Genomic DNA, 144,179 nt, shown 5'->3' with positions numbered 1-144,179 from the left:
ATCGATCACTCGCACACGAAGTTTCATGAGTGTGATCTTTTTCAAATCCTAATATGATTTCTATCTCGTCAACCTCTAGAGGAGCCACCTAACTTGGCCCCACCCAAACCAAGATCCATTCTTCCCACTTTTCAAGATTGTATTTCTCTTCACTATTTTGCAGTTTCCCTCATGAATTTTCAATTATAGTGTAGAGTTCTTCACGGAGGACACCACCACATCATCTAGAGTCTATGCTTTAATTTTTTTCTTTGATCCCATGGAGGCCAATAGTCCTTTGTTTGAGGAAGTGCTTCCTGAATAGTCATGGGGGGGAGAGGTAATTCTTGTGGTCGCTCTTCTATTGGGAGATTGTGTACATAACCTCTTGGTCTTCTGAAAGATGACAATTATACTTCGAGTCCGCCAACTCTTGTTCCACACTATAGAAATTTTTGGATATTGACTTCCAAATATCCCTAGGTGCAAAAGTATCATTCTCATAATAGAAAAAAGGTGCTCCTTGCATGAACACATTGATTTCCTCCAAGCGTGGCCCAATAGGTTTCGCAGGAACTCCAAAACTAGTTAGACCCTTCGGACATAAATTAGAGACGTCACATCAGACACTCCAGACATTGTTTGTTTGTATTGCATACTATCTATCTATTTATCACCCTTAAACACTTTCCTTTGCCATTCTCCAATTGCTCTCTTCTAGGCAGCTGATGAGCTTGTTTCCATGTCATTCAAGATAATGCCTGCTTGCTTTCTTTTAGGAAATTTGCATGCAAGAGACTCTTCAACTTGTATGTTCTGCTTCCGTACAGATATAAATTTTAATTCACGCTCAGATAATAATTAAATAAAATAAGCATTTGTAATGAAAAGATTTAGTCATTCGATGTTACATATTATTTGATGGAAAGATCCTAGACAATTCTTGGAGAAAGGAAACATCATTGATAATCATTTTTTGCAAATAACACTGAATCAAATAAATTAAAAATCTTTCATGTAATTTTTAAAAGTAGAACTCGCTCAATGCTTTCATGCACCGACGACAAAGCCGTTTGACCCACATCATCTCTCGTCATCGGAATTCTGACGACCACTAATGAAATGCCTGACAAGGATGCTGTGCATCCGACGACACTCCTCTGTCAGAATTTTATACTTTGGTGTCAGAATTCCGACGACAGCCCGAGATGGTGACGGTATTCGCTCGTGGAATGAGCATGCATGGTGGCCATCGGAAAGGTTGGAGGTAATGTCGAAATTGCAACGACCACAAGGATAGTCGGAACTTCCGACACAAAGTTTTCGACGACCTTTTTTGTCGGTAGTGCGACAAAATGTGGTCGGAATTCCGACGATTGGCCGTCGAAATCTTGACCCAAATGTACTAGTGTTGGAAGTGATTAGAAGAATCTAGAAGGGGTTTAGGCATGCAAGTGGATTTTATAGGAGAATGCAAGTGGGAGGAATTTTGGGATTTTCAATTAAAATAAAATTATTTATTTCAATTAAATGGTCCAATTTGCATTTGGAAAGACATTTAAATAAATATTCATATTAATTTATTTAAATGTGAATGTGAATTATGGAATTTTATTTAAATAAATCTTAATTTATTTAAATGAGAAAAAGGGGGATAAAACATTAAATGCTTGAAGACTTTGAGGGAAACCATTAAAGGCTTAAGAAGATTCTAGAAAGAAGCCATTAAAGGTTTGAAGACTTTAAGGGAAACCTTTAAGTTTGAAGACTTTAAGGGAAATCATTAAAGGCTTGTGAAGACTCTTAGAAGGAAGCCATTAAAGGATTGAAGACTAAGGGAAGCCATTAAAGGTTTCAAGTGGGCGAAGATAAACATGATTTTAAATAAATAATTAATTTATTTAAAATAGTGGTGCAACTTGCATTTGTAGGAAAATGCAAGTGGGTGGAGGATAAAGGTGATTTAAGTAAATGCTAATTTATTTAAATGTGAGAGATGAGATTTTGGGAAATGTGAGAGAACATTTAATTAAATCAATATGATTTATTTAATTAATTAATGGTCTGAATTTGGTTAAGTGAATTAAATCAAATAAATTGAATAATTTATTTAATTAATAGGAGAAGAGGGTTGAGATGAATTAATTAAATATCAATTTAATTAATAGTTGAAAAAGGATGAAAGATTAATTAAATGTGAATTTAATTAATAGTTGGATGAATGGTAATTAAACATATATAAAATTCATTTAATTAGGTGGACAGAAATATGTGTCTACATTTTACCCCTCTTTGAAGTGATGTGTGTGCACATGTTGATTCAAAGAAAAATCGTCTGATATGTTGCCAAATTTTTTGATATGGTCTTGTTTGCCAAATTTTTTGATATGATGCCCTAGATATTGATTTGGATATTGATATTGATTGTTGGATTTAATATGATAATGATGTGATGATGATGCCCCCTCGGGAGATGAATCGAGGAGTTATGAATTTTTGGGATTTTGACAATCGATTCATTTCCCGATTAAATACTTGATGTTGCTGATTAACTTGATATGATCTCCCAAGAAAATGTCAATTTCTTGAGTGCGTTGATGCGTTCGCTCAGTTAGATGATTGATAAAATTGATTGGATTGAGTGGATTGAGTTCAAGTCTGGTTTCAGGAAGGATACATTCTGTGTAAGTCAAAGATAGATGATTGTGTCTGGTTTCAGGAAAGATACATCCTATCTAAGATAAATATAGTTCAAAACATCTGGTTTTAGGAAGGATACATCCTGTATAAGACAAAGATAGTTCAAAATGTCCGGTTTTAGGAAGGATACATCCTGTATAAGATAAATATAGATGATCGTGTCTAGTTTCAGGAAGGATACATCTTGTATAAGAAAAAGATAAATGATCATGTCTAGTTTTATGAAGGATACATCTTGTACAAGACAAAGATAAATGATCATGATCACGTCACTGATAGGATATGTTTGTTTGACCACCGACTTGAATATTGATTTAACTCCAGGTTTTGAATTTTGTATGGCTTTGACCCTGATAGGATAGTTTTGATTAACCTTCCAATTGATAAGAGTTATTGATTTAACTCCAAGTTTGATGATTGTATGGCTTTACCCCTAATAGGATAGATGTGATAAGAGTTTATGATCGAAACTTGTGAATGATAGCATGAATTATGTCACTGATAGGATAGGCTAAGATGATCCCTCATGATTGATAAGAGTTTATGATCAAAGCCCTCGAATGATAGCATGACTTATGTCACTGATAGGATAGGCTAAGATGATCCCTCCTAATTGATAAGAGTTTATGATCAAAACTCTCAAATGATAGTGTGACTTTCGTCATTGATAGGTGCTCAAAGAGATTGATTAAGATCTCATGTGAGTGGATAGGATAACTGATTAAATGATTGATCGATTGATAGATAATTAAATTTTTGTTGATATCATGTTGTAGGTAGATTTAGATGTGTTGATGTTGGTGTATCCAAGGGAGCAACGAGGTGATTTGATGCGCTTATGTATGATGATGTGTAACTAATATGCAATGATGATGATGTACATGTGCAAATGATATGTATAGTGAAATACATATGTGTTGTTGATATGATGATTCTCTTTAACATGCTTTTGAATTCTTTAAATGATCTGATAATGCAACTTAATGCACTTAAAATGATATGATACTGCAACTAAATGCACTTTAAAATGATATGATAATGCAACTAAATGCACTTTAAAATGATACGATAATGCAACTAAATGCACTTTAAAATGATATGATAATGATATGAAGTGTACCCTCTAAGATAGTCATCCTTTCGATCAAATTTGCAGTGCTTCCTTTTTATCATCATTGAGCCTTTGATATGTTGAAAGTTAATACAAGAAACATGATATATTTGAACCATGATGACCTAAGTATAACTTACATGATTTTTGATATTGCAAGATGACACAAGCATCAAGGTATAATTGAACCAAGACGACCTGAGTGTTGCTTGTGTATAATAGACAAGAGTTAACCTTAGTCCAATACAAATCCAAAATGTCTTCAATGATATGTTACCTGATCACGTCATAAGATAAATTTGTATAGTAGAAGGCTTCACTCTCGAATAGTAGACAAAGAAAACACCACATTCCTCCCTTGCTTCTCTAGTCTTTGAGACATCCTTGAGTCGCTTAGGAGATATGATAAGAAAAAAGATCAACAACCATAAGTAAACACCGATTCTATTTGAAATATTTTTAGTCAAAATAAAAGATTTGGCAAATAGACCTTTTGTCTAGTTCAAATCAGTTCAATTCCTTGATGTCTAGCCTCTTGCTTTGTTGTGGTTAGTATTGATTGTTTTGATCTTTGTTGTCTTGCTACATGTTTGGTTTGGTGTCTAAAACCCTCAAGGTAAAATGCCCCTAGTGAGGTCAGGATTTTGCCCCTTGCTATTGATACAACTTCAATATGGATATTTACATTGATTACCAAGCCATTGTGGGATATGATTGAGATAACCGATTGAGATAATCAAGGACAATGACTATGCTAAGGATGTCTAGGATAACGTTGCGTGTATAAGTGTTTTGTGGTGGCTATGAGCTTAGATCAGATGAAGCCAAAGATATGATACAAGTACTGATAGATAGATGAGTTGCTTTATCACAAATGGCGCTTGTTGCCGGGTTTTCACCACTTGTTCTTATTGCACTTTTTGATTTGTTTTTGATTTTTTAAAAAAGATGAAACATGTACTGCCATCAATTGATAAAGATCAGGTTAACTAGGATAAAATCCAGCAGTCATATTGATCTATGTCATTGTTTTGATTTGTTTGATGATTGATAAGAATGACTGGTTTCAAAGAGTGAGTATCTCGTATAAGACCGATCTGTTTGGTTTCGAGTGTACCTATCCCTATATAAGACATGTTGATGTTGATAGATGTATTGATTAACAAGATTCGATGATTGATAGGAATTCCTGGTTTCAAAGAGTGAGTACCCCATATAAGACCGATCTGTTTGGTTTCAAGTGTACGTATCCCTGTATAAGACATGTTGATGTTGATAGATTTTGAGTGATGAATTGATTAACAAGACAAGTGATTAGTTTAATTGCAGACTTTGAGAGTTTTCATGTTGTTGATTTGATGGATGGGCCATGCGTTCATGCTTTGATTTTTAATTTTTAATTTATTTTGTTTAGACATTTCTGATTTTTCAAGCTTTTTGGATTAGAAGAAATATGTATTTGGTTTCCCCAATGTCTAGCAAGGCAAGGAATGGATGAATGAATTGTTGAGGTGAAGATGAATGGGTGAAAATGGAGGTAGCTTATAATGGAACATGAAGGGACATGTTAAGAGCTTTTCAAAAACGTGTTTTTGTCCTTAGTTTTGATCAAGATCAAGGATGGAAAAGGGGACATGGATGGAGATAGGACGTGGATAGGAGAAACAAGATCATAAATAGTGATAGATGATGGAAGAAATGAATATTTAGGATAGATGATATGGATTAGCGTGAAGCAAGATCATAGATAATGATGACTTTAGATAGGGTAGTGGGTATTGGAGGAAGGATAATGGGATATATGGTAGGAATAATAGAGTGGATAAAGTTTTCCCCCAAGCAAAGAGGTCTCCATTTGCAAAAAGGCAATATGTAAGATTGTCATAACATCTATCACCACCCGAATAAGTGTTTTTGAACTTTTCAAAGTTAGAGACCCAACCCACACTTAGAACCTCCAGAAAATTTCAACCGAACATATCTAGTGACTAGGAAGCATACTCAAAAGGGAAGAAGAATCCCAAACTGGATCAAGGTATTTAGTCTTTGATTACCCATGTGTGTGCAAGTGGGTTTATTTTGGCTCATATGATCATTGCGATCTTCAGAATCTAACGTGGCTAGCTACATGAGTTACCTCGACTTCAAAAGCATCCTGGATAGAGCCTCGCTGCCAGTGAGTGTCCATAGCCCCGACGAGGTTATCACTGTAATCTCACAAATATTTCTCCATTTTCAACTGGGCTTCCATAGCATCGATGGAGTTATTTGCATGTTCCCATAGCCAAGCATTTTGATATTGTATTTCATTGCATTTGTTTTCATGATATTTCTTTTCTTGATCATGCTTTTGATCTTTTGATATTGTCTTTTTGCTCTTTATTTTTCTTGTATTGGCTTGTAAGTGATGAAACTTACGTGGGTCCGATAATTACAGTGGCACTAAAGCAAGATTTTAGATTTTTCACTAGCCATGTCTTCGGCTAAGAGATCACAATGATTTAGAGAAATTGATTAAGTGTATGAGATATAGTAATCAAAAGATGTCGGTACCATGATACGATAAGTGGTTCTTTTCTGGATTGAGTGTGTATCCCAACCAAAATAAAATGTTAAAGAGGAACAACCTCAAATTATGAAGAATTTCATGAATATATATCTAGGAAAAGGACTGAACATGATATTCAAGCATGGGCAAGCATGTGACAAATTGAAACAAATTCCTATCTCACAGATGAAGGATTTATGCAAAGGATTGAATGAAAGGGATGGAAGGATAGAAAAGAGGTGTTGGATAATAGATATAATGTTTGAAGATTTGTGCAAGGATAGATGGAAATGCATTCAAGATGAGTGTTGGTACACAACTCGAGAAGTGATGGAGGAAAATTAAATTTTGGGACATGTTCACCTCCCTTGCAACTTTCCATTTTGAATACTCATACTTGCAGGTTACCTTATTGTACCTTTATTTCTGTCGGGTCCTTTGTTCTCCTTCGTACTTGAACCATTGAACTCTTTCTAAAAATTTCATTAGGTTCAAGGTTCAAAGCGTGTTTTTGAGAAAGAAGGAAAAAAAGAAGTCATTAGCGGTCTTTGTCTTCGCGAAAGCAAGCACATTATTGTTATATGTTTTGAACTTTGAACCCGTGAACCAAATTGGTTCAAGGTTCAAAATGTCTTTTGTAAGTTGCAGCGATGTATTGTTGTATAACGAGCGAATGTCTATATGTTTTAAATTAGTTTCCGAACTTGAACTTTGAACCAATTTTCAAGCGGTTCAAAGGGTTCAAATGGTTCAAGGATTCTTCTTAATAATATTTGTTGTTGCTTGTTCCCGGTAATGTTGTGTGTGAATTGTTCATTGTTGTACTTCTTTAATGAATTTGAACCGTTGAACTCTTTGTGAAATGGTTCAAGGTTCAAAAGTTCACTTCAAAACTAATTTTAAGGCTCTTGATGATAATGAAAGTGGCACAACAAGAAGGAATATTCCTAGCATTCAATAGGTTAAAATTCTATGGAAAGTAATCATAAGTGCATCAACTACTTGTGCGGAAGTGATGGATAATTAAGAAGGTGTCAAATTTTAGTCATTTCATAGTTACTTTGCACATGTGAGTGAATTATTATGAAGCGTGTGTGGCTTTATAGATATTTTCTTGTCTATTCAAAAGGAATGTATGAATTTATTTCCATAGTTTGTAACGGTTGCAGCTGCTATACTTGAGCAAATTGGAGGCACCGAAGGTAAAACTAGCTCCGATTTCCTGAGAAAGTTTCTAGTTTTCATGGTGGTAATGGGTAAGTTCAGACAACTCCTCCTAAACTGCGTTTCTTTTAGTTCTAAAGATTTATTAGCATAGGAAAAAAATCTCCAAATTGCTGAAGTAAAATTCTACCTTGTTTTAAGAATTTCTTGGTTATAAGTATAGATAGGCAAGTATGAGATCAATATTGCCAAAGCTTGGTCGGACTTCGTGCCTAGTGAGCATATTACTAGAGCTAGAAGATATTTCCTTGGTTCATGTTGATTTAGGAGATTTCTTAGAGAGAGCCAAGAACCCTCAAACTAGTTCAATGATGGAGAAAATAGTGAAAAGAGGTCTTGTTGAAGCTGTTGTGTTCCCGCTTGTCGCACCATGTCCGAATTTGGTGATTGCTTGCATGAATATGTATGATATGGAGAACAAATGCATCAAAACTAGTAATGGTGAGCTGATAGTTAGTATCAACAGAGAAACAATAATGGTGACAATGGGAATTCCGCACAAGGACGAATACAAGGATTGGACCATTGGGAACTCGTATGCCTATTTCTCATAAAAGAAAGGTAAGTACAAGAGTGTGATTGCTAGGAATTGGCTCCTGAAATTTCAAAAAGGAGGGTCATGACTGCCAAATCCCCTGACTAGAGAGAATTTCATCACATAAGTGTGGAATATTGTGATACTTCTAAATAGGGTGAAGGAAAACTCACATTCTTTCTACTGGGAAGATTGGATGTACTTTTTTTATCCAGGTGTTGTTATCTGGTGATAGGCATATTGATTGGTCTCAGGTAATTGCAGAAAGACTTCATGAAGGGTAGAGTAATTTTGTGGGAATGTCAGGTTTTTATATGTCTCCTTATCTTTTCTACATATTAGCTTGTACAAGGGATTGGCCTGGTCTGCTTAATGAACCTTGGGTAGATGGGATGAGGGTGTATAATTATTATCCCCTGTTACAACAACAAAGACATGTTGAGCAAATTGATAGATGGAAGGGTGTTTTCGCGGGAAAACTTACTTTTGAGTTCCAGGGGGATGTGAACAGGAGAATGTTTGTTGAAGAAATGGAGTTCATAAGCATATAAGGTAGCTTCTTTATTCAATTTCCTAGGTTCACTTACCTACGGGTAGTGGTTTTGAGGGTCAACCATTCAAGCTGCCTAGGTATGCCTTCGACAACTATGTACTTATAGAGGTGAGCAGGCAGCTAGCTTACATTGATAAGAGATTGGGAACAAAGGGCGAGTCTGGAGTTGTATTCCCTGTTGAACCTGGATATTATAGCTACAAATCTATATCTGACGCTCTGAACCTGGAATTGAAATTCAAAAGGATGAACTTGCAGCCATATGTGGTAAGACGTAAGTTTGATAGTAGAGGTTATGCCATTGAAAATCTAAGTGTGAACAACCATTTTTATCATGAATCGCAACTAGAGGATTATTGGGAGAATTGCAGTGACGAATTTGAGGTAAGGAAAAGGCTATGGTCAAGGTTCACTTTGCAACAAATAATTACCATGAAGATTCCAATCAATATATCTGGAGTACAAGAAGATACAGGGGAAGATATCTTAGACCCAGAGTTTGACACAAAGGTTCAAGAAAAGCCAATTCTAGAGATTGATTGGGATAGAAAGGAGGATGACAATGTTCAAGCCAGAACTTTTAATGTTATAAGATGAACAGAGAAATGGTTGAGAAATCAAAAGTTTAAGGAGGGATCTCACATGTCCTCACATGAACTAAGAGTTGATTCACACATTGTGACTCAATCTCCCATTTCTTCTACTAATGAAATTGTTAATGTTGTAGGTGTTTCAAGGCCTATTGTTGAGAAAATCCAGCCTAGGAGATCAAAGGGGTCATCATTAGGTTCCACAACTGCTCGAGTAACTTGGTCCAGAAGTAAGAAGAAGAGTAGGGAGCCCATTTTAAAATAAGTTGTTGTAGACCTAGACCCTAGCGAAGAGTTAGAAGTAACAATGGATCAACATGATTTGGATGAACATGCGATACAGGAAATGGACATGGGTGAAGAGGCAGAAAGTAAACAAGACCCCATGAGCACCCTACTCATTGCACTTCACCCGATATACAAACAACTCCTCGAACCAAAGAGCCCGCGAACACACCACGATGGTTGGAAGCTTCTGTTGGAAAGAAACAAAGTGTAGTGCCGACTACAATCCCTATGGAAGACATGGTCAACAAATGTTTAGGAAAGGCATCAAAGCCGAAAAAACTCAAGACATAGACAATGCTTGAAGTGGATGAAGCAATAGGTCACTGGACGACCGAGATAGCCAAACCAATTCCAGGGAGAGATGCAGACAAAGCTACTGAGGAGTATTTTACAGTTGAAAAGATAGACTTGGGAGTTGCTTCGCATGTCGTAGATGTTAAGCATTTGGAATCATCCACAAAAAGGATAATTTCAAGAACATGAAAGGATGAAAAAGACAAAAGGGAATTGAAGCAAGCCATTACTCAGATGGCTGAGTATATCAATGTCATCCATAATCCAAACCCCCAGCCTTTGTCACAAATACCGGTATCATTTGATCCCAAATCTCTGGCCAATCAAAAGATGTTGGACCAAGTTCAAAGGAATAAAATAGTTACAGAGATGTTCAATAAATGGTTGGATCTTATAATGCAACAGGGATCAGACTACATCGTCAATCTGGTGAAGGTTTATAAAGATCATGCTGAGACTGTGAGCAAGGAATTAGAGCTGGAAATGGTGGCTTGGGAGAAAGAAATGATAAAATGGGTGGTAGTCCTTGCGCAAATGAATGATATACAAAAATATGGAGTGATGAAGTTCTTGGCTGAAAAACTAGTAGAAAATCTGGATGATAATATATTGTATGTATCAAAGAAGAATGTGGAGTGGTGTAACTCGATCATTAAACAAGGTCATGAAGAGTCCACCAAATTTCTCAGAGGATTGATAGACTTGATTGATACAATGCAGAAGGATCTCAAGTGCATTGACATCCAACTCATGAAAGACGGTGCTAAGACAATTGAGGCAACCACATATATGACCAAGATCTTTTAGGAAATAATAAAATTCATTCAGATGATGAAATCTTTGACCAAAGACATCTTCTCAAAGATGGCTAGGATCGAATCAATGCTCACAGTTTGTTCTGATCATTGGAGGTACACAAGGCAAGAGTGGCACAAGTGAACATGGATAAGGAGGTGTGGAGCAAAGGATTCAACACATTGGTCTTCCTTATTTTTAGGTCATCTTGAGCTTCTTGGCAGAACACCTGGAATGGCGTGGTTTTGCGGCAAAGCAGGATAGATCAGTAACCTCCTCTGCCATAGTGGAAGCATAGTTAATCCAAAAATGAGCTGTTAGCCTCATAGTGGCTGTTGTTTTAGTTTTTCTTTCTTGTTTAAACAAATGGTTTCTTTAACCTTTGGTTAACATAAAGTTTAAATTTGTCATGTAAAAACTATGAGCCTGGAGGCTACTTAAGTTGAAAAGCTTGTTTTTGTTATGGTCCAAAAAACTACGATTTTTCAAGCAAAAGATAATATTCATTTTGGTTTTCCTATTAATTGTTTTAGACTGGAATGGTTGATTATCAATAAAGTGTTATGATATGAAGTCTTTGAATCTGTGTGTTTGAAGATTAGTAATCTTTCTTGAGAAATTTTCTATGGGCATGATATCATTTTATGATCAGTTATCTCTATGTTTTTTTGGATTCATGGTTGCCATTACTTGTTAGTAGATTCATTGTGGATTGAGTTGTGCTAATCCCCCTTGTCCTGTGAGGCATGAGAGAGAATCGATTAGACATCAATATTGCTGTGCATTTGCTATGCTCTGAATTTATTAGGTGAACATGTGTGTGAATCAGAGTCTATGAATTCAATTGAATCTTCAAAATATTTTCTTTGTTTTAGTTTGAAAGCATTCTTTTGTGTTGATGAATGAATGCTAAAGCCTTTCTACGCTTTCTGGTAAAAAGTGTCAACATTTCATTTGTGTATTGAATTCATTGCGAATCATATGAGGAGTTGCCCTCTAATGCAGAGGTTGAATTTTAATTAATTCATCCAACTATTGGTAATTTGTTTACTTTCATAATCGGGCTTACAAGAGTTACATCTCTGTTCAGAGAGAATAAATAAATTTCTTGAAAGGGACAAATCTGTTTACCAATAGGACATAAGGACCCAAAATAGACAAATGAAATGATAGAAGAATAGTTTTGGAAAGATGTTGAGATAGATGGTTGAAAGAAGTTCAAAGATGGTGCCTTTGTTGATCTTTCTTATGGATCATTTGAGGTGATGGATTGGTGGATGGAGGGAGGTAAGGACCCAAGATGGATGGAAGGGATGGAGAGTTTGACTTTGGAATGAAAGGACCTAAAATGGATTTGGAGGATGAAGAGTTTGACTTTGGAATGAAAGGACCTAAAATAGATTTGGAGGATGTAGAGTTTGACTTTGGAATGAAAGGACCTAAAAATGAGTTTGGATGATGAAAGGATTACCTAATATTTATCTTGACTTGGAGTAGGACATTTGAGTTTGTGCTTTTCTCTTGATTTTGAATTATATTAGTGAAGGAGATGGAAGGGATATCATGCTCTTTCTTAGGAGGTGGATGTTGAAAGGGACTTTGCTCTTGAGATAAAAGGGGATCATCGTGGATGGAATACCAAAATATTAGGGGATCATCATAAGATTCTTGATAGGTGGGATCTTGATAAAAAATGGGATTAGATTGGAGAGCCATGATATCTTGATCTTGATTTAGGCTAGGACTCATTTCCTTTGAATAAGCTTCTTCTTTTTCAAGCGACAAGGGATGGCCACATGAGTGATCAAAGTTTCAGTTTGGATAGGTTGATGTTGTTGACTTGATAGACACTTCATTTCAGATACTCAAGCTTACTAAGTCAAATTGAGGGTTTGTTTGATAGGCCCCTATGACAAAGCATGCCAAACGATATGGATAAAGTCTCCCAATATGGAAACTTGATTTGACCTAGCTTAAATACCTAGCTAGGTATTGTTTTCGTGGAGATAGTTGGATGATAAACTCTTGATCACTTGGTTTGATACTCTATAATCTTGTTGGATGAAATCTTATCTTTTAAGATAGTTGAAGATTTGATAAACCTTCTAAGGATGCTTAGTTGGATTTGGAAATTTTCTTCTCTTCAAGGTTATTCTTTGCTCTTTGTTTTTGAAATTGATTGTTGTATTGGTTGATTTGTAACTTGCAAGATTTTTCAATATTCATGACAAGAATACATAGCACACACAAAAACAATGGCCATCCCTATGCTAAACATTAAGTGTATGTTCTTTTCAGGATGTGTTCAAATCTCCGATGTTATCACTAGTTTGATTTACAATAAAAGACACATCAGATAGACACTTTATTCAAGGGTCATCAACAATATCATAGCCCACTAGTCTCGATACTTCGTCGGCTCAAACAATATTGTCACCCCCTAGAGGGCGCCCATCTTTTTGCCTTTTTCCAAAAATTAACCCAAAGTGAATTGCTTCACAATTAGGTAGTTATCTTGGGGGTGGATTCTTTCCCACCCTTGCACTATGATATTGCCAATGTTTGGCAACTGATTCGGCTCCAAGTTTCTATTTCTATGGTTTGTAATAAGGATTCCATTTGAAGATATCATTTGAAGTTGTGCAAGCATTGAGGCCTATATCCCAACAAAGTATGTAACAAGATGTAGTCACACAATCGTGATTGAGACCTCAAGGTCCTACAAAGTGCTCGATATGAGATAAATCAAAAGAGATAACTCAAATATGCTCTATCCCTCAAGATTTTCATCTCAAAAAGGTGATTTGATTATAGTGAGTTAGATTACTTGGCTTTAGCTGTACTGACTTGGGTCGTACCCTTCTCACTAGCCCCCTCAAGGCTTTAGGAAGGCAGGCCTTCTAAAGGATGTAAAATGATTGAAGTAAAAGAAAGCATAAAAGAGTGGGTTTGGATTTTTGATCACCCAATTAAGGGGAGAGCATATGCCCACCACTTTCTATACATGGAATCCAAGTGTTCATTTTATCCTTCCAAAGCCATGGTTTTCTATCCTCTATTTAACAAGCATGTTGCTCTTTTTAATCCCACATAGAAATTTGTTTTTGAACTTGCAATAAATCCTGGTCAACAAAAGCAAATCACGTGGTCAACAAAAGTAAATCGCTTGCTAAAACAAAGGGGTGGCTTGTTCTTTTTAACTTGCAATAATAAGGATTGATTGTTATTTTTACTTTTGCAAGAAAAAGAAGTGAGTTCTTTTTATCCTTTGTAAAATGAAAACTTGAATAAAATATCTAATCTAACTCCTTTGGACCTACAATAAACATTAGTACCTACAAAACCCCTTTGAAAAGTTAGTCAAGATTGTGGGCTTACAATCCTAAAATTTCCAAGTTGTGTTACAAAAATTAGAGCTCCTCCTGTTACAAAAGTGCTACTCTGGAACATGTATGCGCTATTATGATGATTTCATGTGCCAAGAGAAAGTAAGACAATTTATATTATAAAGGTCCACATATGCACTGGAATATTTGGGCGTGAACTTGTGGAAAATTTGTTAGAAATTTGTGGGTTGCCCCATGGTGGGTGCAAAAAATGTATACCTGAAAAAGTATGGAATCTGCAAAACAAGACACAAACAACTCAAGCACACCAATGAAACATTATGTTAGAGATAAATGAAACATAAAACATAAGTAAATGAAACAAAAGCTCTAAGCACATCTCATTGTTCTCTATCTCCAAGGATCCTTCAAATCAATGTGGCTCTTAGCTTGGAAGAGCACTTGATCTCTAGGATGACTACCTAAAGAATGAGGGATATATTATAAAATATCTAAATGCAAGTGCAACTAAGATCTTAGCATGATATGGATATGAAAAGCTATGATATGGTGCAAGATGATGAGATTAAAATGAAGATTATGCTAGTATGATATGCTATCCTAACATGATAATGCTATGATAATATTAAGTTATGATAAAGAAACTAACATGCTATGACAATGCTATTATACTATGCTAACATGATATGCTATGCTAAAATGATAATTCTAATACTAGAATGCTCCTAAATGCTTAAGCTGAAAAGAGAGGCAAATGAGCCTCCTTGATAACCTGTTCACAAGAAAATAGCATAACCTGGATGCAAAAACCTGGGATGATGATAATGAAGGAAATGAGATCTATTTATAGAAGAAATGGGAAGTTGGATGGTTAAGATTGAGTAATGTTAACAAGGGTTAGGACTGAATGATCTTCAATTCATGTGAGATTTTCAACCCAATCCCATGTTGACAAGTGTCACCATGAGGAGGCTTGAGAGGAGAGATAAGGAGCATTAAATTCTTGAGGGGACATGATGGTTACCCTAGGGGGTTGGGTTAGGGTTAGGTTAATGGATATTCCTTTTATCCAAGGGATAAATGAATGTGCAAGGGTTAAATGGTTACCTTAGTCAAAGAAATAAATTCTTTGAAGAGACCCATGAGTTAAAAGGATGGTTAAGTTATAGGAAAGTCTCTAACCAGGTCAAAGATGAGCTAACCATAAATGGTTATGTAAGAACCTTTAATGGTTTGAAAGACTTTAGAGGTTAACCATTTGAAGACATAAAGCCTTTAATGGTTATTGAAGGCTTTGGAGGTTTTTGAGAAGTGACTTCCTTTTATTTAGGAATGTGACAATGATTAGGATAGGATTAGGCTAAATTGGAAGTCATTCGAAGAATCTAGAAGGGGTTTAGGCATGCAAGTGGATTTTGTAGGAGAATGCAAGTGAGAGAAATTTTGGGATTTTCAATTAAAATAAAATCATTTATTTCAATTAAATGGTGCAATTTGCATTTGGATATATATTTAAATAAATATTAATTTATTTAAATGTGAATGCAAATTTTGAATTTTATTTAAATAAATCTTAATTTATTTAAATGAGAATAAAAGGAGATAAAACATTAAATGCTTGAAGACTTTGAGGGAAACCGTTAAAGGCTTAAGAAGACATTGGAAATAAGCCATTAAAGGTTTGAAGACTTTAAGGGAAGCCATTAAGTTTGAATACTTTAAGGGAAACCATTAAAGACTTGAGAAGACTCTTAGAAGGAAGCCATTAAAGGATTGAAGACTTTAAGGGAATCCATTAAAGGTTTCAAGTGGGTGAGGATAAATAGGATTTTAAATAAATAAATAATTAATTTAAAATAATGGTGCAATTTGCATTTGTAGGAAAATGCAAGTGGGTGGAGAATAAAGGTGATTTAAATTGTGAGAGATGAGATTTTGGGGGATTTAAATAAATATTAATTTTTTTTTTGATCGGTAATTTTGTATTATATTTATTTAGAAAAAAGATATACAATCATCCAGGCCATGCGGAGATATAAACATCGGCCCCAAAAATTCACAGTCTTGACCTACTATGGAAAACATTTGAAGCTAAAAATAAAGAAATAAACCTAGTTCTGTGCATCTCTGCACTAAATTATTATGGACATGCCTAAATAGTATTTTCAAAAACAGAAGTGGGAGTAAAAGTAAACAACACCATGGCCCCATGGCCGCTCACTCGCTATTGCTCTGGTTCACCTTCTCCTCGTCCATGATATCTGCCAGTGCTTTTCCCTTTCCAGCTTCACTCTTCATCTTCGGGATGCATTCCAAACATCCAAAATCGGGGTCACCTTCCAGACTCGCTAGTAGTTGGACTGCCCACCCTTCCTCAAATCTATCTCACAGATCTCTCCCAACCTCCATACGTGCCACCACCTTGAGAGCCTTCAATACTTCATCTATTCTGATTAGCTTAACACAGAGCTTCATGGCTTCCTAGCCAATGTGAGTTCGCTCATGACATTGTTCCTTAATGCGGTTTTTCAGCCCTTGAATAAACAGAAATAGCTCCTCCTCGATGTCTCACTCCCTAATGTGAATGCCTGTGTGAGGGACAAACCACTCCAAAATGGAGTTGAGGTTGATTAAGTATTCCCCGTCTATCAATTTTGTCAGAGTGAGCTTTATTTTCTCTACCTCTGGCTTGAACTCACATGCCCATTCCATGATCAGGGAATACACCTCTATATTCATCTGATAGCGAAAAATGGATGTGCGACACCTCCTCTCCTAGCATCAGGCACACGACACTCCATAGTTTCTCCTCTTTGTACCTCAAGAGACCCTATATTCTTTTATCTAACATAGTCCCTAGAAATGGGACCAATTTCTTCTCGATTGGCAAAGTGAAATTTGCTTCCATTGGACCTGCACAAATTATTAACGCCAAACTCTACAATGCGAATGACATGAAACCAAAAATAGACTCAATACCTCGCTCACAAACCAAGGGAGTTAAGTTCCTCTGCTGTCATTTGAAATGGGTAATAAAAGCATGATCAATGTCATAAAAGGAAAGAGATTTCGTAGCAGATTTGCTACACTCCGCCATCATCTCTAATAGGTACTCTGCACTTGGCCACTACCTCATTAATTGTGGCATTCTTCAAAAGGACGTACTATCATTTCAGGCTTCCTTGCGTGCATGTTGATTGCTTCATGCTTCTAGGATTGCATTTAAGTCCACTTCCATAGTCTGTCATCTCCCTTCCACCACTTGGCCATTTGGCTTGTCATGTCACATCCAATGTTGGAAAGTAGGTCTTCCACTGCATTGGCACCTCGCTTGACATGGGAAACCCAAAATTCCTCAAAGAGGTTGAGTTTCTCTTGGATAATCACCATCCAATGAGATAATTTCCATGATGGAGTATTAGCCTTAGCAATTGCATTGATGACCACCTGGGAGTCTCCTTCTAGATGCAGCCTTTGGATTTTCATGTTTAAGGCCAACTCAGTTGCCATAAGTGCCGCCTATACCTCTGCTTCATTGTTTGTTCCATCTTGCAATCAACGTGCTCCTTTGAAGAGGATGGTCCCTTTGTCATTTCTCACAACTACCCCCACTCCCGAGGTTCCCGGGTTTCCCCTAGATGCCCCATCGAAATTTATTTTTATCCATTCCTTGCTCGATGGCTCCCATGTAATCTCCTCTTTTTCTAAAGTGGGATTAGCCCTTAGGGACCCATTAACAGATTAATAAATATTAATTTATTTAAAGTGAGAGAAGATTTAATTAAATCAATATGATTTATTTATTTAATTAATGGTCTGAATTTGGTTAAGTGAATTAAATCAAATAAATTAAATAATTTATTTAATTAATAGGAGAAGAGGGTTGGGATGAATTAATTAAATATTAATTTAATTAATAGTTGAAAATGGATGAAAGATTAATTAAATGTGAATTTAATTAATAGTTGGATGAATGGTAATTAAACAAATATAAAATTCATTTAATTAGGTGGACAAAAATAGGTGTCTACATCCCCATTCACTACATTGTCAACATTGCACGATAGGATGTCCTCTAGAGTCATACTGTATTTGGTTTCACCCTCATTGATTTCCATTTGCTGCTAGGTGATATATTTTGTGGTTTCGTTGGGCTAAACTCTCCCTGTGTGAAGAGTACTTGCGTACTTCTAGTCTTCAAAATATATGGACACTCCTTTATTGAATGACCCATCACCCGACAAATCTCACAAAACATCTCCTAAGGAAAATTAAATTTTTTGTGTGCCCCTCAATTTTGCACTTACTACACCATAGTTCATTACTTTCTTTATTTGTTCTTTTCTCGGCCTTAAATTCTTTCATCATTCTCAACATATCCCATCAAAGGGCTTGTATAGTTTTGGATTATGCATAACTCCTACCTTTCATGCTCACATCATCAGTCTTCCTCTTCCCTCAGGAGGATGTTTTGTTTTCACTCATGATGTCCATCGCCCGATTGTAAGCATCAACATATAAGGATAGATGCATTACTTTCATCTTCTTGCACAATGAAGTGATCAATCCCTTAGTGAACCACCTCTTCTTCAACCCATAGGCCGGTTGGTGTTCCATCTTGTTTAACAACTCTTTGAGCCTACAGGTGTAAGCGCATACACTCTCATTTTTCCCTTTCTTGGTATTATAGATTTCAGCCATGATCTTGTTGTCATCCTTCAAGAGTTTGAACTCCTCTTCAAATGCCTTCTTCAGTTCACTCCACTCGACCTTGTCCTTAGCATCTAGGTCTATGTACCAGTCAATTGCGATTCCCCAAAGGGTGGTAGGAAATTCCTTCAACCAATAATCATGGTCATCTTGACCACTTGCCTCCCATATTGTTATACATGTCTTACAATGTCGTACAAGATCCTCCAATCCATCCCCTATAAATTTAGGTAGTTTCTGCTTGTCCTAGGTGTTCATCATTATTTTCACTCAAAAGGTACCAGAAGAGTCTTCGACTCATGCTTCCTTATTCTCGATTCCTTGGCGAGGGACAAGTTCTCACAAATTTGTTTCTCACCCGTTTACTCCCTTGTGTGCCGGACCTGGGGACTATTTTGACCACTACATTCCAGTGCTTTCTTTGCACTCTTGGCCACACATGAGTCTTCTACATGTCCACCTCCAACATCCCCAACACTCGAAGTACTTCCAGGTGTGCCAGACCTAGGCAGACTGTTTCGATTACCATATTTAGGTGCTTTCATTGCACTCTTAGCCACACACACATCCACCTCTAGGGTCCCAACTATTAGGGTTTCTAGCAGATCTGAAGCACACATGAACTAACAATTATATGCAGATTTAAATACAAAAGCTAAAGGAATAAAATAGGACACATATAACACAGAGATTTAACGTGGTTCACCCAGAATGGGTTATGTCCACCATACACAGTCGTCCAATCTTTCTTATTATCCAGCAAAATAGTACATCAACCTTACAATGCCTTAAGCATCCTAGCTGCTTATAACATGCATTTTTTGGGCAAAAAAAAAGTTGACTTTTTTAGGGTTTTATTACAATGTCGGTTTTCATCAACAAAAAAATACCCAAAAAAAAATTTCTTGGGGGCTCTTGCCCCCGAACCCCCACTTTCCTAGGGGGCTGCCGCCCCCGAACCCCTACTCGGGGCCCAACCCCAAACCCCAACAAGGATACATGTTGAGTGTACAATACTTTGCTAATCAATCGCCACATTTCAGCAATCTCCCACTTGGAGACTGATACTACACGACACCACTGTACATGCAACATCCGCTGGATAAAACACTAGGACTCGACTGGTATAAATTCCACAATTATCAATCAAGAAGACCAATAGAAACTGATGAAGAAATCAGCTTCTCTTGTGGAACTTCCTTCGTGAACATATCGAGAGGATTCTCACTTGTGTGAATCTTCTCAAGCCATAACTGACCCTCCTCCAAAACAGTCTGGATGAAGTGGTACCTGAGCTGAATGTGCTTTGTCCTTGAATGAAAAGAAAAGTTCTTCGTAAGATGAATGGAACTCTGGCTATCAGTATACAATGGGCGATCCTCCTGTGTCTGACCCAATTCCTCCAAAAAACATTGTAACCAAATCATCTCCTTGCTGGCTTCTGTAGCAGCAACATACTCAGCTTCAGTGGTTGAAAGTGCAACAACCTTTTGCAGCCTAGAAATCCAACTGACTGTAGTTCCCCCTATAGTAAAAACATACCTTGTAGTACTCCTCCGTGAATCAATATCACTTGCCAGATCAGAGTCAACAAATCCACTCAAAGCAACATTAGATCCTTTGAAACATAATGCCTTCGTAGTGGTTCCTTTCAAATACTGAAGGATCCATTTCACAACATTCCAATGTTCCATACCTAGATTACTCATAAACCTGCTCACAACTCCCACTGCATGTGCAATATCTGGCCTTGTGCATACCATTGCATACATCAGACTGCCAACAATTGATGAATATGGGATGTTAGACATTTTATTAACCTCTTCCTGTGCCTTTGGGCACATCTCCTTAGTCAATTTGAAATGACTAGCCAAAGGTGTACTAACTGCTTTTGCATCCTGCATGTTAAATCTTTTCAACACCTTCTTTATATACTCACTTTGGGACAAATTCAAGGTTCTATTTTTCCTGTCCCGTGTAATCGTCATACCAAGAATTTGCTTAGCTGCACCCAAATCCTTCATAGCAAATGACCTGGCTAATTTCTGTTTAAGATCATTTATATGTTGCATGTTAGACCTAGCAACAAGCATGTCATCAACATAAAGCAACGGGATAATATAACTACTATTATCCAATCTCTTAAAATATACACAATGATCAGAATGACATCTATGATAACCGTGTTCAACCACAAAACTATCAAATTTTAAATACCATTGTCGGGGTGCTTGCTTTAGGCCATACAAACTTTTCTTCAACCTGCACACCAAGTTCTCCTTACCTTTGACCTCATATCCCCGTGGTTGCAACATGTAAATTTCCTCTTCCAAATCTCCATGGAGAAAAGATGTTTTGACATCTAATTGTTCAAGATGTAAATCATCTGCAACCACAAGACTAAGTACAGTTCTAATTGAAGTCATTTTTACAACTAGAGAAAATATTTCATCATAATCTATACCCTTTTTCTGTGCAAAACCTTTTACCACAAGTCTGGCCTTATATCTTTTCTGACCTCCTTCCTCCTCCTTCATCCTATAAACCCATTTGTTAGGCAAAGCTCTTTTTTCTATAGGTAAAGGGGCTAAGTCCCAAGTCTTATTTTTCATCAAGGAGTCCATCTCTGGTTTCATGCCTAGCTCCCACTGTTGTTTGGCATGCACCTACATTGCTTCTTCATATTCTTCGGGTTCACCAGAATCAGTTAATAAAATAGAATACAAAGAAGGAGAAAATCTTTTAGGGGGTCCACTTGACCTTGTAGAACGTCTAACACTTGCAGGAGTTTGTGGGACAATCTGTTGTTGCTGAGCATCAGGTACTTGTGGCATTTCATTTTCAGGAATCTCATCCAACACCACATATTCTTGTTTGTCCTGTTCATGCTTCTTTTCCTGCATCTGTTCTTTATACATAACCTTCTCATTGAATATAACATCTCTACTTCTAATTATTTTCTTATTTTCAAAATCCCATAATCAATAGCCATATTCATCTATCCCATATCCAATGAAGGTACATTTATGAGATTTAACATCAAGCTTGGTTCTGTTTTCTTTATCAACATGGACAAAAGCTTCACAACCAAAGGTTTTCAGAAAAGAATAATCTACCTTTTTACCAATCCATGCCTCCTCTGGAATAACACCATCCAAAGGGGTTGAAGGTCCTCTATTTATCAAATAGACAACAGTATGTACAACATCTGCCCAAAAATGTAAGGGCAATCCAACATGCAATCTCATGCTCCTCGCGCATTCCATGATAGTCCTATTCATTCTCTCTGACACACCATTTTTCTGTGGAGTTCCTGGAACTGTCTTCTTCTTTCGAATCCCATTTAAGGAGCAGTAATCTTCAAATGCTTTGCTGCAATACTCGCCTCCATTATCCGATCTGAGACACTTCAAATTTTTTCCTGTCTCATTCTCAACCAAAGCTTTCCATTTCTTAAAAAGTTTCAAAAACATCTGATTTTTGTTTTAGGAAATATACCCATGTTTTTCTAGTTGAGTCATCATTAAAAATAACATAATAACAAGAGCCACCAAGAGATGATACTTGAGTCGGTCCCCATACATCTGAATGCACAAGCTCTAACTTCTCACTCTTCTTCTCTTTCCCAACCTTGAGAAATCTGACTCTTTTTTGTTTACCATAAACATAGTTTTCATAGAACTCTAAATCAATCTTCTTTAGTCCTCGCAATAGATTTTTGGAGTGAAGGATTTTCATCCCTTTCTCACTCATGTGCCCAAGCCTATGGTGCCACATTATCGAATCTGTTCTTGCAACATCTATTGTTGTTGTCCCTACAGTAACTTTATCTGTAGTAGCTAAGGTAGAGTAAGTGTTACCAGTACACATATATAATGTGCCCAACTTCACACCTTTAGCTGCTACTAATGATCCTTTAGTGACCTTCCAGATATTGTCTGAGAAGGTAACTATGCAACCTTCACTACCTAGTTGCCCTGTAGAAATTACATTTCTTCTTAAGTTACGAACATGTCTTACCTCCTGCAGAAACCAATCATTTCAATTCTGCAACTTGATCTTTATCTTTCCTTTTCCAACAATTTGACAGGGCTCATCATCACCCAAATATACCTATCCAAAATCACCTTGAACATAATCTAGAAAATATTTTCTATGGGGTGTAGCATGAAATGAAGCCCCAGAATCTATTACCCAGGAATCATTAACGTTATCCAAACATAAGATTAAAGCATCTTGTAAAGTATTACTTGCAATATTAGCTTCCTTACTGTCATTTTCATTTTTGTCTCCTTCTTTGTTTTTTCGAGACCAATAGTCTTTCTTTAGATGACCAGGCTTTCCGTAGTACAAGCAATCTTTCTTTCCTCTAGATTGAGAGTGTCCTTTCTTTGACTTCCCTCGTGACTTCTCATTCCAAGGGCCTTTTCCTCTTTCCTTTGATCTTCCTCTGTTCTCCACATTCAAAACACTACTTGATGATGTTGAAGTCTCACCTATCCTTTTCCTTCACATTTCCTCGCTTAGGATAACACCAACAATATCATCAAATACCAAAGTATTTTTACCAGAGACAGAGTTACTTACAGCCATAACCAAGCTATTCCAACTTTCTGGCAAAGAACATAAAATCAAGAGAGCCCTAACCTCTTTTGCAAAGGTAATTTTTACCGAAGACAATTGAATGGTAATTGTATTGAATTCATTTAAGTGCTTCACTACAAATCTTGCCTCACTCATTTTCAAATTAAACAAACGCTTCATAAGAAATACCTTATTCGAAGCCGAGGGTTTCTCATACAACTTAGCCAATGTCGCCATCAAATCTGCAGTCATTTTTGCTTCTGTTATATTGAATGTTGCAGATGGTGTAAGGCACAATCAAATGGATCCCAGTGCCTTTCTATCTAAAATGTCCCACTCTTCATCTGACATTGTGGTCGCTTTCTTTACCTTTCCTTCCAACGATTGCCACAAATCCTTTTGATACAAGTAATCCTCCATCTGCATTTTCCATAACTGATAATTTTGGTCGTTAAACTTTTTGACCTTGAATTTGGAATCCTCCATTGCTCCCACTCAAATCTGAAAGTCATGCTAATTTACAAAAAACCTCGCTCTGATACCAATTGTTAGGGTTTCTAGCAGATCCGAAGCAAATATGAACTAACAATTATATGCAGATTTAAATACAAAAGATAAAGGAATAAAACAAGACACATATAACACAGAGATTTAACATGGTTCACCCATAATGGGTTACGTCCACCATACACAGTCGTCCAATCTTTCTTATTATCCAGCAAAACAACACATCAACCTTACAATGCCTTAAGCATCCTAGCTGCTTATAACATGTGTTTTTAGGGCAAAAACAAAGTCGGCCTTTTTAGGGTTTTATTACAATGTTGGTTTTCATCAACAAAAAAATACCCCCATATTTTTTTCCCGGCCCGACCCCATACCCCGGCAAGGATACGTGCTGAGTGTACAGTACTTTGTAGATTAGTCGCCACATTTCAACACCAACACTTGGGGTACTTCTAGGATTTGACTCGTCCCTGTGCTCTCTTTGATTGAGGGACACCAGATCACTTAATCGCTTGGTATTGACCACCCTGTGCCCTATTCTCACCTTTATTAGGGTCTACAAGCATGAATCACTCAAGACTGACCCAATTTCTTGTAAGGCAATGGCACCAAAATATTTACTCCCTATAGTGTGAGTTCTCATATTACTAGAAAGTAAAAAGAATGTAGCAAGCACATGAACACAAACAAATAAATCATTCTAAAAGAACATATGTGGCAGAAATATATAGCAATATTTCCTCATGTAATGATTAATATAGTAACAACAATAATTTGTTCCCTGTGTTATCTTCAGTACATATACCCTTAGCGATTGGTTAAGAATGCCAACCACCAACTACTTATCCCTGCGAGAACCAATGATTCATTACATTGCCATATAATAAAACATAACAAATATAATTTATTTAAGTGTGGCATAATTGTCGTCTACATGATCCTTTTGAGGGATAGATGATTAACAATGAATGAGGAAGATTTCTTTGTCCAAAGATATCTACCTCCAAGAGGAGATCTTTAACAAAAATAACTTGACCCATTCCCTACCCCTTTTACAAAATAAATCTTGGAATCAGTTGTCAAAAGGGAGATCTATTCTTTCAGTGATGGTTATTTCAGATTTCATCAAGTGGGAATAAGATAAGAAGACCAACCTAAAACCACTTTTGCTATAGAATGAGGATCTTTAATGCACATAATAATGCTATTCAAGCTAAAAAATGCCCCTATTATTTTCAGTTGAATCATGGTTAACACTTTTAAATATTTCATTCATAACTTTTTGGAGTTATATTTGGATGATTAGACTATCTATGGTCTTGTTAGGAATCATATTCAGGAACCTTGAAGAATGTTGGAGAAGTGTAGAAGTACGTTGATCTCTATGAACTTGAAGAAGTGCATTTTTGTAGTCCAATTTGGCACATTATCGGGACATACTATCTGCAAAGAAGATTCAATGGTAGACCAAATGAAGATTGCTTTAATCATGAACCTGCCTCATCTAAAGACAACTATATAAGTAAATACATTTCTTGGATGCACCAATATCATATGAAGTTCATTAAAGGATATACTACCAAAGTTGCACCCCTAGAAGAGCTAAAAAAACTAATAAAGCCATCAATTAGTTGGAGCAATGCCAATGATCCTTTGATACTTAAAAAATAGAAAATAGCTAAAGAGCCCATTATCATATTTATAGATTGGTTGATTTCCTTTCCTGTTCATGTAGATGCATCTAGAATAGTCATACATGCAGTGTTAGACCAACCCAAAGGAAATAAGGACCACCTTGTAGCATTTGTCAGTAGAAAATTACTAAAGTAGAAAGAAATTATAGTACATAATGATTATCTTTAGCTATGGTCCATGCTTTACACAAATTCCAACACTACGTGTTGTCCACTCCCTTCACCTTTTACACTAATCACGAGCTCTCAAAATTACTCCTAAACAAACTGATGATACAATGATGTAATGTAGTTGGATCTTACTATTTCAAGGGTTTAGTTATACTATAATAGTCAAACTCAAGAGAAATAATAAAGGACCAAACTACTTATCTAGGTTGATACAAGAGAGGAGCCTGAAGAAGCTAATGAAGAAGATCTTCCTGGTACACACCTCTTCCAAATCACAACAATATTGGAGGAATTTCATGATTGTTGAGATACATTCTAATGGAACATACCCTTTGGATATGAATGCTCATGAAAAACAAATATTGTTGAGAAAATAATTATTATTCACTTTAATTTAAGGAGCACTATATAAGAAAGGAAGGGATGATGTACTCTAGAGAGTCATCTATGAGCATGAAAGGGAACAAATTATTAGAGAGCACATGAGGGAAGAGAAAGAGGACATAACTGAGGAGATGTCAAAGCCTAGAAAATATTGTTATCAAGATTATGGTGGTCTAGCATATACAAATACAATAAGCAATATATAAAGAAATGTGGTATTTGTTAGAGAACCAGGCACACAACAACCCATGATGAAATGCCATTGCAACCAATTCTAGCAAATAATCTCAAGTTGAAATGTGAAAAATTGATTTAATTGGCCCTATTGACCCCCTAACAAAACTATCCAAAGCAACTACTTGACCAAATGGGTAGAAGTTGAACCAACCAAATATTGTATTGCATGCACTGCTACTAAATTCCTATATAATAATATCATTACCAGGTTTTGGTGCCCTTATATCTCAAGTGACTAGGGATTTTTTTTTTAATGAAACTATAAAAGAGTTACTAGAAAACTTCACGATTATACATAGTGGGAGCACTTCTTACCATGCACAAGAAAATTGGGCAAGTGAAGCATTGTATAAGATACTTAGAACTACTCTCACCAAGATGTGCAATGCAAATAGAATTGATTGAGATATTAAGTTACTAGTAGTACCTTGGGCTTACCATACTACATATAAAAGAGATACATCACATACACCCTTCAACTTATTTATGACTCAAAAGCTATCTTACTAGTTAATTTTGTAGTCAACAATCTCTAAACAAACCTAACATTAAGACTAACTGATGAAAGATCTATCAAACATAGGCTAGAATAACTTGAAAAGTTGGATGAAGAAAAACAAAAAAGTGGGTAGAATGAATAAGGTAGAAAGTTTGGCATGACAAAAATTTGAGGACAAAATAATTTCAGCTTGGAGATATTGTACCGCTATACAACATTAATTTTAAGTTGGGAAAACTCAAAGTCTACTACTTAGGAGCTTACAAAATCAACGATATTTTGGATTCTAGAGAAATCCAGTTAGAGACTTTGAATCACAAAATCCTATAGTATTATGCCAATGGAGCAAGGTTAAAACATTACCATCATGATTATGGAGAAGGTTGATTTTAGAAAAAGTCAAAGTTTTGAAGAGGGGATGATTTTGGCTAGAAAATATAGTACATATACCAATCCCAAGATACTCCATATCTAACTAGAAAGAACACTCCATAATGTGAGCTTGGGAAGATAGAACGTAGTCTTAGAATGTTATCTAAGGATGACGTCCCTTATTGTAACTATAAGTAGACAGTGAAATCTATTCATGGGTAATATGGTGAAATATGATGTAATAAGGAGAACACAAGATATAAGGAGATATAAGGAATGCAATGAATACATATTGATATATGATTCAAAATAATTATAAATTATAATATATTGTGTGTAAATGTTATTTTATTTTGATTTACAACTAATCTTGGATCTAGAATACCTTTCCTTGCTGCCTCAATAGGATTGAGTCTAGGGTAGAAGGCTACAACACTATAAATCATTAGGGTATAGAACTTTGGTTTGCATCCCTCAAATTTCTTACTAACAGGGAGATTGTTAGGAAAATGGTGTCTCAACCTTGCATTTACATTTGAGGATAGATTGAACCAAAATTATCCCCTAAGATATAGATTGACTACATAAGCATGCCGATAAATTTTCGTAGTAAGATCATGTCTAGATCTAAAGATATGAAAAATTCCATTTTTGAAAGTTTTGTTTAAAAGTTTCAATGCCAATTTTGAAGGATTTAGAGACATTTTGGGGCCTGAAAGTGGCTGTTAACAACATATCCAACTCTACCTCAATAGATAACTTCACAATCTTTCTGGTGCTTGAAACTATTTGTCAATCAAACTCCCAGATCAAAAGTTATGGCCTCCAAAAGTTGGGTCTCTTGAAATGAAAATAATAAAAATGTGTTTGACATATAAATGAGTTGTAAAAGGGAGTTACACATGTTATTGTGTGTTTTGACATATCATAGGGCATCTTGAAATTGGAGATAAGTTGGGTTCCACTTTTTGGGCAGTTTTAGCTCATGGTTTTGCAATACTATTTGATGGTTTCATCAATATTGTATATCCTATATATAAGGTGCATGAGATGGAGATTGTGTGTAAGAGTTTTGTAGCTATTGAGATACCTTTGAATCTCTAGTTGGTGAAACTCTTGTGAGAAGCTTTCTATGCAAGTATATTGTATTATGTTTTTTATTTTTGAATAATACATTGGGCATATTTTGGAGTGTGGGTTTTTTCTCCCAAAATGTTTTTTCCCATCTAAATCATTGTGTTTTGGTATGTGTGATAGTTAGGTTTATTTATGTTAAGTTTCTCTATTAGTTGTAAAGATTTGAAAAGTTCTTCATAACCCTCCTCTCATGGTTAATGTAGGAAGTTGTTCTGCTACCTTAACTTCCTTACATTAATGACGAGTTAAGGTAGCCACAAGATGACTACTCATAACCCAAAGTATACTATAGGGCTAAGTGCATAGCTTCTACATCTTATGGTCATAAATCAATTCATCTTAAATATATGGTAGTGGTCTATCAAGGTGAAGATAAGGTATATGGTGGTAACTCACTTGCTAGGATCAAGTTGGAACCTTAGTATATTTTAGTTGAAAAGTAATGCCAAATAATAATGAAATGAAATTCATAGTTCAATTACCATAATAATGGTTGCATTATGATCTTAATATTCATTAAATTTATTTCATACATTAGTTTAAACATTCAAAGACCTTTGGAATTCATCGCATTACTAGCTAATACATGAAAATCCCTTCTAATTTATGATAAGATTGGCCCACAAATCATTTTCACACTATGCATGACCACCAAAATCGACATTACAAAGAACTTTGTTTTGTTTGGCTAGTCTAAGAAGAATTAGAATTAGGAGAAAATCTAACAAGAACCAATAATCAAGGCTACACCACGAGTCAAGTTGTGTAGGTTTTTTATATTCACTTTAGAGAGGGGAATGGATGTGTCCTTAAGGTTATGCCTCCCCAAATTTATATCCAAATATAGTAAAATCCCACTCTAGTTCATTTTAAAAATATATGTGGCATTGTTTTATTATTTTTTAACCACATATTTTGGCTTCACTTGATTGACAAGATTGAGCCACAAAAAATTCTCCTATACTTCATTATTTTTTTACCGATAAAAAAATTCCTTTACTTTATTGTGAGTGTATTCAAATGTTCCAATTGTTAAAGTAAAGACCCAATTACTCTAACACTCCCCCTTAAGCTAGACTTAGGGAGAAGCTAAAACCTAGAACAACTACTGAAAGCAGGAAATATGGGTCCCAGCAACAAGGTTTGATCAAGTACCCAAGTACAAAGCACATCTTGTTGCGAAGGTTTTTTCACAGGTTGAGGGTATTGATTACTCCGCGACATTTTCCCCTGTCGCCAAGATGAACTCCATTCGCTTTGTACTATCTCTTGTAGCTTCTCGGGGATGGTCCATTTTTCAGATGGATGTGAAGAGTACCTTCTTGCATGGGGACCTACAGGAGGAAATCTACATGGAGCAGCCTCAGGGATTTGTGCAAGACATTTCTTTGGTTTGTAGACTTCAACGTTCATTGTATGGTCTCAAACAGGCCCCTCAGGCTTGGTATGAGAAGATGGATTCTTTCTTGCTCTCCACTAGTTTCACCCATAGTCATTCTGATCACACTGTGTATATTCAGCTTCTTGTGCTATATGTTGATGATCTCCTCATCACGGGTAGCTCATCCTCTATGATTCAACATGTTCAACGAGCCTTGATGGACCAGTTTGAGATGACAAATCTCAATCTTCTGCACTATTTTTTTGGTCTTCAGGTGATTCAATATTCTAATGGGATCTACATTTACCAACAGAAGTATGCTCTTGACATGCTTCAATGCTTTGGCATGCTTGATTGCAAGCCTTCTCCCACTCCTTTTCAGTCAGGGGTTGTTTTGATTACTACTTGTCCCACTCCTTCGGTAGATTCTACTCTTTACAGGTAGTTGGTTGGCAGTTTGATGTACCTGAATCGCACTCATCCTGATATTTCCTTTGCGGTTGGCCTTGTCTCTCAATTCTCCCATGATCCTCATGAGAGTCATTGGCAAGTTGCCAAACATATTTTGTGGTACATTCAGGGCTCTAGTTCTCATGACATTCACTATACATCAGGGGACCCTCACATTGTTGGCTACACTGACTCAAATTGGGCTGGTGATGTCACTGATCAGAAGTCTACTTCTGGCTTTGTTTTCTGTCTTGGCTCTGGTCCTATCACATGGTCTTGCAAGAAGCAGATTGCTCAATGATTATCATCTACAGAGGCTGAGTACCGACCTGCTGTGCTCGCCAGTCAGGAGATCTTATGGCTTCGATAGTTGATGACTGAGTTTGGTTTTCCTCTTGATAGTCCCACTGTTCTTTGGTGTGACAATCAGAGTGCTATTCATATTTCCCACAACTAGGTAGAGCATCAACGGACGAAGCACATTGATCTTCACATGTATTTCATCTGCTAGTTGATTCAGGATGGTTCTCTCATTCTGGAGTACATTCCCACTGTCGAGTAGGTTGCATACATCTTCATGAAACCTTTTGCATCACCGCACTATCTTCAGTTGCGCTCTATGCTTGGGGTGAAGGAAGTTGTCCTTGGGGGGTCTTTATGAGGCTTGCCTTCCTTCTTCTTCTTTCAGCATGTTCTCTAATCTCTTTTTGGAGAGGAGTTTTTACCCACTGGGTTTTCTCCTTTTTCTCCATTTCATAGAGATTTCATTGTATTTGGGTACCTGATCAGGCCTTGTTGTCGGGACCCATCTTTCCTACTTTCAGTAGCTGTTCTAGGTTTTAGCTTCTCCCTAAGTCTAGCTTAAGGGGGGGTGTTAGAGTAATTGGGTCTTTACTTGACTAATTAAACAATATTTGTTTAATTCTTTAAGTTCCCTATTATCTTTTTACACTTAAGCTAACATTAGGTGCATAATAATTAATTCTTTTCTTAATTATTATGTGCAAGCCTAGGGTTTCCCTTTTTAGGGTTTCTTGACCTATTAGAGGTTAATTTTTCTTTTCTTTATATTATTATCATTTACACTTTTTGGGTGAATATTGAGCTCTCATCTTTTGAGCATATTTTCCTGTGTTTTTTGTTCTTCAAATTATTGTGCTTCCTTGCTTCTCCTTGTAACAGATTATTCAGCTTGCAGAAGATCTTCAGGCTCATGTGGGTTGTATTTCTCAACTCTCACACCAATACAATGATAACCTTAGCCCTAGTCACAAATTAAGGGCTGAAATAAATCCATCCAAAATGAATAGCATAGGTAACAACATATGAGATAATACACATATGGTTCAATAACAAGTGCATTTCACTCTCCTATCAACATGTGTTTCAAAGAATATAGCATTTGATGCTTTAATATTAGCTATCCAATTAAATATGTATTGTCTTGTAATTATGAAGCTAGCATAGTTCATTGCAAAGTAACGCTTATGTTATTTTAACTTTGTTTATCACCGACTTATCATAATTCTTGAGATTCATTTCATTGTAAATCCACATTTATGGGGTATTCGACTAGGACTGAATTTGAATTTGGCTTGCTCACCCAGTGGGTCAAGGCCTTTACTAACATTATATGATAGGTTATTTTTAATATTTCTCATATATCATTATTGAGTGAATGAAAAGTTCCAAGGTACTATCTAAGCTATTGTCCATGGACCCATTAAAAGGTTACCAACCACCCTCAATTTACACGAAAGTCACTTGAACACTTAAAACCTACACCATTGAAATAGAATACAATATAGACTTACAAAGCATAACTCAACCTTAAAACACAATTGATATTTTAAAAAATCTCAACCATAAACTCAAAAAAAAAACTTTTAAATCTAAATAACAACATAAACTTATAACCAATTTAAAATTTACAAAAATAATTTTTTCAAAACTAACACATATTTAAAAAAAATGTATTAGAGAAAACCTAGGTACTAAGATTCATTGAACCAAGATCTTACACCAAGTTTCAAACCAAACCAAACCTAACTGAACGAAACCAAAGCATGAGTTGTATTTAATGAACTTCAATGCTACGACAAATAGATGTTCATAATAATACAAATATCTCCCTATTCAAATAGAAAGACAAACCATTAATGTGGACATCTTTATAAACATATTATATATTATATATATATAGTATGACGTCTCCTTCTAGTCTTAAATTAAATTTTCTTTTAGTTTGTATTTTATTGAAAATTTTTAGAGAGTTTTTAAATAAAGAGAAGCAATAACTTAATGAGTTATTGCTGTCACTTAGCAAGGTCAAACCTCCTTTGGAAATTTTTTGAAAGCACCACAAACAATTTTGCTTTTTCTATAAAAAAATATAAATTATTTTGCATTTTATTCCCGTAAAATACGGGTGTGGGTCCCTTGTGATCCCTAGGGCTTAAAATGTTTTTTTCATAGAGAATAGGACAAGTTTCCCATGTCATCCTTAGGGCTTAATATGATTTTTTCATATAGAGAATAGGACAAGCTTCCCTTGTCATCACTAGGACTTATTCTCCCTCCCAAAATTTGGTGCACAAAGTCAATTAATAAATAAAATGGTGTATAATTCTTAAAAAATGCACATAATTTAACTAGGAGGACTCCACTATCAATTTGTGTTCTTTCATTTGTCATTTTGGAACCCTAATCCTTCTTGTAATTAACTTGTTCTCATGTGAACCATTTGATTAGGGAAATTTTATTGTTGTTTTAAAATTATTTGAGTCAATATTTGGATCATGGTCTATTGCTAATTTATTATATGTCTTGTGTTTCTGGTTTCTTTGTCTCCTTGAATTTTTTTTAGTTTATGGTAGATTGATTTGTTCGTTTGAATGATAATTTAATAATGAATATAGTTTGTAAGTATAATTTATTTATATGAATAATGAATCATAAAGTATTTATAAGATATAATGAAAATTCGTGATCATATTAATTAAAATAAATTATTTAATTGGATCATTTAAACTATATATAGTATTAATAGTACATAATATCGTTTAATCAATCTATAACAATGAACAAAAATAATATATTTATATGTTCAATTATTTAATCTAATTGAAAAACTCGTATGCAACAAGAACACTAGAATAATAGTAATTAAGTTTCAATTATCAACATACCATAATGAAAATATTCAAAAAGAAACATATTAAAAATAAACTACTTTTTCCCATCTATAGTAGCCATGGTTAGCAAGACAATTAGTAGTACTTAGACCAAACAACAAGTATGTACCAAGAAAGGACCCATAAACAAGAACACAATCCATGAAAAATACTACTTGCCAACTTCTCCATCCTTTTTTTCTAGAGTATTAATCATATTATATACATTCTTCTTCAAGGTCCACACCCTAAATTCCATAGTTTTAGAACCTAGAGCCAATATAAATGTTGATTGGAACAAGTGACTAGGGTGTAGTTGCACCATCTTGTTCACTATCAAAGGAATTTTCACCTTCTAAATGTTCAATAGTTGGCACAATAACATCTATAATACAATTTCCTTATCTACACCCAAATGCTGATTGCCATAACCAACACGAAACAACCAAAGCGTATACATCAAATGTATCAACTAGAGCAATAACTTAATGTCCAACATAAGCAACATTTCTTTAAATGACTGAAACAATAGACCACCCACCCTTGTCATATGTAACAGTTTAGGAGTCAACCCCCTTTGCACACTCTACAAATCTAGGATAGAAGATCCATCAAATATAAACTTCTTAGCACCCCCACTCCTCTTGTGAGCCTATAAGGCCACATTATTTGCAACAATAGACAAAGTGATTTGTTGAGAAAAAAATAGTATTTGCACACCACATTGGAAGCTCTCATTATCCCTAGCAACCCATATGAACAAAAAAAATGGAAGATCTAACTAGCCACAATCTACTTAGATAAATTTTATAAGAGAAGAAGAACATTGATTATATCCAAAATATATACCATAGGTATTCAATAGAAATTTTACCAACATGTATTGATTAATTGAATAGAAAGAAATGTCACATCTTCTTTGCAAAAGGTTACTCATTAAATAAATAAATAAATAAATAAATATAGAATCAACATCCCCATAAACAAGACAAGACCTAGAATCAAGTATAACATGCTAGGACCAACAACCAATTTACTATATAATTATAACTTTATTGAAAATGAATTTTTAGGCTCAAGATAACTAGACCAAATTATTCTTAATCTCTTAGATCAAACATCCACCAAATCATGAACCTGCATTAGACTTTAGATTTGAAATAGTCCATTGATATATACATTACAACATGCTAATACTTATGAGTGACGTCCAATGCATGAATTCCCCATCAAAAAGAATGTTGTCAATAAAATTAACACCTTTAAATTTTAAAAAAATAGTTGAAAACCATTTGGTTCTCACCACTATGATCTAAAGTCAATATTTTTACCCTTTTCATAAAAAAAGACCCCATGTCCTTTAGTAAACTCTTTAACATAGAGCCATACCTTCTAATATATTATAAAATATTATAACTAGAGGATTTAATTTTAAAGTTGCTAGAAATCACATCTCATATTTATGCAATTCCTTTCAATTGGGAGTCAAATTAAGAACATTACTAGCTAGGGAGATACCATACTTGTAAAAATATTCTTCATATCCATGCTCCAGAACTTTAGGTTTAACATTGTACTCCAAGAGATAACATTCCTCTTCTTATTTCCTTTTCTATCAACCAAAAGAAAGATTCAAATAATCTTAATTGATTAACATGAGAAGAAGACTCAAGAAAATAGAAACAAAAATATAAGGTCTAAGAGAAAAAAAACTTTTTTAACACACCTAAAAATCCTTGTGAGAAACAAGTTACTCTACCAAGTTAAGTGATTATTCTATTTATTATATCCATGGCGCAACACCATACATTAAATAAATATGAAGGGAGAATGAGATCCCCAAGTACATTTATTTCATTGAGGCCTAATCAATTCAGATGACCTTTATTTAACAGTCATCTTGGAAACTTATCTTCCTTGTAAAGTACTACATTAGATTTATGCACTATAATTTATTACCTTAAGGTAGCACAATAATTATCCACTCTTATCTAGATTCCTAAAATTGAGCTCATCTATTTTAACAAAAAAAATAGTTGTATCATCGATAAGTGTATTTCAACTATATAATCACATATTGGCAAGACTGACCCTTTAATTAAGACCTAAAGAGTAGTCTCTTAGTAAAAACTGAATAGCATTGGCTACTAAAAACGTATAAGGGGAAAGAAAGAATCTTTTCTTATAGATCTTTGAAGGTGAAAGAGTCTAAAATATTACAATTAATATTAACTTGTATAGAATAATTTCTAGATAAAACACACATCATCTTTCAAACGAAATTACTAAAAATAAAAACTTTAAGCAACAAAATAAGAAATGACCAATTTATCCAATCATAGACCTTATTGAAGTCAACAAGAATAATGCAAATATTTTTATTAGAAAAAAATGAGCTAATTCATATCTTCTCAACTTGTTATTAGATTATGTAGAATTTACCTTTCCTTCACAAATATAGTTTGGGAAGGGGATATCACATTAGAATATTTTGAACTCTCGAGGCCAAATTTTCAATAAAAATCTTATAATAACAAGAATTGGTCTCTAGTTCTTTAATTAAGTGTCATCACATTTCTTAGTATTAGGTTAATAATACCTTTATTGATCATTAGAGTTGAATTAATTCACCAATGTAAGGAGGATAGTCTTAAAGAACATGTAACAAGAGAAAAGTAAACATCAATAAAATGAGAAAAAAACACCCTATCTTGATTTAATTAACATTTCATGATAGGCGGATGAGTAAAATACTAGTATATTTGAGGGTAGACATAAGTATAATTTTTATGAAATTTTTGGTGAAATTAGGGAAACCTAACTTACATGATACCATATACAAAATCACATTGGCAGATTAGACATAATTATGTACCATAGCAACTTGTGGGTATGCAAAGATAAATTTATTAAAAATAAAGAGTCAAAGATTTATGTAACAAAAATGAAAGAGACTTTTGACACATTCAATATTTGGTAAATTTATAGTGGTTTATGAATTGTGATGGTGTATTTGACACCCAAAAGAAAGAATTAATATTTTATGGAAAGTATCAAGTTCTACATATATGTTTTTTTATGTATTTTATATAGAGTATCATTCTTGGGAGTAGGCGACCTTATAAACTACCCAAAAAGAATCGAAAGAATTTGTAAAAAGGAAGACTTGAGAAGGGAATATTTAGATGACAACCTAGTATGCAATACAATGCTCTTGTGATATTCTCATAAACCTAATACACCAACATGGAAGGGGCTAACTATACTCACTAAAATAAGGTATTTACTTAAAGAGGGAGACTTAAAACTCACACTAGAATATTGTAGTATAATTGACCCAATGATACACTTGAAAAATTTCATTGGGAATGGGATAATATAAAATAATATAATAAAATATTATGGGTACAACAACTATTATATTGGACTTTATTGTCCATTATAAAAACATGGTATATTAATCAATAAAAGAGGACATAGAAAAGAAATCAGACCATCATAGAAGAGAATTTTTTTAAAGTTTTGGTAAGATCATCATGCAATAGAGCCCACATTTATTTTAGTAAGTTCCATCTAGTGCCAATTATGAGTGGTTCACTACGTGGAGATGAGCCATTTTGATGAACTCGGTGACTTGAATAAGTGGAATAAGTGATAAAAATCACCTACCTATATTCTTACAAATTTTAGCGATCACAAGCATACATTCATTCCATGAACAAAATAAATAAATAAATAATGTACCACAAAGATGAAGGAAATGGTAATATTAAAAGCAAACAAAGTTAGAGATAAACTTGGAGAAAGATAGAAAATGTTAGACCTCCATAAAAGAAACAAGGCATTTGGAATTTGATTGAATAGATCGATGAGTCAACTGTGGTACCCTAAAGAGTCCATTGTGAATCTAAGAAAAGGAATAGAAAATATGATGATAATTTTGGTGATGATAATGACCAAAGAAATAGGATGTTGAGGTGTAAGAGAGAGAGAGATATGGAATTAATGATATATATAATATCTAACTCTAAATATTTTTTTATCAACCCTCAAGAATAAAAGAGAATATTATAATATCTAAAGGAGATCCTAAAATGGATAGAGTTGGATATTGTTGGATTAAAAAGGAAGTTATGTAGGTAGTAGAGGTTTTGAAAGGTTATGATGATTTGCTTACTATGACTTTCATTGATTCAAAATGGAATGAGGAAGAACTAAATGCTATAAAAAAATTAATTAAAGGAAGGGTTAAAAGAATAGAAGAAGATACCATACAAGATCAATTTTAATATCAAAATTAATATAAACAATAACTGGATTAAAAAATTGCAAATGGAATAATCATACTAGTGGAAGATATAGATTAGATAAACCTAGTTGTGGTCCAATACAAGAAAATAATGGAAATAAGAACCTACATTGAATTAAAGAATTTAAGTATTTAATGAACTTGCCAATTATTCAAAGGAGCATATACTATTGGTTATTATTTTTTCAAAAATTTAAGTTTATAAGTTTGATAAAATTAAGAAAATCTATCAAGGTTTTGATCATTTGTCTAGAACATTGATAATAAAGAAGAACAAAGCCCAATTGATGGCGAATTTCTAAGCACACACCTTTTTAAAGTAACTACAACACCTCAAGAATTGAGTAATATAGAAAACCTACTATTAATAAGGGAATTTCTTCATGAAAATTCAAACAAGGAAAGGATTATATTGATCTAGAAGTCATTTCGGAAATGATTATATTGATCTAGAAGTCATTTCCTTACACATTGATTGAGGAAGAACTACATATTTTAGGGAGATATGAAGTTATAAAAAGGTAATATTATAACATGAAGATAATGATATCTTAAGAGAGGCCCATGAAGGAATATCAAGAGGTCATAAATCTAGTGATGCAAAAGTGAGGAAAGTGATGTCAAAAGTATTATGGTGGGCCACTTTATTTAAGGATGAAATGCATAAGTATAGGTGTTTGATGTTTGCTATATGGTAGGGATATTTATCATGAGGGATGTGTTGTGTAGTACCCCTACCCTAGTCAGCTTTGTAAAACTGGTTTTGACTTTTGTTGACTTTTTATGTGGCATTCTTGAATGGTTGAATTACCATGAGGTAATGTTGTAGTCAGATATTATGATTATTGTATGTACCTGTTAATGTGCTTTCGCATCGATTCTTATGTAAGTTTAATTGTCCTCCCGATTCTTGTTATTAATCTCGAGCTAACATCTTCATTATATATATATATATATATATATATATATATATATATATATATATATATATATATATATATATATATATATATATATATATGCTTGTGTGACTCTTGGTTGCAGGAGATTGCAGGTACAGTATCACCTAGGTGTGAGGTTCGTCTTCGCCTGGGCAGGGTTGAGTATACCTCTTTCATCCTTAGAATTTGAGTTAGGTGGTCGTAAAATCCTCAGTTTACCCTAGTCATGCTCAAGTGAGCATTGCCTATGGTCTGCCAGTTTCCTTTTTATTTGGTTTTGCGGGTTGAGTAATTGGTTGGCTTACTTGGTTTGCATGCTTGGCGTGTGGTAAAACTGAGTATTTAATCCTAAGTAGTTATTTTGATTTAATGTGTTCATTTACGCATTAGTAATTAAGAAACTAAAGTAAATAGGTTTCTTCTATATAATTAATCATTTATTTAAAAATTGCCCTATTCATGTTAGTAGGAAGTTTAATTTAATGGTTAATTTTAAATCATGAATTTATTTAGTTTATGCATTTTGAAAGGGAAGATTTAAATTTATTTGAAATAGAAATAATTAAATCTCTTTTGCTTTTTGGAATAGAAAGGTTAATTTTAATTATTAAAGAAAATCGATTTTGATTAGAAAAGTAAGTTTTATTCATATATATTTTATATAGTGTGAAAGATTGATTTTGAGAATTTAATTTAATTAAAAATATTTTACCCTCATTAATATTGTGAAATACAAATATTAGCTTTGTTAATATTGAGAAAATTAAAAATTAAATGAGGGAGACAAGCATTTTGATTTTTAATTAGAACAACAAGTATAGATTATTTTAATAGTTGAAAAGAATGATTTTTATTTTATTTTATGTTATTTATTTATTTTATTCTTTTTATTCAAAAGTTGTTTAAATTCTAAAATAAGGGATTAAGTCAAGAGATTCTTCTATTTAACCCTAGGTTTGGAAATATTTTTTGGGAAGAAGGATTTTTGGGAGATTGATTTTTTGTTTGAAAGAGATTTTTGGAAAATATTTTTGGATGGAAAAATGTGGGGGTTTTGGGGAGGAGAAGGAATTTGTTGAGCTGGAAGATTGGGCTCTTCTTCAATCTTGCTAGGATTGCTGAACCAGGTAGGCCTCTGGTTAATTTCATTGGCTTCTTTATTTTAAAGAAATTGTTTTGGATTTTGAAGAAATTTGTTTGTGAAGTTTAAAAAAACTCATCTAATTGGGGAAAATAAAACAATTGTAATTTTATTTCCAATCCAATCCCCTCTTGTTCTATTTCCATTCCAAGTTTAGATTTTGGTTGTTTAGGTTGTTTTAAAATTAAAAAAAATTGGGTTGGCTGTTTAAAATGAAAATTTGTTAAAATTCCAAATTATGCTTTCAAATTCAAACTTTAATTAGAGAAATTTGTTTGTGTTTGGATAAATGGATGTTAATCAATGTTATTTTGCCAATATGATGTTTATTCTAGAGAAATTTTCCCTTTCCTGGATCTGGGTATCCTGAAATTGCAAATTTTAGTAAACCCATGTTTTCTGAATTTTTATTTTTATTTTAAGTCTCTGTGAGATTGTGTTTTTTTTTGCTGTATTCATCTTTTTAACAGAAAAAAAAAAGATAAATAAAAATAAATAAAAAAATATTGTTTTACGTGAGGTGGGGGAGCTAGGGCTCAACCCCAACCTCACGCCTTGGGCTGCCAAGGGAGGGCCAGACTGTGGAGCCATGGCGTGGCCTCCACATAGCCATGGTTGCGTGGAGTCCACGACATGGACTCCATAGCCCTTCCCTTTGGAAGGGAGCCCACATGGGGTCCTCCACGTGGGTGGGCTTTTGTTAACAAAACCTTTATTTTTTTATGTTAAAAATATGGAGTTATAAAATATATTTTATTTAAAAGTTTTTTTTTATATATTACTTTTTTTTATTAAAAAGTTTTAATGATAATTTTTATTTATAATGATTAATTAATATATATATTAATTAATGTTTAATTTGCATTTTTTTTAAGATGCTTGCAAGAAGTATCTTAATTGGAAAAGATAAATTAATATTTTAAGTTATAAATTTTTTAAAATAAAATATATTTATTATTTGAGTAATTTAAAACAAAATGAAATATTTTATCATTGGATATTTTGGAAATTTAAATGATATGCTATTGGAATTTTTGGAAATTTAATAATGTATCGTTTGAAAAATTGGTAAGTTAATGAGATTTTCATTTAGTAAAATAAATGGTTTAGTTTATATTTTTCCTCTGTATTGAGAAGTAGACAAATGATACTATTGCTATTGAGGTATTGTATTCTTCTTGTTATGGTGATTTTTCTGTTAATGTATTTTGAAAACTTAGATCATTTAGAAAACTTGATCAACTTTTAATATTTAAATCAATATGGAAAAAGATTGTATTTTCCGGTTATTGCCTTTGCAAGTTTTAGTTTCTATATTTGCTTTTGTTTAAAGTAATGGCAAGGCCTTGGTATGTTTGTTTGGACCTTGTCGTTTGGTTGATTTGGGGTACCTGTTTATGTCTTCAGTCTCTAGTTTGGTTGTTGCCTTATGAAGGTGTTATAACTGGTCCCGTCCTTTATGCGGGTGTCGAGTGTTGTTTTGTGGTTGACCATAGCAGGTCAGGTCTCTAGTTTGAGTAATGTCAGGCAATGGACCTTGTATTAGCTTTTAATATATTCAGTTGGATCCGTTTCTATGTAGGGATCATTTATGTAATTATTGACCGATGTGGACGGTTGTTTATTGGTATGTTCGCCTAGATGGCAGGAATGTAAATGATGTGAAACTTATGTACCCTTAACTTATTTAAATGATCAGAGGGGTCTTGCAGTTGAGCAGACCCGGAGATGTAGCCCTTTAGGGGTGAACTCGGATATCAATTTGGTGTTATGTGTTGCTTTTGTTCTTATGTTTCATGTTTTAGTGTTAGCATGTATGGATGGCATTTTGTTAGAATGTGTAAGTGGATTAGATGAAATTAATTGTAAATACATGTATGCAGTCATCTTTTAAATGTAGTAAATTGGATCATTAAAGAATGTAGATTAGAATAATGGAATATATTTAGTTATTGTTAAGGAAATTAAGTATGCATGGAAAGATCTCGTTGGTTTATGATGAAATTCAAGTGTGTTATTAAATTAGATGCATGACTCAAATTTTAATGAAAAGTATGAACGAAAGGTATGAATAAACCTTAATGGATGAACTTTATCTTGTGATCTGTATTTTGTCTTACTGAAAGAAATTATCCTTGTTTAAGAATTATCTCGTTATTAAGACAATTGGCTTATTGGATTAATTAGCATGAGTTAAGTTAATTGTGTAATTAAGTAATCACGCTGGGAAACTCTTTAGGTATTGTTTAGTCTTCTGCTGAGTTATTTGAACTTTTGATAACTCCTTGTATCATTATGTTATGTCTTATTTAAAAAAATAATTTATTGCACTCCATTCATGTGTTTTAGCTTTATCCCTTTGGGGTTTCCTGGTGGGGCATTACATTGAATGTTCTTACGAACAAGACAATTGAGAGGGGGGGGAGGGTGAATCAATTGTCTAACACAACTATAAAAATATTTTCCTTAAATTAGATCCACAAAAACTTAACTTTATCACGTATCCACAAAAAGATATGAGCATGAAAGAACATGAAAAGCAGAGCACATCATACATAATGAAACACTAGATTTGAAGTGGAAGACCCTATTAAGGGAAACACCACGGAGAATACAATTATCAATATATGAACACCTATTAGGGTGACATCGATTAAGGTGTTTTTTACAAAGAAAGGCTCATTGTCCGAGGGATCACTGTCTAGATGAAGAAGTATTAAAGAGAAAGAATCCACCATTGATATACCTTTATAACCATATGATTTGTAGATACCTTTCACTCACTACTTCTGGTAGCTAACACATAAAATTTCACTCCGCTCAACACTTTTCACCAACTCAAACAACACTTATAGCCAAATCAAACAATTAGGGAGATAGATCCTCTTTCACACACCTTCATCACATATGCCACAACTCACACTTTCTTTCCCATTGCACACACTCATGTCTTCAACAAATTATCCTTTATTTATATCATCCTTACATATACAAAATCACCCAAGGTTTGCTAAGAATCTTAACCGAACACAATTCAAACTTAGTTGGCACTAAACATTCCCACAATGGAAAAGAATGCAAAGTGGACCACGACACATCTTAACTGAGACCAAAATAAACATCATACAAGTTACAGATTGATCCATAATCATCGGAGCAACAATGTGATGTGTAAACACCCGAGGTTGGCCAAACCTAGAGTAAACACCATAGAACTTTGAAGCCATGCCTTTGAAGCCCAAGAACTCATGCCATCTGAATAGAATGAAGCTAAGGACATAACTGACTTATGTCAAAAACTACAACACCAGAAACCATAAAGTGAAGAAATATGGAGCATGCATTTCACACGGAAACACTCTCAAACATCATCACACATTGGTGAAAACAACTTCCTTAGCACTACAATATGGAGCACCAAAACATGAATCTAACATCTCTAAACACTACTTAACAACATATCCAAATGACATGAATAGATGTATAATATAGAAGAAATGTAGAGAAAATCACTCAACACAACTACACAGGAAAATCAATATCAACTATACCAGCAGGTCACTAATGACAACCAAAGCATGTTGACATAAATGACAACACACCAACAACTCATTTTAGCCAAACTTGCAATAGGATGAAATGCCCTAGAAACTAGTCATGATACAAGTCCCATTTTAGAAATTAGCAATTGACTTTATTGGACCCACTGAACCTCATGTACATAAGTCCCATGCATAATTTATTATAATATGAGAATTAAATATCTAACCAAATAGGAAAATAATATTCTATCAAATATTATTCTATAATAATTACCTGAGTTAAGATACAACAAATATAATAGTTTGGTTTGTTTGTCCACTAAGTATAGCTAGTGACCAAAGTAAGCATTTTAGTAATAAGATAGTTTTATGATAATTCACAATAGAAGAAATCATTAACATCCTTAGGATAATGGAGGAAATACAAAATTCCATAAGATAATGGTTACTATACCAACCAAAATGTGTAATGAGAATGTGAAATATTGGGATGTCAATATTTTAGTTATGTTACAAGGGAATATGACCTCTTAGAAAATATTGAAAAATTTATCTCTTCCAACTATTGCATGGGATTTATGCTACCCTACAAATCGAATATATAATACCAAATCTAATACAACCAATACTTTGAGACTAAGTGGAGGAGAATCAATCAAGGAGAGATTAGTAGAATTAGAGAAGTTAGATGAGAAGAGACAAATAATTAAATATAGTTAAAGTTAGGAGAAGAGGCATATAAAAACCTAGCACAAATTAAGTATGATTAAAAAATTCCAAGCTAGAAGTACAAGATTTATGCATGGTAATGAATTTATAAATATAGCCTAGAAATTGAAAATATAATGGATTGGGGCTTACAAACTTGAAGACAACAACATTTTGAGTTGTAAAATCAAAAACCATACAAAATAAATTATTGAATGACTATATGAAAAGAGCTAGATAGAAACATTATCATGTAGGATATTGATGTATAGAATTAGACTTAATTTAGATAGGTATGGAAGGAAATATTTGTGTAGAATATGTATAGTAGTTGTATACACCTAAAATTGGCTTGAAAAAATTAATTAAATACATGCTATTTAATTAATGCCTAATTCCTCTATATATAAATAAATTCTTTAATTTATTATATGATTCATGGCATTTATTCTCCTTATCCTAAAATCATTTCCACATGATTTACAAACCCATCTTATCATGCGACATCAAATAGCCACATCAACATGTGTCTCATTTAATTAAATATTCTCAAATATTTAATTGCACAGATATCTTCAACAAACTAAAGAGACACATGGCATGACAACTAATTGGGAAGACACTTGACAATCCCTTTTTCTCTCCATCATCCACATAACACTTGCTTCCTCTTAAGGAAACATGATCCACTTTTTTCTCTAACTTCTCCATCTCCAACCATTCATCTTCTCAAATATAATCTTGACTATCCATCTTTGCTACCTAGGACATGAGCCTTAGAAAATCTATAAATAAACTATCATTTGCACAAATCAAGGTCTAGAAGTAGCTATTAAGAATAGAGAGAATTTAGTATTCCATCATTTTTAGTAATTAGCCAACAATCTTTGAGCATTTGGTATAGCATAGTATAGTTTTCATCTTTTAGCATAGATCAATGGAGCATTCTAGCACAATGTAGATCAAATTTGCATCTCATCTAGCTTAATATCATACATTGTAGGAAGAATTTCTTTCATTTGCATTCAATCTCATTCTCTCGGCTATCATTTGAAAGCCACAAGTGCATAAATATGAGAGCTAATATGACTTGATAAATAATTGGAGATAGAGGACAATGGGACATTCACAATAAGGGCTAAGTTTGAATTCATTTCTCTTAATTTCCTTTCAATTTAGTCTCATTGATGTGTTTAGTTTGATTGATACAAATTATGGTACACAGTAGTGTATTATAATTTATATGAGATAGAAGATGTTATTGTTGTCACGGAGATTGCGCCTGAAAACACTAAGTGTGAAACTGAGCAATCTTGTGAAACATGGGAATACTTTCAGGCTTGTGGGTTGCCTACACTGAAAGTAGACCTCCAGAGACTAGGTCAACTTCCTGTCTTGATGGATCTCCTACAACTATTTTTTTGTGAGAAAAGGGTAAAAAGGCTTGCATGTGACGAAAAAACTATCCTAATGGAGGCAATACACCAAAATTATGGAGTTTTAAACTACTGCACTAAAACTATAACAACTGCAATACTGAATGAAAATCACAAATCAATTAGATCACTTAATCCATAAATAATTCGTGAAAAGGTTCGAAGCTATCCAACTTCTGCATGTAGGAAAAGTGATTTTTCACAACATGCAAAGAACTGGAAACCAAGTGAACACAACCCACAACCTGAATCACTATGAAATTATCCTACTTTTGCAAATAAAAAATGAGAAATAGCAAAGGATTATAAAAAACACAATAACATTGTCAAATCACTCACTTGACAATGAAAAAAGAAAGAAATACTGATAAGGAAATAACTCTATATTGCAAAACTGAATGAAAAATAACTCTATTACAATAGCTGAAAAATTGATAAGTGCTGAGATACAATGCTTTTTGTTGTATGTTTAAGAAAAAAGAAAGAACCATAGGGAAAAAAAGAGGAGAAATGAATATATAGAAGATTCTCCTTCAAAAACCCTAAAATGAAAAAACTGCATGAGAAAAAGCCTTGGGCGAATTTGCCCAAAATAGCCTAAAAAACTCATGCATAACCCTGCCAAGAATAGCCTCCAATGCTCAAAATAGGTTTGCCACTGATAGAATTGTCACCTCTGTTGCCAAAAATAGCTCATCCGAAAAAGAACTAACCTCTGAAATGTTTTGCATGCCCTGCTATGCCAAATATAGAATTGAAAAAGAAACTCCCCCTCTATTGAAAAATTGCATGTTGTTGAAGAAAAATAAATCCCCTATGCTGAAAGGTGCATGCTGCCCTTGCTGCTAAAAAGAAATGCCCTCAAGTTGCTGATAACTCCTAAGTGTATTTAATTAATTATTTTAGTTAGATAAATAGAAGTATTTAAAATAAAGATTTAAAAAAAATCTTTATATTGCTTTTTATCTTTACTTCTATTTGTGTAAATAAAATAATTATTATTTATTATATTAATAATGGCATGTAAGTTTTTTTTTTTTTTTAATTTGCCATTATTAACATATTAAATATGATAATACTGTTAAATCATGCAAAAAAAAAAAGAAGGGTTTTAAGCACCCAACGGGTTGCATGAAAAATAGGACATAAAGTCCTAGTGGGAGTTTAGAAAACTCGACCACCATTACAATTAATAAGAAAAACTTTTATGAAAATAAAACAAAGCCCATAATATTCCTAATGAGAATTAGGGCGAGGTATGTAAAGAGTAAGAACCCTAAAAACATTTCATTGTTTCTCATTTTCTCAAAGAAGACTTTCACTCTGGCAACCATGCTGCTAGGGTTCAAACAAATGTTTCAATAGGGTCTTTCCATGAATTCTCTTTGTGGTATGTGCTTTACCTCTATCAATTCATCCTGCTATTCCGATAAATAAAAAGAAAATGTGTAGTTTTTCTTTTGTCATGCATCTCTTCTTAGGGTTTCTATAGAAATCTTTGTAAATGCATGTTCCTATATTGTGAATGCACATATTTTTATCTATTGTTGCATGTCTTTTTCTTCTTCAAACCCTAGCTTATTCTTTTCTATCTCTGAAGGAAAAACTAGAGGACTTATTGATATTATGTTTAATCTTTATACTATGTGACCGCCTTCTTGATAAGTATAACTATGAATATATGTCCTTATCTTCATTTTACTGCAACTTTTCCTGATGGTCATAACTTGTTATTTATTGTTCATTTTTCAGAAGATTAATTTCTTCAAAAGCCTTGTGTATATTGGTGTTTACTATATTTCTTTTGTGCATAACTTTTCATATACTATGTTGACTATGAAAAACTCACAGGTCCATGCAATCACTTTTAGGGTTTCTATTTTCATCCTCTTCATACAAAATACGGTGGAACCCGACTACTCATATTCCATATTGTTGTTCATGAAAGCAAAATCAATGTCCTTTTTATGTTTCTATGAATGTAACCTCTACTTTGGCTACTATTTGACTCAAGGGGAGTCACTATTGATCTTTATAATAGAAGGTTGCTCACTATCCTCTAAAGGTTAACCTAGGGTATCTACTTTGTCTTAGAATAGTCTTATACATTATGAATCTTGCTTGCCTTGAGATATCTTACTATGGCTACTCTATTACAGTCTTAGACCTTTGCCATGACCTTTAGTGCTATGTGTATCTTGCAGTAGACTATTACCAGTCACCTCATGATGTATTTGAATCTCATGAGACTATGCAAATGATGAACTTGTTTAATCTCTGGGATAAAGGCTCTTTGTTAAATACTTCTTTCACCTTATCAAGGGTTCTGGAGCTGCCTTTATGACATATTTGAGGATATATGTTCTATACTGTTCTAGGCCTCCAAACTACTAATGTCATAACCTCTGCATTATGTATGCTCTGGGGCTATTACTGAAAAAGTATTATTCTCAAGATCATAGGTCATTGCATCTTCTTAACTGCTCCATGCTTGAAATGACAGTGGATACCTCTATTATAGTGCTTTGAATACTATATGACTCTTTGAATATTTTGGCACTGAAGTTATTCCTTATTTGGTACTGGCCTATAACAGTCACTTCATCTATCCCACTATTCTCACTATTGTAATTTAAGCCATAAGAATTATTTGATGGTGCAATGTTGTTCTAGGTCTGAGACTATGATATACCTGTTGAATTTTCCCTAGCCATTATGTGTATTAATTTTTCTATAAATGTCTGCACTGTATATATATCTCTTACCTTCATGGATCCTTTGTTTGCTGTGCACTTTGCTTCACATACTGTGTTTGTTGATTTGGCATTGCACTACTACAAGAGGGTTGTGTATAAAATGTTCTTTTGATGAAGGCATTGTCTGACTTTCTAAGATCATTGCTCTGAGACAATTTGATGGCTTTGTATATTTTCAACTCTCAAACCATGCTTTGGGAAATCTGTTCATCATTTTTTTTAATTCAACCTGCAACATCAACAAGTCACTGTGGTTGGAATGTCATTATCTTGTCATGACAATGATTAGTGACTGAAAATATGTATGGCAATGATTGCTATAAATCATTATTCTTAGGTACGACTGGTTTATATATGATTCTATCAACACTAAGATGATTGTCTTTACATCATTGTGCACTCTTCTTATTCGTTTACCAGTCATGTAGGCATCTGATCATTACAGTGTGGTAGCTGTCTTTTATTCAATGTTCTTTATGCACTGTATATTGTGGTAATTATGTCCCTTTTGATTTTATATGCATTATCTGAGTGACATGACTGCATTCATGCTCTTTATGCCTTTTATACTATGTTTCAATTGTTATTGTCTCTGATATTAGAAGGATCTCTTACCCAAAGGCTTTTGATCTTTGGTTGTGACTGTAGAAGTACTAAAAGAAGAGATGCTTAATGACTATTCTATGATTGAGAACTGTACCTTTTTTGATACAAAAGTGTCCTCACATCTCTCTTGGTTGCTCTTGAACTCCTCTTGATGTATACGTAATTGCTAAAATTTTGTACTCTGTCTGTCTTATCATAAAAGACCACTCTTATATTTGCTGCTTTGTGTTAGTGATGAAGGTTCTTGTCGACACTGTTTGACTATGACTCTATCTCTGCAACTAATGTGGAGTATTCATGTTGGTGCCAAGGTTGTCATTTCTTTGCATATTGTTTTGATCATTGTGCTAGTCATATATGGCTTTCATCTGATAAATATTTGTGTCTTTCAATCATTAATTGTTGTAGCAACCTTAATCTTTCTTGTAGCTGCTTATTAATTGACTGTACCACCATGGTAATAAGGACTTATGTTTAAATGATGGAACCATGGACTGCAAATCTTTCTTTGATATGTTTGCATTATTCTTTGATATCTCTCTTTGTGTGATGCTTTATACACTACTCATGTGACTGTTAATGGTACCATGCTTATAACTACTCAATACTCTTGGTTGTGCTTTTTTATCATAAACCTCATGACAAGGATATTGTGGCATAAGGATTATGAGGCTTTGACCATTGAGTGGCTACTTCTAATGACTTTTGACTGCTCTGAGATGGCTTTGGGCACTGATATGAGCTCTATTTTCATAACCTGCTACTCATAATGAATAATGGACATTGTACATGCATTTCACTATTTTTTAGTATTGAGATTGAATAAATAATCAAATATCTATCATGACTGTTTTTAATATTCTCTCCATTATGATGAATATACCATGAATCTTTCATTGCTCTTAATGATGATAACCTGCCCTATGACTATGGGCTGATATTATGCCAAGATCACAACTATCTCTTGCAAATTGTTCTTCAAGGAAATTGGGTGATAGAGGTTGATAAATCTTTTCAAGTGTTATAGCTTCATGTGACTATATTGTCTTCTTTGAAAGAGGACCATCTATCTCTGTGTGACTGAGACTACTATATTGACTCTGGGATGCAGATGTTGATCATAATAACTATCATTCTACTCCATAGGTTGTGCATGCACCTTTAATGTTTTTCTTTGATCCATTTGGGTGGTGGTCAACCATGGTATCTGATATTACACTTAACCTTTTGAATGCATTATTATTATGTCTTCCCATATGCTACTCACATGACAAGTGATAGTTACCATATCCCTGCTTACTATTTTATGAAGTTAAGTCTGCTATGATTGATTCCTATAGCTTTGTTAATGATCCGAGTCTATCCTTAGACCTATGCACTACCATGTAGATGGCTAAGACTATATCTTTCTTTAAATGTGATGTTTCCATGTCATACACTACTCCCCGTGTGATATATAAATAATGTTGCTATATTTTTATATCTTCATTAAATATCTAATAGTGAACTTGAAGATGGTGATCAAACACCTTATTGCACAGGGTACTATTCTTGTTTCTCTCTTAGTAGATATGTGACTTCCAATGCTTCAATTAGGAATTCTAACTGTGATGTTGTTTTGACAAAGCACGACATTCATTAGTACAAAAACAACAATATATGACTAAAAAAACTACCAAAAATTGTAGATAAATAACTAAATTTGATCATGTGACCACTAGTAGTTTATTTCCGGTCATAAATCAATTTGGTCATGTGACCATTGGTTGTTTTGATTGATCAATTTGGTCATCAATTTGGTCATTGATTTAGTCATTGATTTAGTCATTAATTTAATCATTAATTGTTGTTATCTAGTCATTTATTTAGTCATGATAGTCACTAATTTAGTCATATATTTAGTCATGATAGACACTAATTTAGTCATATATTTAGTAACTAATTTAGTCATATATTCAATCATTAATTTAGTCATTGATTGTTGTTATCTAGTCATTTATTTAGTCATTCTAATAATTAATTATCGTCAATTGGTAGTATATTTAGTCATTTTTATTTACCCATTTCCATCCATTGGTAGTATATTGCCATTTTTATTTAATTGTTTCCATTAATTGGTAGTATAGTCATGACATGGATAACTTATTAAATACCATAAATTTTATAATGCAAAAATGACATAATATTAAACTTGAACTAAAACATAAAAGTAAATAAAAATATAATGTTACCTGAATTTTACTACAGTCAAATTTTGGTGGCCTAATCAAGCCTTATACATTGCAAATGGAGAAAGGTACACACAAATTACTTTAGAAGTTCTTTATTTATGCATGTTATGATTTCAAAATTGAAGTATATTTCATCATGCAAATACTGTCAAGAAACACCAACAAAAGACTACTTTCACAACCCTCCCTTATCACCTTTGGATTTAAATACAAACTCTATTATATTTCTTTTGGCTAAACTATTGAATGAATATTATAAAGGAATAAAAATAATAAATCACACACACACATGGAAAATATACTTTTTTTTCTTAATTGTTTATTTAAATGTCCTCACCCAAATTATGGCACATGTTGTAGGAAGAATAAGAAGCTTCTAGAGGCTTTTCCACCACCTTGCATGTAACTCCTCTCACTAAGTCTAATCAATTTGCATGAAGGCCGAATTGGGAGAGAATCTCTATTTTTCAATTAAAAAATTAGGTAGTGGAATTTGGAGATTTTTCTTATAAAAGATGTACAAGTTTTCAAAAAAGGAGTTAGTAATTCCATAAAGATTTTCTTCAAGTAAATTCTTCTTTTGTAGTCATATTTCATTTTTCAGCTAAGATTTTTGCTTTGGAGGACTTCTTTCAAGTTGAAGGATCAAGGGAGATTCATAGGGGATTCTACATCATTTTCAAGCATCCAGGTTCTTCCCATTTAATTTTTCATGCATCTCATCTTTGCTGCAAATCAAATTAGATTAATTAGATCCATTAGTTTCAAATTTTTGATAAGAAGTAGATTAATTTGTTAAGAAATTAGAAATCATTTGTTTCAAATTTTGTTGATAAGAATTAGTTTCATTTGTTCATTTAGATCCATTAGTTTCAATTTTTTTTTTAACTTAGATCCATATATTTCAAAATTCTTGATAGGAATTTGTTTAAAATATCTTATTAAGTTTTAGATTGATTCTTGCTGAAGAACTAAATCAGAACCATCTTTATTTCCTTTCTCTAGAATCATCTCTCTGATTATTGTTTATCTGAATCTCATCCTTTAAAGAGATTTCACTGTGATTATTTCCTCTGTATCTGGTTTGAGATTTTACTGCGATTATTCTAAATTTCTCCCTGTAATATTTAAATCTATATGATTATTCTTTCTATCTCTGTGAATAACTCTCTGTGAAGAAGCAAAATATAAGTTTATCTCTATAAGTTTTAGATTGAAAATCAGATTAAAAAAAAACACACGTTATGAGCTTGAATTTATATATATATATATATATATATATATATATATATATATATATATATATATATATAGTGATTATTCTTGTTAACATATTAATACTAACGCCACATTATCATTATAGCGTACTGCATTTATGGTTGCACGATTTTCGAAAAACGTGATGTACGCAGGGCGACAATTTTGAATTGCTGGGTTAATGGTACCCCTCACTACCCTGCGGTCACCGTAAGTGGCCGTGGGGGAGTGGAGGGGAAAACGAGGGCCCCTCATTCCCTACGGGCCTGCGCATGCAAGACCATAGGGGATGATGGGACCCGTGGTCCCCACTGCCCCTAATTACTACATTTAAAGCAATTCACTTGCTAATGAATAAATTCGATAAAAATTTTAAAATCATTTTTAATTAAATATTTAAATTACTTTTTTTTTATATTGTTTAAGTTATATTTAAGTTAATTTTTTTTACTTTATATAATTGTTTAGTTAAATTTATTTTTCTTAAAATTAGCAAAAAGATTGAAATCAAATTATAGTTTCAATTCCTTTAGGGAATTATTGGATTATTTGATCCATGATTTTGAAAACAAATAAGTCTTATTATTTCAATTTGACCCAAAAATTTCAAAAAAAATATAAGCTAATCACTCATGGGGAATTTGTAACCCTATAATTAATTAGTCTCGCGATAAGAGAAAACATTTCTTCATTTTGTATGTAAATGACGTTACTTTTGCATTGCATTCCTTATCTTCATGCAATTTCTCGTAAGTTCACAATTATCATTACCATGCCAATACATGTATTAATTCGTTTAATTGTAGAATAATGATATTTCTCTTTTCAAATAGTATTTAAAGTTTAAATTATGTACATCCATTTCATAATTATATTTCAAGCAAGATGTTTCATAAGCTCTTAGTTTAGAAACTAAACAAAGGAAGTTGGAAAACCAAAACTAGCAGTGTTCGGTATATACGGTGCCTCTGGGTCACGCTTACGAGTAATGCCGTCGTGTTGAACTACTGCACTTAACGCCTAATAAAGCTGCATTAACAACGTTTGTGGCATCCTCCCTATAAATCATCGGGGAGTAATAAGGGACACTTGGAAGTTAAAATCCAAGGGGCGGGTAATCCCGCTTGGATCGATAATTTAATAAGATAACTTTTAAATGATTTTCACATCCATTGAGATAAACCACAGTAAACCCCTTTTAGGGATGGTCAAGTTAAATGCTCTCATGAAATTGATTTCTTTTTATCATGAAGGGATTTTGGTGATTTGCTATTGGGTCAAGGGTGACGCACATGATAAGAATTAGGATCTAGTTATTTTTAGGCCACAAGCAATAGGCCATCTTGAGCCTTCGCTTAAGCGCTACCATCGTGGGTAGCAACTGCAGAGAAACTGTCTGGGACACTGACCCTAGAAAGGGTTGCGTACCCACAAATCAGTTTACATCAAACCATAGAATAGAAAATAGAACTACATACTTTACGCCTTGATCCCGTGCCGAAGCAGGTATGTAGGCAGTCTTGGGATGGAGTTGTCCCTCGTACTCAGGCGTTTGTGGGTGGGGTCTAGGCTTGGTTGAGTAAGAATCCTAATTGAAAGATAAGATAATTAAATTGAAAAAAAAAAAATTCAATGCATAATCGGAAGGAATCCTGTATGGATTCACTTGACTTCCCGAGGATTTAAGCCAAATTCCGAGGTGGAATTCAAGCTTGTATTATTTTAATTACTCCTAAGGATGACGACCTTGGTGCATTTTTGTTAGAAGAGTGTAGTACTTAGTGAGTGGCTCAGGACCCGAATGGTCCCGATGAGTCTAAGTCTCTAGCCAGAGCATCTCCTATCCCATTTGGATAGATGCCTACCTCATATGGGTAGATGCCTATCCCGTTTGGATAGATGCCTACCCCGTATGGGTAGATGCCTATCCCATATTGGATAGATGGAATCTTATGTCCCGTATGGACAATTGCCTAACCCGTATGTTTAGATGCTCATCCCCGATGGATGAATGGCTAATCCTAAATGGATGGATGCCTAGAGTATGCAATTGAATAAAACATAATGATTACATTAAACAAAAAAAAAGAATACTCAATTTTTGTTGAATCAATTTTGGTGGGTTATTACATGTGGTATCAGAGCAAAGGTTCAAATCTAGGCCTTGTGCTCACTTCAATTTATTCAACTAAGGGAATGTTTTACAATAGTAGAAATTAATTTTAAAAAAATCCTAAATCAAAAAAAACTAACTACATAATTTAACTTTCAGGTAAAACCTAGAATGGCAAGAGGAAGAGGAAGAGGAAGGGGTAATGGAAGACGTACTAGGAGTCAAAGGGAAGAAAGCCATGAGGAAAACCATGAGGAAAACCATGAAGAAAACCATGAGGAAGATCATGAAGAGGATCGAAACAACCCAAGGAATAACGGAGATGGGGTCCAAGCTATAATCGACCTTCTAACCGAACAAAGAGATAAAATCGACTTCTTGGAACAATCACTGTAGGACCTTAGAGAAAGGCAGAATGACTATGAAAATAGAAGTGGTACCGAAAATGGAAACCTTGGTAGCAATCAAGGGAATGTGATGGGTAATAGAAAGGAAAATAACATGTTGGAACTCTCCAAGGACTTAAAGAAAATCACCCCTCCTAAGTTCGATGGGAGGCAGATTGGTGAAGGGGCTGAGAATTGGATAAATGAAATGGAAAAATATTTTGAGCTAAGAGATTTTAGTGAAACAACCAAGGCTTTATGGGGTTCCTATCAATTCACAGGGGAGTCAGCCAGTTGGTGGACCAACACCAAGGAACAAAATAGGTATAGCAGGGATACGGTCACATGGGATCAATTTGTTCACCACTTCCGAGATAGGTGGCTCCCTCAATTGTTCTTTGATGAGAAAGTGATAGAATTCCATAATCTACGTCAAGGATCCCTATCCGTTCAACAATATTGGGATAAGTTCACCAAGTTGCTTAAATATGTGCCTATGTACCAAAAGGATGAAGAAGGCCAAGCAAGGAAGTTCATTTTGGGGTTAAATACCAACATAGGGGCAGAGGTTGACATGCATGGACCCAGAAACATGAATGAAGTACTAGAAAATTCCCTAAGGCAAGAGAGGAAGATTCAAACACTAGCAGGGCAGAACTATAATGGGAACCACTCATTTAAAAGGAAGCAAGAATTCAATGGAAACACTAATTTCAACAAGGGTCAGAGGAATAATTCTTCCAAAAGAAGGCCACCGCCTAATCAATATCAGAGGAATGGAAATGATAATAACAGGGGCAACTATAATAGGAATGACTAGCAGAACATGATAACTTATCCACCCAGGGCCAATGAAACAAGGAATGATCCCCCTAGAAATCAAGGTAGGAGGGGTCCTCCAGGCAGATGCTTTATGTGCGGGGAAAACCATTTTGCCAGAGAGTGCCCCAAGATGCAAGGACAAATTAGGGCCAATCAACCCCAACAAGGGCCCCAACAAAGGATTCATGCAGCGGTTAGGAACCAAAGAGGAAGATACCAGAATGTTCTCGTGGAAACTACAGGTGCACTATTTGAACAACCAATATTAATTCTAATTGACACTGGATCATCTGAATGTTTCATCTCACCTGAATTAGTAAACAAATATGCATTAAAAGTTAATCAAATGGAGTCATCATGGATGGTTCAATATGGGGATAAGGCAACTAGGGAAGTAACTAAGTGTTTACCGAGGGCAAGGGTACAATTCCCTGAGTTCGAAACAAGGGTACATCTCTATGTGGCACCCTTAGGATTATATGATGTAATTATGGGAATGAGTTGGTTAACAGACCATCAAGCTAGTGTAGATTGCTATAACAAAGTTGTTGAATGTTTGGATGATGGGGGGAGAAGGGTCAAAATCCAAGGAAAGTTTAAACCCATTAATATAGAAACCATCTCAGTAATGCAATTAAAGAAGGAAAAGAGAAGAGGAGGTTAAATCTATATGGTTGAAATTGATGAAGGAAAGGAGGAAATTACACCAACATTTGAAAATACCCCTTTCTTAAAGGAATTTAAGCATGTTTTTCCAGAAGAATTACCCGGTTTACCCCCTAAGAGGAAGTTTGACTTTTCTATTGAAGTACTCCCAGGAGCTGAACCAGTATCAAGGGCACCTTACCGGATGAACACAACCAAATTACAAGAGCTCAAAATGCAGTTAGAGGAACTCTTAGCTAAGGGATTAATAAGGCCAAGTGTATCACCATGGGGAGCGCCAGTTTTATTTGTTAAGAAGAAGGATGGAACCTTAAGGCTATGCATCGACTATAGGATGTTGAACAAAGTCACAATAAAGAATAGGTATCCCTTACCTCGCATAGAGGATATTTTTGACCAAATGAAAGGAGTGGAAGTTTTCTCAAAGATAGATCTCTGGTTAGGGTACCATCAACTCAAAATTAAGGAGGAAGACATTCCAAAAACAACCTTCAGGACTAGATATGGACATTATGAATTCACAGTAGTTCCTTTTGGTGTAACTAACGCCCCAGCTGCATTTATGAACCTAATGAATAGTGTACTCCATGACTACTTGGATAAATTTGTTTTGTATTTCAGGATGACATATTGATTTACTCTAGAAATGAAGAGGAACATTTAGTGCACCTACAAATTGTTTTGCAAAGGTTGAGAGAACATAAGTTATATGGGAAATTGTCCAAATGTGCCTTCTTTGAGGAAAAGATTCACTACCTTGGGCATATAATATCAAAGGAAGGAATAGCAGTCGACCTAGACAAAATAAAGGCAATAGTAGAATGGCCAATCCCTAAGAATGTTTCAGAGGTAAGAAGCTTTATGGGGCTAGCAGGTTACTATAGGAGGTTTGTGGAAGGATTCTCTAAGATAGAAAATCCCATCACCTTGTTGCAAAGGAAGGGAAAAAGGTTTGTGTGGACCGAGCAAAGTGATAAGGCATTCCAAATCTTGAAGGGAAAACTAACTTCAGCACCCATTCTAAAGGTACCAGATCCGAATGGACACTTCACAGTCGTAACTAATGCTTCTATTAAAGGGTTAGGAGGAGTACTTGTCCAAGATGAAGGGGTAGTAGCTTACGAATCCAGAAAGCTAAAGACTCATGAAGTCAATTATGCACCCCATGACTTAGAGTTGGCAACAATTGTGCATGCCCTACAAAAATGGAGGCACTTCTTACTAGGGAAGCCCTTTGAGCTTAATTCAGATAACCAAGGACTAAAATACATCTTTACCCAACCTCACTTAAATGCCAGACAAAGAAGGTGGTTAGAGTTTCTAAGTGAATATGATTTTGAAATTGAATATATTAAGGGGAAAGAAAATAGGGTGGCAGATGCCTTAAGTAGGAGGAGACACTTGATGACTATAGAAACATTCAAAACCTCTTTCAGAAGACAAGTAATGGATGAACAAGGACATGATCCATGGTATGAGCAAGTCAAATTGACTTTAGAACACAACCCAACCGATCCTAAGGTCGAAGGGTATACATTAGATGAAGATGGGTTGCTCAGATACAATAACAGAATCTATATTCCTAATTCAGGGAACTTAAGGGAAGTAGTCTTGTCGGAGGCTCGCAATGCCCCTTATTCAGGGCACCCAGGAGTTAACAAACTTTATGCAGATCTAAAGAAGTTATACTTTTGGCAAGGGTTGAAGAATGATATTGTCAAGTATGTAGCTAAATGTTTGGAGTGCCAAAGAGTAAAGGCAGAACATAGACACCCAGCCAGATTGTTGCAATTGCATGATGTACCTCAACACAAGTGGCAAGTTATAAGCATGGATTTTGTGCAAGGGTTACCCATGTCACCTTCTAGGCATGATGCAATAAGGGTGGTAATTGACAAACTCACTAAGGTGGCACACTTTATACCAGGAAATCTGATGGATGATGCGCCTACCTTGGCTAGACGCTTTGTTAAGGACATATTTAGGTTGCATGGAATACCAGAGAAAATCATATCAGATAGAGATGCTAGATTCACTTCAAGGTTTTGGACCACTCTTCAATTAGCTCTAGGAACTCAACTAAATTTTAGCACTGCATACCATCCTGAAACTGATGGTCAGACAGAAAGGACAAATCAGATTATGGAAGACCTACTTCGCATGTACTGCATGGACCAATAGAGGAAATGGGAAGAGTACCTACCTTTGGTAGAATTTGCTTACAATAATACATATCAAACATCTTTGGGAATGGTACCTTTTGAAGCTTTGTATGGTAGACCATGTCGAACACCTTTGAGTTGGGATAGTCTTGAGGATAGAGTGATTATTGGGCCAGATATGTTGAAAGAAATGGAAAGGAAAACTAAGGAAATTAGGCAAGGATTGAAGGAAGCCTCAGATAGGCAGAAAAGTTATGCAGACAAAAACATAACACCAAGGGAGTTTGAGGTAGGAGAGAAAGTCTTCCTAAGGGTTAGGTCACACAAGAGTTCCATAAGATTTGGGAAAAAGACTAAGCTTGCACCTTGTTATGTCGGACCTTTTGAAATATTGGGAAGGATTAATCCAGTTGCATACCGGTTGGCCTTACCTCCCAAATTGAGCCGAATCCATGATGTCTTCCATGTATCTCTTCTTAAAAAGTATGTACCTAATGAGAAACACATTTTGAATTGGGATGCTTTATAGGTCCAAGAAATGGGAGGAATAATGATAGAGCCATTCAGAATCTTGGAGAGGCACCAGTGCCAGTTGAGCAACAGAGAGGTTGATCAATGCAAAGTGCAATGGGACCAGTATGAGGAAAATAATGCCACGTGGGAAGACACTAAGGAGATGCAACAGTTGTTTCCTTTTTTGTTTTAAACATGAACTATAAACTCTTTTGAATGCATTTAATAAGTGCATCGGGATGATGCACAAATTAAGGGGGGGAGGATGTCACAACCCTCCCTTATCACCTTTGGATTTAAATACAAACTCTATTATATTTCTTTTGGCTAAACTATTGAATGAATATTATAAAGGAATAAAAATAATAAATCACACACACACATGGAAAATATACTTTTTTTTCTTAATTGTTTATTTAAATTTCCTCACCCAGATTATGGCACATGTTGTAGGAAGAATAAGAAGCTTCTAGAGGCTTCTCCACCACCTTGCATGTAACTCCTCCCACTAAGTCTAATCAATTTGCATGAAGGCCAAATTGGGAGAGAATCTCTATTTTTCAATTAAAAAATTAGGTGGTGGAATTTGGAGATTTTTCTTATAAAAGATGTACAAGTTTTCAAAAAAGGAGTTAGTAATTCCATAAAGATTTTCTTCAAGTAAATTCTTCTTTTGTAGTCATATTTCATTTTTCAGCTAAGATTTTTGCTTTGGAGGACTTCTTTCAAGTTGAAGGATCAAGGGAGATTCATAGGGGATTCTACATCATTTTCAAGCATCCAGGTTCTTCCCATTTAATTTTTCATGCATCTCATCTTTGCTGCAAATCAAATTAGATTAATTAGATCCATTAGTTTCAAATTTTTGATAAGGAGTAGATTAATTTGTTAAGAAATTAGAAATCATTTGTTTCAAATTTTGTTGATAAGAATTAGTTTCATTTGTTCATTTAGATCCATTAGTTTCAATTTTTTTTTTTAATTTAGATCCATATATTTCAAATTCTTGATAGGAATTTGTTTAAAATATCTTATTAAGTTTTAGATTGATTCTTGCTGAAGAACTAAATTAGAACCATCTTTATTTCCTTTCTCTAGAATCATCTCTCTGATTATTGTTTATCTGATTCTCATCCTTTAAAGAGATTTCACTGTGATTATTTCCTCTGTATCTGGTTTGAGATTTTACTATGATTATTCTAAATTTCTCCCTGTAATATTTAAATCTGTATGATTATTCTTTCTATCTCTATGAAGAAGCAAAATATAAGTTTATCTCTATAAGTTTTAGATTGAAAATCAGATTAAAAAAAAAAACACGTTATGAGCTTGCATTTACCAGCATAATTCATCTATCTTCATGGCTGGAAAATGAATATTGTATCTGGATTGTTTATCTTTGAGAATAAATTTCTGTGGGGAAACAACATATAAGTTTTTCTCTATAGATTTTATGAGATTACACTTCCTAGCATAATCATCTATCTTTCATCTTCCTGGATTGTTTATCTGTGTGAGTAACTTTCTGGATTATTCACCCTGTGAATGAATCCTTATTGTTTACTTTAGTATTTTTATCCTTTTTATCAAAAATCTACTTTCTGTACCTATTTAAATTAAACTGTAAATTAGAATTTATATATTATATATATATATATATATATAGTGATTATTCCTGTTAACATATTAATACTAATGCCACATTATCATTATAGCGTACTGCATTTATGGTTGCATGATTTTCAAAAAACATGATGTACGCAGGGCGGCGGTTTTGAAACCGCGGGGTTAATGGTACCCCCCACTACCCTGCGGTCATCGTAAGTGGCCGTAGGGGAGTGGAGGGGACCATGCAACCCCCTCATTCCCTATGGGTCTGCACATGCAGAACCGCAGGGGATGATGGGACCCATGGTCCCCACCCCCCCTAATTATTACATTTAAAGCAATTCACTTGCTAATGAATAAATTCGATAAAACTTTTAAAATCATTTTTAATTAAATATTTAAATTACTTTTTTTTTATATCGTTTAAGTTAAATTTAAGTTAATTTTTTTTACTTTATATAATTGTTTAGTTAAATTTATTTTTCTTAAAATTAGCAAAAAGATTGAAATCAAATTATAGTTTCAATTCCTTTAGGGAATTATTGGATTATTTGATCCATGATTTTGAAAACAAATAAGTTTTATTATTTCAATTTGACCCAAAAATTTCAAAAAAAATATAAGCTAATCACTCATGGGGAATTTGTAACCCTATAATTAATTAGTCTCGCGATAAGAGAAAACATTTCTGCATTTTGTATGTAAATGACGTTACTTTTGCATTCCTTATCTTCATGTAATTTCTCGTAAGTTCACAATTATCATTACCATGCCAATACATGTATTAATTTGTTTAATTGTAGAATAATGATATTTCTCTTTTCAAATAGTATTTAAAGTTTAAATTATGTACATCCATTTCATAATTATATTTCAAGCATGATGTTTCATAAGCTCTTAGTTTAGAAACTAAACAAAGGAAGTTGGAAAACCAAAACTAGCAGCGTTCGGTATATACGGTGCCTCTGGGTCATGCTTACGGGTAATGTCGTCATGTTGAGCTACTGCACTTAACGCCTAATAAAGCTACATTAACGACGTCTGTGGCATTGTCCCTATAAATCATCGGGGAGTAATAAGGGACACTTGGAAGTTAAAATCCAAGGGGCGGGTAATCCCCCTTGGATCGATAATTTAATAAGATAACTTTTAAATGATTTTCACATCCATTGAGATAAACCACAGTAAACCCCTTTTAGGGATGGTCAAGTTAAATGCTCTCATGAAATTGATTTCTTTTTATCATGAAGGGATTTTGGTGATTTGCTATTGGGTCAAGGGTGACGCACATGATAAGAATTAGGATCTAGTTATTTTTAGGCCACAAGCAATAGGCCATCTTGAGCCTTCGCTTAAGCGCTACCATCGTGGGTAGCAACTGCAGAGAAACTGTCTGGGACACTGACCCTAGAAAGGGTTGCGTACCCACAAATCAGTTTACATCAAACCATAGAATAGAAAATAGAACTACATACTTTACGCCTTGATCCCGTGCCGAAGCAGGTATGTAGGCAGTCTTGGGATGGAGTTGTCCCTCGCACTCAGGCGTTTGTGGGTGGGGTCTAGGCTTGGTTGAGTAAGAATCCTAATTGAAAGATAAGATAATTAAATTGAAAAAAAAGAAAATTCAATGCATACTCGAAAGGAATCTCGTATGGATTCGCTTGACTTCCCGAGGCTTTAAGCCAAATTCTGAGGCGGAATTCAAGCTTGTATCATTTTAATTACTCCTAAGGACGACGACCTTGGTGCACTTTTGTTAGAAGAGTGTAGTACTTAGTGAGTGGCTCAGGACCTGAATGGTCCCGATGAGTCTAAGTCTTTGGCCAGAGCATCTCCTATCCCATTTGGATAGATTCCTACCCCGTATGGGTAGATGCCTATCCCGTATTGGATAGATGGAATCTTATGTCCCGTATGGACAATTGCCTAGCCCGTATGGTTAGATGCTCATCCCGGATGGATGAATGCCTAATCCTAAATGGATGGATGCCCAGAGTATGCAATTGAATAAAACATAATGATTACATTAAACAAAAAAAAAGAATACTCAATTTTTGTTGAATCCATTTTGGTGGGTTATTACAACTACATAGAAATGGCTCTTTTATTTACAAGAATGTGCAAAGTGTCCCACACAAGCTATGGGAATAGCCAACTAAGCTATATACATACATTCGCATACACTTATACATCTAAGATATATAAACAAATGAAAGGAATGAGAATAGCAACATAGTGACCCATCATTGCCTAGAATGACTAGACCGAGCTTGAAGGAGTGGTTGATCTTCAACTATTCATCTATCTTCAGCTCTTTCTACTCCTAGTTCATCAGTACCTGCAAGAGATTTGGAAAAAATGGTGTTAGAGAAATTAGGATAACAATGTTGTCATACTCAAATTCATCAGAATACATAGTCTATCTGCATAAGAATATCAAAACATATGTATACAACTAGCATATATTAGTTTCAGCGCAAAAGATTAGATCAGTACAAAAAGGTGCCATGAGATAGTTAAAAGAACCATGTTTTTATCTAACTTGTTTGTTTCATGTGTAGATACAAGTTTTCAGTTCATGTTCATCATGTATGTGTGTTTAAATGGGCTCCCAAAGGGGTTGAGCTCAGCATACATGTCAATTCACAGGGTGACATTAATCAGCTATTAAGTAGCAAGCACATCAACCCATGATCCTACATGTTGCCATTCAATGACAAAATAGGTTTCCATTCAATGACAACATATACAACATAGATTTAGATGCACTCAATAGTCAATAGGTGACTAGTATCATCATATGAATGACAACAACATGTGAGGTTTGCAAGGGGAGCAGTGACAGAGAGAAACAAATATGATATCCATATCATGACAAGGATGCATCAAGTATCATAAAGTATAGAATTCATTCAAAAGGAGCAGCAATAATACTCTTGAACCATGAGAAGTGAGTTCAAATGCAAGATGCACAAGGAAAATACACACTGGTAGCAACACCCAAGGAGTATCTACATCACTTACAAATTTAGTGTTTTGTATGCAAATGATAGTGACAACTAGTATCAACAAATGCATTTTATAGTGATATAATTAACTAAAGGTGGAAGCCCATTATGACAATCTACAACCAAAAGGGGCATTACACCATCATAAGGAAATGAGGCCAGATAATTATATGAAGCTAAAACAGGTTGGAGATTTAGAGATACAAAGAATCAATAAATTACCACAAATAAGGTTTCAAAGCAACATATTAAGCAGTGCACTTAACAGTAAGGGTGCTCAAGTTTTGATATGAATAATAAGACAATATACAGGGAAGCCTCACACATGAAATTTTCATAAACCACAAGGCATTATAGTTGACCTAAATGAGGAATACATATATTTCATTACATCACAAGTATCATGAAGCAGATTTGAATTTCAAAGTTTCAATACAAAGAAACTTAAAAAAAAAAAAGGAAATACAATGATATACAAAATATAATTTGATACAAATTGTGAGATGGTCCAAAGGTCATGCAAACAACTGAAATTGTGTTATAATGTACAAAATAGAGAACCCAAAACATATTTAAACTATCAGCAAACACATGATGATTTAATCATTAGCAGAGAATCACACAAAGGAATAATAAAGACTTACGCATCTCAAACAACTATCCACAAAGTCAAAAACTTGAAGAAGTCTCAAAGTAGGGTAAATTAGTTTGAAAGTCCATTCAATAATTATAAAATAAAGTGAATATCCCAATTGATATAGGGTTACAAACATTAAGAGAATAATGTAGTCATGATACTCAAATTGGGCACAAAAAGATAAAAACTCATAAATTTTATTCGCGTTGTTTTGATTGATTCTCAAAAACCCAAATGTCAATATTTGTAAATTTTTTACATAATTTATAAAACCTAAAGATTCAAAAACCTAGAAAATTTTGTGAAAACCCAGTTCAGGCATTTTGAGAACCCTTCACCAGTCCGAAAGGGTCCAAAGAAAGAGATTTTCATAGCCATGGAGTCATCAAAGATATACAAATAACCTTTCTCGGTCAAAGATGCAAAGGAGAAATTTCATAGTTTAGGAAAAATTAAAAGATCATAGAGAGCTTTCATAATTATTTATTTATCTTGAGACATAGGATCAAAGAGAAGAAAAAGAATATTAATAAGAGATGTCAATAATGTCATTATTAGTACCTTAACATTGCATAAAAGTCGAGCTATCATAAGAAATCAAACATTAACATCATCAAAATTTACCAAAGAGTAGCACAATGACAATGTTCATATAAGAATTAACAACCTTCATCAAGACTGAAAGGAATTGAATAGCCAAAACAAGCATGTATGCAGTTGTAATAGAGAGTAAAGCATTATGTTTATACATAATAATCATCAAATGCTTTTTTGAAGTCACATCACTGATATAGTTAATGATCAATATTATCCTTTTTAATATCTCAAATAATAGTTTGAGAACCACATGATATAGGTGTTACTAAGAGATTATACAATCATACATCAAAATGCACATGTACATGACATCTTTGCATCATACTTGAAGCATCAAAAGAAAATCAAAATTTGTTTGGTCACAAAGCAATATCGACACTCTCGTATAGAAAATATTGAATCTTTAAGGCAAAAGTAGTGTCCAAAGTCAAAACAGCCATTACAATGATTGTTTAGGAGAAAATATAGTCAACGAGGCAATAATGAAAATAATATTTTTGGTATTGAACACACAAAAGACCTTGAAACGCTGAGATAAGTTTGATTCTTAGTCATAAAGACAACAAGAAAACTCCCAGAACTCATAGAAAAACCTAATCAATAAAAGACCGAAGATAGCTATACTAATAGGACAAAGGAATGGATGATGTCTCATAGGCTTGAAAATCTGAGACAAATAGAAAAAGAGAATACAAATACTAAATTACTACTGCAAAAATGTATATATTTCTGATTTTTATATGTTATTGTATTGATTAACACAAAATGAACCCAACCCCCAAATTTTTTTGATCAAACCAAGACCAATAACAAGTTGAATTCATAAAGATGGTGAATGTAACATGTATATATTATATCTAAAATAGTAGTGTCAAGAAAACATCAAGAAAGATATTAAATCTTTTCAGACCTAATGTATTCTATATTATTTTGTGCTCTTGGTTTATCTGCGAAAAAAGAATTGCACAATTTGAATGAATCAATTTTTTTTTAATTTCATTCAAAGGTAAGAAAAAATAACATTGCTTCTAAAAGATTCACTCACCTTAGGATAATATGATGGTCCATGTGTCAGTTTGGAAACAATCCAATACTTCACATCCTCTACCCCATCACCATATTTGGAACTTACAGGCAAAATATGATCTACACATGACTATGACGTAGAAAAACACTCTGTTTGTTGGCTATAACATATGGACAACATATATGTAAATAAAATGGAAAAATTATCACCTAAAATAAATTCACATAGTTGGAGCTAAATATAGAAAGTACAAATTACACAAGCAATGTTTGTGTTTGTAACTTTGTACCACTGTGAACACATATGTTTACCTCTACTTTCTTTGCAATTTCACCAAGTTTTATAAGGTCCTTATTCAATACCAGCAATGTTGGCGGTCTTTCCTTTGTCTGCAAAATATATCTTCCGAATAAGCTATGAATCTCCATGGAAACCTTCAAATCAATTAAAAAATCTATTTACTATCATCGAAAATATTTTCAAAATCGCGGACTAGGGTTTGAACTCGATCTGCACATTAGCTGACGGATTGACATTTTCGTCAACAGGAAACCACACGAAACCATGGCCTGCCTCAGCAGATCTGTTGAGAGAGAGCGCAAGGGTTTCAGGCTTAGACAATGACTGTGCTCTCCTGTGCAATGGAACATAAGCCATCTTTTCTTCTTTTGCAGTATTATTGCATGGCAGAAAGAATGTTATAGGTTTCAACTTCAAATAAAAAAATATCTCAACTGCAATGCTTCAGGAAATGGAAAATTTCAACTGCAATGCTTCAGGAAATGGAAAATTTCAACTGCAACGCTTCAGAAAAGAAAATTTTTGGCAGTACCGTTTCAAAATAGAGCATCTGATATCAAAATTTATAGGAGTTTACGAAAACCAAGACGCTCCTTGCACATACCTTTCGGCATTGCCATTCCACAGTTGGAGACTAAGTGCGATTTCTAGGTCAAGATATATCTTATTTACCGCTTGATCATCTCACTCAATCCATCAAACTAGTATAGTAGATCTCATTTCAGAGAATTTCAGGATCAATGAACATTATATTTAACGATGGTTGGATCCAACTGTATCAAAATGGTTGACTGAGATCGGTCTTGTTATGGATCATTTCATACAATCGAGCAATTCAGAAATAATACAGTGATCGGACATGGCTGATAGAGGACATTTGGGTTCATGGGCAGATGTGGGCTGGGAAAACCCACCTCATGTTCTACAGTGGGTCTACATGAAAGGCAGATGGAAGGACATGGCGATACAGGTAAACTGGAGCATAAATAACAAGGTTTTTCAGCCAACTTCAAAATAATTTCAAGGCTTCTTTGGGAACAAACGCAATGTGGCATGGAGGCAGAATAACAATGGAAGGAGATTCACTCAAGGGTGTTTTAATAATGGTGCGAATCATGGGAATTCTGAGAAGCAATTCAAGGGCTTTTCGAGCAAATGGTCTTTGGATCTGGGCAATCAATGAACGTTTGCTAGGGTTGTTGTCTTGGCGAATAAGGAGACTGTGGCTAGGGTTTTTGTTTCTTCACAACAGGTGGAAAATAAGGTAAATGTGAACCTCAAGGAAGCTAGTTTGGAAAAGGTAAGTAAGATACCTTCTGATCCTATTCTGCTGGGGGTTTCTTCATCATAGGTTTGGGCTCCCATCCCTTGTATTAATCTTTAAGGTTCCTATGTCGATAAGAAAGCGAATTGTTTGCATACGAATTCTATTTCTGGGGAAATTTGGGGTGATCAAATTAGTTTGTTAAAGATTTATCATAAATTGCAAAAAAGATGGGGGGATATGCATTATCTTCAATTATTGTCTGCGAATGCTTTTATTATTGTCTTTTATTCTCCTTCTTTCAGAGATGAGGTATTAAGAACTTCGCATCATTGGTTTTGAAAACATTTAATTTCAATTGCGGCTTGGAAACCTTTTTTTGTTCCTTTTTGGTCTAGTTCAAAACTTATTCCTTTCTGGTTTGGTTTAACTAAAATTCCTTTTGAATTTATGGATCCAAATGTTCTTGATAAAATTGGAAATACTATTGGAACTTTTTTAACATCTAAAATGGACTTTGTGGAGGGGGAGGTTCTGGTAAAATTTTGTGTTCTTATTAACCCTAACAATGTTTGCCCTCGTAATTGTAATATTGAGTCTCATGATGGTATTTGGCACCAGTTAATTGAGAAATTATATACGGAGCTTCTTAAGTCTCCTTTACTTTTGGATGCTCCTTTACTTATGGATTTTAAGAAAAGCTAGCAGGTTGTTGACTTTGTCCCTAAACCCCTTAATAAAGATAGTTTGTCAGTGGGACCTTCGATTGAAGGATGTGGAAATGTCTCTTCGCATATATTGGTAGAAACAGGTCACATTAATCTTGAAAATAATCCATGGTGTCGTAGTTTTGGGAAACCAAATGATCACGCTTTGGGTTCGGTCTCACTTTCATCTTTACTGAAGACATTTTCTAATAACGGGGGTATAGTGGATGGTAATCCCCTGATGAATGGAGTAGATCATCCATTGATGATAAATTTCCCTAAGATGCCAAATAATCACACAAAGGGTAAGGATGACAATTTGTCTTCATGCACTCAAAAGGAGGTTTTAGATTCTTCAAAGAATGTGAATTTAGATAAAAATGCACTGGTTGATATGGAAACTATTAAACAGGTACCTACCATATGTTTTCCTAATGATGCTTCTTTAGTTCAGGAAATTAAGAATTTGGTGTCTAATAATTCCCCTCTGAATGTTGAAATTAATATGGCTAATGAATCTTCCTTAGGGAATAGTAATCTATCAGAGGTTGTCCTTGTTATTATGCCAGATGAGAATCTGGTTCAAGAAGTACATATATTTTTAACAATCATGCACATCAAATGGATGAGGGTATTACTGATAGAGCTATTTGTTCAATTGAGAATGATTTGGGGGGTATAAACTCGACCCTTCCAATTTCTGCATCTGCTAATCCTTTTGCGGTTTTGGCTACAACAGAGTTGGGTTTTGAAGATAATCCATTTATCTTGGCTTCTCCAAAGTCATGCAAGAGTTTACAAATTGTCCAAACAACTCCGGTTTTTTCACCATCGGAGGTTTCTCCTAGGAGAGGTAGGCCTCCAAATAATATTAAGACTCAAATAGAAATTGATGCTGGAATTCAAAAGACTTTGTCCCTTTCTCCTGCTGGTGGGCAAGGGAGGCATTCAGTCTCTCTTGGTAGGCCTAAGAAAACATGCCTAGCTCCTGTAAGTGTAAAAAGAAAGAGGAGTAACAGATTTGTGACTAGTCCTCCTGTGACAAGATCAGGGGCTGTGAAACGTAATTTGCAAGGTTGCTTTGGGGAAAGCAAAAATTCTCTAATTAATGGGAAGAGGGGAGCTTCAACCTCCCCTCGAGGACAATGAAAATTATTTCTTGGAATGTTAGGGGCTTAAATGCCCCTAACAAGAGACGCTTAATTAAGTCCCAGATGGACTTAATTAAGTGTGATATTTTTATGTTGCAAGAAACAAAGTTGTCAAAGGAGTCTACTGATTTGTTTTTTTCATCTTGGAGAAGGTGGAATTTTATTTCTTCTTTGACTTGTGGTGCTTCAGGAGGTTTGGCACTGCTTTGAAATAATTATAATATTGAGGTACAGTTAGTGGCATGTGCTACAAATTGGATGTTGGCTTTAGTTATAAGCAAGATTTCGAAGGTTACATTCTGGCTTTTTAACATTTATGCTCCGTCAAGAATTCAAGGGAAGAGTAAGTTATGGGGTGAATTAAAGAGGATTTCTTCTCCCTTAAAACATGGTTCCTTTATTATCTTTGGGGGTGATTTTAATGCTATCATTGATTTAGATGAGAAAAGAGGAGGTGTTTTCCCTAATAAAAGGATTATGGATGACTTTGGGGATTTCATTTTTGATATGAGCCTTTTTTATTGTTAGTCTCAGAATGGGGTTTTCACATGGACAACATGAGAAGGGATTTTTCTTAGATTGTTGAGAGATTAGATTGGTTTTTGTTATCTGAGAATTGGATTGATTCATATTTTGAATTCTTTTCCTCTATTCTGCCGGTCTTGGGTTCTGATCATTTTCCAATTTCCCTTTTAGTTATTGAGGATAGGGCTTCTTTTAAGTCTCCATTTAAATTTGAGCCCATGTGGTTTAGGGATTCTTCCTTTTTTCCTCTGCTTATGAAATGGTGGAATTTTGCTCCTTTTTGTTCTGGGTCCCATATGTTTTAGATTGCTAAGAAGTTAAGTTATTTGAAATTGAATATTAAGGAATGGAATATCTCGCATTTAAGAATATTTTTCAGGAGAAACAAAGGATTCAAGATACGATTGAGTGTTTTAATACTCATGTGCTTCAACATGGTATGGTGCCACAAGTTTTCGATGAATTTAAGTCACTAAAATTATAGCTTGAGAAGGTGTTAGCTAGAGAGGAAATCTATAAGAGACAAAAATCTAGAGAGTTATGGCTTTCAGATGGTGACAGGAACACAAAATTTTTTCATTCTTCAACTAAGATTAAAAGATGTAAGAATAGGATATCTTGTATTCAGTGTCAGAATGAGAATTTATTGATAGAGCCAGAGGACATTGCTTCAGAGGCAGTTAGGTTTTTTAAGTCATTATTATCTTTGGAAAATGGAAATCTCAGCAATGATATTATATCTAATATTCCCCCTTTAGTATCTTTGGAAGGAAATAAGATGTTGATGTCTCCCTTTTACTTAGAAGAAGTTAAGACTGATGTCTTTGCCATGAATCCAGATAAAGCCCTGGGACCAGATAGTTTTACTCCTTTATTTTTTTAGAAATATTGGGATTTTGTGGGAAATGATGTTTTATTGGCTCTCGAAGAAGCTAGGAGAAATAGGTCTATTTAAAAAAAACGTAATACTACAATGATTGTAATTATTCCTTAAAAAGAGGATACTAAGACTTTTGTTGACTTTCACCCCATTGCTTTATGTAACACTTTGTATAAGATATTTACGAAGGCAATTTCCCTTAGGTTGGAAAAAATTCTACCTAGGATAATTTCTTTGGAGCAAGGTGGTTTTGTTTCCGAAAGGGAGACGACAGAGGGTGCAATTGTAGCACATGAGGTGCTGCATTCTTTTTCCACCCAAAGAACCCCGACCATGATACTTAAACTAGACATGATGAGGGCTTATGATAGAGTAGAGTGGGGGGCTTTATGTGTTGTTCTTGAGAAGTTAGGTTTTTCCAAGGCTTGGGTCAAATGGGTTCGTGCATGTATTTCTTCTATAAGATTCTCGGTTTTAATTAATGGTTCTCCTTGTGGTTTTTTCACTTCCTCTAGGGGTTTGAGACAAGGAGATCCCCTTTCTCCCTTTTTGTTTATTCTCCTAGCTGAAACCTTTAGCTGGGCTATTAGGGCTGCTAAAGTGGGGGGGCTTTGGAAAGGTATAAGGATTCCAAATATTCCCCAAAGTATTTCTCATTGTCTCTTTGCAGATGATACTCTGTTATTTGGACATGCTTCGTTAGCTGAGACAAAAGTGATTAAAGGAATAATACACAATTATGCATCGTTTCCTGGTCAGAAAGTGAATGGTGATAAATCAAAGAGTTTTTTCCTTAATACATCGCAACTGGTTCAGAATAGGTTGCAATCCTTTTGGGGATTTGAGACTGGAAATCTTCCATGTACTTACCTTGGGATTCCTTTCTTTGTTAAACAGGATAAGATTATTTCGGTCATTTCTAAAAGAGTTCTCTCATAGAATCATAGATGGTTAACTTTGGTGGGTAAAATTGTTCTCATGAAGTCTGTTTTGAATGCTATTCCCATATATCTCATGTCTCTTTTGAAGTCTCCAAAAGCAGCTATTGTTAGTTTACAAGATACTCTTAGAGATTTTATTTGGAACAATAATAAAGATGGCAAGAAGAAACTCCCTTTAGTTGCATGGGATAAGGTATGTTTGCCTAAGGAACTTGGGGGAATAGGAATTCAAAGTCTGGAGAATTAGAATTTAGCCTTAGGTGCTAAGTTGGTTTGGAAATTAAATGACAAGCCTAGCTCCTTATGGGAAAAAATTATGTTTGCCAAATATTTAAATAATGGACCGAGAGAGTACATTTTTAAAGTCTCAAATTTGCCTTCGGGTTCTGCTATTTGGAATTTCCTTTGTAAATGTAGATTAGTTATTTTGCCTCATCTCTCATGGATTGTTCATAATGGTAGAAAGGTCAGATTCTGGGATGAAGTATGGAATGGACACACACCTTTGGTGAATATTAGGGATTGGTCTCCTCTGATCACTATTCTTTCCTCCCTTTGGGGTGTTTTTGTAGCAGATTATTTTGAAATTGTGACTAGTGGACCCCTTAAGCTAGCTAGATGGAAGTCAATTGATTTCTTAGATGTTGATCAAAGCATGAAATTAGATTATGAGAAGATTTTGGGGGATATAATTCTATTTCTTTTTGATTTTGAGGATGAACTTATTTGGACAAAGAAGTTTCTAGTAAGTACACTGTTAAAGATGGTTACAACTCTCTTATGGTTGCTAAAGATTTATCTTCTTGGCCTTATAAGTTGTTTTGGCATTCGGCTTGTCTTCCTAAAGTTGGAGCCTTTGCTTGGTTGGCAGTTCAGGACAAGGTCCTTACATGTATGAGACTAGACAAGCTTGGTATTACTGTTGTTTTCCCTTGTGTCCTTTGTAACAAAAATTTGGAATCTTCTTCACACCTGTTCCTACATTGTGATTATGCTTATGAATGTTGGCAGTGGTTGTTTAAGAAGTTAAATATATCCTTTGTTATTGGTAAGGATCTCATTTCCCATTTTAGATCTTGGCCCTTTATGTTTGCCTCATCTTTTTTATGCATGCCTTTGGATCATATCTCCATCTATTGTGATTTGGAATGTTTGGCTAGAGAGAAACAACATGATATTTAAAAAAACAAGGTCTCCTATGTCTGAGGTTCTATTAAAAATTGAGTCTTCAATCTCTGAGGTTGCTTTGTCGTTTATATATAAGAATTTGGAAAATCTTACATCTTTTTTGCACTGGGACAGTAGAGTTACTAGAGTTTAGAAGCTGTTGTCAGTTTTACCCTCTCATGGTTCAATTTTAAAAAAGAATGATGCAATAGGTAAGAGATGCTCTGCTAGATGGAAACCTCTCCGTAGGGGCACTTTAAACTGAATTTTGATGGGGCCTCTCGTGGTAACCCTGGGCCGGTTGGGGTAGGCATGGTAATTTATGATCACAATGCAAATTTTATTCAAGCTAAGTGTCATGCTATTGGTTTTAAAACTAAAAATTATGCGAAATTTCATGCTTTGTCTTTTAGATTGGATATAGCAATCTCTTTGGGAATTAAGGACTTAATCATTGAAGGTGATTATTCAATGTGTTATGAAAAAGAAATTGAATTGTTGGAATTTGTAGTATATACTTGATCCCATTTTACAAAAAATAGAATTGTTTGAATCTTTCTTGTTATCCCATTGTTACATAGAAGTTAATAAGATTGCAAATTATTTGGCAAATTTAGCCATTGATAGCAATGCTAATCAACAAGAGGCGGGTTTTGAGGAAATTCCTTCTAGGGTATGGGAAGGTTTGCAACAATAGTCATATGATTTTCTCGAGTAACGTTGATGTAAAATTTTATAATGATAATTATTCACGCTTTTCCCTTTCATTTCAAGTATTCATGTTCATTGTCTAGAGGAGAGTTCGAGTTCATGGTATTTGATACAATAGTGTTTTTCCAAAGGTTTTTTGATACTTTCTTTTTTGGCAGGAAGGTTTTTGGCTCATGGGATTTGGCACAGGGCTTTGGAAAATCTTGTCTTCTTCCATTGATAGTAGCTGTGGAGTCTACATTTGAAAACTATCCGATGGGTTTTTTTGGCAAATTGTCATATGGGCTCTATGCAAAACTAATATTATATGTGTTGTGACCACATTTTGTATGTGGTTTTGGGTGAGGTATATAAACAGATCCACTAGATACTATAGGTTTATTTTATGAGCTGTGATCGAAGGTTTTCTTCCCAGGGTTCTTTCCTCTGGTATTCTCTTTGAATCCTATGTAAAAAATAAAAAATATTAATAAAAAAGTTTGGTGGAATAATCCACTTTTATTGGAAAAAAAAAATCAACTCACAATTTATTTTGAATGTGCCAACATATACAAAGAACACATACTTTTTCTAGAATCTTGCAAATCAACAACTATCAAAACATATTTTGCACCTATGTTTCCCATATGCACATTCTTCATCAACTTGTGCACTTTCTTTTATATCACTCTAGGCGTGTCATATAAAATCATCAACAGAGATCATCTTTGAAGGGTGCTGTCAACTGGTGCTCAACATGTTGGTTCTTTGACATGAGAACCTTCAATGAAACAGTTGTGACCATAAATTATTTACTTTGCACATTGTCATCACCAAGCCCTTGCATAGAAGCTACAAAAGTTTTCTTACCAAAAATCACATAACAGAAAGTGTCTAAGGGACCCTCCCTTCTTCTACCAAAATAAATATTACATTGAAATCAATGTTAGAGTTTTTCTAATTTTGCAATAGTATGAAAACACAGTTTGCCTGAAGGTATCAATCATACCCAAATATTGAAGAGGAGTATTGCTTCTTGCATCTCCCGATACAATAGAAGAAGCATCTTCCACCTGACCATTTGCATTCTCCTCCTTATCACATCAAGATGATAAGCTACAATTTTCCCAATAGTTCCTACTCCAGCTCCATAGGCCAATTTTGTTACAACACTCAGTTCTGAGCCTTCATCTAAACCAAAGGGTCGAGATTTGAACAACCACTCTTTCAAAGACTCATAGACAACAAAGTTAAGACCAACGTATGGAATCTGAAAACATAAATGGAACTTCAGATAGCCTGGCTATGGTGGTTCCTAAGACTTCAACACATTCTTTTCCTCGTTGTAACTGCTCCTTCCATGTATAGATCACATTGCTCCTTATTCAAGAAATACATGCATGAATTGAAGATGGGTAACCCTCATTATGGTTATGAATGTCATGCAAATATTTTGCAGGCGGGAACCTCTCATTTAGCTAAAATGACAAATGTTTATTTGAGTCAAAGTGAAAATTTGTGAAAGGGTTTTTTAGGCAGGAACCTTTCATTTAGCAAAAATGACAAATATTTATATTCATTATCATTCTTAGCAATTTTATTTAACAAGAATTGGTTTTTATAGACTTTTTTAATGAGTCGTTTATAAACTTGATCAATTATCATATTTTTACAAAGGCATAGTATAATTTTAATGTTGGTCAATAAATATTTAATATTGTAAATAGGAATCAAATTTAAACATTACAAAATAAGTATTCTATTTTTAAATTTGATTAATTTAGATAAATAAATAATTAGGTAAATTTAATATAAACAATATATATAACAAGTAAAGTATTAATGAAATGAGAATTAGACCAAGATGCTTAGTTCGTATAAGAGGTGATTTTGATTTGTTAATTAATAGTTATACTTTGTAGCTAGAATCTACTTGTAGTATTCAAATCTTATATGCGATTGATGTGTTATTGAACTCTATAAATGTACTTAACAAAATTGAGATTTTGGTTGTCCTTAAAAATCATCATCATGTCCTATTTTATAGACTTTTTTTATGATTCATTTATAAACTTGATCAATTGCCATATTTTTACAAAGGCATGTTTAATTTTAATGTTGGTCAATAAATATTTAATATTTTGAATAGGAATCAAATTTAAATGTTACAAAGTAAGTATTCTATTTTTAAATCTGATTAATTTAGATAAATAAATAATTGAGTAAATCTTATATAAACAATATATATGACAAGTAAATTATTAATGAAATGAGAATTAGATTAGGCTGCTTAGTTCGTATAAGAGGTGATTGTGATTTGTTAATATAGTTATTATACTTTGTAGCTAGAATCTACTTGTAGTATTCAAATCTTATATGCGATTGATGTGTTATTGAACTCTATAAATCTATTTAACAAAATTGGGATTTTGGTTGTCTTTAAAAATCATCATCATGTCCTATTTCTACAATTTGTTTATGTCAATCTTTCACCTCAAATTTGAGTCCTATGTCCTAAAATTTTATCAAGATGGTATTAATTATGATCATCGTTAATGAACATGTTGTGCCATGTTATACTTTTATTCTTATTATATTTTTAATAGAAATAAAAATAATAATATAATACATCTGCTAATAAAATAATTTATTATTTATAAATAAAAATAATATTTAAATAATAAATAATTTACAAACAAAAATATTAGGATCAATTTTTTATATCATTTTCACAAGTACCTAATTTCTTTAAGAGAAGAGCAAGACAATTATCTAGTCATTTATTTAGAATTTCTCTATCATCTATCAAATTAGTCATTTATTTAGTCATTTTTATTTGTGTGATCTCACCCTATGACCAAATTAGTCATTTATTTAGTCCTTCATAGCTTTCTTGTAAAAAATTACTAAAATTTGGTCTCGTGACTAAATTTTTTGGTCACATAGTCATGTATTGGCCATATTTCTACTTATCAACATGGCTGCTAAGGATGCATCTATGCCTTTGTAATCTTAAATTTTTCCAAAAAAAAAGGTTATGACTGTACCTTTGTATATGAGCTTTTGTATAATTTATATGCGTACTCCATGGCCAGCTCACTGTATTTGGCATCTTACTACCCTTTTCTATTTGGTCATGATCCTTTAGGGCAATTGGGATGCTACAACACTATCCTTTAAGTCTAGCAATGACTGATATCATTTGTACTATGAGTTTTTGATGTATGAGACTACTGCAAGCCAATCACTGTCTTTGCTCAATCCTATGTCTCAACTGATCAATAATATGATTCTTTCTTTGAGAGTGGACTGTGTATAATCATTGAGACTACTCAGTTTCTCTTAATGTTGCACATTGTGTATTGGTCTTATGCAAATGATCTGATAGGACTGTTGCTACTTTGTCATGCACTGTATGATGCATTCACTGTTATGGCTTTAAAGACCACTCTCTATAATGCATTCTCTATGATCTAGAACTGAGACGATCTTGGCATACCTATCAATTTGAATGATATCTTCATTTCATGGTTTTGATGTGTTTATGAGATCACTATTTTTAACCATCAGCATCTTTATACTATTAGCCCTTTTGTAGGCACTATCTTATTCATAGTCTTGAAGGCCATATATATTTTCTTAAAGGTCACTATGATTTTGTTTCTAGTTCATTGTCTTTTCTTCTTATAACTGATCCAAGGGTTATCTTAATAATGTGTTGAATTGTCTTTTTGTCTAAAACTCATAACTCACGATATATTCCCTCCATGACTATTTTGTTGTTCATACTTATATGCTTTATGTGTTCACTACTTTAGATTCACTCACAGATTATTCTTCATTTCTTGCTCATTGTAAAAAACTTTGAATGCTTCTTCATTACTATCTTTTAGCACATGTCATGAGTACTCTCTGTTATTTGAGAATCCTAGTCTTTAACAGTGATTGTGTACTGTCCTATAGCTGCAAATGCACAGTGCTCACTGTTTTTTGTCTTGTAGGAATGGAATGTAGATGAAATAATGTTGTCCTGTCATGTTATCTGCAAATTTTGTATGATGCACTGTGATTTGTGTTTTATTGTAGGTCATTGTGTTCTTTAAACACTACTATAGGTATGGTATTCATTGCCCTGTCTCTGATATCTTGTGTGCATTTTTGTAATTTAGTGATTCTGCTATTAAAATACCTTTGTGTTAGCCCTTTTCTATAATTGGTCTTTATTTGTACAATCTTTTAGATCTTAGAATCAACATCCTGAAGGATGTGATTCACATTCTTTACAGGTTGAATGTTATTGACATCTTTTAAAAGCTCTTAGTCACCAAGGAAAAGAATCAACAATTGAGTCATTTAAACAGTATTGCATTCAACTTATAAAGGGTGTGAATCCATCCTTCAGTTGAGCATAATGATCATTTTTCCTTATCAGAACTTGTCCTTCCTAATGTTATTATTGTAGTAGTGATAGTCATATATAATTTCTTATGTTTTGTGATCTCATTCATATGATGGCTTTAGTTAGATATCTCTTATTGAGTGCAAACATTTTCATTGTTGTATATGCTGCCACTGGATGACAGTTTATACTGTCATCGAGTGACAGTATATAAGACTGTTTATATGATTGTACATGATGTCTAGCAGCTGATTAATGTCACCCTATGAATGATAACATGCATGCCAAGCTCTACCCTTGTGGGAGCCCATTTTAACCCACATACTTGACATTCATGAAATGGAAACCTATCTTATACCTACACAATGAACAAACATGTTAGATAAAACATGGTACTTGTTGTTGTCCCATGGCACCTTATCTACATTGATTCCTTTCTTTTTGATTATGATATGCTGATTACTATAGGCGTGTGTTTTGATATTCTTATGCAGATGAACTATATTATTAATGAGTTTGAGTGTGAGAATATGATAATGCTCATTGGTATAACATCATTTTTCTGAATCTCTTGTAGGTACTGATGAACTGAGAGTAGAAAAGAAAGAACCAGATGAGCATTTGCGACTTCAATAACTCTCTCAAGTTCAGACTCGTCATTTCAGGCAATGACGAGTTACCCTGTTCCCCCACTCATCTTTCTCCTATTATATAGTTTATTTTCATGTTTGTATGAAAATATATGTCTATGGTTTCAGCTATTCCCACAGCTTGTGTGGGATTTCATGTACAGTTTGATCTTTATAAATAAAAATGTGTTACATGCAAATGTTTAATTCATTTATATCTCTTTTGATTCAAACAATTGCACATTTGAAATAAGATACTTGTATGACATACATGTTTATGTCTAAAGATAACAAATTTGAATTTTTTTTTTGGTGTACCTTTCTTCGAAATGCAATGTATTAGGCCTATAACATGTCACCAAGTTTAGGTGTAGCAAAATTTGGTAACAATTATTTTGTATAAAATTATGATTATCAATCTATCAAATCATATAAAAAAAGGCTTGAGATAAGTAGGAAAATTAATGCAAATATTTACACTAATAACCTATGTAGATACCCATAAAATGCATAAGAAAAGTTACTAATGTTTCAAAGGAGTTAAGAGTGTGTTGTGAATTAAAATGCTAAGCTAATTCATTTCTACGTATAAAAAGTGAGAATAATTACATATATTTTTTTTTATATAGAATGATAAGGTAAATTGTATTATGAGAAGATCTAAAGTGGGCTAAGGTGAAATAATCCATGATGAATTGTATAATTAGTTTTTTATTAGTGAAGAATGAAGTAAAAATCTATCAAGACAGATGACATCACCCATATTGTTAGATGAGAAACACAACCCTTAGCTAAAGTACAAGAACTAAGTGTAAGGAGACTAAGCTATTCCTTACAAAATTTTATAAGAGAATGGGAATAAGGTAGTGTCTTACTGTAGCATCATAAATTGTACACCCTTAATTGGGTGGTACAATTTCATGCTTAGGTTAGCACTCACCTTAGTGTGTCACATTTTGCATTTTTAAATTACTTTTAAGAATTTAATTAATTAATTAAATTAAATCTAAATTCCTCTCTCATCACTCCACACATTATAAAAAGTGTGCCCCTTTTTATTTTATCCTTTTAATTAACCAATTCATCAAAACCCTGATTAAGTCCTATTTTGACCTTTATTCTAAAAACCTTGAATTGTCGCACCAACTTGGGGATCACCTTATAATCACAATACCTTGCATCGCTATAAATTTGGAAAAAAGTTGATAGGACCGGTGTGAGTCACATCGATCCCAACTTTTTCTCCCTGAATTTCGAGATCATGTTTGGGTAGTATTATAATGTTTAAATCTAGATTTTTGCAAAAATATATCAATTCTAGGTTGGCCTTGATCAAAAACAAAGTTAGGGTTTTATATATATAGCCTTTCCTTTCCTCATGTGAAGGATCCATTTATAGAAATTGAAAGAGCCACTTATGAAGTGAAAGTGTAGGTTATGTGACATATTCAATCAAAAAATCAAGCATCCATCAAGTCTACATCAACAATTTTCATCATCAATTGAATCTTTGAAGATATTGAAGAATAATAGGAGATCACCGACTGTTGATTTGCTTGCACCTCTCCCTTTGGGTTTGGTATGGTTTCATGTTATTTTCATGTCTTCATATGAGTTTCACAACACTTATTTTTAGATCTATATTATTTCTTTAGATCCATTATTGCATTTGTGATTTGAAGCATTCTTATTTTCATTTAGGGTTTATACTCAAAAGCATGGGATAGAACTCCAATTCTTGCATTTTTAGCATATTTAGGATCTTATACACACATAGGATTCTAGCAAACACACATTTCAATCATTATTGGCTATTTGTGGAGGTGCAAATCACCGAAACAAGGGGTTTCACTAAGGCAAAACCCTATATAGCCACCCAAACACCATTTTTCAAGTTGTAGGTGCAGATACAGAGATCTGATGAAGCTACAATATTTTGAAAATCCAAAATTCATGGGCACCTATCCAGATCCAAAAGTAGGCCCCAGATCCTTGGGACCAAAGTACCATTTTTGTACATTCTTTGGCAGTTCTACATCTGAAGGCTTCAATAGGCATATTCTAGAATTCCAACTCACTACAGCAAGGGGGACCAAAACACCAGTGCCTTGGTCCAGCTCAATCAGGCCTAGATTTTGATATCAGGTGCATACCAAAATTTCCCCTTCAACTTTGTACTTTGTGTCTCAATTTTAGTGTTGTATTTCTCTATTATTGTAGTTTACATAGTCATTTCCTTCATCTTCCTAGCTTAGTTTATCATTATTGTACATTTAGCTCACTTTCCTTTCATAGAAACAAAGGAATATAAACCCTAAGAGTATTTCTTGACTCTCTTTTACAAGAGTTAGTCAAAGTGAATCACTCTCTTAGGAGCTTTCATATTCCAATATGTGGAGGAAAGTGGGGTTAGGTCTTAAACTACCCGATCCCATTTTGCACCATCACACTTACCTAGTAGAAGGTGTTAGATACTTCAAATAATTGGAAGACAACTGAGAGGGGGAGGGGTGAATCAGTTGTCACCAGATTATCAAAACCTTAAGAAATTAAAACTTTAATACTAGAACACATAAGATCAATACTGAAATTAAAAAAACCAATTACTGAAATTGAAGATATACCAATTAAACACAAGAAACAATTAGAGAATAGATACCATCCACATGACACCAAGATTTGTACGTGGAAAACCCGGTAAAGGGAAAAACCATGGTGGGAAGCCTATCCACAATCAGATAATACATTTGCAATAAGTATGTGATTACAAATTGAGGGGCCTACATTTGTAGGAAGGCTAACAACCTAGAGAACACTGCTCATTACAAAAGGAGTCTCACTAATTACATAAAAATACAGACTACAATCTGGAACGAAGAATGAACTGCAATGATAGAATCTCCTATGCCTGAATATAGTTTTGGTTAAGCTCAATACCAGAGGACTTAATCCTCTTACATAAACCCAACTCGATCACCAATGATCAATTAAATCCTCTGCATGAATGATTATTACACTATTCACTCATATACGTCATTTCATTATCCCTTACATGATCTACAATGAGATCTTACATCACATATACAAATCCTTGACCATAAACAATAAGGTCGACCACCAGACAATAAAGCAATTACATAATTACAAAACATGTCGGCCTGAGACCAAACAAATAATATCCAACCCATAAGACATCTCGAAAATACATTGAGAAGACCAAACAACACGTTACATTTGTTGGCATTGCATGAAGATTGCATTGATGAAGTATAGCATTGTCATTGATGTCAATAGAAACCGCTAATAGAGTTGTATTGCAACTAGTAGTGGTGCAGTAATGCAACCAGTAGTAGAGTAGTGCAGGAAACCGATATTGGTATTTCAAGCAAAGTGATCAACTAGTAACCCTAACCAGTTGATATGCAGAACCCTAACCGATGGAGCTTGCTGAATTGATTATGATGATCCATGATCGAATGGTGATCAGAGATGAAGATGCCATGTATGAATGATGCACGTGATGAGTTTCAAAGTGGTTTTGGCACATGAAGGTAACCATTTATCTTGAGAATGAGCAAATGCATAGCATGAAGTGATAACTGCATGATGAGCTACATGATTTGATGTGCAGTGATCTAGGAGTGGTTCAAGTTGTCTAGAACAATGTGTAGTTGATTTCTGTGTAATCCAACAGTTATGATTGAACTGATATGTTTGTAATCTCTATGAGATTTGTAGTTTTTGTGCTGTGTTATCGACCTATTGTATTTGTATTTAAGGTTGATGAGTTGTTTGTAATTGTGTTAGCAATTTTGGTTAAGTGTGGTAGTGTGATTATTTCTGAACCAGAAGGCGTGTCTATAGAATATTTTGAAGATAGATAGGAGCTAAAAAGGATCTAAATAAGCAAGACAAGTCTATTACCAAATCAACAAAGACCCTGTTGTTCTCTAACCATTACAGTAGTTAAATCCCTTAATCGGGTAAGCTTTAACAGGCTTGGTGTCGTCTAAATCCTCTAACCAGGTGATCCATTAGCTTAAATTTTAAATCCTCTACCAAGGTTACTCCTAACAGGGTATTTCCTTTAACGGGGTACTGTAGTGAATCCCTTAATCAGGTGGTCCCTAACCAAATCTGTTCTTAACTGGACATTATTGTATAAGCTTCTAACAAGGCTCGGCTCCTAACAGGGTGAACTTTATAAGAGTTCAAAATACTTGTGGGTATAGATCCCCACCGTGGTTTTTCCCATTTAAGTTTCCACGTGAAAAATCATTGTTTCAAGTGGTGAATGATTTTGTGGATATATTTTGATATGGCTGATATTATTAACCGGTAAAGCCACTTAGATATGATTAGATGACCAAAAGTGATCTAAAATGAGCTATTATTGATGTTAGTAAAGTGTTTTAATGTTTTCATTAAATGGTATGTGAGTTTCAGATCTGTTACATTGTATCTTTGATGTTTTGGTCAACCGGTAAATTTTGACAGTGCGGTTACAGTTTTGGATATAGTATCTAAACCAGTTTAGTTTAGCAAGTTGTTTATGAGTCGGGATTAAATTTGGTGAAATTTGAGTTTGTTTTCTATCTACTGATTCACCCCCCCTCTCATTAGTTGATTGGATCCTTATTGTTTCATCATATTATCAATTCGTATTAGAGCATTTCAGGTTCTCTTGTGTTTAAGCCTAATAGATTGAGGAAAAGATCTAGGAGAACATGATGAAGAAAGAAGGTTCAAAATTCAATAGGGAAAACTATAGAATCTGAAGTGATAGGATTAATATCTATATCAAGAGCTTAGGAAGTCAATATGGGGAACATGTTGTTACTAAATATAACTTTCCTAGTGGGATTTTGTCAGATGATCAAAAGAAGGAACAACAGGAGAACAATCAAGCATTGGAGTCCATTATAAGTTCCTTGTCTAATTCAAAGTATGTTGATGTCCATGGATTGGAGACTGCTTATGGAGTGTGGAAGAAACTGGAAGATATCTATAGTGGTGATGAGCATGTTGAGATTGCCAAAGATGAGAGTCCGAGGGATGAACTCACAATATTGGTTCCCACTTTTTGATACATTCTAATTTTTGCTAAAATCGTACATTTTTTAGAAAATATAATAATTTAAACTTTAAGAGGTCTCATTTGAAGTAATTAATTGAAGAGAGTTAGATCAAAGGCTCTTAGATCAAAATTTCTTGGATATAACCTCTCTACTTCTAAATCATACTTGGAATGGAGTCTCCTTTGCATCTATTAAATGCTGATAAAAAACTAATTTTACATTAGCTTTTAAGGGGACAAATGAATTCATTTAGAATTTTTATTTTTTTAAGCATTCAGTCCTTAAAATAAACTTTTCAAATAGTATAATTTTAATATATTTAATTTCATTAATATATTTTTCATTTTATTTCTCATGAATGTAGGTTTTTCACCGAACATGAACTTCTTTGTTCAATGCATTGGGAAAAATAGTAAACTAATTCAAAAAAAAATCTGAAAAATATCTATGCCCTAGGTATTGATGTTTTCTTTCTAACAAAAAAATTAAATTGAATTTTGATATATATAAAACAAATTATGTGTTCAAACATACACCTATATCTAAATTATAATTAGTCGGACTTCAAAACTACATAAAATGAAAAATATTCAACATATCACTATCAAACCAACTGCATGCCCTCGATATTGATGTTACAAACCAAAATTCAAAAGAATCAAGTTTTTATCATTTATAGATAAAAAAAGTTATGTGTTTTAGGATGCACATCACTCTTAAAAAATGTTGTTTGTTGTAAGAAATTTCTTTTCGACGGAGATGGAAAATGTTAAATTCTGTGAGAAGCAAGAATTGAGCCAGGATCTGATGTCGGTCATAGATCACATGCAACTGCAAGCAACGGATGATCGAAGATCAAAATAGCTGAATGAAGATAAATCTGATATGAGAGAAAAATAGAGATAAAGAAGAGAATTTAGAGAAGACTCTCACCGAGCTATCACTTCACTTGTGAAGGTGAGAGTATATTGCTTATTATATAGAAAAATAATAGCATATACAACCAAGAGGTGCATTAACTCCCACCTCCATAAAAAGTGGGAGGTTTTACCTACTACCCCATAAAAGGTGGGAGGTTTTTACCTACTTGGTAAATGCCAAAACATGTGGCATAACCTCCTTACATGAAAACAAAAAAGGAGTTATAAGAGGTGGCACATAAGGCCAAAAGAGGGTGAGAAACCCAACTACCCCATAACCCACTTAGGAAATGACAAAATAGTGGTTATGAGAGGTGGCACAACAAGCCAAAAGAGGGTGTGTAACTCAACTACCCATGTGAGGTGGAGAGTTACACATGTAGCTAATGTATTCCGCCACGTGTCCTCATATTAACCACACCTAATAACCTAAGCAAGCTTAATAATATATGTGTAGGAAAAATAAATACCCCCTAACATAAGGAAAATAAAAAAACCTACACTAACACCCCCCCTTAAGCGTAGCTTAGGTGGGTGAAAAGATGGGTCCCGGAAAATGAGGCCATGTTAGGTACCCATGTACATAAATATTCCCCCCAAAAGAAGAAGCCCCCCATAAGAGGAATAGACCCCCCCTAAATAGAGAGAGAAAGAATGAAGGACTAAGAAGCCCCTTCTGAAGTAGACACCTTTTGCATCCCAAGCAAAGATCACAAATGAAGGAACTTGCTTTCAGTGAAAGGTTTGGTGAAGATGTCCGTAGTTTGCTCCAATGTAGAACAATACTTAAGATCAATGATGCCTTCCTGAATGAGCTCCCGAATATAGTGCATATGTATCTCAATGTGTTTCGTCCTCTGATGATGAACTGGATTTCTTGAGATCTGTATAGCACTCTGATTATCACAAAAGATGATGGTAGGCTTTCTGACTGGAATACCAAACTCAGTAAGAATATTCTGAAGCCAAATAGCCTTAGTGGTGGCATTGACTGCCCCTTGATACTCAGCCTCTGTCGATGAAAGAGCAATTGCAGACTGCTTCTTGCTCGACCAACAAACTAGACCAGAACCAAGTGAGAAGCAATACCCAGAAGTAGACTTGCGATCCTGAGAATCACCTGCCCAATCTGAATCCGTATATCCTACCAAGTCAATATCCACACCTGCTACATACTGAATTCCATAATTGTGAGTACCCTGAATGTAGTGGAGGATTCGCTTAGCTGCTTTCCACTGCAACTCATGTGGCTCCTGCATGAATCTAGAGACCATGCCCACAGCATAAGAAATATTGGGTCTCGTATGAGTCAAATAAATGAGGCTTCCAACAAGCTGTCGATATAAAGTGCCATCAACCAAGGGTGAAGAGCTCTTAGCCTCAAGTTTGACCCCTGACAAAAAGGGAGTAGGTGCAGGCTTACAATCAGCCATGTGAAATCTGGAGAGCATATCAAGTGCATACTTGGGTTGTCCAAGGAAGATTTCTGAAGATGATTGAGTGATCTGAATTCCCAAGAAGTAATGCAGAAGACCCAAGTCTGACATCAAAAATCTATCATGTAGAGCAATTTTCACTGCTTTGATGGTGGATGAGTGACTCCCTGTGAGTAACAAGTCATCAACATAGAGAACCAAAAATGTGAGAGTTTCATCCTGTTGCAGAATGTATATGTTCGGATCAGAATGGCACCGAGTGAAACCAACTGTCAGAAGGAATGAGTCCATCTTGGCATACCAAGCTCAAGGAGCCTGTTTAAGGCCATAGAGAGACTTTCGAAGTCGACACACAAGTGAAGGATCCTGAACAAACCCCTGTGGTTGCTCCATGTAGATTTCCTCCTGGAGGTCACCATGAAGAAATGCACTCTTCACATCCATCTGATGAACTTCCCAACGATGGGCTTCAGCTATAGCAAGAACAAGTCGGATGGAATTCATCTTAGCAACTGGAGCAAAAGTCTCAGAGTAATCAACCCCTGGAACTTGGGAAAAACCTTTTGCTACCAAGCGAGCCTTATACTTATCAACCGACCCATCCGCTGCAAATTTTGTTCGATAGATCCACTTGCATCGAACAAGTTTCCTTCCCTTAGGAAGAGGAACTAAATCCCATGTGTGATTCCTTTCCAAGGAATTGAACTCTTCTTGCATTGCAGCATCCCACTCAGGAACACTTGAAGCTTCTCGAAAGGACTGTGGATCAGAAGCTGAAGCAATGAAGAGATGTGGAGCTTGCTGAAATTGTGACCTTGTTCTTCTAGTATCTAATGGATCACCAAGCCAATCTCCTGCTGACTCAAAAGTTTGTCGAGCCCAAAGAGGCACTGAGGCTGGAGAGTCTGGGGGAGAATCATCAGCCTCTAAATGATGACTATGAGAGGAATGTGAATCCTCATCATCACTGTCACCATCTGAAGTAGAGGAAGAAGACTCCTCATCAAGATTAGGAGGATTAAGATCCTCTGAAGAACTGTCATCATAATGCAATTTCTCCAATGTGATAGTGGATGGAGAAGTGGTATGAGAAGAACTAGAAGAACTCTCCTCAAAACGAACACTCCTCTCAATGAACAACTCATGAGTAGTGGGATGGAGAAGCCTATACCCTTTGACATCATCTGGATATCCAACAAATATGCAAGGCTTACTCTGTGGATCCATAGCCTTGCGTTTTTCAGCTGGAATGTGGGCCCATGCAAGAGAACCAAACACTCTAAAGTGTTTAACTGTGGGTTTTCGACCAGTCCAAGCTTGAAAGGGAGTTACCCCCTTCACAACTTTATGAGGAACTCGATTCTGGATGTAACTCGCACAGTTGATGGCCTCTGCCCAATACTGAGGTGCCAAAGACTTGGAGTGAATCATACAATTAGCCATCTCCTTCAAGGACCTATTTTTTCGTTCTGCTACACCATTTTGTTGAGGACTGTATGGAACTGTGTGCTACATGTTGATACCTTCTGAAGCACAAAACTGTTCAAACTGATTATTAACATATTCACCCCCGTTATCTGTACGCAGAATCTTGATGAACTTCCCAGATTGTTTCTCTACAAAAGCTTTGAAATCTAGAAAATTTTCAAAGACTTCAGACTTTTGTTTGAGAAAGTAAACCCATGTATATCTGGAAAAGTCATCAATAAATGTCAAGACATATCTAGCCTTGTTGAAAGATGGTTGTGGAAATGGTCCTGCCAAGTCACTATGTACCAACTCCAATAGTTGTGTAGCTCTCCAAGCTTTACCTTTATCATACTTCTCCTCTGGATGCTTACCAAGAATGCACCCTTGGCAAACTCCATCAGAAAATCGAATAGAAGGCAACCCTGAAACCATTTCTTGTTGACTGAGTTGTTGCAAGTAACGGTAGTTCAAGTGGCCAAACCGTTGATGCCACAAACAACTCACCTCATCTGCATGAGTGAGTAAAACTGTCGAAGGAGAATCAGGAACAAAGTGAGAAAACTGATATAATCTAGAATGATGATCTGCTTTTCCCACAGCAACAGTAGACCCATTATGCATTTTGCTGATTACCACTGCATCTGATGTGAACTCAACTCGCTTGCCAGAACCAGTGTGAGTGATCTGATAAACAGATAGGAGATTAGTTGATAAAGATGGAACATAAAGGACATCTTGAAATGTTCCTTCACCCACATCAACAGACCCTCTCCCATGCACTTCAACAGGAGTGTCATCACCCATTAGGATGGAAGGCATAGAACATGGCTCTAAAGATGTGAAATCATTTTCTGAAGAAGCCATGTGGTGTGAAGCACCTGAGTCAATTATCCAAGAATTTGGTTGTGAAGCAATAGCAACTAGGGCCTTACCCTTTCCTTTCCCCTTACTCTTATCTATGTCCTTAGAAGATCCTTCCGATGAACTCTGTTTGACTGAATCAGGAACCTTGATATTATTCTTTTCAAGAAGATTTGAAAGGTGATAAATTTGTTTCCTTAAACACTTATGTTCATCATGACCAGGCCTCTTACAATAAGAACACTTGACCTTCTCCTTCTTAGGTTGTTCCCCTTTTGATAAAGAGGTCTCATTGTCTGCTTTTGAAGTAGCAAATTTCTGATCTTTCTTCTTCTCTACTTGGTTCTTTTGTTTCTTATCTTGCTTACTAGACCCTTTATGTTCTTTTGTGCCTTGATTTACAACTAAGGCATGTGACTTAGAGGGATTTATTGTACCCATTTGAACCAATTTGTCCTGCTCCCTAGTGAGTTCTGCAGCAAAATCATCTAAAGAAGGCATTTTGAATGTGGTACCTAGGGCACATTTGGTAGCATAGAATGTAGAAACAAACACTGAATAGTTAGGACCAAGCTTAGAAAGAATACTCAAGATCAGTTGCTTATCATCTTTCTTAGTTCCACACTATTCCAACTGCAATCTTATAGACTTTAGTTTAGTGAAGAAGTCTTGTATAGTATCAAAATTGGTTGGATTCAACCCTATGAGTTCATTCTCCAATTGATGACCTCTTAGTTCATCCTGCTTACCAAAGAGGTTTCCCAAAGTAGTCCATACTGCATTTGGTGTAGTAGAAGATTCAATGTGAAAAAGAAGGTCAGGAGAGACTGACATGCACAATGTACCAAAAGCTTCATCACATTTATTAAACCATTTAATCGTTTTTGCAGCATCTTGAGGTTCAGTTTCAAGTCCCATAGTAACACGATGATATCCATGTCTTTTCAGATATATTATTATCTTAGATTTCCATTCAAAGTAATTATATGGTGTTAAAAGTGGAACTGTAGATGCATCCATGATAGCAGAAAAGAAGATTGCAAAGAGTCAAGAAGAGTGCAAGAAAGAAGACACAAGAGACACCCCCCCTTTTCACTAGTCTTTGAAATCACCCCCCCCCAAATATTACAAGGTTGGCACTTTATAATTAGTGCATTTACAAGGCTTTTATCAGATTACAATGCTTTCTAAGGCTTTAATGGCCAAAATAGAAAGTTTAAATACATATAAATTTAACACAAAATCTGAAAAAATTAGCCTTATAGCTGCTCAATGTATCTTAATACCTTTCCAACAACTATTCGTTTTTGTAAAATAGAGTTGTGAGAAGAAAGATATGATCTATAGAAGAAAAAAAACATGCAACTGATTCAACTTGCAATATCTAAAAAAGAAGGGTAGAATATTTCAATAAGACCTACAATTATGAAGAGTGCTCATTTCCAGCTTTCCGTCAAGTACTCTGATTTTTTTTACTGTGTTCTCCAAACTCTGAATTTGGTGAAATAAAAGTCACTTATGATTTTCACAAGGCTTCTGGACACTCTGGAAATGCTAAAGAAGCCTCCAATATTACCAAAAATGCTGCAGTCACCCAGATCTCAAAGAACACATATATAAAACCAAATTTAACTAGAAGCTTATTTTCCTTTAAACTATTCTGATTCTCCAGATCACACGAAAATGCAGGAGAAGAGCATACTTGGTTTTTAAGAAAAATATTAGCTATCTAACAATCTCAAATCTCTCAAATAAATCAGAAAAGCAATGAGCTATACTAGACAACACAGCTCTGATACCATGTTAAATTCTGTGAGAAGCAAGAATTGAGCTAGGATCTTATGTCGGTCATAGATCACATGCAACTCCAAGCAACGGATGATCGAAGATCAAAATAGCTGAATGAAGATAAATCTGATATGAGAGAAAAATAGAGATAAAGAAGAGAATTTAGAGAAGACTCTCACCGAGCTATCACTTCACTTGTGAAGGTGAGAGTATATTGCTTATTATATAGAAAAATAATAGCATATACAACCAAGAGGTGCATTAACTCCCACCTCCATAAAAAGTGGGAGGTTTTACCTACTACCCCATAAAAGGTGGGAGGTTTTTACCTACTTGGTAAATGCCAAAACATGTGGTAGAACCTCCTTACATGAAAACAAAAAAGGAGTTATAAGAGGTGGCACATAAGGCCAAAAGAGGGTGAGAAACCCAACTACCCCATAACCCACTTAGGAAATGACAAAATAGTGGTTATGAGAGGTGGCACAACAAGCCAAAAGAGGGTGTGTAACTCAACTACCCATGTGAGGTGGAGAGTTACACATGTAGCTAATGTATTCCGCCACGTGTCCTCATATTAACCACACCTAATAACCTAAGCAAGCTTAATAATATATGTGTAGGAAAAATAAATACCCCCTAACATAAGGAAAATAAAAAAACCTACACTAACAGAAAAATCAATAAAATTTTATTCAAATTTTTTTGAAAAAAATATATTTATAATCTACAAACAAGATGTTACAAATCACTAGTTTACATCATTTTCAAATTCTTAACAGTTTAAAAGTTATAGGTGTCAGAAAGTGAAGGTGTTTTTCAAAATGTTCATCTAAGTGTCAAAGTTGGTCAAAAAGTGGAAACTAGTATTGTGAGTTCACCCTGAGAGGTAAATTTAATTTTATGTAGATGACTGAAGGAGAAAACATTCAACAGTATGGTTAGAGGATCAAGGAGATAGTCAGAGAGATCAAAAGTGCTGGAGATACAATGGAGGATATGATGCAAAAAATCATGGACCCTCCAACAATCACACTGCAACTCTTCATTCTTTCTTCTTAAAATTCAACTCTTCTTGTTTCACCTTCCTTCACTAGGCTTCACCAAGGTGCCCAAATAGATCTCTTAGCCTCACCAACTTATTCCAACAATTCCTAGGGTCTCTACATACCCTATTTCACTTTTCCCAATATGATTCAGTCACCCTATCAATTGGTTCTCTCACAAACCCTTACCCGGGTCCCTAAATAGACCAATCCGTAGTAGCCCTGTTCAACGAGTAATATAAATTTTACTCAAAATAATTCAAAAATGCTTAATAAATAAATTGCATATTTGGATACCCTTTTCCAAGATCTATAATATATCCCAAAACCAGGTAGGACTCCTTTGGGGCATTTCCCCAAACCAGTACCCTGTCACCCTTGAACTAGGCCTAATTAGGCCACTTTTACAAAGCAACCACCCTAAGAACACAACCCCAAGACTTCTAACCCCCCAGAATTATTTCTTCCTGATCCCAAAACATGTACTTCCAAGGTTTTATTAGGTACCACGTTCATCTACCCACTCAAACACAAAACCCTCATTTAGAAGCCTACAAACTAGGGCTTTCTATATCTCTCCCTTCCAATCATTTATTGACCCAACCAAAGGATCCAACACCATACATTAAGCATTTATAAACATAATCTAACAAAAAATTCCACCCTTATTCAAAGAAATTTCTCAATGGCACCTCCAATGCTTGCATTCGCACTCAACCCCTTACCCTAGGGTATCAACACTTCATCTCCATGTTATTACATGCACATGAATTGTTAGAGACACATATAATACATTATTCATGACCCATTACACAAGCCACAGTAACCACATAAAGTGGAATGGGTCACATTTCCATTTTGGCTGTCAAAACCCTTCACAAAACTGTTAACACATTGCTGCTACAGGACAATCAATTATAAAGGCACAAAAAGAATGAAACAAACCTCCAAATCAATGAAAAAAGGTTGTTAAGATGTTTCCCTATCACTACCCATGGAAATATAATCAAATATGGTCATGTACAGACTGTTGCTATCAAAGCAAAGTTCAAATTTCAAATAAATCTGCAGTAAAGCCGTGTGTATTCTACTATCATAGGTTTTCTCTTACATGTATTACACTCCTTTCTTTGCCAACTAATTTTCTCGGCATGTACATGGACATTAAATAATGTTTTAGACCCTCTCTTTCCTTCCTCAAACTCCTTGAGTGTCCTCTTAACCAACTAACTGTTGGGATGACAAATTTGAATTTGCCAACTTTTACAACTTTAGACTTCTTGTCTTTATTTCTAACTAATGACCACAAGATGACTACATCTATCATATTTGTGAAAAAATGACTCAAATACATGACTTTTCTCTTGGTTTCTCACATTTGATCTTATTAACCCAAATTGACAACTTTACATACTTGACAACATTTGAGTAACTTGACTCTAGGACTTGAACCATTACATTATTGACCTTTATAGGTCTTATTGCACCAATATAGATCATAAAATGGCTTTTCTACATTGCATCAAACTCATCCTAATCATTTCATCAATGAGGTCTCATTGGACCTTGGGGGATCTTGCACCATACCCATCACCTCAAAAATTTCCAAGTCTCTTGGAAATGGTGTGCCTGCAAAAAGAAACATGCACCATCTTTCCCTTGTAGTGTTCTCATCTTCACCTTAGGTTTGTATTTGTATTTCTCTTGAAGGATTATCCTTACTTTTTCTCTTGTACCCCTCATTGCTGCTTTGTCCACTTGAATCTTCTCCTCCATGCTCTGATTAGGTTTCTTGCATCTGCTCTCTATCTAACCTGCATCTTCACACATGCCAAAACATTTGATAGTCTGACTCTTTCCCTTCATCTTCACTCTCGATTTCCTATTCATTAGCAAAATCAACAAAATCAAGAAGCAATAGCATGCCCCTTCCACTAGCTGAATTATACCAACATCCATCATCTTCACCATGTTTAGAATCTCCGTCACAACAACATACATCTGCAAAACAATCAGACTTACCACCCAAAGATAACTCATAGTATTATCATCAACATATTTCACCTCCATGCTAAGAGAACTTACACTTGCACTAGCCTTCTCATGGCCCATCATCATCTTATCAACCAACTCAACTTTCTTTACCAACTCATTCCTCATCTCATGCCATTCCTCTTGGCATACTAACTCTCTATCCAACTTCAAGGCTACATCATTAGCCTCACAATTCACTATCATAGGGGTAATTTTCTGTACTATACCCTTTACCCCATCCAAAGGACATTCCATTGTCCCAATCAAAATAACTTTTGCATAGTCAAACCCTTCAAGACTTGATTCCCCACTGTCATCTCTAGCATCTTTGTCATCTACCTCTATCTCAACTCTTAGAACCTCTTTGTCCTCATGTTCATCATCTTCCTCACAAACTAACTGCTGCTATTTTCTCTCTTGTCCTTCCAAGGTTACAACTTACCTTTCCTCTATCATATTTATCCTCTTCTAGAATCTATGTCTTAACTTCATACACATCTTCCCTATCAACATCACCCTTTATCAAACCTTGTCAGTAAATCAATTTTATCTTCTACTATGACCTCTCTAGGCCACCCTTTCCCTATCAGTGGACTCTTCATCTGCACAATCTCACTTTGCTCCTTCTCAAGGATTGCTTCCTTGTTCTCCTTCACCTCATACTCCCTCTTTGCATCTTCTTCCTACAACTTAGACTCTACCTTGTATTCTTCAAGCCTAGAGGTGGCTTCTGTCTTTGTCTTTTCTTCATCCTTATGTTCCTTATGCCTTAGGAATTCTCTTCTTGCAATCAACCTTATCCTTGACATTCCCCACGCTGCCTTGTCATCCTGCATTGATTTCATCATAAACTTTTTCCCATCCTTGTTAATAAAATTTGCATTTTCTCTACCATCATGTAGGGATTTAACATAAAATTTCCATATTCTACCTAAGATCATATGACAATCACTCAAAGGCATAATATCACATAGAATAGTATCATAATATGAACCAATGTTGAAAGAAACATATGCTTGCTCTTTAACATCAACCCATTGATCATTGCTTACCCCATATGCTCTGTATTGTGACTCAAGAGGTGTCCTTGGTAGGTTCAACTTCTCAACCATCTCTATTGAGACTAGATTTTCCAAAGAACCATTTCTAACAACAACTTTGCATACCTTACCCCTACATTTGCATTGTGTCCGGAATATAGAGTGCCCCTAAGCATACGTTGCCCACATTTCTTCATCTTCTTCCATGATGGTATCCTCTTTTATCTCTTAGTCTTCAATATATAGTCTACAAGGACCTACTACCTTTCTATAATACCACTATGATTTAGATCATCATGGATCTTCCCACAATCACACTACAACTCTTCATTCTTTCTTCTTCAAATTCAACTCTTCTTGTTTCACCTTCCTTCACTAGGATTCACCAAGGTGCCCAAATAGATCTCTCAACCTCACCAACTTGTTCCAACACTTCCTAGGGTCTCTACATACCCTATTTAACTTTTACCAATAGGCTTCATTGACCCTATCAATTGGTTCTCTCACAAATCCTTACCCGGGTCCCTAAACAGGGCAATCCCTAGTAGCCCTGTTCAACGGGTAATCTAACTTTTACTCAAAAGAAATCCAAAACACTTGAAAAATAAATTTCATATTTGGATACCCTTTTTCAAGATCTATAACATATCCCAAACCCAGGTAGGACTCCTTTGGTTCATTTCCCCAAACCAGTACCTTGTCACCCTTGAACTAGGCCTAATTAGGCCACTTTTACAAAGCAACCACCCTAAGAACACAACCCCAAGACTTATAACCCCCAAAAAAAGTCTTTCTTCCTAATTAAAAACCATATATTTTCAAGGTTTTATTAGGTACCATATTCATCTACCCACTCAAATACGAAACCCTCATTTAAAAGCCTACAAACTATGGCTTTCTCAATCTCTCCCTTCCAATCATTTATTGACCCAACCGAAGGATAAAAAACCATCCATGTGGCATGTATAAACACAATCTAACATAAAATTCCACCCTTGTTCAAAGAAATTTCTCAATGGCACCTCCAATGCTTGCATTCACACTCAACCCCTTACCCTAGGGTATGAACATTTCATCTCCACGTTATCCCTGCACATGAATTGTTAGAGACACATATAATACATTATTCATTACCCATTACATATGCCACAGTAACCACATAAAGTAGAATGGGTCATATTTCCATTTTTGCTATCAAAACCCTTCACAAAACTGTTAACACATTGCTGCTATAGGACAACCAATTATAAAGGCACAAAAAGAATGAAATAAACCTCCAAATCAATGAAAAAGGGTGTTAAGATGTTTCCCTATTACTACCCATGCAAATCTAATCAAATATGGTCCTATACAGACTATTTCTATCAAAGCAAAGTTAAGATTTCACATAAATTTGCAGTAAAACCATGTGTATTATATTATCAGAGGTTTGCTCTTACATGTATTACACTCCTTTCTTTGTCATCTACTTTTCTCGGCGTGTACATGGAAATTAAATACTTTTTTAGACCCTCTCTTTCCTTCCTCAAACTCCCTGACTGTCCTCTTAACCAACTAACCGTTGGGATGAGAAATTTGAATTTGTCAACTTTTACAACTTTAGACTTCTTGTCTTTATTTCTAACTCATGACCACAAGATTACTACATCTAGCATATTTATGATAAAATGACTCAAATACATGACTTTTCCCTTGGTCTCTCAAATTTTACCATATTAACCCAGATTGACAACTTTACATACTTGGCATCATCTTGAACATACTTGACAACATTTGAGTAACTTGACTCTAGGACTTGAACCATTACATTATTGACCTTTATAGGTTTTATTGTACCAATCTAGATCATAAAATGACCTTGTTACATTGCATCAAACTCATCATGATCATTTCATCAATGAGGTCTCATTGGACCTTGGGGGCTCTTGCACGAGGATACCAAAGTGGTAAGGAAGGTGTTGAGAACCCTTCTACTAGTGTACGCTATTCGAGTTGCAGCCATTCAGGAACTGAAGTTTATTGATAAAATAAATGTAACTCTTGACTCCATCATTGATAAATTAACTTCATTTGAATTAAACGGTTTTGATGGAAGTGTTTAGAGATTGAAATCTCCATTTAGAGCCTTAGTTTCAAACCCACTGGTAAGGATAAGTAGAGAAGTCAACTACAATCACGAGTCTAGATCCTGTAGAGGGTTGATGGTGAAGACGTTCTAATTGAGCTTGAAGCATTGTTGGCCAAGCAGTTACCCAGAGGTACCGGTAAGTATAGAGGTAAATTACCTTTGAAGTGTTTTGCATGTAACTAGATTGGACATATTGCTGCTAACTATCCTAATGGAGTTTATAAGCATAAATGAGAGAAGTATAAGAAATATAAAGACAAAGGTAAAAGAGATTGTCTCATTGCAGTGGATGGAGGAATTACAGATGAGGAATCTGAAGAAGATGAAAATGAGGACATTGTCTTTGTTGCTATTGAGGAAGAGACATTAGATCAAATGGCATTAGTCTCTCGCATGGATAGTTCTGATGACTGGATTATAGACAGTGGTTGTTCACACCACATGACCGATGACCAGAGCAAGTTTCTTACTTTGAGAGAGTTTAATGGAGGTGTTGTGAGAATTGGGAATGACTTACCCTGCATGGTGAAAGGAAAGGGGTCCATATCTTTGAATGGAAAAAGAAATCCAAATGATGTCTACTGGGTTGAAGGACTAAAACACAATATTTTGAGTGTTGCTCAACTCAATGATAAAGTTTACCCACTAGAATTCAAGAATAGGGTCTGCAAGATTTATGGAAGAAAGGGTGAGCTGATTGCAACCGACAAACAAAATAGAGGTAACTTGTTTCATTTAAGTTCTCAAGTCAATAATTGTTTAATTGCAAAAGTAGAAGATAGTTGGCTTTGGCATCGAAGATTCTATCATGTAAATTTTGATAACATTGTAAAAGTCAGTAAATCCAAATCAGTAAGAGGTTTTCCACAAATGGATAAACCGGTAAATGCTCTGTGCAAGGAATGCCAGTTAGGGAAGATGACATCTTCAACTTTGAAGAGCAAATCTTTCTCAGCAGAACATTTGCTAGATTTGGTTCATATCGACTGTTGTGGACCAATGCGGACTAGGAGTATTCAAGGTGATCGGTATTTCATGATTTTTACTAATGATTGCTCAAGGATGATGTGGGTCACATTACTGAAAGACAAGATATAAGCTTTTATTAAGTATAATGCATTTAGAGCCTTAGTTGAGAATGAGAGTGGAAAGAAGATAAAGTGCTTAAGAACTGATCAAGGTGTTGAGTTTACTTCAGAGGAATTCACTAGTTATTGTGAAGACAATGGAATTAAGAGAGAACTTTCTGCACCTAGGACATCACAACAAAATGGTATTGTAGAGAGGAGCAGTCAGTCAGTTGTTGAAGCTGCTAGGACTATGCTAAGTCAAGGAGGTGTAGCTAAAAAATTCTAAACAGAAGCTGTTAGCACAACTATTTACACAATGAAACTGATACTGGTTAAAATAGGTAAGGACAAAACTCCCTATGGGTACTGGTATGGTAGATCACCTAATGTCAGTTACTTTAAGATAAAGCAAATGTTTTATCAAGAGAGGTGAATATGTTGGTAAGTTTGATGCCAAGAGTGATGAAGGCATATTTCTTGGTTACTCCACCAAGAGCAAAGCTTACAAGTGTTACAACAACCGAACCAAGAAGATCATTGAAAGTGTAAATGTCCAAGTTGATGAGTTTCTTGAGAAATCAGGAGAAACCAGTAAGGAGAAGGAGGAAGAAGAACCTTACACACTGTTTTTGGAACCGAACCTAGTGAAGCCAAAAGTTGAAGAATAGAACAAACAAGCCCCAGTTCAACCAAAACAGGGAGGTCCAACAGAAGAAGAGGAAAGTGAAGAAGAACTCAGAAATCAAGATCATGTCATTCCAAGATATGTTAGAATCAATCATAGCCCTAATCAGATTATTGGAGACATGAATGCAGGTGTGCAAAAAGAACAAGGCTTAGAGAGAACTCTTGTATGATTTCCACCATTGAGCCTAGAACTGCAAAAGAAACATTTGCAGATGAAGATTGGATCAAGGCAATGGAAGAAGAACTTGACTAGATAGAGAAGAACAATACATGGTCATTGGTACCCAGAACGAATAACAAGAATGTAATAAGTACAAAATGGGTATTCAAGAATAAATTGAATGAAGATGGAGTAGTAGTCAGAAATAAAGCCAGACTAGTATGCAAAGGATATGCACAAGAAGAAGGTGAAGACTATGGTGAGACATTTGTACCAGTTGCAAGATTGGAAGGAGTAAGGACTATACTTGCATTGGCAGCATACATAGGATTAAAAGTATATCAGATGGATGTAAAGTCAACATTCCTAAATGGAATATTGGAAGAGGAAGTATACATTGAACAACTGGATGGTTATACTTTAACTGTAGAAAAGGACATGGTGTGTAAATTACATAAGGCATTATATGGACTGAAGCAAGCACCTAGAGTATGGTATGAAAGATTGCACTCTCACTTGGTGAAGATAGGTCTTCAGAGAACTAGTGAAGACAATAAAATATATCTCAAGTCATAAGGAGATAAGATACTGGTAAGTGAGGTATTTGTTGATGATATAATTTTTGGAGGAAATTATGATATGTGTCATGACTTTGGCAGTGAAATGAAGAATGAGTTTGAGATGTCACTGGTAGGTGAAATAAAAAATTTCATAGGTCTACAAATCCAATAGATGAAGAATGGTATTTTTATCACATAGTCCAAATATGTGAAAGAAGTATTGAAGAATTTTGGAATGGGAGATTGTAAACTAGTTGGAACACCAATGTTTATAGGCTGTAAACTGTCTGAGGATGATTTTGCATCAGTGGATGAAAAGGAGTACAGGTCAATGATAGGTAAACTACATTATGTTGTCCACAACAGACCATACATTATTCATGCAGTAGGATTGGTTGCCAGATTTCAAAAAATCTTGAAGGAGACACACATGGTAGTGACCAAAAGAATTTTTAGATATTTGAAAGACATAATTGATTATGGATTATGGTATCCATATGTAGGAGACTTTGATTTAAAAGTCTATACAGATGCAAATTGGGCAAGCAATATTGATGACATGAAGAGTACAATCAGAGGAGAATTCTTTCTTGGAGGAAGACTCGTGTCTAGGAGAAAAAAGAAGTAGAGTTGTATATCACAATCAACAACAAAAGCTAAATATGTTGCAGCATATATGAATTGTACCCAGGCAATCTAGATGAAACACATTTTGGAAGGTTTCAAGTTAAATATTTCAGAACTGGTAAGGATTTTCTATGATAAAACCAGTGGAATAAACATTTCTAATAACTCGATGTTGCATGCTAGGACAAAGTATATTGAGATGAAGTATCATTTCTTGAGAGAGAAACTACAAAGTAAAGATGTGTCACTGGAGCATGTATCTACCAAAGAACAACTAGTAGATATCTTTACTAAACCTCTACCTAAGGTTACTTTTTAGTATCTTAGAGGTAAGCTAGGGGTTGTACCCTACATGAAGTCAATTGAGCAGATGTGGAATACATCAGTCCCAGAGCTTATTGAAAATCTTGAAGAAGGATTGGTGTAGAGTGGAGCTACTCCATAGGGGGAGGAACTTGTTGCTAATCGATGAAGTATGAAATGGTTAACCAATTGATATTTGTATTCACTTTGACATTCATATCAAAGGGGGAGAAGAATTGTATATGATTGATAGCCAATTACCAGCTGAAGACATGGAGATAAAGTTGAAGGAGAGTACACAAAAAATGTAAATCAAGATTCCTATACCTATGTATGTGCATTACTCTCAATCATCACAATCAAAGGGTATTGATATTTGTATTGCCATCAATTCCAAAGAGGGAGATTGTTGGCATTGCATGATGATTGCATTGATGAAGTATAGGGTTGTCATTGATGTCAATCAAAACTAGTAATGGAGTTGTATTGCAACAGGTAGTGATGCAGTAATGCAACCGGTAGTAGAGAAGTGAATGAAAATGGTATTGGTATTTCAAGAAGAGTGATCAACCAGTAACCCAAACCAGTTGATATGCAGAACCCTAACCGATGGAGCTTGGTGAATCGGTTATGATGATCTATGATCGAATGGTGATCGAAGATGAAGATGCCACATATGCATGATGCATGTGATGAGTTTCAAAATGGTTTGGGTGCATGAAGATAACCGTTTATCTTGGGAATGAGAAAATGCATAGCATGAAGTGATAACTGTGTGATGAGCTACAGGATTTGATATGCAGTGCCAGAAGTGATTCAAGTTGTCTAGAACAATGTGTAGTTGATTGCTATGTAATCCAATGGTTATGATTGAACCAATATGTTTGTAATCTCTATGAGATTTGTAGGTTTGTGCTATGTTACCGACCTATTGTATTTATATTTAAGGTCAATGAGTTGTTTGTAATTGTGTTGGAAATTTTGGTTAAGTGTTGTAGTGTGATTGTTACCGAACAAGAAGGAGTGTCTGCGAAATGTTTTGAAGGCAAGTAGGAGAAGAAAATGATTTGAATAAGAAAGATAGTGCTATTACCAGATCAACAAAGACCTTGTTGTTCTCTAACCATTACAACAATTAAATCCCTTAACTGGGTAAGCTTTAATAGGCTTGGTGTTGTATAAATCCTCTAACCAGGTGATCCATTATCTTGGATTTGAAATCCCCTACCGAGGTTACTCCTAATAGGGTATTGCCTTTAACAGGGTATTGTTGTCAACCCCTTGACCAGGTGGTCCTTAACCGGATCTGTTCTTAACATGACATTATTTTATATGCTTCTAACAAGGCTTGGCTCCTAACAAGGCGAACTTCGGAAGAGTTCAAAATACTTGTGGTTATTGATCCCCACCGTGGTTTTTCCCATTTGGGTTTTCACATGAAAATCATTGTGTCAAGTGGTGAATTATTTTGTGGATATGTTTTGATATGGTTGATATGATTAATTCGTAAAGCCGCTTAGATATGATTAGATGACCGAAAGTAATCTGAAATGAGCTATTACTGATGTTAGTAAAGTTTTTAATGTTTTCATTAAATGGCATGTGAGTTTTGGATCTGTTATATTGTATCTTTGATGTTTTGGTCAACCGATAAAGTTTGACAATGCAGTTGCAGTTTTGGATACAATATCTAAACCAGTTTATTATAGCAAGTTTTTTCTGAGTTAGGATTAAGTTTGGTGAAAGTTTAGTTTATTTTCTATCTACTGATTCACCCCCCTATCAGTAGTTGACTGGATCCTTATTGTTTTATTATATTATCAACATTAAGTCGGTCCAAAACCTAGATAGTACTGGACCCAATTTAGGTCCACACATGCTAAACCAATTATCCCAATCATCTAAGTCTCGAACATGATCACCATCAGCATCCTATATCTTCACTAGAAGCCACACCAACACCACTTACGCATAACATCAAAAGATCTTCAACAAAGCTCTGCCAGTGAAACACTCACCAGATCAACAAACCACACTTACCAGCATATAAGATAGCATCTGATCACCAAATCAAAACCAATTGACTGAACATGAATCTGAGTAGCATGAATAGAAGATCTAAGCCAATTCCATAAGCCAAAGCATATCAGAGTATACCAGATCATCATGATCTTACCGATATCAAAAGGATACCGATAAAGCAACCCGAACAACTAGTGTTGACATGAATGACAAAAGATCAACGCAACACATAATAAATTCCTTCAAATGGCCAACGATCTCCCCTTTTGGCATTGATGGCAATACTAGATGTGAAAAACATCCAAGTACCAAGAAATGCCAAACAAATCTCACACACAAGAATATATCAATGAAGTTCTAATCCATACTCTCCCTGTAGATGATACCACTGTTAAGTTCTACAAATTTCTCCCCCTAATGTATACATCTCCTTAAGTTTTTCACATGATTATCTCTCCCCCTTTGACATCAATGCCAAAAATCTAACATAAATATCAAAGAAAAATCATAAACCACCTAATCACAAGACTAACTACTCCCCTTGAGTAGTAGCATCACAACATCAATCTGGAATGAATAATATCTCTGATAATGCATACCGGGCTGATTCCAAATATCATCAATCAGTTTTCTACTAGAGGGGCATAAACCCCTAATCTGTCTCTGAGGTACTCAAATTATTATTTAGGCAAAGGTTTAGTGAAGATGTTTGCAATTTTCTCTTTAGTGTTCACACAAACCAATCTAACTTCATTTTCTTCCACCTTCTCCTTCAAAAAGTTATACTTGATAGATATGTGCTTTGTCTTAGAGTGAAATACCAGATTCTTTGATATGTTTGTAGCAATAGATTTATCACAGTGAATAACTACCGGTCCATTGCAATGCACTTTTATGTCCTTCAACATTTTCTTCATCCATAGAACTTGTGTACAATTAGTAGCAGCAACAACATACTCCGCTTCAACAATAGATAGAGAAGTACATGATTGTTTCTTGTTGATCCACAAAATAAGTTTCTTTCCAAGAAAGAAATCTCCACCGGAAGTACTTTTCCGATCATTGACATCACTTGCTCAATCTACATTTGTATATGCACATAAATTAAAGTCATCATCTTTAGGGTACCACAAAACATATTTAGATGTTCCTTGTAAGTATCTAAAAATCCTTTTCACTGCACTCATGATCTTCTCTAGGATCACTTTGATATCTTGATGCAATGCAAACAACATTTATTATATCCAGTCTAGTCTGAGTCAACTATAGCAGAACTCCAATCATAGACTTGTATCCTGTAGGATTTACCGGTGCAGATCCATCTTTCCTTGTTAATTTCTCACTTGTAACCATAAGAGTACTAACCAGTTTAGAATTTTCCATACCAAATTTCTTCAACATCTCCCTAGCATACTAAGTTTGACAGATGAAAATACCTTTATCAATTTGAGTAATCTACAAACCTAAGAAAAATTTCATTTCCCCAATCATAGACATCTCAAATTCCTTCTCCATGTTGTTAGAAAATTTCATGCATAACTTGTCTCCACCTTCAAAAATGATGTCATCAACAAAGACCTCAATAATCAATATATCATCATTAGTGACTTTATAATATAGATTACTATCAGCATTAACTTTAGTGAAACCAATCTTTATTAGATATTTGTCCAACCTTGCATACCAAGCTCTAGGTGCCTGTTTCAATCCATATAAAGCTTTCTTTAACCTACAAACCATATCTTTATCACCTGAAAGTGAAAAACCATCAGGTTGCTCAATATAAACTTCCTCATCAAGGTCCACATTTAGAAAAGCACACATAACATCCATCTGATAAACCTTAATAATTTTTGTGTGCAACATAGGCAAGAAATAATCTTATAGCTTCAATCCTAGCTACAGGTGCAAAATTTTTACCATAATCAATTCCTTCCTTTTGAGAATATCCCTTACAAACCAATCTAGATTTATTCCTTATAACTTGTCCATCTTCATTTAATTTATTCCTAAATACCCATTTAGCTCCAACAACATTCTTATTTTTAGGCTGGGGAACTAAAGTCCATGTGTTATTCTTTTTTATCTGATCTAATTCTTCTTCCATAGCTTTCATCCAACATTCATCTTCACATGCTTCAATTACTGATACCGGTTCAACTTGAGAAATTAAACATACCTCATTAGTTGCCAATCTTCTTCTTGTCATCACTCCATTGTTCTTATCCCCAATGATATGATCTTCTGAATGATTCAACCTTACATACCTAGGAGTCTTTTGATTCTCTGTTCCTCCTTCCTATTCTTCAGTTATTGTTGAATTTTCTGATACTGTCGGAGTAACTAGTTCAACATTCTGTTCCAATAAAGGTGTTACCGATTCAGTTATGATCATTTCCACTGCTGGTTCTTGCTCACAAATTATTATTTGACTTCTATTTTTCTCATCCATCTTGAGATTAGCACTCTCCACAATTCTTTGCAATCTCTTGTTATAACATCTATATGCTTTTGTTTCATTAGAATAACCAAGAAATATTCCTTCATCACATTTAGGATCAAATTTAACAATCAAAATCATCTCTCTTGATATATTTACTACCAAAGATTCTAAAATATTTAACTGTAGGTGTATTGCCAAACCATAATTCATAAGGCGTCTTACTGGTTTCCCCTTTGATATGAACTCTGTTGAATGTATAGACTATTTTTCTCACTACTTCTCTCCAATAGATATGAGGTAGATTAGCTTCCATCATCATGGTTCTAGCAACATCCAAGATATTTTTGTTCTTTCTTTCCACAACTACATTCTGTTGAGGTGTCCGAGGGGCAGAAAATTGTCTCCTTATACCATGCTTCTCACAAAAGTTATTAAACTCACTGGATTTGAATTCTCCACCATGATCTGACCTTAAGCACTTAATCTTCAATCCTATCTTAGTTTCAACTTTAGCTTTAAAGATTTTAAACTTTTCAAAAGCCTCAAATTTTTCCCTTAGAAAAGTAACCTACATCATTCTAGAATAATCATCAATGATTAGCGTAAAATATCTATCACCTTGAAAACTTTTAATTCTAGCAGGGCCACACAAATCAATATGAATAAGTTCAAGAAAATCATTAGATTTTTCTTGTATACTCTTTAAAGAGGTTTTGACATGTTTTCCCATTTGACATTCTATACATACCAGATTATAGGGCTTCACAATCTTAAGTATATCTCTAATTGCCTTAGTTGAACTGATCTTTACCATGCAATCAAAATTCACATGACATAGCCTTTTATGCCAAATCCAACTCTCATCAATTTGTGCAATCAAACATGTCTTCTAACTAGAATTCAAATGAAATATATTACCTTTTGTCCAAGTACAGGTTGCAATCTCCAATCCAGATCTATTAATGATTTTGCATTTTCCATCCTTGAATTGTAATTGAAATCGCTTATCCACCAATTGTCCTACACTCAAAAGATTATGCCTTAAATCTTCAATATAATAAACATTATCAGTATTGTTCTTACCATCTAATGATATAATTCCTCTTCCTTTGATCATGCATGCTTTGTCATCTCCATTTCTTGCAAAGATAGAAACTTTCTTTTATCTCCAATAATATGATGTGAACATCCACTGTCAATTACCCATTCATCCTTATCTTCAATTTTAGCAGCAAGGGCCTTCTCTTCAAGTACATTCTCTTCAAGTTTTGGATCATCTTCCTTGATAGCCAAGAACACCCATTCCTTTCCATAGCCAGAACCACTAGCAAAGTCTTGTGTCGGTTCATCATCAGAATTAGTCACACCTTCTTCATCTACAAAGTAACATGATTTATCTCTATTTTTCCTATACTTATGCTTGTTCTGATATTGAGGGTTAGGCTTAAAAGATCTTCTATCTCTTTCTTCAAATCTTGAATTCCTTTTAGGACATCTAGATGCAAAATGATCTATCTTATTGCATGCAAAACATTTAAAAGGTGATTTTACTTCATACTTACTTCCTATCGGTCCTTTGGGTACTCTTCTAGAAAATAGGGCTTCAATTTTCTCAAATTCTTCATCTTCCCTCTTCATATCATCCAATTCCTTCACATACTAAGCTTTCCAATCTTGCTTTCCGGTTGATGATGTAAATGCATGAAAAGAAGTTTCAGACTTCACAACTCCAAAAGGTCCAAATTCTTCAAGCTCAAAAGCAAATAATTTCCCAACCAAGGTATCCCTATTGATAGAGGTATTAGCCATTGTTATCAATTCATTAATTGTAGTAGCCTTCATCTTAAAAGTCGGTGGTAAAACTCTCAGAACTATAGAAACTATTTCATCTTCACTCAGAGATCCACCACAACATTGAATTCCCATGGAAATTTCATTTACCCTTTCCATGAATGCAGTAATCCTTTCATCTTCTTCCATCTTCAAATTTTCATATCTCACCTAGTAACCATTAAGTTTAGCAATCTTAATAGTAGGTTCACCTTCATTAAGAGTCTCCAACTTGTCCCATATAGCTTTCATTGATGATTTGTCAGTCAATCCCATTATTTGTTGATCAAAAAGTGCACACAAGAGGGCTTCTCTAGCTCTACAATCATTCTCAAGCTCCTTATCCAAGTTTGTTGGAGGAGGATTTCCAGATGCCAGATTAAAAGGGGTTACACCATTCTTAGCGATCTCCCAAATTTCCTTACCAAGACATCTTAGATGAATCTCCATTTGAATCTTCCATACTCTATAATTTATTCCATCAAGCCTAGGAATTTCTCTCCTAAAGACAACAGTAGCTGAACTAGATGAACTTGGACTATTAGACAACATAGGGTCTTCCTCAAGCGGTTAAGATTTTGTAGAGAGGACCAGAGCTCTGATACCAATTATTGGACAATTCAAATAACTGGAAGACAACTAAGAGGGGGGGTGAATCATTTGTCACCAGATTACCGGAACCTTAAGCAATTAAAACTTTAATACCGGAACACATAAGATCAATACTGGAATACATAAACCAATTACCGAAATAGAAGATATACCAATTAAGCACAAGCAAAAATTAGAGAATAGATACCATCCACATGACACCAAGATTTGTATGTGGAAAACTCGGTAAAGGGAAAAACCACGGTGGGAAGCCTACCCACAGTCAGATAATACTTCTTCACTAAGTATGTGATTACAAATTTAGGGTCTTGCACTTGGAGGAAGGCCAATAGCCTAGAGTACACTACTCATTGCAAAAGGAGTCTCATTGACTACATAAAAATACAGATTACAATCCAGAGGACTTAATCCTCTTACATAAACCCAACTTGATCACCAATGATTGACTAAATCATCTCCATGAATGATAATTACATTATTCACTTGCATACATCCTTTCATTATCCCTTACATGATCTACAATGAGATCTTACATCATATATATACAAACCCTTGACCATAAACAATAAGGTTGGCCACTAGATAATAAAGCAATTAAATAATTACAAAATATGTTGGCCTAACACCAAACAAATAATATCCAACCCATAAGACATCCTGGAAACACTTCGAGAAGACCAAACAACACATTACATTAAGTCGCTCCAAAACCTAGATAGTATTGGACACAATTTAGGTCCCCACATGCTAAAGCAATGATCCCAATCAGCCAAGTCTCAAACACGATCACCATCAGCATCTCGAATCTTTACTAGAAGCCGCACCAACACCACTTATGCATAACATCAAAAGATCTTCAATAAAGCTCTGCCACTGAAACCCTCACCGGATCAACAAACCAAGCTTACCAACATATAAGATAAAATCCGATCACCATATCAAAACCAATTAACTGAACATGAATCTGAGTAGCATGAATACTAGATCTAAGCCAATTCCATAAGCCAAAGCATACCAGAGTATACCGGATCATCATGATCTTACCAGCCAAAAACCAAACAACTTACCGGGACCAAAAGGATACTGATAAAGTAGCCAAAACAATTGGTGTTGACATCAATGACAAAACATCAATGGAACACATAATCAATTCCTCCAAATGGCCAACAGAAGTCTCAAAGAGCTAATATGACACTTGGGAAGATTTATTCAATTTCTATGATGATCTCACATGGGTGAGATTTATAATGATTTGAATCTATTTAGTTTATATCTAATTAAACCAACTCTTCCAAATCATGAAGCACTTGAAATAAATGAAATTATAGGGTTATGTGATAAGGGAGAGAGTTTGACAAAGGAAAAAGTGAAAACTTCACAACATTAATTGGTGCAAACTTTGATAGGTTCAGTATAATTAATAAGTAACATTATAAACCTTACTATGTGATATGTTATGATGGGTATAGAATAAAAAATCATATATGCCAATATGAAGAGTTTGGATATTAACAACCCCATTCTAATCATGTATGAAATTATTTTGTATGCAAAGGAGTTTTATTTGTGTGAAGTCCTAAGGGACCACCTACTAGATAATTTGGACCACACAAGAAGGATATGTTGGAAACTTGATTTGTTGTGTTGTATTGTCATTGATGTCACTAAGTGTTGAAAATGGTCCACAAGTGAGTGCTATGGTATTGTTGGGTGGTTTGGTGAAGATGTTGAGGTGTTTTTGGAAGGTTGGTTTAGTGGAAATTTAAATATGTAGGAAACAATATTTATGCAGGAAAGAGTTTTTAATGTCTCAGTGGAAGAATGATTTGCATTCCTTCGGTATGTGAAAAGTATGTGTTACTAGTTACTCTGTATATAATTTTTATGTTTTTTACATATTGCACTATCGAGTTTGTAGGTCCTCTATTACTTAGATGGTAGAGATGGTTGTTGTTGTTTCTGATAGTGGCTGTCTATTAGAACTGGACTCAAGAATTCTTGGTGGCTTTAGGATATGTGGATTCAAGTTTTACGATTTGGAGGAAATTTTTATTTGGTTTGTGCAGTGTTCCAATTCAATTTTTAGTGATCATTTGGTTGGCAAGTGGAGTTATGATATTTTGAGTTCAGTGTTGTCAGTTGGTATGGTCTCCTATTGACTGTGGTGATGTATCCTACTTAAATCATATTATTTTGGTCTAGGTTTTCTTTGGAGAATGAGTTTGCATACTATTTTGGGTCTCACCAAGATGTGTGGAGATCTGTATTGTGTAATTTGCATCGAAACATAGTTTTGGGTCGACTAGTTAACGTGCTTTAATGTTTATCTACATGTTTCATTTGATGTTGATTTTGGAGGATGTGTTAGCATGTGTAGTTCATTGGAATCATTTGGAAAGGATTATTTGTGATTATTTGGGTCCTCTTTATCTCTTAGAGTAGACCAGAATGGATATTTTAGGTTTGGGTGGCTGAATTTATGTAATATTATTTATTTTATCCGTGGTTGACCTATTTAAGGTTTTCAATGGTTAATATTATATATAAAGAGTACAGATGTGTGAATGAATCTATGGGATGTGTGTGAATTGACAAGTAGCAAGCATGAATGATTTTTAAAAATATTTAATGTTGGAGATGTGTGGAATTCAATTGTGAAGAGCTTTGATGATGATATCTTCAGTGTGACAATGTTTTGAGATAGTGTTTAAAGTTCGATGTTTTTGCCATGATCTTGTTGCTTAACAAAATAGTTCAAGGGAAATTTCATGATCAGGAGATATTGTTCTTTTCAATTAAACTACTCTTTTCTTTGCTTAAGGATAGTGTGTTTCTTAGCAGCTTTTTGTATCTTACCTTGAGACAATGTGTCTCAGTATTGCAAGTCATTTGTATCTTTCCCTAAGGTTGTGAACCTTAGTTTTGCAAGTCCTCTTAGGGGTAGTGAGTTATAAAGGCAACATTGTAATGAATTATATTCATATTGTGAGTGTGATTCTCATCATGATTTTTCCCTCCTTAGAGTTTTCTATGTAAATATGGTGCTCATGTGTTTGTTGTGCTTTGTGCTTTCATGATTTATTACTACAATCATTATATAGTTGTGTTTTAAAGCTTGAAGGATCAGAAATTAAGTATTTTGAGGTCCAAACTAATTCTCCCTCCTCCACCTTCAGTCTTGTAGTGTGGTCAACAATTGGTAAAAGAACAAGGTTCCTCTTGAGATGCTTAACCACTTGAGGAAGATCTAGAATGGAACAAGATTTCACCTACAAGGATCCAAATTTTGAAGTCATAAATTATGCTTATTGGAAAGAAAGGATGAAATATCATTTAGCAACTTTTTCGGCTAAAATATGGAAAGAATTCAGAAGGGCTATATTGATCCTCAAAATGGACCTACAACTCTGAATGAAATCAAAGCATATGAGAATAATGCAAAAGCTATAGTTGCAACTGTCACTTGTTTGAATGATGCAGTATTTAGCAAAGTTATAGATGCAAAATTATCTAAAGAAATCTGGGAAAAGTTGAAGAGTGTATTTGAAGGTTTGAAGGTGACGAAAAGACCAAGCAAGCCAAGATTACAAATCTAAAGCACAAGTTTGAGAATGTGAGAATGTTTGATGACAAAAATGTTGAAGGCTATATTCATCGAGTGATTGAAATTGTAAATGCATTTAGAGATGTTAGTGGAATGCTAGAAGAAAGTGAAGTTGTAAGGAAGACAATGGTAGCATTGCCCAAAAGCTATAAACCTAAGAAGTATGCTATTGATGAAAGTCATGATATGAATAAGTACATTTTGGACTAGCTTCTTGGTTGACTCTTTACCTTTAAGATTTTTGAATTGGATGAAATCAAAAAGGAAAGGAAAGAAACAACTGTTGGAATCCAATAACACTGAGAGGAGGGCTGAATCATAGTTATACCAGAAAGTTCAATTTTAACCTTATTAAAACATACATACACCAACCAATATACCAGTACATAGAAATTAAAATAAGTAAAGCAACCAATAAGCCAATAAAAAAAATGAGAACCATAACACACAAAATTATACATTGAAAACATCAAAGAGGAAAAACCACATTGGAATTTGTGACCCACAATATCAATCCACTAGCCATATGAAGAGATATTACAAAATATAAGTGACTAGCACTTGCAAGAAGGCTTATAGCCTAGAGCACACTACTCAATACAAAAGGAGCCTCATTGACTACATATAAATCCAGACTACAATCCAGAGAAGTGTGGAACTGCAAAAGATAACATCTTCTATGCCAAAATACAATTCTAGTTAAGCTCTGTTTGATCCGGTCTGAAACCCTAAACCCTTTATCGGAATAACCCTTACATGAATCTCCTCACATACATGATCTCTCTGATATATTTAACATCATATCACATCCACATATCCATTACATTACATTACGATTACCATTGTCATTACAAAATGATCTAATCCATTTGACCTATATACCCTATACAACTTATCATGCCTTATGTCGGCTTACAAAGATAATTACAATATCAATATACATGTCGGCTAGATAACATAAATACATGAATATCAAAAATAATTGTTGATGTCTGATCCAAGAGATGTTGACCTGCAATACCGATAACCTTATTCTAAACCATGTTGGCCTGCATTGTCAAAAACAAAAGAAATCCTTCTATCTTGGCGGTGTAGTGTCTGTGAAGTGCTTGTCAGTACATAACTGAACTAAAACATGAAGTTAGAATAATATACCATGTTGCCATCAATGACAATATAGTGAAACCAACTGATTAAGTGTCAATTACCAACAACAAAATTCAAAGTTATAAAGAAGCCTGAAGAAGAACCGGAGGAAAATGAAGACATTGGTGAGATTAAAGAAAACTTTGTGAGAAGATTGAAGAGAGTAACTGGAAATTACAAAGGTAAGTTACCCCTAAAATGTTTTTGTTATGAAAAAATTGGTCATTATTCTTCTAGATGTATGTATAAAGATGATTATGATAGAAGACCTAATGGTGATAACAAAGGAAAGGAGAACTACAAAGGGAATGACATAAATATGAGAAGAGATGACAAAGATAAGAAAAAGAAGTGTTTTTGTTCAACAAAGACCTACTCATCTAAAGAAGAAGATGTTGATGAATCAAATAAAGAATCTTTGTTCTTGGATATAGAAGAAAAGAATAATGAGTAGTCTGAAAGTTCAAAAGATGTGAAGAATAGTGAGAAACTAATGAATGTGAAGACTGCACTACATGAACAAGTAGAACCAAAAGAATGGATCATTGACTTTGAATGTTCAAATAATACGACTAGTGATAGAGGTAAGTTTATTGACCTTGAGAAACATGATGGTGGATCAGTTATGTTTGCAGGAGAGGAAGCGATGCCTATTTATAGAAAAGGAAGCACCTCTATTGATGGTAAGTATAAAACTAATGATGTTTATTATGTTAAAGATTTGAGACTTAACTTATGTGTAATTCAGAAATGTAGTAAAGGTTATATTCCATGGGTCTGGATGTGAAATTAGAAAAGGAGGGTCTGGAAGACTGGTTGCAAAATATATTATGACTAATGAAAATGTTTGCTAATAGTGGAAGCAATTGTTTGTTGGAATAAAGTAGTGAATGGTGGTTGTGGCATAAAAGAATGGGACATATCAACTTTTATAATATGGTGAAGATTAGTTCTAATCATGTTGGGACATATCAACTTCACAGCCTTTAGAGTTGGTTTAGAGAAATCTATGTGGACCTACAAGGACAAGAGGACTAAGAGGATAGAAGTATTTTATGTTACTTATTGATGATTATGCTAGAATAACATGGGTTAATTTCTTGAGAGAAAAATATAAAGCATTAGATAGATTTAGATTATTGAAGTCAATGATTGAGAATTAGATAGATGGTAGATTCAAATGTATAAGGTATGATAGAGGAGGAGAGTTTACATCAAATGAATTTGATAAATTTTGTGAAGAACATGGCTATTAGGAGCCATTTTTATGCTTTGAGGATTCCTCAGTAGAATGGTGGAGTTGAAAGGAAAAATAGAATTTTTTTTGAGATGGCTAGAGCTATGTTGAAAGATGCTAACCTTTGTAATGTGTAGTGGAAAGAAGTTGTGCATATTGTTGTTTATCTTCTTATGGAAAGAAGTAGTAAGGATGGAAGCTATAAGGATGTTTCTTTCATGGTCACTCATAAGAACTTTAATGTATATCAAATGGATTTCAAGTCAATATTCTTGAATAGAGAACTTGACGAAGAAGTATATATTGAACAATGGGTTTAAGTTATCATAAGATTTGGATATGGTTTCAAAATTAAAGAATACATTTTATGGACTCAACCAAGCTCCTAGAGCATGGTATGCAAGGTATTTATTGTAACAAAATTTTAGAAAAGGTAATATAGATAGCAATATTTATTTCAAAGTTGAAGGTGATAAATTGTTGATTGTTGTTGTGTATGTTTATGATATCATATTTGGAGGAGATGATAGTGTATGTAGGAAGTTTGAAAAAGAGATGCAAAAGGAATTTGAGATGTCTATGACATATGAGTTATCATTTTTCCTTGGTATACAAGTTACTCAAACAAAATAAAGGCATTTTTATTTCTAAGACCAAGTATATCAAAGATACGTTAAAGAAGTTTCAGAGGGAGAATCCTAAATTGGTTGCTACTCCTATGGATATTGCTTGTAAGTTAAGCAAGGATAATGAATTTCTAGATGTTGATCAGAAAAGGTATAGATATACGATTGAAGGATTGTTGTATTTGACTATTTCATGACCAAATATTATGTAGGCTATTTGTTTGGTGGCTAGATATCAGGCTAGTCCTAAGAAATCACATGATCAAGCAATGAAGAGGATATTCAGATATTTGAAAGGGACTCTGGACTATGGGTTATGGTATAAGAAGGATGATTATTTTACATTGAAAGCATATACATAATCTGATTGGGCTAGATGTGTAGATGAAAAAAAAAGTACAAGTGGTGGTGGATTTTTCTTGCAAGATAAATTGGTCTCCTGGTTGAGTAAGAAACAAGATTCAGTATCATTATATACTACACATGCATAATAAATTACAACAATAACTTGTTACACTCAGACCATGTGGATGCAATAAAATCTAAAAGATATCAAGGTAGTGTATGATGAAGAAATTCCTATTTTGTGTGATAATACAAGCTCCATCAACATTTCAAATAATCTAGTAATGTATTCAAGGAATCTAGTAATGTACCTACTAAAGAATAGATTGCAAATATCTTTACTAAAGCATTGGTAGAGGATACCTTTGAGTATCTTTGACAAAAGCTGGGGGTCATTTCCCCTCCTTTTTTAAACTAGTTGCATTTAGGTGGCACATCTATTTAGGAGGAGTTCTAAAGTTCATCTTTTGCTCCTAGATTGATGTGGTGGATTCTCTTAGTGGAGCGGTGAGTATTGTAGTTATCAGAGCTTATTAGTAAAGGAGAAAGAGATTTTAGTAGAGTGCCCTTTGTATTTTATGTCAAAGAGGGAGAGAGATACAGATTGGGAGAGAGAGTGAGAGAGAGATCAATTATATGTGCTCTTTGTTATTGGTGGTGTTTCCATTAATGATAAAGCGGGAGAACGTTGGAAACTTGAGTTGTTGTGTTGCGTTGTCATTGATGTCAACCTATACTGTGTTGTCATTGATGTCACTATGTGTTGCAGATGGCCCAGAAGTGACTGTTTAGGAATTGTTGGGTGGTCTAGTGAAGATGTTGAGGTGTTTCCACAAGGTTGGCCTACTAGAAGTCTTAATATGTAGGAAACAATATATGTAGGAAAGAGTTTTTAATGTCTTAGTGGAAGAATGATTTACATTCCTTTAGTATATGAAGATTATGTGTTGTGTATTTGGATATAGTGTTTATATTTCATGTATATTGCAATATCAGGTTTGTAGGTCCTTTGTTTCTCAGATGGTAGAGATGGTCCTTATTATTTATAACAGTGGTTGTATGTCAAAACTAACTAGAGAATTATTGGTGGATTCTAGATATGTGGATTTAAGTGTTGCATTTTCAAGGACATGTTTATTTGGTTTGTGCAGTATTCTAGTTCATTTTTTTGGTGATGGTTTGGTTGGAAAGTGGAGTTATAAAGTTCTAATTTTAGTGTTGTAAACTAGCTTTGTCTTTGATTGACTATGGTGATGTATCCTACTTGGATCATATTCCTTTGGTTCAGGTTTGATTTGGAGAATAAAATTGGTTAGTGTTTAGGTTCTCACCGTGGTGTGTGGAGATCCACATTGTGTAATTTGCATCAAAGGATAGTTTTGGGCTAATTGGATAATGTGCTTTAATATTTATCTACACATTTTATTTGATGTTAACTTTGGAGGATGTGTTAGTGTGCGCGGTTCATTGGAATAATTTGGAAAGGATTTGTTGTGATGTATTAGGGTCCTCTCTATCTCCTAGAGTGCACTAGAATATATATTTTGGGTTTGAGTGACCAATTTTTTGTAATATTGTTTATTTTGTCTATGGTCGACCTAGTTAAGGGTTTTAATGATTAATATTGTGTATAAAGGAGTGTATTTGTGTGAATGAATGTATGTGATGTGTGTGAATAAAAAATTAGCAAGTGTGAATGATATGTAAGTGGGTTTTATGTTGGAGATGTGCAAAAGTCAATTGTGAAGAGCTTTGATGATGATATCTTCACTATGATAGTATTTTGAGATAGTGTTTTAAGTCATATGTGTTTTCCATTATTCTATCACTTAACATAGTAGTTCAAGGACAGTTTCATGATCAGGAGATCTTGTTCTTTTCAATTCAACCATTCCTTTCTCTACCTAAAGATAGCATGTTTCTTGGTAGATTTTTGTATCTTACCTTGAGATAGTGTTTCTCAATCGTGCATATCATTTGTATCTTTCCCTAAGGTTTTCCACCTTAGTTTTGCAAGTCCTCTCAGGGGAAGTGAGTTTCAAAGGTAAAAATATAATAAATTATATCCATATTGTGAGTGTAATTCAAACCATTGTTTTCCTTGCTTAGGGTTTTCCATGTAAATTTAGTGTTCATGCATTTGTTCTTCTTTGTGCTTTCATGATTTATTACTATTGTAATTATATAGTTGTGGTTTAAAGCTTAAAAGATAAAAAATTAAGTATTTTTAGGCACAAATTGATTAACCCCCCCTCTCAGTCTTGTGGTGTATTCAACAAGATAAACTACCCATTTAGGTAGGGTTTTCTTAGCATATGGGGAAGTAAATATGGTAAAATAAGAAAATATTGACATCATAAATCAATACCTACATCTAGAGATTTAAAAATATGACATTTAATAGAGAAGCAAATTATGACTTCTTTTGATATCTTTTAGATTGAAATGAAAAACAAAGACAACATATCTTTTAGCATAGTGTGGAGATGCCAAATTGGTATTGCTTTTATTGTAATATATATATTATGTGTATATATTACTATAGAGTTAGTAGAGTAAATAAAATCAAGTGTATCAAGGCTTTTGAATGAAGCTACAAATGAATTAGCTAGAGAACACATAAGAGCATTGATAGTTTTATCGAGGGACCCAAACACAAATAGAGTTCGAACATATGATTAACTTATGGATACAAGACTTGAGGAGGAAGAACAAGACAATTTTGAGAATAGTAAGGAAAAAATTGCACCAATGGTAGGGTATCAAGAATAACCTACAACAGAGTGTTTTTTAGTGGCGAATATTTGCCTTTTGGCGAATTCAATGATTCTATTTTCTCACAATTAACAAATAGTATTGGACAACATGGTGGCCAAATCGCCTAGAATTTCGACGTTAATAGTCCAATGTATTTCAAATTGTCCATTGACCATATACCATTTCACGTGGATGCCCATTATATTCACCTGGAATCACTCGGATGTGGGTATTAGATCACCTCCCTTACTCGCCATAAATAGTAAAATGGCATTGTACCCAAGACCTATTTCGCCAATGGTTAATTAAATCTTCATTGCATGTGCCAACCCATTTTGCCAATTCTTAAATTTTATGTTAAGCATAACGAGACCCAATTTGCCAATAACAATTAAAACATTATAAGCATTCGAGGACCCATTTCGCCAAATTCCAAATTTCCAATGCATATAGAGTATGGCACCTACATACAAATCGGAGGGCCAATAAGATGCATTTTGAAAAACACGCGGAATTTGCCAAAAATGGAATCATGGATTGATATAAATACAATTGAAACATTGAAACAATCTTCCTTACAATTTGTTCATGTATGATTAGTAAATTTGGGAGATCTCGATTCACATTGCGTAATTTTAGTTGGAACCTTGAAGTTGATTGTAGGGCAGAGGTCCAAAGTTGCAATCCTGCAACACAAGCCCGGGCATTCTTCATTCCTAATTCAGAGAATTGAGAAAGTGTAAAGGTGAGTAATCATTTCTTCATACTTCATAGTATTAGTTTTAATTCGTAGTGAGAGGTCAAGATGTTAGACAACGGGGAGACTTCTTAGGGTGGTGAAGGGATTGAGATGTCAGACAAGGGTGAGACTCCTCAAGGTGGTGAAGGGACTGGGAGGCCAGAAAAGGGTAAGACTCCTCAAGGCGATGAAGGGATTGGGAGGCCAAACACGGGTAAGACTCCTTAGGGCGGTGAAGGGATTGGGAGGCTAGACAAGGGTAAGACTCCTTAGGGTGGTGAAGGGATTGGGAGGCCATCAAAATGCCAAAAACTTAGAGATACTACCATAAAGTATTACTTTGGAATTGTCAAATTTTTTGGTCCATCAACTTCTGCAGTTGCAGAAGCCATTCACAGTAGCTCACCACCACCAAAAAGTGGGATTGTCATTGATTTAAATGTGTCAAATGAGGATAACGATACCATCATGGGAGAAGATGTTGTAAGGGATACCCACAATGAGATAATTGACTTGGATGAAAATGCTAGCACTAAAGATGATGTGGATAGGAAGAAAAGTAAAAATGGGGCGGGAGTGGGAAATGATAAGGAGCTTTAAGCTTGATTGGGTAGAAAAGTACCCATTCATTGAACTAGTTCCAAACAATGATGAACAACCAACAAAATGTAGGTGTAAGATTTGTAGCTAGAAAACTAAAAGAGAGAAGAAGTTGCAGCTAAAGCTTGACACCATAGAAAAGCATATTGGTAAGGTTTATGAAACATATCATAGACAGAAAGGAAACACCAGTAGTAAGATGGAAATCAAAGGAATAATGTCTTCATGTTAAGTATGTCATAGAATATGAAGAGCATAACCACAAAATGTCACTGATTGGTAATAGTGGAAATACAATCAAGGTTGGGCTTGAACATGCAGCAAAAGATGCAAATTTGGCAAAGACTATTCAGATGAGTGTTATTTTTCATATTTTGTCGAGAGTGCATCCTATGAAATATCTCCCAGAATATAGTAATTTATTATCTTTTTTGAATGTTCCTCACTATCCTATGTCACATTGGTCAATAAACGCTGGATGGGAAATGAAAAATTGTCTCGCTGAGGTGTAAAAGAGTCAAAATTCATTTCATTATCCATAGATGAAGTTACTGTGGTAGATAAAACTGCTTGGGTCTGTATGCATATGTATACCGTAAAAGAAAAAGTCCGTCGAGCTCATCTACTCTATGTTTGTAAAATGAGGGGAAATTTAACAGCAGAAAATTTATATTTGGAAGTAAAGAAAGTTTTGAATGAAATTGCTGGTATGGATGACTTGACAATTGCTAAGAAGTTGGTGTGTGTTGGAGCTGATGGAGCTGATGGAGCTGCAGTAATGCAAGGTCAAAGGACTGGTCTTTGCGCAAGATTATAATGCTTATCATTCACTGTATGGCCCATCGAATGAATTTACCATATAGAATTGTAAGCAATTTCCCTACAGTGTCAAAAGTTGAAGATCTGGTCCATGAGCTCCACTCATACTTCTGTCGAAGTCCTAAACGTTTTGCATAATTTTAGATTTTTGTTAAGGGAGTAACAACAAGAAACAAGCTTCTAAGGGATGTTGAGACCAGATGGATCTCCTTGCATGGATCAATGGAATGAGATATAACAGAATATCAATCCTTGATCGAACTAATGTATGAGCAACACCTCACAGTGGACAAAGCTCCCGATCTCTTACATAAGTTAAGTGATATAGAGACTCTGTTAACGTTATCTAGTCTTCTCCTCATGTTGTATTCAATGAACAAACTTGTTAAGAAAGCCCAAGATAGAACTATGTATATCAATGAGTATAGCACTCTACGTAAAATGACATACTTGGCCTTGGATGGTCTATATTCAGATCTAACAAGGTGAAGCCCAAATTTTTTTAGGTGGTAGATAATTATAGATTTGAATCATGCTGAATTTTTTTTACGTTTCAATGCAAAAAATGAGTTATGTGTCTTTGTAAAAGGATTTTAGATACCAATGTACCAATCTAAGACGGGAAAGCGAGGCAGAGCACTACCAATTAAAAGGAAGATTTTGATAGGATTGTTAAATCTATTAGTGATAATTTTAAGTCTATTGCGTACAAACTTTCAACTGAGATTCATGAAAGATTCCCTTGAGAAGAAATACTTGAATCCATGGGTTGTGTGTATCCTCAATTTCGGCATTCATTTGGAGATAATCCAAATGACACAAAGGTGTTTCATAAAATCCTAGAGGAATTGATATTAACATTTTCAAAAGATGCATATTGCAATGGATAGTCAATAGAAGGAATTTTAAATTGAGATCATCTTAAAAAACAATGTAAATGCTTTGCATTGTGTATGAAACAACTGTTGGAAAACTTTGAGAATCCATTTGAACCTGGATCAATAACAAGGCTTTGGAAAAGGATAGATCAGAGTGAAGTATTGCATACTTCAATACCAGAATATTTCAAACTTGTTGATTTATGTCAAACAATGATATTGGGGTCGATGGAAGATGAGAGAGTTTTTAGTGCATTAGGGCTTTTGAAATCAAAGATCAGAAACAAACTAGACAAAAATTTGGAAACTTGCTTGAGGTTGTTTGTAACTCAGTATAATGTCAGAGATTTTCCTCATGATAGGACACTGGTAATCTATAATTCCATGCGTGAAGGATGAGGGTTGTACAACACTTCAAAAGTTGGTGGTGCTACTACTAGTGCTGAGACAAATGATGGATCTTAGAGTCAACATGAAATTGAAGACGAAGACATTTTTGAATACCTGACTCAGAATGAAGATGGACCTTTTGGTACTAGTTAGGTTTAGGTACTTGAGTCTATTTGGGATGTAGAAGCCTCAGAGTCCAGACTGAGTCAGTGAAGTGAATTAGCAGTTAGTTTTTAGATATTTATACTGGATTTCTTGAGTCATATTAGTTATTACAATTTACAAGTAACAAAACTATAGTTGTTGTTAATAATTTTTTATATTGTATTCCTTGAAATTGTCAATCAGAACAGATACTTATTTCATATTTTTAATTGTGAATTTGAATTATTAGTAAACAATTAGAATTTATTTTCTGATAGTTGTTTGTAACAACATGTTGACTGCTACTATATTTTAGTTCTAGTTTAAGAAATTTAGAGTCTTGACTCTTAGAGCTAAGAGAATACATTTAAATCTGCATGAAGTTTGATTCTTGAATATTTATTATCTTTGGTAAATTGGTTCCACATTATGCTTAACATGAAATGGAATAATTTGTGTCACAAGATCTATAAAATTATTTATATTGCATAACTATTAGAACCTTTCTACATTAAATGCTTAACATGATGTTAGAACAACATTTTTTCCATTTTTCCAAAATTCCAACTCCAAGGCTCAAAATGTCCTTTGTGATCATAATCTTCATCTTAAAATATGATATATTCCCTTCTTCAGACTTTCCAAATTCAAAAATACCCAATACTGTTCATATCGACAAGACCAGACAAAGTATGTCTGACTTCAAGGGTCACACCTGTTAGGACTGCAATTTTTTTGGCTAAGTCATGTTGAGCTTCGATTCATGTCATGGGTTTATCCTCTGGTTTTATGGAAGTGTCTTTTCCCAAGTTCTGGTCATGTTCATGGTGATTAGATTTTTGCATTTGTTTTTGGCGTTTGTTGGTTGATTGTCGTGCGTTGAAAATATGAGTTGTCCTCTCTTTATTTGTCCATGTCAACATCAAGGGTGGTCAAACGGTCAGTCAAAAATGTTCTATGTTTCATCTCTAACTCACGGATCAATTTCATGTTTAACATTTTAAGTGGCGTGTTAGGGAGTGTTAGTTTGGATTCGAATCGTGAGGTCTGTAGCTTTTTGGGTGTTAGCATTTTATGTTGGTGAGTTGGATATTGTTAATGAAATTGCTTTGGTTGTGAGGTCTCGAATTGGTCTAATTTCATGCATTATAGCCACGAGATTTAGCGAGTAAGTCATTTCATACAGTTGTTTCTAGCTCTCATGTTTGTTTAATGTTAGTATTTTTAGGTCGCGTGCTAACGACTAGACAATTTGTGGTTAAGTTTTATGTTTATCGCCAGCTCGTGAGGTTAAAGCTTTGAAGAGGTGATCAAGTTGCAAGTTGGCGACAAATTGGTTTGGGTTTACATCGTGAGGTCTCTATCTTTTTGGGTGTTAGTGTTTTATGTTAGTGAGCTAGAGATTGTTAATGAAATTTCTTTGGTCACGAGGTCTCGATTTCGTCTGATGTCATGCATTATAGTTGTGAGAGTTAGCGAGTAACTCATTTCATATAGTTGTTGCTAGCTCTCATGTTTGTTTAATGTTAGCATTTTTAGGTCACGAGCTAGCGAATAAACATTTTGTGGTTAAATTTTATGGTTATCACTAGCTCGCAAGGTTAAATGTCTGAAGACATGATCAAGCCGCGAGCTGGCGACAAGTTGGTTTGGGTTTAAATATCGAGGTCTCTAGCTTTTTGGGTGTTAGCATTTTATGTTAGCGAGATGGATATTGTTAATGAAATTGCTTTGGTCACGATGTCTCAAGTTGGTCTGATGTCAAGCATTATAGCCGCGAGAGTTAGTGAGTAAGTCATTTCATACAATTGTCGCTAGCTCTCATGTTTGTTTAATGTTAGCATTTTTAGGTCACGAGCTAGTGACTAGACAGTTTGTGGTTAAGTTTTATGGTTATCGCCAACTCACGAGGTTAAATGTCTGGAGACGTGATCAATCCATGAGCTTGCGAGTAAAGTTCTAGCGGCTAAGAGATAAACAATTTTATGTTGGTGAGTACAAGACAAGGGTTAAAGTTACCAGTATCTCCAAGTTGATAGGGTGACGAGGACTTAACATTTTAAGGTCGAGAATTGGCGAGTGGTGGCTCAGTTGCCCTCAGTCGCTAGCTCTCGAGGTTATGAAGGCTTAGCATTTTCAGCTTGCGAGCTAGAGATATAGTCGTAAGGGCATGTCACTAGGTCGCGAGAATTTCTAATGTGCAGTCTTTTAGGCAGAGGGCTGACGACTGTGTGCCACGTGTTTTATGACTTGACAAGGACTGTTGAGGTGTATGGAAACAAAGGGTCGAGACAAATGATGAATTGACATGTGGATTGTTTTGGTGCCTTTTGTTGAGTAAATACTAAAGTGAAATTTCATTCTAAGATAGTTTCTAAATTTTACATACAACTCATTATGACGTTATTGTTTTTACTGCTAGTTTGCAGTTTTAAATATTTAATGGCTGAATGCATGAGCATTAATGGCCAAGATGATGACCATTTCTTTCAAGGCCAAAAAATTATAAAAGGAGGATTGTGTTAAGGATTTTGCACACTCGTAATGATTTATGAGCCTTGGTCCGAGTGTTGACGGTGTGAGTGGTAGCTTTCTCTCTACAACTGCAAGTTGTAGGCCCTAGGGTTGTGAAGGTGTCAAGTTCTCTGATATAGCTATAATTGTGCAGAATTTGAATCTTTGTTCTTTAAGAAGATGTGTAGAGAGATGAGTAGCAGCATTTCTCAGGTGTTGGGGAGGAAATCAACTACAGAGATGAAGTATTCAGAAGAATTTATCGAATTATTGTTAGGGAAATCTAATGGGTTGTTCATGAATGAATATGTCTGGAAAGACACATGCAGCTGGTGTAGAAACCCGGAGACCCCTGATAGTTTTGGCGCTTATCTATTTTTCATACTTCTGGAGCAATAGGGTAAAGAGAGTGCCCATGTCTAATCCTTGGGACTTGAACATGGCTAAACTAGTTGTGCCTGATGTATACATGGATGTGGACTTGGTTAGCGAGTTGGCCAACGAAGGTATATTGCCCTATAACTAGGGTAATTCGAAAGAAGGATAAATCTTCCCTAGTTACCATCAATAGGGACAATTTTGTTGAAGCTTTCCAGATATCTGGTGCAACTTGCACAGATATAGACCTAGATAGAGAAAAAAAAGATTACGAGAATCATAAGAATATTCTGAAGAAGCACACAACTCCCTGATACATGCCTAGGTCTGGTAGTCAGTCTCTGATTCAAATTCTTGACAATGTGGAGGAGCCGTTTGATTTTAGTACTTTCTATTTCTATACGAAGTGCACAACTTATAGATTATGTAAGGTGTTGGGGATGGAGGGGAGCAGTACGGTGCCAGCTAAGCATATGATGATGGTAATGAACATCCAGCACCCAAAAGTCAATACAGATTATGATTATGTTAGATATTCGGTGCAACACATCCATGACGCCTTGGTGGAGATACAGAAGAATGTTTCTGTCATTAATTTCAAACATTAATCCATATTGATACACCTGATTTTGTACTACAATGCGAACAAGATGGACAAAGAATTGGTACTGGAAAGAGTGGAGTTTGGCATGCCTATGCCAGTACAAAAGTGGACACAGGTGTGGAATGGTAGCACTTACGATTCCTCTTTTCTTTATTTTCAAAATTGGATTGTTTTACCTATCACAGATATGTTAGGAACAAAGAAAGAAAGAAGATTGAATTCATTTGGCAACTTAGTTTAGTTGATAAAGAATATTTATTAACTCACAGAAAGGGCACTTTGCTTCCTAGGTTGTGGGCAGTTCTGACTTTACCATTTGCAAAAGAGCCTTAGATGAAATTAATAATGGGTTAAAACAATACAGAACGGTAATTGATTATTCTAATTTTTGTGACCCTGAGCAATTTATAAAACTTGCACTAAAGAGAATGGCACCTTGGGCACAAATGAAACATCACGAGCCTCTTGATGAATAGGATGTAGTCAGGAATTTGATGGAAAGGACTATTGTGCAAGAGAGAATAAGGAAATGGAGTAATTTGATGAGGTTAGAACAAGAATTCAAAGAGAGTGACCCCACTTTCGTTGGTTTTTATCATCAAGAGGGTTATTTTGAAAGAATGGAGAAGATGCCCAATGCTTTTGAGGACTTAATGGCTCAAATGATAGGACAAAAGGAGACACAAGAACTAGAGGATGAATTATCCTCTTAAGGCAATACGCATGTTGATCAGCTGGTAATGGATGTTGGCGTTGTTGAGAGTGGTGATGAAGTGGAATTTGTGAGGGAACCACCTGTGAAAAGACAAAAGGTTGAGCAACGGGGAACATTGGTAAGGAAGGACCTTGCTAAGGCAGTGGTTGTTGAGAATGGTAAATACTTTCAAGCTATTAGACAAAGGCTTGGGGAGAAGCCAACTAAAGAAGAAGTGGGAGAAGTGGATTTACCTTTGGCTACTCACATGGATGAAAGGATTATGCTATCAAATAATTTTATGGAAGATGGTTCTTTCATAAAAATAGATGAGTTCAAAAGTTTCCTAATCAAACTTAAGCAGAATGATTTGAGAAAAGAATTGGATTTGGGAGAGGGAGGTAAAGAGAAAAATGAACAAATTGTTCAATCCCTCTAGTTGTATGATCTTGAAAATGAGGATTTAACAGTAGAATAGGCAAGATTCCTTGTAGAAAATAGTGGAATGTTGTTGTTTCCTGGGTGGGACATTCACTCCACCTTCATTATTGATCAAATCAGAAGGAAATTGGATCCTCTTTTCAGATCAGGTTGATGTAGGAGATTTTGTAAGAGGATCGGGATTTGATCCCAAATCCAAGAGACTTGCAATCTGGTCACTTGCCCTTGCCACACAGAAGCCCCATCTCATGAATATTCAAGGGGAGAGAAGGGGAGATGGATTAATTTGGAATCTGCAAGACACTAGGGATAGTGAAATTGCAGATTTAATGGCACATGTCTCCTATATGAATAAAGGTAAAATAGTGGACTTGCAGAAAAGAAATGTTGAAACATATAAGGAGCTAGTTGTAATTGCAAAGAAGTATGAAGAAGAGATAATGAAGAGTGCAGTGATGGAGGAACAAATCAAGGAGCTAACTGAAAAACTAGCCAATATGCAGAGTACATCCTATGGCCATACTGCAGAGATGGTGGATGTTGCCACCAATGTACTTGAGGAGTTTGTTCTTGTTTCTACTGAGGTTGCATTTCCTGACCAGATCAAGATTTAGCTTGAAGAGTATGAGGGGAGGATAGAGATGTTGGAGGAAACCAGAAATGAGAAAGGGGTGTTTGCTTTGTTGGATGTTCTCCAACATAGAATTCATATGTTAAAAGGTCAAATTAAAGATGTTCATAACTTTCACATTTCTTTGAACGAAGCTGGCGATGTGTGTTTTTCTACCATTTCATTTTTGGAACCACTATTCAATGTGTGGTTAGGAAGGAATAGATTAATGGATAAATTGGAAGTAGTTTACGGGGATGACCTACCAGAGAAAATAACTAACATCAAGGAGATTGTAGGCACTGTAAACTCTTTGTTTTCATTTTTCAAGGGCAAGGACCAGCTAATAAAAGGAAAACTGCAAAAAATTGTTGATGGCTATAGTGTTTTCGTTCTTGCCATAAATGACAAAGAGGGAAATATGAAGCAATTGGATGTTTGGAAATATGAATTGGAGATGATAGTAGAAAATACAAAGACTTTACTTCACATAGGCAATGATATGGATATTCTTGGTTTTAATGAAGTGCTAGATGCACTATACAAGGTTGAGGTGGAGTTTTTAAAGTTTGTTGTTGATGCACGGGTTGTAACTAATGCTCGGTGGAATGAGGTCGTTGGACAGTTAGAGGAGTTTAAGAATTTTTCCTAGCCTATAGATAAGGAATTAGCCAGATGGGAAATAATTTTGAACAAGGGAAAAAGGGCCCAAACTGAAATTTGAATGATTATTTTGTTTCTGTCTATTCTGAGGAGTAGAATGACCTAGCACCTGAGCAATGCTAATAAGGAGGATAAGTGTTTGAAAAGGCATCTTGATTTTGTTGTGACAACTGCATATGACCTTCATTGAGTTAAATACGTTATCCTGAATACCCATAGATAAAGGTGCCAAGTAAGAGTTTCAGTTGATGCTCCAGTTTCCAGTTTCTTAAGTGATTGGTAGCTTACTTGCATTCCTTGGTTATAAAAGGAATACCATGATCACTTAGGAAGGGACTGAGAAATTTTGTAAAGTCCAATTTTATTGAGTCATAGGTCTCAGTCATTGATAGGAAAGATACGTGGTAACATGAGTATTGTGTACACTAAAAATAGGTCTTATACACTAAAAATATGGGGATGGGTTTGAGTGGGAGAGGCGGGAACATAGGGGCTGGGTTTTCCTCAAGTGATGAGGAAGCCAATTCAGATGATGAGGATGATGGTGGTGACCATTCTTTGGCAGCATTTTGTTGTTGTGTTTGGTGGGTTTTGTCGTTGCTACACCGTTGTGAGATGGGTTCCACCCCTTTCTCTCTGATCCATCCTACAATGGTTGTGGAGGGCGTTGGTAGAAAAGATGCTTCTGCACAGGGAAAGATGACTCCTCTGCTTTGGCTTTGGAGTGCGAGCTCTGAACCCCTCGGTTTTACTTCTTCCTTTAGGGATCCTTGTTTGTTCTTCTCTTTGGATGACAAGGGTTGTGGAAGGTTTTGGGTTTGGGTCTTTGTGACCTCTAGTTCTTTTTCTCCTGGGGATTTGGTTTTTGGAGATATTGTTGTTTCTATTGCTCCTTCGAAGCTCTGGAAGGTCTTTTTTCGATGTTTGGAAGGTGCATCTCTTTTTGGTCTTTCGCTGCTAGGCTTTCCTCCTATTCAGGTGGAGGACCTGCTTTTGAGGAGCCTTTTGAGAGGGTTTACTGGGTGTCTAGTTTTCCCCCTTCCTTGTCTGTTAGAGGTGACCCAGTTTCCTATGGACGTGGAGATGTGGTGGAGGGGTAAAGACTGGCTTCAGCTTACTGTTATGGTGCTTTTTGGGATGTCTATTTGCCCATCTCATCATCCTATTGAGGTGAAGAGATGGTGTGTTTGGGGTTTTCGACTTCTGATGTTACCCATGTTGTTGGCTGAGGTTTGAGGTCCTCCCTCTAAAAGCTGTCTTTTCAAAAGTTTCTGGGTTTTTCTCTTCCCAGATCCCCAGCTATTTTTGTGGCTTGTGCTCTTATTGTTGTCTCTTCGGAAGGCTTTTTTGTTCATGTCTTTTGGTACCTTGGGTACCCTTTTTCTGGTTTTGGGAGCCATGCGAAACCAAGTGAAAGGCTGGTTGCTAGCAGTTTTCGAGGGCCCAGTCCTGCCAGCTTTTGTTTTTGTTTTTGGTTAAGGGAAGGTTATGTTGTTGGTAACATCATTTATTTGTTGAAGGTTTGGGGAGCTTGGAAAACCCTTTGTTGGTTTTCAGAGCCAATTCAAATTCGAGGTTTTGGGAACCTATCAAAACCCTTAGCTTCTAGATTGGGTATGTATGGTCAAATATTGGTACCGGGATCTTATGTTTGGGGTTATGGGTTCCTAGACCCACCCATGGTTACAGATATAGGCTGAGGGTGCCTCTGTTGTACACTTGTGCTCTTTCTTGGGGCTGATATTTTTAGTACTGGCTTTGGTGGGCCTTTTGGTTTTCTCAAGTTTATTCCTTTTAGAAGCCTTTGTTTTTCTTTAGTTGGATGTTGTTTGGTTGTGGCTTTCTTTGTTATTATCTTTGAGCAGCCTACTCTGTTGGGTTCTAGATCTTAGTAAAATCTATTGGGTTTTAGGTCCCTTCAAAACCTGTTGTATGGGGTTTCAGATCCCCCCAAAACCTATTTTCCCTTAATAAAAAACATAAGTATTTTGTAACTATTTATAATTTTATAGAGAAATATATAAGTCTAAATAGTGTTCTTCGAGTCTTTGAGTTGCAAATTTTGAATCTTTGAACATTGTATTATGGAAGTGATTATATAATATCTACCAAAATAGGATTTGCAACTTATTTTATCTCCTTTGTGTCAAATCAGTGAGTTGTGAATAAGGACAACCTCCATAAGTAATAAAAATAGGGAGATGTCACAATAGAAGTGATCCTTCAATTGATATAATAGTTGATTCATTGAAGATGAGAATGTTTTCTTTTTTAAATGATCATTGTCTCAGTAAGAGATCACATATATAGTCTATTATACCATGATACTTTCATCAATATGGAGATGTCACAAAAGAAGTGACCTTCCAATTGTTGGTTCCCAAATGGGTTTACACTACAAGATGCAGAAACCAAGCTGATTCTTCAAATATCTATGGACAAGACAACTCAAACTATTAAAATCCTTAAGAACTTGGACCAACTGACAAGGATTCTATAAATCCTTCTACACTTTGGGCTCTGCACAACCCAAGAGGGTGATCCCTTTAGCGAGTTTTATGATCTCTGCACCACACTCAAATATTCACTAAAACAAGGCAAATGACCTCATATATGGGTTCAATGACAGGGAGAATTCTCAAGGATGGCAAGTCCTCCAATGATCCTCAACCTAATCAGAGCATGTGATGAGTAGAATAGAAAATAACAGACATGAAAAGAAATGTATTATGATATGAAACAAATTATAGCGTTTGTCAGTGAAATTGAAAACAAAACTGATATTTAAAGATAGTTATAAGCTATGATCAGTGCCTTACTCCATTGGGTACTTGAAGTTACAAGATGTAAAGTGAAAATGTGACAGAAATTTATCTAATAGTATAAGATCTAAGACAATATTGCCTTACAATATATCTCATCTGAAATCCCAACCTGGACTACTTATCTAAATCCCTGCATAAGCCCTACCACTCTATAATTCCACTCAAGCATTTAATCGACCCCTTAGATCGAAGCATGAAATGAAAAATTACATACACCATAACAATGCAACAAATGAAAAAACTCTTGATTCTGTTCATTTGAAAGATGATAGAATTATACACCGAAGAAAAATAGATCAAAATTTTATTTTATTGAATAAAATTACTACTTTTGTCACAAAATAAATTTACATATAACTCCTTCAAGAACCTGCATAAACCTTGACACTAAATGCTTTTCATTTGCTCTGTAAATGACTTTACAACTTACTCCCTTCACCTAGACTCACTACTGGAACCAGAAAAGGAACCCCAAAGGCACCAGAATTTTGGAACCCTCAAGAGACCCCCTAAAAAGGAACCCTTCTAATGGCCTGGATTTCTCTTTTTATAGAAGAAAAGGGATCAACAAGCTTCAGGCCAAGAGACACATGCCAACAGAACATTTACTCTCAGCAATTAGGCCGAAAAGGCCATATGTAATTATGTTACAAAAATATTATTTATCCATGCGTTGGCACCTATGAATCAAAATTCTCAACTAAAAATTGGTAGAAGAAAAACTTCTTGATTCCTACCATTATCACTCTGATGCCTTCAGATGGAGTGTGAGATGTTACGTTTTGTCCAACAAAGTGTTTCCCTTCTTGGAAGTGATATTGGGTCCTGGCAAGAAGTAAAGTTGCCTCTAAATAGAGGAGGAGCTTTAGCCTTCATGCCCAGGATCAAAGAAAGTGGAAAGAGGAGCTTTAGGGAAAACATATTATGTTGGGGAGGGGTCACAGCTTCCATGCCATCATAGAGATGACTGGCTGCCACTCACCACCCAAACAAATCCTTCTTTCATTCCTCTGCGGGCTCCTTCTTCGAATCCCCTTCCATCCAATGGCAGACTAGAAGCAAATGATGTGCCATGCATGGCCTTTCTTGATAAGAAAAATCCTTTGCGCCCCCTCTGGCAATCCTTCTTACGTTTACAACCCCTCTGAAAATAAACAAACTCACATAGGAGAAAAAAAAACAAAAAAAAAGCACCCATCCAGTATCACAGAGCACACAAAAACTCCATGCACGATCCTGCTCAAACATCATCTTCTTTTCTAAGGAAAAAACCACTATCAGAAAATGAAAAAGGTTTTTTTTTCTCTTCTACCAATTAAGTCACCACCCCATTGTATTTAAATATGTTTAACACTTCATCTGGTGATGCTCATTCACATGAAAAATCATCATTTTGGTTCTTTTCAACTCACCCTACCAGCTATGGACTCTAGAAGTCATGCCTATCAAATCCACTGCATCCTGCTAAGGCTCATCTTATGTGAACGATTATGTTCTAATTGTATTCCTCCTTGATTATATAAATTCTACTTCAGAATCCCTAACAACAAGCAACCTCTGATTTCTCAGAGAAATCTATGATCTCCCATCTCTAACTCAGAAGCTATCCAATCCTTTTATGCCTCTGAAACTATTTTCCTTGCTTGTCTAATCAACCTCGAATCAGGAGAAAACTTCAAACTAGTCCCTCGAGAATGAGACGACATCCAAGCCTTAAAAATTCCTCATACATATTAGTTTGCCACCATATTTATCACTAGCTCTCATGTCTGTTTAATGTTAGCATTTTTAGGTCGCGAGCTAGCAACTAGATAGTTTGTGGTTAAGTTTTATGGTTATCGCCAGCTCGCGAGGTTAAATTTCTGAAGACATGATCAAGCCGCGAGTTTGCGAGTGAATTGCTAGCGGTTAAGAGATAAATAGTTTTATGTTGGCGAGTATGCGACAAGGGTTAAAGTTACCACTATCTCCGGGTCGTTGTGGTGAAGAGGACAACATTTTTTAGGTTGAGAATTGGCGAGTGGCGGTTTAGTTGCCCTCAGTCGCTAGCTCTCGAGTTTATGAAGGCTTAGCATTTTCAGCTTGTGAGCTGGAGATAGAGTCATAAGGGCTTATCACTAGGTCATGACATTTTCTAATGGGCAGTCTTTCAGGCAGAGGGTTGACGACTATGTGCCACATGTTTTAATGACTTGATGGGGACTATTGAGGTGCCAATATTTTCTTTTTACGTTTTGGAGAAAGGTTGAAATCGCCAATCTATTTTTTTTTATGGTTTGAAAATAAGTTGAAATCACCAATATTTTTTTTTTATGGTTTGAAAATACGTTGAAATCGCCAATATTTTTTTTTTATGGTTTGAAAATAGGTTGAAATCGCCAATGCAAATATTTTTTCTAGTTTTAAAAACATTACAATTCGCCCATGCAAATATTTTTTTTGGTTTTAACAATATTACAATTCACTAGGATTTTCACAAAGTTCGAGCGATCACAAATGATTCACCAATGGAGATTATTATTTTTCTTCGTAAACTAAAAAAATTTCGCCAATAAAATTAATATTTTCCTCGACAATTATACACCTTTCGCCAGGTTTTAACACCTTGTCCGAGGGGGGGTTTCTTAAAGTTTTCCCTGACCTACAACATTTTATGGTGACCAAAATATTAGACTCAATATAGTTAAAGGAATGATAAGATAATTTATAGTGATCACTATGGATCTAAATATGGATAACATACTTAATAAGGAATCACAAGAAAAAATGGAGAGGGGTAAAGAAAAAAAACACCAAACATGGCATCAAAAAAGACATGTAACATTCTCTAGTGAAAGATTTTTAGACTTGTTTCCAATGATGTGTCAAGAAAACACATGGATACCAAGGCTCCCATTTAAATTTAAAAATGAATTAGAGAAAGGAAACATACGAGCATATCTAGTGCTACCAAGAGATCCAAATGTAGAGATAATTTCATATATGATGAAGTTATGGATAAAAGACTTTACACGAATAAAAGAAATTTGAAAAGAGAAAGGAAAAAATATGCCAAAAGTGAGGTATCAAGAAGGACCCGTGACAACCTTCTTTGGTGATATATATCTTCAACTTATTCTAGCTCAAGGAAATATAAGAGTATTGATAATTCCACCTAGGGATCCAAATATAAAGAAATTTGGAACATATGATAAAATTATAGAAGAAATTATTTAGAAGTATAAGAGAAATTGGAGAAGGGTAAATAAAAATGCAATAAAAGCGAGGTGTTAAGAATGATCCACAACTTTCTATGGTGACAAATTGCTCAAAATCATCATTAGTGATAAAAGTCAAGGAAACACAAGTGTGGTTGTTTGATAGACTAGAAATTGGGTCCCCTAGATTTGAAATAAATGATTCTAAGACTTATATAACACTAGGAGAGAATATATGTGAAAAAAATTTCCACAATGTTGTCCTAGATGTATAAAAATGACCATATTCCTCAATGAATATTCAATGTTCATTTTATTATCATTCCTCTATTTAGTTAAATCTAATTTAATTAAATCACCCACATTCTTCTATTTAATTAAATAAATTTTTTAATTTATTTAGTTAAATTCACTTAGGCACTTTATGTCATTTAATTGAATAAATCATTTTATTTAATTAAATCCCTTCTCCTTACTTTTTAATTAAATTTACATTTAATTAATAGTTTACCCGAATTGAATAAATCTAATTTATTTAATTTCCCAATTTGCAACCAAATTGAAATAAAGCAATTTATTTTAATTAATCCTATTATCCCTCATCCACTTGCATCCTAACCCTATTCCTAATTTCTTCTAGAATCCATCTGTTTACGGTGAAAAGTGGAAACAACAATATTGAAAGACTCAATGAATTCAACCACAAAACCCTAGCCTAACAACAAAAAAGATCCACCATAACATATGAAGATTACCTAAGGCAATGCAAATCAAATGAAATCACAAAGATTATACCATCACATGTCCAATAGGGTTTGAATCTCCATTCTTCCTATCTCCATTGACCTTGCTTGATATATTTGCTCTCAGATTTTATATGTGCACAAGAGCTCAACAAAGAACGGAAATGTGGTTGCAGGTAGGATTGCATGTGAATGTTTGAAAGCGTAATGTAGTCAATTGATCAGTTAGTTAGGGTTTGATAATGAAGGAAGCATCTCCTTATATAGAAGACACTATAAGAAATGGAGGGATAAGATTGAGAGGTGTACAAGATAAATGGTCGGCTATGATTAGAGGGTAGGTAGAAGAAATAATAAAATAATGAAAGGGTTGGTAGTGTAGGACTTAAGAGATGAATGACATGTGTCATAGGTGGAAAAGGCTAATGAATTAATTAAATAAATAAAGATTTATTTAATTAATAGAGGAAGTGGGATCAATTGAATAAATAAGATATTTATTTAATTTAGGAAAAGGGAAATTTAAATAAATAAAGGTATTTATTTAAATGAGAAATAAGGCTAGAAGAGGATAAATGAATTAATTAAATAAATAAAGATTTATTTAATTAATAGAAGAATTAAGCTTAAGTAATTAAATAAATAAAGATATTTATTTAATTAGACATGACAATTTCTATATTTTGCCCCTCTTTGAGACAATGTAGCTCGTCGTGTTGTTTCAAAGAAGATAATATGAACTGATACAAAGTTGCCCCAAGATGGGAATAATATGCCCCCTCGAGAGATTGGATGAAAATGTGTGGAAAGATTGCAGACAATCTCTCGATAAGAAATAAAGGGTAGAATGGACTGACCGAATAGGATAAAGTGACAGAGTCATGGGATCAAGAAGACTGACTCAAGAGACTAGGGCTAGGGCTAGGGCTAGGGTGAGGGCAGTCTATAAAATAGACCACGAGGGGGATACATCCTCATTGTCATCCACACATCCAAGAGATCAGAATGCAGAGAGAGAATAGAGCAGCAACAGTCAGCAGCGATGGCATTGGTGCATAGATTAGATCGCGTTCGCCGATTTTAGAGGCCAACAGATACAGGAGAGCCGGTAAGTACCACAAACCCTTCTTTGTACTTTGTCACATTAAATGTTATCATAAATGCATGCTAGGTAGGGCAATAAATGTATGTTTAGATAATGTCAAAAAATGTCAAAAATGTGTAGGCACATCTGCATTGGTGCCAGACACGTCTGTGCCGAAAAAAAGTGTCTATGCAAAATGCGAGCACATCTATGTTATGCAGGCATGTTTATGTTATGTGGGCAGGCATGTTTATGTTATGTGGGCATGCCTGTGCAGGATAGGCACGTCTGTGCAGAGTAGAGGCACGTCTGTGCAGGATAGGCACGTCTGTGCAGAGCAGGCATGTTTATGCAGTATGTAAGCACGTTTATGTCATGAAGGCACGTTTATGTCTTCTAGGTTAAATCGGCAGTTTTGTGATGAACATACGCTGTCGATTAGATAAGCTGCTAAGAGGATACACTCAAGAAGGTCCTCTAGGGAAGACTAGGATAGATTGAGGCACTTTGTGATGAATAATGAGTACCAAGACAGAGTACTTTGTGATGAACAGGGAGTACTAATATGAACAACACTTTGTGATGAACAGGGAGTACCACTAGGATAAATAGCAACACTTTGTGATGAATAGTGAGTGTCACCAAGATAGAAGCAACACTTTGTGATGAACAGTGAGTATCACTTTGACTGACATGATTAATTTGCTTGACTGCGGGATTATTTACCTATGCTGGAGTCACAAGAGAGATTCCCATCGACTCAGAGGTTACGACTAGAGTTGACATTTGAGAACAGAGCTGTCATTGAGGTTATGGGTTTGAGATTTATTATGTATGTGCCTAAGCTTCAGGTGAACATGGGTTTGCTGAGTACTTTAGCTAAGAGATGGCACTCTAAGACATGCACGTTCTATTTGCCGATGGGTGAGATGACAGTCACCTTAGAGGATGTGTACAGGATTCCGAGGATACCGATCGATGGGGAGCTGATACCCTATGATCGAGATGGAGACAGGGAGGCACTGAGACGAGTGTTCTGGGATCTGAGACTGGAGATGAGGGTTGGACATGTCGCCTGGGACACCATGACAGCGATAGGACTGGCACTACCAGCGGTGCTAGGAGGAGTGATCAATGGGTTCCTGTGTCCAGATAGGGCGACACGAGGGTTGGCTGTGGAATGGGGGAGCACCTTGGAGACATTGGTGACACAGCATACCAGATATGCCTGGGGACCGTGCGTGCTGGCATATTTATATTATGAGCTCCATCAATTCGTCTACCATGGATCTATGGGATTGGGCTGCGGAGTTACATTGCTACAGGTGTGGGCATATGAGCATCTGCCAGTGACACAACCGATAAATTTCAGAGGCAAGGGTCATGGACGCAGCTTTGTGCACTTGTATGATATGATTACATCACAACCATGAATTGACAGGTTGGAGCACTGGCATCGAGTCCTTGATGAGATTGACACTGTGATATGGAGGCCATACTAAGAGTGTGAGCAGTGGGAGGATGACACAACAGAGCTACCCTATACCTTCAGGAGTAGATATCTGATTAGGCGGATGCCCTATGTACTGGAGAGGCAATTGGCAGATAGGGTATGCAGGCAGTTTGGCAGGATCCAGCGGATGCCACGGGGTTTCGGTATGTATGCACGGACAGTGCGAGACCAGGCACACTTTGGGCCACTGTTATCATATGATCAGGTCATGATGCAGCTGGTGGAGATGACTCCCTTGCCATGGGGTATTTGGCCTATGATTGAGGATGCAGGGATGGATGCAAAGTATACTGCATATTGGGTAGAGCATCCATTTCCATGCCTGACAGATCCAGGAGAGCTGATAGATGGAGATGAGGATGATGATGGAGATGGTGGGGGTAGAGGCCCACGGAGGAGGTGGGATGTAGTAGGAGAGAGGAGAGTGGCTCCATGGAGAGAGGGTGGAGAGGAGATACAGGCTCGGGTGGTGAGGGGCCGAGGTGGGTTGCCATTACAGGTGCTAGCAGCACAGGGTCCCCGACAGCTGCAGGGACAGGTACAGGGATGAGGACAGGGGAAGGGGCAGCCACATGAGTAGCCAAAGGTATAGGAATAGGTACAACCACTAGTATAGGGGTAGGGTCAACCACAGGTAGAGTAGCCACATGTAGTGGGGGCTGAGGAGGAGGAGGATGAGCTATTAGAGCTAAGGGAGATCTGCCAGGGACAGGCAGATGAGATCCAGGAGCTGGAGAGGGAGAGGAATCGACTCAGGAGACAACTCAGGGACACTGAGCGGGAGTGAGATCAAGCTATCCAGCATTACACTAAGGCTGAAATAGCATTGAGGGCCTGGAAGCAGGCGGCTCCGAGGGAGGGAGTTCATCATAGCCTTAGAGGGCTCCCTATGTATCAGTTTTTTTTTTTTTTGTACCATTTTGTATGATGACACCTTCGGGTGATTGTAGCCATATGATTTTGACATCATTGTACCATGACACTTATGATTTTGATATATATGAGATTCATCCTTGCAGCAGCTATATGCATGTGTACCTATATGATGAGATGTTTCATGATGTATGTTGCTATGTGATGCTTATGATATGTATGCAAATATGTACATGATGAAATGCAATATTTTTGTTCTTTTATGTTTTTAATGTTATGTATGATTCAAATGTGAATGTATGAAATGCAAATGAATATGAAAATGCAAATGACTATTTACATGATGAGAATGTAAAATGTGCTAACATGTGTTGTGTGCAGGATGTGATGCATTTGCGATATCTATATGTATGTATCAAATGCTTATATGTTGTAATGCAGGTGCAAGTACATGAAATGCAAATGTTTTTGGCGTGTCATTATACTCAGTCGTGTGATAGTAGGCTATGCGAACTCAAGAAGGATGATGGAAGTCAATCAAGAAAGGGGGATGGAAGATAGAAGATATGAAAGTGAAAGAGCTTCTTGTGTGCTATCATCATTGAGCTTTATTATGGAAAAATAGGTTATGACAATCGCGGCATATGTTCGACCAAGAAAATCATTGTACCTGTTTGCATGGAGATCAAACATTTACAAACAAGGAATGCTCCAATTCATACTAGACTCTCAGTGTCCTCATATCCTTGGACAAGTCATAGTATTACTAAGAGACAATCCACAGACAACAAAGAAAAATAGGTGACAATACCCCATCCTCACCTTTCTAGTCAAAGACATCCTAGAGGTAGAATCTCTAGTCAAAGACATCCTGGAAAAGCTAAAAGACATGTCACCAAAAAAATAAAATCAAAAGAAAACCAAGACTCAACACCAACATCCACTGTAGTCCTCAAGTTTAGTGTCTCTTGTCACTTGTATAAGTCTATTTGATTGTGGTCACAATGTTTACTGTCACAAAGATGATAGATCGCACTGAACAATAATGTTGTTTGAGTCTGTCAAAAGATTTGATTTGTTGAAGCCCATTGTTGTTGTTGTGTCCCATCTGAAACTGACTGAATCCATGCAACTGATACTTTATTGCGGAGAAGATGAAACTTTATTGTGGATCGGTGATGCAAGTGTTGCTTTATTGTGGATTGTGCGCGGATAGACTGAAGAAAGCTTGAAGAAACTGTACTCCTCTGAAACATGTGATGCTCTCAGTTCCACACCCATTACTAGACGTAGGATTTTCCTTAGCCACAGATAGGAGCTGATTTATTATGGATGGAAAGGGATGGAAAGGAATGTTTATTATGAATGGCGAACTAATCTTGGGTAGATCTATAACAAGCCATGATGGGAATGGGTAAGTTTATTATGAATGGATAGGTTGTGAGTGTGTGCAAAGTGAAAGGCTGAAATGGAATCCTGAAGGAGGGAGGAGCAATGTCTCTACACATGGCACCGGTGACCCAGTTTTCACCATGGTACTTGCCCAGGGTGCCACCGAAGTGGTTTTCACCATTGGACAAAATTTTTCTCTGTTTTCCAATTTTTTTGTGTCATGAGGTGCCTGTTTGCCAGGTTTTCACCAAGTAACGATTTTTATGTTTTATGATTTTTTTGTATTTTTGAATTAGGATACTCTGAAGAGCTATGTGTAAAACCTGTGAAGGTGCATGTTGTTGATAGGATCCTCTAAAGGTTCACCATATGAAGTTGAGAGTTGATATGCACCAGATCCATAGGCTACCGTAACAAAGTAAGGACCAAGCCAATTTGGTTTGAACTTGCCCTTCTTCTCTCTATCTTGCTGATTTTTAGAATTTTCTCTGAGAACTAAGTCACCCACCTCAAATGTGCGAGGCTTGACTTTATGATTGTAACTATGATGTTCCTTGACTGAATGATATGTAGCTCGAGTGACTGTCTTCCTTGATAAAGGAACTGAGATAGAATTACTAGCATGTGGACTACATAGGCCCATATGCGTGTCACCTAAAGAAGTTTGGGCATCCCTGATAACAAAGTCCCTCGAGGAAGCTCCATTAAAGGTCCATGATGTATCACCAGAAGGGAAAGGATGTGCTGAACAAGTGGATGAGGAATGAAGGCTTATGATTACGAAAAGAAGTGAAAGTAGGATAGCATGATGGAGACTTAGGATCAACAAGTATGCTTTTTGACTTGAAATTTTAGAAATTTTGCCCCCAGTTATTTTGATATTAGGGGAGATCAACTCTTGTTCTTTTTCTTTCATAGGATTTTTATCCTTGACCTTTATTTTTTCAAAGTCCAATAGCTTTTGATTCTGATTTGGACTAAAGGACTTTTCTTTATTTTTGACTTTTATATTTTTCTTTTCAAAGCTTGATTTTTGATCCCCAATTAGTAAGGGATTTTGTAATTGTTGTTGATCCAAGTCTGGGAGAGGAGTGCAAATGGAATGAGTGGATGAAATGGTAAGGCTATGTGAGTTCTCAAGAGGGCTGGTGATACGCTCAATAGATTCTTTGTTGGAACCACTCTTAGGACTATTAATATCAAGAGATGCTTGCACCCCTAGAGGAGATTTGTATTCAGACTTAGTAGCCACAACACTAGGTGGTTCACACCCAATTCCTTGGCATTGAAAATTGTTTGTAGTTTGTTCTTGTCGACTGAATGTCTTAGCAGATAGTGGGAGTTGATCAATATGAAAGATATACTCACCACATCCCATGTCTTTAAACTTGAAATTTTCTTTGTGCTCTGCTTGTTTTGATGTAGAAGCTTTCAAGGATTCTGGATCCACATATGATGAAGATGGAATAGCCTCTCGATTGACTGGTATTGTTATTTCTGATCAAGGTCACAGATTGTTGCAATATATGAATGGATTATGATCTCCATTAACTGTTATTTCAACTCCATTGTGAGGAAATTTAATGCATTGGTGATATGTATATGGAACTGCCCTCATTTCATGAATCTAAGGACGTCCTAGTAACATATTATATGTGAGTTCCAGGTCTAGGACTTGACAAACCACATCCTTTGTAACTGGCCCAACTCTGAGAGGTAAGGTGACTATTCCTTTGGATGAACGCTCTTCATCATCATATGCCTTGATGGTAATTTTGTTTGTAGAATTCACAGCTTTATCAAAATATCCCAATTGTTTAATAGTGCTCAATGTACAAATGTTTAGACCTGCTCCTCCGTCTATCAGGATTTGTTTTATTCAATGTTTGTGTATGAAGACTTCAATGTGTAGTGGTGCATTATGTGGCTGACTTATGGAGGCGTCATCGGCTTCTTTGAATGTAAGGGAGTGTGGAATGGAAAGGTATCCAACCATGGCTTGAAATTGGTCCACGTTCAGATCAGTAGGAACAGCAATGTCTCTCAAGATTTTGTCAAGAATGGCTTTATGTGCGGGGGATATGCGTAAGAGCTCAAGGATTGAGATAAGCGCGGGTGTCTTCCCTAACTGTTCTACAAGATCGTACTCAGGCTTGGTTGATGAGGAAGTAGTGTTTTTAGCTGGAGCACCTTGCAAAGTGAATTTACCTCGATGAGTAGTGACATTACATTCAGAGGTAGGTTCAGAAGAAGATCCAATGCCATTTAAGACAATCTTGGGTCTTTAGGTAGAATTCTCAGGCATTTTGTCCTTGATGATAATGGTAGAGACATAATTGTCCATCGTAATATGATTGATAGTTGAATCATAGTTATAAGATCCTCTGGTGTAGTTGGTTTGTTCATCTATGGCTTTAGATTTTCCTTTGTCATGCTCTGGGAATGGTTCCTTAAACATCTCATGTTCTTGATTGGATGAATGCCCTTCAATCTCAATGCCACCTCTATCAATGAGATCTTGTATGATGTTTTTCAGTCGATGACAATTTTCTATTTTATGACCTTTGCTCTTATGAAATTCACGATACTCATCATCATTCAACCAATTTGGTTTAACCTTTGGCTCATATGGAGGCAGATCTGGAATTGTGATTATCTTGTTTGCCACTAGCTTCTTGAAAACTGATTCAAGTGGTTATCCCAATGGAGTGTACTTCCTTCGTGACTTTGAAGTTGTTTGAGTATTCACTTGATTGTTAGAGCTTGATCCCAAAAAAATGATTTTGGGTCATACTATATTGGCATCAACAACACCATCATTGACTGTGTTCTTGTTTTTATTCCAAAATCTTGACTTGTCTTTTCCTTTAAAGTCCTCTTTGTTTTCCTTGAATATCTTAATGACTCCTTGTTCAATTAGGACCTTTTCTGTTGCTAAGCCTTTTTCAATGACGTCCTTGAAGGTGGACAAACAAGCTTTTCTCAAGTCATAACCAATGTCTTTGTTAACATTATGGGTGAACATCTCTACCATTTGTTTCTGAGGAATTTCACAAGAGCATCTGCTGGCTAGATTCCTCCACCTTTGTAAAAATGATGAAAAAGATTCTCCATCCCTTTGCTTGATGTTGCACAAAGTAGTGATTGATATATCTGTCTCTATGTTGTATGAGAAATGTTGAATAAATGCCTCTACTAAGTCACCACATGACTTAATACTAGGTGGAAGTTGGGAGAACCACTCCATAGCTTGATCACCTAAGCTTTGTGGGAATAATCTCATCAAATATGTCTCTTTTGTTGCTACCTCAATGCAAGCTAGGAAAAATTGTCTTATGTGTGCCTTAGGATCCCCTTTTCCTCTATACTTATCAAACTTAGGTGTCACAAAGTGTGTAGGAAAAGGAGGCATTGGAATGCTCTTGTCAAATGGATAAGGACACATGTCTCTCATTGTGTATGTTGGCTTCAGTGTATTTATGTCCTCCATTTTCTTTTGTAAGTCCTTGATTTGTTGCTCCAAATTGTTATTAGGTGGAGACGGACTTCATGGACCATACCCCATGCCTAAAGCACCGGGTGGAGGAGGAGCATGTTGCATATATGGATGATATTGATCATAGACATGTTCATATGGAGGAGGTCTATAATGATGCTGTGTATATGGACCACTTGGTATAGGGTCATGTTGAGGAATGGAATATCTGCTTTGTCCATGTATACCATACTCTATAAGAATGTCATGAGTTTGTTCTAGTGTGTTGCCCCCAAATTCGACGCGGGGTTTCCTTGTGTCCAAATTTTGAACATGCCTCTAGATATCCAATTGCTTTGGTGGTTCCTTAGCCTTGGTATGTGATTGAGCATTTTTTTTTGCATAATAATTCCATAATGGTCTACGAAGGTGAGTATCATATGCTTGACCATGTGTGTATGGGACCTCTGGTTTTTGAAACAAAGATGATGGTGATTCAGGCACCATATGTGGTCCTCTATTGCCTCCACTATTAGGCCTCCTTTGATCCATATTGAGGTGAGGTTGTTGCAAACGTCGATTTTCCATTATTTGAGACATGTCAAAATCATGAGGGATCTTGGCTCCACTTTGTACCATCACTTGTAAGAAGTATTGTCTATCTCTCCTCATTATTTCCTCAACCAATCGATTGAAACAGGGATCCATAATAGAGTCTTCCACCTCTTCCGAATGTACTGAAATGTTGTCCATATTGTCATTGTATGTATCATTGTTGTTTGTAGTGTCCATGTTCTCAACATTTGTAATGTTTCTATAGGCATCCATTTCAAGTAATGTAGTATGATCAGAATTGAAAAAGACATCATTGTCATACTCATAGACACTCATGTTTATGGACTCTTGAGCCTCTTTAGTTTCTCTATTAGATTTTTGGAAATGGGTTTCAACCATGAACTAGGTATTGACCAAGATGGGTGAGACTAGATGAAAATGGAAAGAGTATGGAAGACCAAGAGTTGGATGGAATGTAAATGAATCTGAGGTTTACTTGCGATGTCCAAAGTGTAAGACCAAGTATGCATGTAGTAGAGTAGGTGTGGCTTCCAAAGAGATGATAGTTTCTCTTGATGAGGCAAGTTGACCTTGACTCTAAGTAAGACCAAATGAGACCCAAAGGTGATAGACCTTGATGAGGGACCACTTAGCAAAATATTGTTGTATGTAGTATGTTGACAAAGCAAGATGAGGACAAGCAAGTGACCTTTTGACTCAATTTTATACAAATGTGAATGTAATGTAAGGTGTAAAGTAATGATGAACTTTGTGAGACCCAAAGACAGGTTGAATGCTAGATGAAAAACCCAGAGAGATAACCTAGGAAGCTCAATAAGTCTGAAACTGACTGTTCTTTTTTGCTGAATTATGAAAGTTTTCAATCTTGAACATAGATGTGCCTGTATACTTCACAGGCGCGTTTAAATGACACAGATGCTATTCTGTCAGACACGGACGTGTTTCTGAGATGTTGGAAATGCAAAGTTACTCAAAAGACACAAACGCGTTTAAATGACACAGACGCTATTCTACCAAACACGGATGTGTTTCTGAGATGTTGGAAATGCAAAGTTGCTCAAAAGACACAGACGTGTTTCTGCCCTTTACAGACACGGTTAGATGAAACAGACGCTATTCTGTCGGACACATCTACATTTCTACAAACTTTGTGCAATTTTTCCAATCTGTGAAGTTGCTTGTTGTGACCAAATTTGAATGTTTGACTATTTTTCATGACAAGAGGACACAATGTTGATGAGGACTCAATGTTTGCAAGTGTTTAGACTCAAAATGACTCCAAAGAAAAGTGTGTTGTTTGATGTAAAATTATTTTGCATACACTTGAAGACACAAAAGACACAATGTTTTGATGTTTGGTCTTGAATGTTTGAATGTTTAAAATAAGTCAAGCACAATTCTTATGGCTGGCCAAGACAAAAGTTGTTGATCCCACATGGAGTTTCCTTTGAGGCTACGCTATTCAGAGTGGATACTTAGATGCTTGACCCCACTGGCTCCACCCTCGGCACTCACTTCTTGGGGCAGCCAAGCATCAGTCTCCATGAAAATTCCTCATGGCGAACTTTGTATCTCTACTAAGAACCGTATGTGTGTGGGCCTCTACCAGAGGTCCGACCTCCTACCCCAACAACTAGAAGGATTTTGGCTTCTAAAACAAAAAGGTGCTAGTAAGGGCATCCGCTCGTGTGGCCATACATGCGGCACTTTCAGCTCTGTAAATACAGAAGGCTCCCAACCGGTAGGGGTTATGCCCTACAACTGATCAAATAAATTTGATCAAACGGGTTTATGGGGAGACATAGTGTGGGTATGAACTAATCATCACACGTTATCCATAGTTTTCACCATGAATACAGTTGTTTATAGTGGTTTGGAAGAGGTGGGTTTTCCTTGCTACCACTTGGGTCGTTCTCTCCTCACTAGTAGTCTTAATGACCACACGGGGAGACAAGCCCTCTAAAGATGAAACAAAAAGAGCCTATTGCTCAAGACACAAAAGACAATGGTTCAATTTTAGTGCACCAATTGAAGTGTTTGCTAGTCTATGAAAACAAGGCACACAATAAAAATCAAAAACCCTTGCCAAGGTCTTGAAACAAAGATCTATTAGTAGTTTGGATTGTTTCAAATGATCACCCCTTCCTGCAAGAACACAAGTTAGATAAATTTTAGATCAAAAAGGCTTTGTGAAAATAGGGGCCTTCAACTAAACGATTTGGCTTTCAAGACAAGCTGCACCAATTTCATTAGCTAGATCTGAAGATGTTAGCTCAAAATAAACCAGATCTGAAAATCCGAATGATGAAAAAACCGAATGAAAAAAACCCAAAATGTAACAACCTCACACAGATGTGGTTATCAGAAACACAAATGCTATATAATTTTGTAGACGTACTTAGATCCGACATAGATGCAGCTCCTAGATGCAAACACGCCTGAAGACTTCATAGATGCGACTAGGGAACACAGATGTGTTTCCCAGAATCTGCAAAAAAATAAAATGTTGTCGAAGACGCAGACACGATTCCAGATGTCACAGATGTGGCAGAAAATCAAAAACGCGATCCGAAAGCACGCAGATGTGAAAATATCAAATGTTGTCAGAAATGTCAGATCTACAACTTCAAAACACAAAATCTACAACAAAAGATGTTAAATGTAAAAGGGACAAAAGTCCCACCGGGCGTGCCAAAATGTTTACGGTGAAAAGTGGAAACAACAATATTGAAAGACTCAATGAATTCAACCACAAAACCCTAGCCTAACAACAACAAAGATCCACCATAACATATGAAGATTACCTAAGACA

Source organism: Cryptomeria japonica, chromosome 5 (assembly GCF_030272615.1).
Source record: "Cryptomeria japonica chromosome 5, Sugi_1.0, whole genome shotgun sequence".
Lineage (NCBI taxonomy): Eukaryota > Viridiplantae > Streptophyta > Pinopsida > Cupressales > Cupressaceae > Cryptomeria > Cryptomeria japonica.
The sequence above is the reverse complement of the archived record's forward strand: the minus strand, read 5'-3'. Positions refer to the sequence as shown.